This window comes from Corylus avellana, chromosome 6 (assembly GCF_965113065.1).
Source record: "Corylus avellana chromosome 6, dhCorAvel1.hap1.2, whole genome shotgun sequence".
In the NCBI taxonomy this organism is placed as follows: domain Eukaryota; kingdom Viridiplantae; phylum Streptophyta; class Magnoliopsida; order Fagales; family Betulaceae; genus Corylus; species Corylus avellana.
This window is the reverse complement of record NC_142495.1, coordinates 5,390,434-5,531,272: the sequence shown is the minus strand read 5'-3', so window position 1 is coordinate 5,531,272 and position 140,839 is coordinate 5,390,434. Positions and strand designations below refer to the sequence as shown.

The window sequence follows — 140,839 nt, the reverse complement described above, 5'->3', positions numbered from 1 at the left end:
AATTCCTATCTGGATCTTCCTATTTAGATCTGTTGTAGGGGCGGACCAATCTCCAGTTGATGAAGCAATCTCCACAAAAAGAACAATCTAAAGCAGCTAAGGGAGATAAAAAAACCAACAAAACACAACCATAAAAACAAGACACAGAACGGCTTTGTAAAACAAAACACAACATTGCAACTAGACGGGCATCATATCGTATATATACGGTATACCATACTCTTATAGTCTACATTCCCGGTTTACATGAGCATGCTCTGTAAAACAAATGTCAATCAGAAAAAGAAAAGAAAAATCCAATGCAGAGAGACGTATAGACGTGTATTTTTCGAACGTGTTGATTGATTTTCTTGAAATTGCTGTAAAATTGAGAGCCACGTAAATAATAAAGAATTTTGCTTGAAAAAGAAACTGGCAGAGAAGCGTGTCACGCAACAGAAGAATTCATCAAAGGGTCACCAAACTTTGATCAGATAAATTAGCTTACTCAACGTAATTATCAGTGTTCTCTTCTTTTTGTCTCGGAATTTTTGTTTTATTCAATTATTCATTTTAGTGGTATTTTTCGGAGTATTTTTATGAGTCCAGGAAAGAAAAGGCTACCGCTGAAATTATGGATCTGTTTGAGATTGCGATTTCAATAAATGTAATTTTAAAAATAGTGTTTTTGAAATCGCTATAATTTTAAATATTTGTTATGCGAATTAATGATTTTGATTTAAATTTGCACTTTTTTAAATAAGCATCTCTAGCCTGCTTATTGAAATCGCAAATTTTTTTTCTATTTTAAATTAAGTATTTTTTAAATTGCAATGTCAAACGCCTTCCGTTTTATGATATCTTTTAAAAACATAAATTATTCTTGTGAAATCACAGTCCCAAACGCACCCTAAATAGTGCCTTAATAGTTAATACAAGACTGTCAGAAGCAATATTTTTGTGCAGATGACTTAAAGAATCTTATATGTATTATTATTATTATTTATTTTTATATGTATTATTAGTCTCTGTGAAAGAAACAAAAAAAATATTCTATATAGGGAGCCCAAGATTTGAGAGGTCTGTGTCAAGTTATCAACTACACATCATTCTCAGGGAGTGTGGTGGTGGGTTAACCACCCCCATGGTATACGACTAAACGTATAACAGTATAGACTCCTAGATTGTTTTGTTGTGACTATGTAAATTTTGTTTTAATTAAGGTGAGTAATTTTTGACACAATTTATGAATTTAACATTAATTTGATGAGAAATTAAAGTTTTTATAATTGGGTTCGGGTCAAGTTGGATTGGCCTGAATTAATCCGTTTAATAAACAATTAAATCATAGGTTAACTTGTTTAATCCATGAATAACATGAATAATCCGTCTAAATTAAATTAGATTTTTTGTACAATTTAAAAACAAAACCTTAAAAGGCTAAAATTCATAAATTCATATACAAGTTGAAATAGGTCGTGCTTGGGTCAACACAACACCACTTGTATAATATTAAATGGGTTATGCGGGTTAGGTTGGGTTGGATCAACCTAATACGACATTTTTATTAAATGGATTATGGAGGTCTTGTTGTGTTACTTGCTAATTTAAAAGAGTTGTGTCAGGATTAAGAGATTTGAATTGCTTAACTAAATGAGTTGTACTCTAATTGACTAGTAAGTTGATTCGACATGCCATGTGAGCCCTAGTTTACTTATTTGTTTATTTATTTGTTTTAGTCCAAAATTGACTGTATGTACAAGTTTTAGTAAATTATAAGAGCATGACAGTCACTTGGAGGAGTAGACATTCATTTGTTATTTTTAAATATTAAATATATTTAATAAAAACATTATATGAGTAGAAAAATTATGTTAAAATATTAATTAAATAATTAAATCAACAATTTTCAACCAACTTAAAATTTTAAAATAATTAATAACTAAAATAGTATCAAAACAAATATTTAACTGCAAATTTTGTTCGTGTCCGCATATTGGTGATACGCGAGGGGGAGTATTTTACACTTTTAACACTACATAAATTGCCTGTTAAGAATTCTATAAAATCACATAATTATTTTTGTCCAGTTGAATACGATAATACAAATATGTCTTGACTAGCTATACCCTCCTTATACTCGTCCATGCCTACGATTTTATTAGAACTATTTCGGGAAATACTAAGTGTTCTTTTAGTGTTCTCATTATCTTCCTGGTTATAGTTATGTGTATATTATTTTTAAAAAATCAAGTGAGATAAATAAGGGGCCACCTTTTTATTTTTATTTTTAATTTTTATTTTTTTATAAAATGATATCCATATAGGACCAAGAAGACATAAAAAGAACACTAAAAAAGCACCGAGCATTCATCCTTCAAAAATTAGGGTGCAAGATCGAACAACATAGATAGACAAAGATTGGGGAAGAAGATTGTTGCCAGCCACCTCTCATAGATGAAGTCGTTCACACCGAGGAAGTCCCTCAGTGTATTACTGACATTGTAAGCATTTATTTGAATGCGAGAATGATTTCACACTAGTAGGGTCCAAAGACTCCAAACTGATTTCATTTCTCAAGGCCTGTAACATTATTATTAAAAAAAAAAAAAAAATAAAAAATCTAAGCTTGAAAATATAGAAAATTTGATAACGATGATCCCCAAAGATTTCCCTCTTCAATCAGAATTGACAGAACTAAAGTTTTTTAATTTGACCCGCTAACGTAAGTGCTTACTTGGCCTTGGCCTACAATTGGATATGCATGTGTCATCCTGTTCATATTTGCAAGGCGATTGGAGCATTTCTCACAAAGAGTTATCTACTCCCACGAAGCATTATGTATGTTATAGGGTATGTTATAGGGAATCCTGTTACTGCAATTATATTAACCCTAACTCATTTTAAGTCACAGAAACAATGGTTGCGTAATTTGGTATGATATGGGTCAAATTGTGTTTGGCGGCCATTTCGTAAGTCAAACGCAAGTGTTTAAACAAAATTATAAAAATTTTAGTATTTAAAATTGTGTTTGAAAAAAATTTTGTTTTGCAAAAGTGAAAAAACTCACGTTTTCGCACTCTAAACAAGAAAGTGTGATTTTTTAAAATACTTGAAAGGTTGAATAATGCTTTTACTGAATTACTTATAAACTTGAATTCTTCGTATTCCGGATGACTTTCATTTTAAATCACATAAGAATATTTTTTCAAACAAAAAAAATAAAATACAATCTAAAAAGCATTAACAAACAGAGCCTTCAATCAATTTGCCCACCCCTCCCCTCGAAACAGAAAATAATAATATAAACAATTCTCATAATTATAAAATCTGGAAATCAAATATCTGTGGCAATCATGTGCTATGCATCATCACTTAACAACAAAAAATGTAACGTAAGTCAAAAACATTTTTGTATTATATTAATAAAAAAAAAAAGTGAGAAAAAGAATGAACGGCTGTGATTGTACGCTTCATTGCATATTTTTAGGGTGTCCTAGTTTGCATGGACCCCATCAAGGCAGTGGTCCCACACTCTTCCCTTCCTGAAAAACGCCGCAGCCTACTGCCCTCTTCCCTGTCATGTATAGAGTATGTGAAAGTTTTCTTTACTCAAAAATATCAAAATATATGAAATTTAAAATATATTTGTATTTTATTGTGCAATTAACAAAAGAATATATAATATAATTCCATATAATCCAGAAACTGCCATAAAATGCCATATACCCTTCTGACTGTTAAATCTCCACCTTTCCTACCTTATCGTACCCCGTCTCTCTCCCTATATCTCTTTCTCCCCCATTTTCTTTCATGCTTCTTCTGGTGGATTACGCTCTCGTCATTATCCAATCTCTGCTGAAACCCCACCTCTCCAATCGAACACCATCGCTTGCAGCTTTTACATTTTACCTTAATTGCTATTCACATTGTTAATGGTGTGTTAACTCAGTAGCTCCTATTGCTGCTCATTTTCTTCACAACCTTAAAAGTAAATTTACACCCTTTACTCTCTCTTCTTCAGTACGTATAAGTTCTTGAGATTTTCTGTTCTGCTATCTTCTATATATATATGCTATTTTTCTGGCTTTGTTCTTGAAATTCGACTGCTTTCTCGAAGTACTGGAAAAAAAACTTGCTGGGTTGTTCTTTGTTTATGAGATTAAATAACTGTATAATCATCAATCAAGGAATAATACGTACTTGGGTATGATAATGAATTATATATGTTTTCGTTTCAACCTTCAGCTTATTGAATCTGAATCCATCGGAGGTCGAAAATGGCGCCCAGAAACAGTTCTCGTGGAAAGCCGAAAGGAGAGAAGAAGAAGAAAGAAGAGAAGGGTATATGAATCTGCTGCTAATTAAATAAAATTAAATCTTTCAAGTTTGAGCTTGGTTTTCTAATATCTGACTTAACTTGCAGTTCTTCCCGTCGTCATGGATATCACTGTAAACCTTCCCGACGAAACTCGTGTCGTTTTGAGGGTTTGTTACTCTCACAACTTCATCGCTCTTCTCTTTGGATTTTATTAGCAATTAATTATTGCTAATTGAATTATATATATATATATATATATATATATATATATATATATATATATATATATATATATATTTATTATTTATTGAGATTCAGTAACCAGAGTCCCTTGCACTATAATTTTGTGCTGGAATTAAGCATTGCTTTGTGTTATTACTTATTAGCAATAAGAATTAATCCAAATTTTGAGCTCCATAATAGTAGAAGACGAATGAGAGGTGATGAAAGGTTCCGTAATTTGACCAGATACCATAATATTATCCTTCTTTCTTTCTTGGGCCAAACAACCAATTTCGTTAATTTCACGTGGATGGGGGATGGGGGATGCTAACATTGAAATCTTTGACAGGGAATATCAACGGACAGGATTATTGATGTTCGTCGGCTTTTATCCGTGAAGACCGAAACTTGCGGCTTCACGAATTTTTCATTCTCGCATGAGGTAATTAACACTTCATTTTTATTTTTCTTATTAGTTGTATCCAAATTTGTAATTTTCTTCCTTGAGAGGGATTAAGTTATTTGTTAATGTTTGACGGAAAACATTAAACATGGTACACGACATTTTTGCCTTTTTTTTTTTTTTTTGACAATATACGGCAATTTTAGTATAATACCCCACCCGTACGGCTCTCCACGACTCAATGGTCTCGTTTTGGATGTTCCAACCCCTCCCTGTCCACATATATATAAATGTATTTATTTCTCAGAATATATATATATATATATATATATATATATAGCCTTTGTATTTGTTAAAATTTGTAGTTTTTTTTTTTTTTTGTAAGAAAATTTGTAGTTATTCAGTAGTGTAAGGAATAACGGTCACAACAGGGGTAAATTAGGTATTGTGCTCTTGACATTTGACAGGTAAGAGGGCCACGGTTAAAAGACACGGTGGACGTTTCCGCACTGAAGCCGTGCGTCCTGACTTTGGTGGAAGGTAGGCGGCTTTTACTGGCTTACAATCCCAGACGACGTCGTTTACTGAATTTTACTAATTTCTATCCCGAACGATCCTTGTTCGGTCACTGATCTGACACGGTCGATGTTGTTGCAGAGGACTACGATGAAGAGCGCGCAGTGGTGCACGTTAGAAGGCTCCTGGACATCGTCGCCTGCACGACGAGCTTTGGCCCGTCGGCGACGAGCAAGGAAAGTTTGAAGTCCGACGCTGCTAAAAATGCGCCGGGTGCGCAGGATAAGGGCGCCCCGGCGTCCACCAAGAAATCCACCACCACCAACACCAAGGCTCAAGGCACAGCGGCCAAGCAAGAAGCGGCGATGGAGGAAGAGGGAGAGATGAGCCACGCCTTTCCCAAACTCGGAACCTTCTACGAGTTCTTTTCTCTCTCCCACCTCACTCCCCCTCTCCAATGTACTCTTCTCTCTCCTTCTCTCTCTCTCTCTCTCTCTCTCTCTCTCTCTCTGTGTATGTGTGCGTATAGTCTCTTTACCGTTCTTGGAAACTGTTGGGAAGGAAGTGAAAGGAAATGCTTGATTTTTTTTTTTTTTTTTGATTAATATTGTGCCTTACTTTCTTAAACAATTGTTAGGATTTTTTTTTCGTGCCTCCCATTTTCCCCAGAAACAAACGGAGGTTTATGGTTTCGTTTTGTTCTGGAATGGAACCAATGAAGTTGTTCTGAGAAAATGTTGTTTAAGTTTTTAAATGAGATTCTTAACTCGAAACACACATTTCATGGAAACTGAGCAATTTTCCAAATTTTTGTTTTGTTTTGTTTTTTGATGTTGTTAAAAAGAGAAATAGCATTTTCATTGAGCTTTTTCAAGCATTTTCTTCAAGCTAGTAAGTTGTTTTTCCCGTGAATGTTGCAGTTATAAGGAGAGCAATGAAACGACATGTCGATGAGATTTCAGCGGATGATCATCTTTTCTCCCTTGATGTAAGACCTTCTTCCAGGACACACACAACCACGTAACCATCCACACATGTATAAATAAATTCATTTCTTTATATCTGTCTGCATGTATGTACTCCTATGAATCTATGATGTTTTGGTATGGAATGCCATTTTGACAACTTTGAGGAGCTGTTTTGTGATTAATCAGGTGAAGCTTTGCAATGGAAAAGTGGTTCATGTGGAAGCTTGCAGAAATGGATTCTATAGCGTTGGAAAGCAGCGGATCCTTAGCCACAACCTTGTGGATCTGTTACGACAGCTTAGTAGAGCCCTTGATAATGTTAGTTTCTCCAAATTCATTGAATTTGAATCCTTTTTATGATATTTTTGTTGAACTTTTGTTCATTCAGTTTGATGATGTTTAAATGAGTCACTATTTACAAGTTGAAAATGGATCATTCGCTAAAATAAAATTATGCTTTACAACTTGAATGGCTTATTTTGTCCCGAGTCTAACCTTTTGAAACAAAAGTAAAATGCACATGGTGTCGGGTATGACACTCACGTATTCAAAGATGCAGTGATAATGCTTGCAAAGCTTTGTCTTTCTTGCCTTATTCTCAAGAAACTTTTGCTAGAAAATGCCGATTGTTAGTGCCACCCTAGACAAGATAAAATTATATGCATAGGGTGTTTTTATTGTGTCGTGATGATATTGTCATAATATTAATTATAAATTCACCTTTTTCCTATTTTTTAAACTTTTAGAATAAATGACAATTTAATATGGTATTAGAGTTGTAGTGTAATGACTTTTCACTTGGTAAGTAAGCAATGTGAGACTTAGCACCCATGAGTATTTTTATAAATGATTCACTTTATGTGGGCTACTCATTTTTCAATATGGGACTGGGGTGTTACAAGTAGTTATGAGTTTGAATCTTAACTCATAGTTTACTTGCATTTAAATTAAATATTCTACATGTTGAGCCCCACTAGTTGAGGAGAGGTGTAGGCTCACTCATAAGGAAGAATGTTAGGATAGTATTATAAGCGATTAAATTCACAATTTTCTATTAGTTTATATATATATATATATATATATATATATATATATATAAACAATTTCCTATCGGTTTAAGCTTTTGAGGTAAGTGTTAATTTAACAATAGGCTAAATTTTGCAAACTGAAAGTTTAGATGGTGTTCAATTCTCGATCATAGTGTTTGGATTTGTTGGATTTTGATCGTGCATTATTTGACTCTAAAAGAATGTTGATTTCATAATTTGCACTGTACGTCTCTTTTCCATAAGATGGAATTTCTAGCTAATATAATCTCTTCATCAACTTGTGATATATTTTCAATTTATTATTTCTTTACGCTGCATTCTTCCTTTTTGGCTGGTAAAACTTTTGGTTGTTTCTCAAATTACAGGCTTACAATGATCTCATGAAAGCATTTTCAGAACGTAACAAGGTAATAGTTTGAAATTTTCCTGTGTCATACTTCCTTTGACTGATGCCAATGCCAAGTATGATACTTCTCTCAACCATTGTAGTTTCCCATGTTTTATAACCATATTTTTTTCTACCACCTGCAGTTTGGGAATCTTCCTTACGGCTTTAGAGCCAACACATGGCTTGTTCCTCCTGTTGCTGCACAATTACCCTCAGTTTTCCCTCCTCTCCCTGTTGAAGATGAAACTTGGGGAGGTAATGGAGGTGGTCTAGGAGTAGATGGAGAAAGTGATTTGATTCCTTGGGCTAATGAGTTTTTGTTGCTTGCATCTATGCCTTGCAAGACGGCGGAGGAAAGACAGGTTCGAGATAGGAAGGCATTCCTTCTTCACAGCCTATTCGTTGATGTTGCCATTTTCAGAGCCATTAAAGCTGTCCAGCATGTAATGCGACAGCCAAATTTAACTTGTTCAGTTTCAAATGGTGAAATTCTCTATACTGAGGGAGTAGGAGATTTGAACATCATGGTCATGAAAGATGCCTCTAATGCGAGTTGTAAAGTGGATACTAAAATTGATGGAATTCAAGCAACTGGATCAGATCAAAAGAATCTAGTAGAAAGAAACCTACTGAAAGGGATCACTGCTGATGAAAATACTGCTGCTCAAGTAAGATACTTTTTAAAAAATTTCTGTGATTTTTGTAAAATTGGTGCAAGTGGTTTCTGCAAAAATGGTTGAAGAGTGTTGCATTTGAGTGCAGGACATTGCCACTCTAGGTGTTATCAATGTAAGATATTGTGGTTATATCACTATTGTACAAGTTGCACAGAGAGAGAATGACAAGGCCAGTACTACATCTCAGAGCATTGAACTCCTTGATCAACCCGAAGGAGGTGCCAATGCCCTTAATATTAACAGGTACTTGTTTACCCTTAGAATGTGCCAATTTGACCGATGCATAATCAATAACCCTTACATAACTGGTGGAGAGTTTATGATATTTGTTGCGAGCTAGTAGATCTCATGTTAATGGACTCATTCTCTTTTGCATCATGACCATACATGAATTGGGATCTGTGAAGGTTTTGATGTTTTTTATATAAATAACACAGAGCACTTGATCTAAGTGTAATCCTAGTTATCTTATCTACTATGTTTTCTTTTGAGGAAGTATTATTGGAAGATCAAAATCCAGCCTTCAGATTTCCCAAAATGAAAATCATCAAATGGTGGATTGCTTGATGCTGCATGTGTGCGGTCCTTGCTAATAAGCCCCTTGGCTACTTTGTTGCTATTTATTATCAACTCTTAAATTCTTTAAGCACATTTATCTTCTGGTTTATTTTGTTTGTGATGTCTGTTTTAAGTACATATGCATTATCTCTCTCTCTCCCACTGTGTGTGTGTGTGTGTGTGTGTGTGTGTAATAAGTAGGGAATTTACTATAACTCGCAAAAAAGAAACCCCTATCACACATGGGATAAAAATGCATATTTTTTTCATGTTAGAGAGCTATCAATTCCATATATTCCTTCTTAATTTTTTTATTCTGATGGCTTGCTCCTTAGTTTGTAGCTCTCTCCCCTTCAGTCATATGGCTATCTTGTACAGAGTCTTACTATAACTCTGTTCCTTACAGTTTGAGATTACTTCTTCACAAAACAACACCTTCAGAGCACAATAAACCAGTACCACATATGCAAACTTTGGAGCATGAAGAACTCAGTGCTTCCCAAGCTTTTGTGGAGAGACTCTTGGAAGAAAGCGTTGCTAAGCTTGAGGAAGAGGAACTGGGATCTGACGATGTCGTGAGATGGGAACTCGGAGCCTGTTGGATACAACATTTGCGAGACCAAAAAAATACGGAAAAAGATAAGAAGCCATCTGGTGAGAAGGCAAAGAATGAAATGAAGGTCGAGGGGCTTGGAACAAATCTTAGATCCCTTAAGAACAACAAGAAGAAATCAGATGGAAGCAATGTGAAAGTGCAATCTGAAAGCTCAAGATCCCATGCAGAATGTAGTATTGGGGAAGCTAAAACTTCTATATTGTCTTCTGTAGAATCGCAACTTGAAACCAATGCAAAAGAAAATGAGCTTGCAATGAAGAGGATATTGTCTGAAGCAGCCTTTGCTCGACTAAAAGAATCAGAAACTGGTCTTCATTGCAAGGTAAAATCTTTTAGGTGTCATTCAAGGATATATCATATTCATGCTTGTACAGTACAGTTTGAAGTAACCTTCAGTTTGTGATTGACAGTCTTTGCCAGAACTAATTGACCTGTCTCAGAAATATTACACTGAAGTTGCTCTTCCGAAACTGGTAATTACTGAATATTATTTTGTTAATTTTTCTAATGAATCTGCCAATTAATATGGTTATAGTGACTCTGTGTCTAGTATTTGTCATGCAATGCAGGTAGCAGATTTTGGTTCACTGGAACTCTCACCAGTTGATGGCCGGACTCTAACTGATTTCATGCATACTAGAGGTCTTCGAATGCGCTGTTTGGGACAAGTTGTAAGTGCCTCATTCCGACCCGCCAAAGCTTTTCTGTTACATTTATGCCCACCTAAAAGGGGTTAATGCCCTTCACTTCAGTGATATGTTGCGTGCCTGTGACATTTTGACAGTACTTGCTGTATTTACAGTGATATCCACTTCAGTTTTCTGGAATATGTTTTGGAATTAGATAAGTGAAAAAGGAGCAACATAGCTTATCTAGATCTAGACTATGTGTATTGCCATCTTTATTACTGCATTAGTGATGGTAGAAACAATCTTGACTAGGCCTGTCAATCTTTGTAATGCATCAAAATCTAATCTCGTTTCTTGTTTTATTTGCTTCTCTCGTAGCCTTTCTTTCTCTTATTGCCGCATCCAACTTGCACTACCTTCCATCTTTATTTGGGAACTGTCAGAAAGATTTTGAATCCTAGAGAACAAGAAGCTAACTATAATTTATAAGATTGAGGTGCTACTTGTACGTGTTTTTCCTTATTTAAAGATACTTTCCTTTTCTTTTCTCTAGGTCAAGCTTTCAGAAAAGCTACCACATGTACAGTCACTCTGTATTCATGAGATGATAGTGAGAGCATTTAAGCACATTCTTCAGGCAGTAATTGCTGTTGTTGACAACACAGAGAACATGGCAGTATCAATAGCTGCTGCACTGAATATGATGCTTGGGGTTCCTGAAAATGAAGAATTGAATAAATATTGCAATGCCCATTCCCTTGTGTGGAGATGGCTCGAGGTCTTCTTGATGAAGCGATATGAATGGAATCTTAGTAGCTTGAACTACAAAGATGTTAGAAAATTTGCAATTCTTCGTGGATTATGTCATAAGGTATATAGCCGTAAATTGCTGACATTCTATTATATTATGTCTTTGCATTCACATTCTTTATTCCATAAAAGGTTCATGTTGTTGTGAACTTTTGTATTACATTGGATTGAACCGCATAATACATCATTGGCAGTTTGTTCCCCCTACCCCCAAGAATACTTCAGTTCATAACAGGGTGATGGAAAAAGAATTAGAGACGCATATAGGCCTGTTGGATGTGCCATATGATTGGATGACTTTTATGGTCAGCCTAATCTAGTAGCGTTTTATATTATCTATTGTAACATAGAGGTGTGCTGACTTTGATGCCCATGCCCACCTCTTTGGATTATCTTGGGCCTGCTGGAATGGTGCTACCAACTACTGTGATGTGTCCCTTGATTCATAAATTTTGTGGACCCATTTTCCTCCCTGATGCCATTTTCCTCTAGATGCAATGGTTCTCACATGGAATTTTGTGTGTCTTGAGAAGATGATAGATCATAGGTGTTACTGATATGAATGACAGATGAATGCTGCATTACTGACAGTTTGCCCCTCCCCCCTTTTCCCCTTCTCTCTCCCTTTATTAGGTGGGTATTGAGCTGGTTCCAAGGGATTTTGATATGGATTCTCCAAATCCATTCCGGAAATCAGATGTTGTCAGCTTGGTCCCAGTGTATAAGGTGATGAAGTAGACAGAGACTAATGGAAGCATGTTCTTTTCTCTTGCATGTGAGAGTAATTTTATTTTTGAGATTTTATATTCAACTACATTTTCTGCTTCTTTTCAGCAAGCAGCTTGCTCATCAGCTGATGGGAGGCAACTCCTAGAATCGTCAAAAACAGCTTTAGATAAAGGAAAACTTGAAGATGCAGTTGCCTACGGGACTAAGGTATAATAAGGTTTCCAAATCACAACTTGGATATCCTTTATTGTATGATATAGTAATAAGGTGTATCAACAACTATTCCTTGTCCCTTTCATATTGGTATTGTCATATGTTACCTGCTTTACTTTTATGGTATTTGTAGGCTCTTGCAAAGCTTGTAGCAGTTTGTGGTCCCTACCATCGGATGACAGCAGGGGCTTACAGCCTCCTTGCTGTAGTTTTGTATCACACTGGAGATTTCAATCAGGTGTATTTGCAGTCCCTTTTGTTTTGTTATTGCTGGGACGTCCCTGCATTTGTATAACTTTATTCTCACACTTTCACTTATCCAGACTATTATTGAAATATTCGTAGAGCATTCACATAATAAATTTGCATTATAAATACAAAACTGTGTAGTTCATTTCTTTGTAGTAAAGGTTTTCAAGTCAAATTTAATTCAACAATTAGTTCCAATCACAGGCCACAGTTTATCAACAGAAAGCTCTGGATATCAATGAGAGAGAACTAGGTCTTGATCATCCAGATACAATGAAGAGTTATGGGGATCTTGCTGTCTTCTATTACAGACTTCAACACACAGAGCTGGCTCTCAAGTATGCTTTGTTCTTCTCTGTTGTGATATTAATGTCCAGAGCTACGTAAAATTTTCATAAGATTCCATGGTTAATGCCTTTCAGGGTTTGATCTTGTACCTGACTCGATTTTGTTGAGTGGTTACCCTTAATGATCTATATGATGCATGCTCTAGTTTCTTTCTTATGCTAATAATGTATAACATTACTGTAATAATTTTTGGAATATTTATTTCTTTTGTAGTGATTTATGCCATACATTAGATGTTTGGACATAGTATTAGTTGGTCTTTAGCTGTTATAATGGGTTCTGTTAAGATGGTTCACAATTGTTGTTGATCAGGTATGTAAAGCGTGCACTGTATCTTCTTCATCTCACATGTGGCCCATCTCATCCAAACACTGCCGCGACATACATAAATGTGGCTATGATGGAGGAAGGCCTAGGGAATGTGCATGTTGCCCTCAGATATCTCCACAAAGCTCTGAAGTGTAACCAAAGGTTACTTGGCCCAGACCATATTCAGGTTTTGTTTTATTTATTTTCTTTCCATGTCTATGCTAAAGTACGTATAATATAGTTATAAATAAGTAAATTTTTGATCCTGTAATAATTTTATAACAATGGGAAGTAGATTTCCCTCTCCCCAATCCCTCCCCTTCCATAGGTTTAACCCAATACCTTCCTTTATGAAGGGGGAGAGCTATTGGGTTCATTTGATAAAACTTTTTAGTGGTGTTTTTTGCTTTTTGCTTGAAAATGTGACATAAATGTATAAGTAATTTTGAGTGTTTTGTGTTTGAAGTTGTTTGTTAATACTATTGCTTTTTTGCTAAAAAAGCAAAAAACTTCCTTAAAAGGCCATTGTCATTTTCTGTTGATGGCTGGATGAGGCGGTACAATAGGACTATCTGTTGTTACTTGGGTTAGTATATGGTACAGTTATTCTGAAATGTGAAAAATGGGGGGTAGGCTTTCTGATATTCAAACTATCAAACATAAGGACCAGAGCCCTATATTGAAATGAATGAATGGAACCTGTTGTCATTGTTATCTTCAAAACCTAGTATATGCCGAAAGGTTTTCCAGTCCTCCCTCCCCCCTCTAACACAACCCCCCCCCACCCCCCCAAAAAAAAAGCTTGCCCACAAAAGGGGCATTTCAGTCCAATTAGGTACGTTGGGTGCTTTTTTTTGAAAACGGAGAAAACTCATTAGGATGCCTCAATATTTTGAAATGAGAACTATTTCATGTCTCAAATTCCAGATTGCAAATAACAAGTGAACTAGCATTTTATGGTAACACTTTTATTACATTTGATGGTGGTCCCATCCAGATATCTTGTTATTAAAATATTGCAGTGTCATTCATAATTGATAGGGAGATGCTACCTTGTATTTTTTGTTTTTCATTCTTGTCAATGAAGAAGCATCTCTTCTGTGGTCAAAATCATGCCAAACATATTCTCTACTAGGGATTCTATTAATGACTACTTAACTGGATAACAGAAACCGATAGATATGCATTGGGCGCAGCAGAAGTACTATTCTGTGAAGTCGGGTGGTAGCTAGTTGTTAGGGGCTGTTTCTGCTGGAAATGTGGATTCTATTGTGAACTAATGAATGAACACCAAAACTTCATTTGCACTTCATACGTGCTCGCAAATTATTGTTTTACCTCTAGAAATTTCATTCTAAACTCATATTTTACTTGATGTTTCTTTACACCTTTGGATAAGTAATTCCCTTTTTAATTTAAATCCTCCAGACGGCAGCAAGTTACCATGCAATTGCAATTGCCCTTTCATTGATGGAAGCATACCCATTGAGTGTTCAGCATGAGCAAACAACCTTGCAAATTCTGCGAGCAAAGCTGGGCCCAGATGACTTGCGCACGCAGGTATCTTATTAGGTTCAAGAATATGGCCCTTTTTTGGTATGCATTTAGGCATTCGAGGTCCTTTGTAAGTCAGGTGCTCATTAACTTGGAACATACTTTTGGTCACATTTCATAATTACTAAAAGAAACAAGCAACGTTACTAGCACCCTTTGTAGTGATTTCTTTTTTCTTAATTTTATTTAACCCATTTATTCTTTACTATGTCTATTCTTTTCTTTCTGGTAAAGTGTGTTATAATTTGGTTAAAGCTCATTTTTTTTTTTTTTACTTATCAAAAAAAAAAAAATTGGTTAAAGCTCATTTAAAATTTTGCTTTCCAGAATTATTTTAGACATTGTAATCAAATGCTGCAGGACGCTGCTGCTTGGCTTGAGTACTTCGAGTCCAAGGCTCTTGAACAGCAAGAAGCTGCACGAAATGGTACTCGGAAGCCGGATGCATCCATAGCCAGCAAAGGCCACCTAAGGTCCTTGATAATTCAGACCTTCATGCAACTGTTATTGACTTTTCATGCGTGCAGTTTCCTCTGCTACTTTGTTGGCTTATCATACCTGGGATGCACTGCTATTGTCTGGCTGCTTTTTTAATCTGCCAATAGATATTGAAAAATCAAGATTTGTTTCAAAATTGAACTTCAGAAATATCAACATGAAAACCTAGTGGGACCAGGTGCCCACCTTCATGCTTAGATATTGCTTTGCAATGACTGGTCAAACAGTCAATTGCTTCCCCAAGGATGATCCAGTCATAAGTCTTTCATAGTGAATTGATTGTATTTGTCCTCTGTAGGGTCTTTCCAAATTCCACACATGAGAGACTGTTGAGATATGTTTGTGTGTGTGTATACATATATATATTTAAGATAATTTATCTGTTCTGGATGATGCGCTGGAATATTTATCTAAAGAACCCTGTTGAATCATACCCACTATGCATTTGCACTAGACTGCCGTTTGCTAGTGGCAGAGCACATGATCCACTCTCTTTCCTATAAACAGTAACACATATCCTTGCTAGTAACTGAGATGATTTATAAATCTTGCAGTGTCTCAGATTTGCTTGACTACATTAATCCAAACGATGATGTCGAAGGGAGAGATGGAGCAGTAAAGAGGAAAAGCTATATTGCAAAGGTGTGTTAAAGTTTAGATCATGCTTGGTCAAAATAATTTTAACCCATCATTGTGAGCCAATGAGATCTGTAATAAACTTAAATCTGTTTCTTTTTGCACTCTGTATTGGTGTGTAAATAATTGTCCAAGTGTTCATAGACTGGGGCATTTTCGAGGAATTGGTTGGCTTGTCATGCTATAGGCAGCCTTTCATTGAACGGTTAAGACCCATCCAGAGGGAAATGGCAAATGTATCTGGCCCATAAATAAAATCAACCAAAAGTCCATATTGAGGCTGTCTGCAAGTGAGCTTTGGCTGAAGCTTGATCATTTGGCTGACCCATAGCACTTAATTAGTGGTCAGAAGCCCAAAATAAACAGTTCCCTACCATACTGTACTTGCCCATGAACTTATAAAATTTTAAGGGATATATGTTCACCCATTTTGCCGATGGTGAATATTAGGAGAAAACATTCTCTTCGACAAATAGGCACCATCTCTTTTGACTGAAAGGGAAAACTTCTCGGCATTTTAGTTATGAGAGAAGTTATAAGAAACGGCATTTTCCTCCCCAAAGAGACGTTCTTCTCTTTCAAACATATATAAATTCTGTCCCTCATGGAAAAAGATAAGGACGTGAATGTTTCAGTCTAAGATTGGATGAGCTTTGAAATATATAAGCTTCTATTAAGAAAGGGAAGCCATGGTGGCTCATAGATTGAGGGGAAAACTTTCTAGGCAGACTGACTTTCCTGTATTGGAATCCTCCAATTGCATGCAAGAGGTGTTTTCATTCTCAAATTGACTGCCAAGAAGCAATGTCCCTTGCATGGATGCACCTCTGTACTCACGTGTAATGAACATTATCAAATAATTTCCGTTTCTGTTGCAGGTGAAGGGAAAATCCTATCAAAATACAAGCCTAGGAGGTTCTGATGAAGCTCCAAAAGAAATGCCAAAAGTGGCATCAGAAGAAGAGACGCCTTTACCTGAAATGGAAGGTAGTGCAGATGCTAACCAGGTGACTAGATCTGTACCTATCGAGCCCCAAAAGTCTGTTATGCAAAAGACTGTAGAGGAACATCCAAATATTGCCAATGAAATCTTTTCTGAAACACATGCTGAAGGAGAGGATGGATGGCAACCAGTTCAAAGGCCAAGATCAGCGGGCTCATCTGGTCAGCGAGTTAAGCAGCGCCGTGCAACTATTGGCAGGGTCTATGGTTATCAGAAAAAGAATGTAAACACTGAAATGGAGTATCCTCCTGTGAAGAATACTCTGAAGAATACTAAGCATTACCTATTAAAGAAACGAACAATTTCTCATGGGAGTTATACAGATCACCAAACAGTGAACCCTGCCGAAGCAACCAAATTTGGACGGAGAATAGTCAAAGCTGTGACATACCGTGTCAAGTCAATGCCTTCATCTACCAAACCTGCTACAACAGAGACCTCTGGAAATAGTGGCGAGCTTTCCATTGCTCCATTACCTTGTCCAACTTCTTTGCCAAATGATGTTGCTCCACTGAAAACTTCAATTGTCAGTCTTGGAAAATCTCCTTCATACAAGGAAGTAGCATTGGCCCCACCAGGTACCATTGCTAAATTGCAGGTCTGGGTGCCTCAAAGTGATTTTCCGGAAAACAGGGAACTTGGCTTTGGAAAACATGAAGAGGAAATGAATGAAGTAAAAGGAAATGACGAACTAATCAGAACAGGGGTAGAAAATATTTCTGAAGAGAATAAGATTTCTATTCCTAATTCTGCAGAGCATTCAAAGGAGGAAATAGGACTTACTGAGAAGAAAGAAGACACTAAATTAACTGATGCAATAGAAGATAAACCTTCTTTAGTGGCATGTGAGAGTGTGGAAGGACTTGAATCTGGTAGTGTTGAGGTTCAAGAAGTGGTAGAGGCTAGCATATTGGTTGGCGTGGCCAACTCTGTTGATTCTCCAAAAAGTGAAGTGAGTGGGAAGGATTCATCTAGCAGTTCTGAAACCAATCAAAATTTGAAATCGATCTTGCAAGGAGTAGATGATTTGAAGGAGAAATCCTTAATTCTGAACTCAAGTGACCCTCGGGGATTTTCCAATAAGAAGTTGTCTGCATCAGCAGCTCCATTCAACCCATCACCAGTCATTGCACGTTCTGCACCCCTTGCCATGAATATTACTCTTCCTTCTGGTCCTGGGGCTGTTCCAACTATTCCACCTTGGCCAGTAAACATGAATGTGCACCCTCGGCCTGCTACTGTCCTACCCACAGTTAACCCAATCTGCTCCTCTCCTCACCACCCATACCCATCGCCTCCACCAACCCCAAACATGATACATCCACTGCCTTTTATGTACCCTCCTCCTTATCCTCAAAACCAAGCAGTGCCAACCACCACGTTTCCTGTAACGACCAGTGCCTTTCATCCCAGTCATTTCACGTGGCAGTGCAACATGAACCCTACTGTATCAGAGTTTATTCCAGCTCCAGTTTGGCCTGGCTGCCATCCAGTGTTCTCTGTCCCACCACCAGTTGTTGAGCCAATTTCTGGTCCAAAATTGGAGACACAACTGCAGCCTGATGATTCTGGAAGCCCAAGTTCAGCTTCAGTTCTGCTGGTGGATATTGACAACGTGGGGGAAGCTAGGAAAGAAGTGAATCTTCCAGCTTCAGAGGAAATACATAATGCAAATGAAGTAGCTGAAATCAGGTTGGAAAGCATAAAAGAAAATGGTCATCCAAATCTGTCTACGGTTGAAAATGCTGAGAGTGAACAAAGTCAGAAAAATATCTCAAATGAAAATGATGGACGGAATGGTGAATTGAAAATTGATGGTGAGAAAACATTCAGCATTTTGATTAGGGGGAGAAGAAACCGAAAGCAGACTCTCCGAATGCCAATAAGCTTGCTCAGTCGACCATACGGCTCACAGTCTTTTAAGGTTAATTATAACAGAGTACTTAGGGGAAGTGAAATCCCAAAGTCTTCCAGCTTTTCTGTAAGAGATGATTGTACAGCTAGTGCTACGTAACCCTCTCTTTCATTTTTGTACCGATCAAGTGTAGCAGGATTGTTGAGAAAAAAGTAGAAGCTACCACCTTTCATTTTCATGATACACTCAACGGACAAGAGTGCCTCTGATGCTCACAAAATGCCTTGTCTTATCGGTTCCTGATTGAACACAACCTTTCGGAAAAATTCAGGTGAGTTTTCTATGATTCTAATTGACAACTATCTTTTGGAATTGAAATCCTGTGGAAACAATTTGTCTATCATGGCCTACTTTGCCTAGTGGTTTTTTATCCTTCCAAATAAATTTCATCAGGTTTTCTTTTTTCTTTGAGTGTGCACGCATGTTGGATCCTTCAAAGCATAATTAAATGGCTTGAACTTTCTTATGTTTCATGAACTATTGGATTGGTATAAATGAGTGAGATTTGTTTTAGAAATCTACTATATTAACACTTGGAGAAAAATGCAGATGCTTTTATTTGAGTTAGTCCTCAACCTGCAAGAGGACATTGTGATGAAGGAACAAAGGCTATTTTTCTCCTTACATAGGTATGCTCCCACCATTGCAATCTGAATAACTTTTATTGGCTCTCCAGCAAATTACCCATTGGTCTGGTAATGAATGGGCCTCGCTGGAAGAGTGAAAACCATCGTTTTAGGCTTGGTTTTCTTATGTGGTGGAAGTTAATTTTTGTGGACTTAAGGGGAATGTATCACACTTTTATGCATCCAGAATGCAACTTTTTTCAGTGAGTTTTGCTCACTTGTAGTCTGGGAATGTCCCTGACCTCAAACTATAGATTGGGTGCTCACTCATGTGATTTGAGTTAGCCTAGGGTTAAGGTTTGTCAACCTGGCCTTATGCAATAAAACTAGTACAAAAATGGAACCTATTAAGCTTCCACCATGTTATATTGAACTTGAATTTCCAGGGGCTGATCGATTGTTTTACTTGATGTGCAGGTTTACAATAGGATTTTTTTTTTTGGGACTGCAATGGGCATTTTTTGAGGCGACAATTTTGGTTCATATATGGTTAGAAAAGGAACAAATTGGGTTCAGAGCATCTACAGACTGAAAGTACTTTTCTCCCTCGATTCCCAACAGCAATGACTTTGACAATAATTTGGTTTAATCGCATATGACTTCGTTATTTTTTTCACTGGGTAGCACTTTTATCAGCATTTCTTCTTATTAAAGTTGACCACCACCTCCTGTTCCATAGTTGTTTTTACAAAAACAAAATAATGTCTCAGAAAAACCCATTCGTCTCTTTGGAAATCATTTCTTTGACTTGTCAAATGTTATGATCAGTGAAATTTATTTTCTTGGAAGTAGATGGCATCATCTTTTGAAGGCTGCTCTGTCACCAGCCTTAGACTATCCAAGATCATCACCCCTCATCCATTGAAAAAGAAAAAAAAGAAAAAAAAGAAAAAACAGAAGAATCAAACGGCTTGTAAGGAAACAAGCACTCAAAATGGCCTTATAACTCTTCCACAAGCAAACCAGGCTTTATGCTCACTTGCTCAAACAAGGTAAACATATACTCTGTACAGGAAAATACGAAGCTCATCACTCTGTTAGTTTTAGCTTGAGGGGGGAAGCTGGCATGCATTGGTATTCTCCAATCTAGCAAACATTAATCCAGCTCTTCAATTTGACTCTCTAGCTTCTGCACTAGGAAAGCCCACACATGAACTTCTAGGATTGGATCAAAACACAAGTTGGGGCCAGTTGATGTGAAAGTTGAACCAGAAGTAGGTTCAACGAGCTTGCCCCCTTTCACAGATGCAATCTTGTAGCATCAATTGTCAACCTGATTCAGTGGTCTTGAAACTTCAGAATATTTCTTATAAACAAAATAATAAAACGAACATAAAAAGAGAAAAATCAGACCTTTTAGTCAAAGTACTTCGAATGCAACTTATTCATTCAACTTGACCCATTTGGAAGGATGGATCCATGGTTGTAGGCTTCTCTGACCTTCTCATCCATGCTAACACTTCCAGAACAATGACGGCAACAAGAACCACACCGAGAAGAAATCCGTAGCCTATCTTCCAATCATTTCCTGCACCTCCAATTTGGATCCCCAACACTATGTTCAGAGCTCCAAAGAAGAGGGCAATCCTTCCCATCCAATGGTGGTACCAGTTCCAGAACTTGCGAATCTTAGCATCTTTGTTAGGCCGTAGAAAGAATGCCAGAATCTGAAGAATACTGAGTACAAGAACAAAGATTCCGATGCCTCTATGCGTCGGAAAATTGGCGTTTATTATATTATAAAGCTGCCGTCCAAGGATCACGGCACCAAGCCCGATGACAAACCCCACGATTTGAATAACTGAATGGAGATAATACCACAGGGGGTCCTTGTGCTTGAAGTATCTTGGGACAATTGCGCCGATAGGAAGGATCAGACCCCACCCGATTATGCCCAATATCCCATGGTTCTTCTTCATCTTGCCAAAATCGGTGGATTCAACGGACACAGAACCTGTGAAAGTGAAAGACTAATATCAGTCTGCGTTCTGCACTGGAAAAAGAATCCATGGGTGTCATTGGTTGCAGAGGAACTTAAAAGTCACTTGAGGGTGACAATTTGTGTTCGAGTGTCGGGTTCGGGTTGCATCGAGGTATGGATATAAGATTTTATAGGTCAATCCTAACCTGACCCATTTAATTAAACAGGTCAGATCTTTTACTCTATCTTACTAATTTCATGTTGGGTTCATGTGAGTTCACGGGTTATGTCCAAAATTGCTAATCCTAAATATTGTGTGTCGAGTTTGAGTCATGTCGAGATATAAGTATAAGACTATATAGATCAATCATAACTCGAATCATTTAATTAAACGGGTAAGATCTTAACAAAAATGGCCAACCCTACTCGAGATTACAAGAACATTTAAAGAGCATAGGACCTTGCCAAGTGAAAAAGCGAAAGGAAAAATAGTGATATTAATGAAGAAGGACCTGCAGAGAAGTCGAACGTGACAGTTGTCTTGTCCTCATGCTTAGGTAGATGGCCAGTGTGCTTTGGATATGCGTTTCCAAAAGCCAAAATAATCGGCTGGCGAGCCAGGTGAGTTTGAAATTTCAACTGAAATGCCAAGTAAATTGTGGCCCCATGAATCACAACAGAAGCAGGAACACCGGTGAGCGGCAACTCTCCTTTGTCTGGTATCACTTGCCACTCCTTGGAACCTTGCAAAAAGTATTGCTTGACTCTTGCACGACCTTTTCTGTTAAGCCATCCCACCATGGCACTGGAACCAACCATCATTCCATCTTTCGAAAATCCCATTCCCACCCACCCAGTGGTGTATACAGCTGATAATATAATGTTCACAACATGATCTTCACTCTGCGAGTACTGCAACCAAAGGATGTCATTATATTAATAAGGTGTGATTGTTTATGAATGGGACAAGTTTGCTAACAAAAAGGAAGAATTCACGTATTGCTTGCAGCATTTGTTATTAATTTATACAATGAATACAGGATCAGCAACCCATGCAGGAAGAAAAAAGTAAATGAAGGGCTGCATCAAATCTCTAACTATATATGTTGATCATGAACAAACACTAAATAATAAAAGGAGATTCGAAATTAGGGCAAAATGATCAAAGTTAATTACCCTCAAGATAAAAGTATTCCAAACGGGCTTGCAGACGACACCAGAGAGATTGGCATATGGTGGAGGCAGGAAGGTCCTCAAGTCTGTATCACATAGCTCCCATACTTCACTACCAACACCACCCACGTTACCACTATCATCGGCCAGTACTGCAGGAAGCTTGGGTTCCAAGGCAAGAATCAAAACACAGAACCCAATAAAGAATCTAAAATTTGCCATTTCAATTCAGAGAAGTGATATTGTTTGTTGATTTGAGAGCCAAGGTTTGTGAGAATTAGCAGTTAGTAGAACAAGAAGTGGGAATGGTGAATGTGAAGGCATGTTGGGTGGCGGTTGAGAGGTCCAGATCCCTTGGATTTGAAGGTAGGGATGTGGTTGGTGGTGAATGGTGATGGTTGGTATGTACTCCACACTAATCATCATTCCCGCCATTTCTTGCAAAGTCCGCATCCCAACACCATCTCTCTCTCTCTCTCTCTCTCTCTCTCTCTAGATCTCGATCTCGACTGCTTTTAAACTTTCCGTTGCAAACTTTTTTTTTTTACATATCTGAATTGTTTTGAATTGGAAATTCACCCTTTTTGTAATCAAGTGGTGTTTTTGTGCTTTGTAAAGACACTTGGAGATGTGGGTATTTTGCAGTGCTTTTTTTTTTTTTTTGGTTTTTTTCAAAGCAAAAAAGCTGGAGGGGTAATCAGATTAACTATTTTATTTGGGTGTGACCATAATAACACTTATTTTATGAGGGCCAATGACTGAGAGATCTTGACGGTGAGAACTGTATGCACCCCATTAAGCTTAGTTGAGTTATAGCCTAATCTAGCCTGATCAGAATATCAGTGAGATTCAAAATGGTTTGCATTTTATGTTAATTGATTTACTTGTAAGTGTATTTTTACCTAATTGTTTTAAAGACAAATTTGAAGAATGAAGTTTTAATTGCCATCGTAACAGTTGGACCTCAAGTAAAGAAGACAAAGGTAAACCTCCATAACAGTTGCCATTTACAAATTATGTCCTTACACGTACAAATTAAGCGGTCAACACTTTACGATTCCCGAAAGCGTGTGCAAGGACAAAACAACATAATGCTTGTCAATTGCAAAATATGTTTGGCAATTTTTGACAAGATTCGTGAACACGATATAAATTTTATACGAAATTAAATAGTTAGAATTGAAGAGTCTAACCTGTTTAATTAAATATATTGAGTTATGGTTGACCTATATAGTCTTATAATGCTTGTCAATTTCAAAATATGTTTGACAATTTTTGACAAGACTCGTGAATACGATACAAATTTTATACGAAATTAAATGGTTAGAATTGAAGAGTCTAACCTGTTTAATTAAATATATTGAGTTATGGTTGACCTATATAGTCTTATAATGCTTGTCAATTGCAAAATATGTTTGGCAATTTTTGACAAGACTCGTGAACACGATACAAATTTTATACGAAATTAAATGGTTAGAATTGAAGAGTCTAACCTGTTTAATTAAATATATTGAGTTATGGTTAACTTATATAGTCTTATACATATTCCTCGACCTCATCTGAGACACGAAATAATGACTCAATTTTTTACGTGACCTACGAACCACACAAACCCAATACAAATTAGAGGGTTAAAGTTGAGGGGTTTGACTTATTTAGTTAAATGTGTTGGGTTAAGGTTGATATATATAGTCTTATACCTATACCTCAACACGACCTAAACCTAACACGCGAATACGAATTGCCACCTCTAACTCCACGCCGATAATCTATACCTATAAAGCAAGTCCATAACCAACACATTTAAAACACAATATCCATAACCAACACCTACTAACTTAAATGAACATGTCCATTCACTTAACAAAATATGATCAATAATTGCAAACTTTACATCTAATAAAGAGTTGCAAAATGTACACATACATAAAATCCCACCATACACTAAGTTACACAAAATTCCATAGGTGCAACATTACATATACACAAAACCAACACCTGATCAAGAGTTGGAGACTTTAAAACATAACAAAACATCAAAGTTGGTTTAGTCCAAAACCAACACATCAACCACCAAGTTACACAAAATTTCTAGGGTTTATGATAGGCCCTTAAATAGGGGCTCTTTCGCGTGTTTGTACTAAAAAGTTTTAAGTCCAAAAACATGCAGGTTGTCTTCGATCAATCGTTGTATGCCACGTTGCACCGTTCGATTGATCAAAAGCAACAATCGTTCCATGCAATATTGCACCGTTTGATCGTTTTTCAAATTATTCATTTCTTTTAGGTAAACCCTGAAAGGCAATTGTTTATCAAAACTTTATTTTAACATAGTTCAACACGTCCCTCTAAACGCCTCAAAACTAATTAGTTGAGCATTTACAGAAATAAGGTTCAAAATTTGCACATGAAGTAATACACATTTGTATAATTTAGGATAATAATACCAATTTAACAACTCTTTTTTTCAACCATTACTTAGCCCCACGCAATCCACATGTTCTTGACTAGTTTCAAATTAAAATATTAAATTTATTTCGAAAATCACGTGCAATGATATTTGATGTGATACAAGGCTATAACTAATAGTGCATGTTTACTACATGCATATGCATCGTCTCTTTCTCATCCGGTAGAGAAAATACTTGTTCAAATTTGCTTAAGTTTTCTTGTTGCAGTTGTAACGGTTTTCGGGTAATCTTCCACCTTCTCTGTACTCATCAACGTACCTGCCATATTAAAAATGTTGTTAAAAATCTTATAGTAATATCTGAAACAAATATACATTTATAGTCTCAATGCCATCCTTAATTTGTATTTGCTCATGTTGGTTAAGGAGCCCAACATTCTTTGATTATAAGGATTGCTTGTCGTTTCTAATTAATGGGATCAGTAAAATACCGACTACATATATATATTTACCGACATTTGGGAAAAGGTTTAATTAATTTGTAAATGTCAAATGTTCGAACAAACAAATTATTCTTTCATTCCAATTTACATGTCTTGGTAATTTATAAATACTAATATAATTATGAATTAGCTAAAACATTTTAAAAAAATTCACGAACCTCTAAAATACACATATTTAGGGATATTATTAATTACCAGAAAAAGTAGTGGCGACATCTGAGTGAGTTTCCTTGCATCGTTTCCACATCTCTCGAACACAGGGAAGGTAATTACGACCTAAGTAGCACACAAAAAGAGTGCCTGCAAAGCAAGCTCTTCTTAGCACTTTCAAAGTGGGATATTGCGTGGCATCAAGGGGAAGGAGGGAAGGTGGAGGTGATGTGATCGAGGGGTGAGAAAGAGGGAGGAAGAGATTCTTCTTCAGCTTTTGCTAGAGTAACAGCACTTATCATCATCAACATCACCATCATTCCCACAACCCTACTCCTCATCATTTTTCTTTTTTCTTTTTTCTTTTATCAGCTAATTCTACCTTCTTCCTTGAAAATAATTTTTCCTAATTCTATATATAGGACTAGGGCTAGGGCTAGGGAACATATATATATACTGCCTCCTATAAATGCATGAAGGTCATGTGTCATAAGGAGATTTAAACAACAAACCTAACCAATAATATGCAATAAATAAACATGTTAATAATTAAGAGTTTAATTCGATTTTTGTGTGTGTGTGTGTGTGTGTCTTCGTATGCATTAAATGTCACTTCTTAGTTTATATTTTGTAATTGTTTAATCGAGTAATTTTAAAAATTCTTCTTGTGTCACTATAAAAATAAGGTGGTTTTTAAAATTACAATTTGATCAAAATTTAATAGTGATCAATCACAAGTTTAGCCGGGATGGAAGAAGGGGGTCGCCCATATAGGCTATGAGCCTATATGGGCCACCCCCCAACTCATAAGGGAAAAAAAAAAAAAAATTGAAGATAAAAAATAATTTATAACTTAATTTTTTTTTTTTTTTTTTTGGCATATCGGTCCCTAACAACACAATTTATTGGCCCTTGGCCTCTGCCCATACTAAATTCTGCCCCCGTCCATGCTTAGTAATAATTTTAAGAATCACATCATTCTTAAAGGAATACAAGAGAGACTTATAAATTATTACACTACATGCATAGTTGTTTACTCATACGATCATAAAAAAACAGTTGATCATCTACATTTTTCGACCTAATAGATTATTAACTAACAATATTTATGAAACCAAATTTTTACTTCCATTTCACTAAAAGAACCATATATTCTTTTATGTACCCTTTAAACGGGTTCTTCATTATCTAAATGTATCAATTAAATCATTTTTTAGATAACAATATCGCCATTCGGTATTAAATATAAATTACAAACTTACAAGTAAAGTTGGCCTTTGACAAAAGTCACTGATGCTCTTGTGAAATGTCACGACCCTAAATGTTAAGAATAATATTCGATAAATATGTTAAGAGTTTAGATATAAGTTTTTCTTTTTGTCTTCGTGCACATTAAAGGTCACTTCTTAATTTGTTCGTATTTTATAAAGTTAAATTGCAACACCTAGCTAGTGGATTCTTGACATTACCAATCCCCTAATTTAATATTTCTTGACTTTTGGCATAGAGTGCATATAATATATATGACACCGAATGTTTTTCATTTCACTGAAAAACCATATATTCTTTCATGTACTCTTTAAATAGGTTCTTTAGTTATCCAAAAGGAGTCATTTAAATCGTGTTTTAAATAATAATATCATCAATCTATATTAAGAATATATAAATTAACAAAATATATATATATTAAAAAACTTACACGTAAAGTTGGCCTTAGACAAAAGTCACTAAGCAACTATATTACTTATGATTACACAAATTAGGTTACATAATCTTTTATTTTTGACTAATTAGTATTTATGGAAAAACTTTATTTTATAAAATTTGGATAAACAACGATACACACTGATTTACATAATTTTTTGTTGTTGGTGAAAAAATGGAACAATTTTTCAATTGGAACAATGTTCCTCATAAACTACCAAAAAATTGACAATGTCCCTTCCCAATGTCAATAAAAAGACAAAAATGACCATAAATTTTCCAAATAAGGTAAAAAAACACTCTAACAAATTCAAAAAATAAAAAATAAAAATTCACACCCTGGTTTTTATCTTTTTTTTTTTTTAAAGAAAATTAGTTTTTTTAATTAATTCATTTATTTTAGCATGGGTATTTTAGTCATTTGGGGAGAGGGAGCATTGACAATTTTCGGTAGTTTGAGAAGACATTGTCTTAACTGAAAGTTTGAGAGATACACTTTCAATTGGAGTGATAGTAGTACTTTGAGGTGATTATGTGGATTTTTCTATTGGAGTGATAGTACTTTGAGGTACTGATTTTTCTTCTCACACGTTAATTCATATTTAATCTTTCTTTCCTTCAAAAAAAAAATTTAATCTTTCTTGACTTACTGGCGAAGAGTGCGTATATTATGATACCATTTTTTTTTTTTTTTTTTTCATTTTGCTAAAACACCATATATATTCTTTTTTGTACCCTCTAAAACTTTTTTATTTTTTATTTTTTATTTTTGAATTGATCTTCCAATTTTCATTAATAAAAAAACTACCGTAGAGTGCTAACTAACATTTAGTTAGTTGTTGGGAGTTTTCTGTGTCATTAATTTTTTAAACTTTGAAGGTAAAAGCACCAAAGTGGTAATTAATACATAGGGAGATGGGGCGGTGTTAAGGGTTACATCGCATCATGTTATTGGGACTATACAAGTGCAAATGATGATACTTAGGAGTTAGGAGGGATCAAGTATATTTTCTCTTAGTGAAATTTTCTTGGCTATTTCTGATTTGGGTTTGAATAAGGCCCCTGGTCCTGATGGTATGACAGGGTTGTTTTATAAGACTTATTGGCCCATTGTGAAAGTTAGTGTAGTGGATTCAGTTCAATTTTTTTTTAGGGGTGGTTTTTTGCTTAAAGAGTTCAACCATACTAATATAGCTCTCATCCCCAAGATTGATAATCCTTCTTTGGTGCATCATTTTAGGCCTATTAGTCTTACTAATTTCAATTATAAGATTATCTCCAAGATTCTTTCTAATAGGTTTAAACCTATCTTGCACAAGATTATTTCTCCTGTTCAATCAGCTTTCCTTAAAGGTAGGTCTATTAATGATAATACCATTCTAGCTCATGAGTTATTTCATACCATGAAGCAAAAGAAGGGAAATGGTGGTTTAATGGCCTTGAAGCTTGATATGGAGAAAGCCTTTGATTCTATGGAATGGGAGTTTCTGTTAAAAATTCTTAAGCTTTTGGGGTTTCATCCTATTTGGATTCAATGGATTAGGCAATGTATTACTACCTCATCTTTCTCTATTCTTCTTGATGGTGCTCCTTTTGGCAAGTTTTTACCTTCTCGTGGTTTAAGGCAGGAGATCCTCTATCTCCTTTCTTGTTTATTTTGGGTTCTGAAATTTTGTCTAGGCTAATTGTCAGAGAAGAAAACTTGGGGCTTCTTCAGGGTATTAAAATGGCAAGGATGTGCCCTCCTATCACTCACCTTTTGTTTGCTGATGATGTGATTATTTTTTCTAGGGCTAAGGCAAGTGAAGCTGGGGTGATTTTAAAGTGTCTTAACACTTATTCTTCTTGGTCAGGGCAGAATATTAATTTGTCCAAATCTGCCATTTTCTTTAGCAGAAATTGTAGCCCTACCATTAAAGATGCTGTCAATGGGATTCTTCACTTGGCCAGGCTGCCTTCTAGGGCCAAGTATTTAGGCATTCCGCTTTTAATGCATAGGAGGAAGAAGGATTCCTTTATTGAGCTTAAAGATCGTATTCTTGCTAGAATTTCAGGTTGGAAGGCCAAGCTCTTATCTCAGGCTGCAAGAACCACCTTGGTGAAATCTGTGGTAAACGCTATTCCAACCTATCTTATGTCCTTGTTTCTTCTTCTTAAGTCTTTATGTGTTTCTATAAATTCCAATATTAGAAAGTTTTGGTGGGGATATCCACAGGACAAGAAGCATTGCTTATCTCTTCTTTCTTGGGATAATATTTGTAAACCGAAGTCCTTGGGTGGTTTAGGTATTCGGACTATGGAAGTTATTAATACTTCTCTTCTTGCTAGGATTGGTTGGAAGATGGCTTCTAATCAGCCTCTTCTTTGGGTTGATTCTCTCAGAGCCAAGTATTTGAAGCATGGGGTCTCTTTCTTGAATGCTCCTTCTAATGCTCTTTCTTCTTGGCTTTGGAAAGGGTTGTTAAAAAATAGAAAAGTTGTGGAGCAGGGAGCATGTATTTCCATTTCTAGTGGTCTTAATGTTGATATTTGGAATTCTCCTTGGATTCCTCTCATGCCTTTTTTTAAGCCTATTCCGAATGTTAACTTGGTGGGGCTCCCATCTTATGCGGTTGCTGATCTTATTTGCCCTATTAGGAGAATTTGGAATTTGTCCTTGCTGCAGGATCTTTTTGATCCCCTTACGGTGAACATCATTCTTAGCATTCATTTGCCTATTTGTGTTTCTTTTGATAAGTGGGTTTGGGCTCTATCTCCTTCAGGTAATTTCTCGGTGAAGTCAGCTCATGATCTTTCATTGTCTTTTGGGGGCAGGTTTCCTCCTCTTGCTACAGAAGCTTGGGTTTCTCTTTGGGGGTTAAAAATCCAAGCAAGGTTGAAACATTTGCTTTGGAAGGTTGCTTGGGATATTCTTCCTTCAAGGGCTAAGATTGGTAGGTTTGTGGTTAGTGAAGATCCAGATGCTTGGCTTTGCCCTTTCTGTAAAGGACCTTTGGAGACTTTATCTCACATTTTTTTGGAGTGTGATTTGGCTAGAATTTTGTGGAGATCTTCCCCTTGGCCTATCTCTTTTTCGGCTTACTTCTCCTTGCCTATTTCGGATTCGGTTCTTGCTATTTTGTTCCCTGTGGATTCTTTTGGTATTCCTAAATCTGATGTTAGGAAATTTCAATTGTTTGTTGTTCTCATGTTGGATCATATTTGGAGGTGCAGGAACCTCTTAATTCATGAAGGTGTGCAGCCCTCTCCCATTAAAGCTATCCATCAAATTTCTTGCAGCTTTAATTATCATCTTGTGGCTTGGAATGATCTTGCTCTTCCTGCCTTGTGGAAGCCGCCAACTGCTGGTTGGTTGAAAGGAAATTTTGATGTTGCAGTGAAGGGCTCTTTTGCTGTTGCAGCAGCTGTGATTAGTAATGAAAGGGGTGATATTGTTGGTGCAGCTACTCAGAAGCTCCTGTGTACAGATATCCTTCAAGGTGAAGCTTTTGCAGCCTTGCTGGCTTCCCGTTTAGCCTCTTCTCTGGGTTGCAGTTTACTAGCCTTGGAAGGGGATGCTCTTCTAGTGGTTTTAGCTATTAACAATCCTTCCTTATTTTCCTCTTGGAACTTTGCTCATTGTATAGCTGATGTTAGTTTGGTTTTATCTTCCTTTCAAAGTTGGAATATTTTGAAAATGTCTCGTAGTGCCAATTTTCGGGCACATGCTTTAGGTAAATGGGCCGCTTCCCATCTTGTTTTTGGAAGCATTCCCACAGGATCTCCTATTCTCTCTTCCATCCGGATCAGAAGTGGGAAAGATCCTCCTTTGTAGCCCTTTCCTTATTCAATTTAAAAAAAAAAAAAAAAAAAAAAGTATATTTTCTCTCTTTTTTTTTTTTTTTTTTTTTTTTTTTTTTAATTTTTATTTGATGGCAAAACTGTAATTTTCTAAGAGCATTCCTTGTAGCCTCACCAAAACCATTTTTTGGTTATTTTAATTTGGTGAGGTAAATTTCCACTTTTTAGACTCAATACTTAAAAAAAAAAAAAAAAAAAAAAAAAGGTGAAGTAAACAGTACTCACTAAATATAAAAAGTATTATTCACTCACCTATTAATTAAACAATTCATTTCTCTCTCTTCTGTACGTTTTGCTTTTAGTTTCTCTCTATCTATCTCTCTCTCTCTCTCTTTTCTAAGAATAAACAAATCTTTGAAAAATAATATTTAAATAGAATAGAAAAAATGGATTGTTAAAATAGTGAGGCTGTTGTAAGTGTTCTAAGAATGTGAGTTGTTAAAATAACTAAAAATGCACTTTGGTTATTTTGATGAGTAAAATTTAGTGAGGCTGCTATGAATACTCTAAGAGTATTGGAAAAAAAAAATGGCCTAAAGTTTTACAGAGAAATCATAGGCATATTAACAAAAAGATCTACAAGTTCACTTTGAAATCATATCGGTTTATTTATTTATTACATGGACCAATTTAACAATTTTTTGTTTCAACAATTACTAATTTTCCCCATGCAATCCGCATGTTGGTGACTACTTTGAAATCAAAATATTACATTTATTTCGAAAATCATATACGTTCAATAATGTTTGAATATCATTGATGTGATACAAGGCTTTAACTACTAGTGTATATGTTTACTGCATCTGCTCTAGCTTTTTCATCCGACAGTGAAAATACTTGCTGGATCCAATTTGCTAATTTTTATTGTTGCACTTAAAACAGCTTCTCTGGGTAACCTTTCACTTTTTCCGTAGTCAATTATGACTAATTGCCTGCCATATTAAAAATGTTGATAAGAATCTTAATTATAGTAATAGCTAAAACAAATATGCATGTGTATAGCCCCAGTGCCAGCCCTTCGTATTTGCTCATGAATCATGATGAAGTTCTGGTTTGGTTTGGACATATGTTGGTGTATATATATATAGAAAAAACACATACTTAGGGATATATATATATACATACCTGCAGAAAAAGTAATAGCGAAATCTGGGTAATTTTTCTTACAAATTTTCCAACTATCTCGAACACAACGAAAGTAACCGCGCCCTTTATGTAAGTAGCACCAAAAAGGACTGCGTGCATAGCAACTTCTTCTTAGCACGGCCGGAGTGGGACGACGAAAGACTGGACTTGTATTATCAAGGGGCAGGAGAGATTGGAGAGATTGGAGAGATGGGTCTTTGGCTTTCGCTTTAGTTACACCAATTATCATCAACATCATCACCATCACTCCCACGATAGCCCTACTCTTTTTTTTTTTTTTTTTTTTTTTTTTTTTTCAGCTAATTCTACTTTCTTCCTTTAAAATTTTCCTTCAATGGGGATTATAAGTACAAATCCGTAATTTATATGCCTAAGGCTAGGGAACATATACTGCCTCCTACAAATGCAAAAGGCCATGCATCGTAATACATAATTGTTACTTGTACGAATTCGAACATTTAAAAAAAAAAGAAAAAAAAAAAAGAGTCATCTCTCCATCTTCGACCTAATGGACTATTAATTTTTTTTATACATATCTAAACATTATCAGCCATCAATTAATTTCATCTTCCTTGACTTTTTAATTTCACTAAAAATTAACCATATATTCTTAATGTCTTATGTGCCCTTCAAACACGTTCTTTAATTATCTAAAAGCTAGGAGTCAATTTAAATCGTGTTTTAAATAACAATATCACCAATCTATAATATGTATTAATTACTAACTTAAAAGTAAAGATGGATTTTGACAAAGGTCACTGAGCAGCCATATTAATGCTCTTGTGAAAAGTCCCCGCCCTAAATGTCAAGAATAATATATATAGATAAATAAATATGTTAAGAGTATAGATATAAGTTTTAATTTTCTGTCTTAGTACACATTAAATTTTACTTCTTAGTTCATACTTTGTAATAGTTAAATCGCAATACTTAAAGGATTCTTGATTTTTGTTTTATGCATATTTACACGAAATCTTCAAAATAGCAATTTTAGATTTTCGGTCTGTCTTTGGTTTCTCTCTCATTCTTTTATGGGAGCAAATTACTGACTAATAGTGGATGAATTATTAGACATATGGAATAATTGTCACTGATGATAGAAGCAGCAAAGGAGATTGCGTTTGAGAATACACTTGTAGCGGAAATGGAAAAGTAAGGAAATCATTGTCTAGTTGAGAAAGTTGTGACAAACCCCGCAACAGCCATAGACATGATTTACTGAAATACGTTGTAGATCTGAAAACTGATTGAGACGGTGACATTCAAAGATTTAAATAAAACATAACTCAAATTTGGATGGAATAAATTTCTCATTGTATCTATGATATTGTTTTGTTAGAACAACATACTCTATTTTTATGAAATGAATAAGAGAAGAAACATTGTTATCAAAAAAAGAATTAAAACATTTATTCTATGTGATCAAATTAATTTATACATTTATTCAATTGTCTCTTCATATTACAAAAAGCAATTTTTCTATAATTTCTTTTCTAAAAAACACGGACCCCTTATAATAATAACTTTCATATTCTCATTTTATAAATGAATAATAATTATTTTAATATGATGCATTTATTATTATTTTGAATTAAGATTTTTGTTCGAAACCCTTTTAAATGGGTTCATTGATCTAACATATTGTGGTTATTGGATCATCAATTTTTTACTTGTTCATATACTTTTGCTAAATATATATAACACGTTAACATATATAAGAAATTAGTAGGGTTTACTTTACAAAGCTCCTTTGAACTTTCACACGTTTTGAAAAGACCTATCTGAATTTTTAAACTTTGAAGTTTAAAAACTCTCAATGTCACCCATCGAATTTCTAATTTGATGCAATCTACCCATCTCCATTAGGATTTGGCATTAAATCCTAACGAATCTACGAAAAATACCAAAATACGCTCAATTTTTTTTTTTTTTTTTTTAATGTGAAAATTAGGGTAAATTTAGAGAATTGAGATCCCCTCCAATTGAAGAGAACTTGAGGATTTTTCAATTGTTAATCGTGGCCCTTCATTTTAAATCCAATGGTCTATAAAATGCCAATTGTTTTATATAATCGAAGTATTAAATGCTGGCTTTTGTTTTAAACTCCAATTGGAGGGGATCCAGATCCTAATGGAAAGGAACAGGATCCTCTCCAATCCATAATGGACTAGAGAATATTCAGTTCATTGCTAAGATTTTTTCTCAGAAATCCTATGGTTATAAATGGGACACATATCCCACTAATAAAAATAATAATAAAATATTATTTTAATTTTTTTTTTTTTAAAAAAAAATTTTTTAAAAAGAAAAAAAGGCCACCCCCTATGGTGGCCGGCCACCCCCATTTTGGGTAGAGCCACCCCCAATGGCCGGCCAAGGGGTGGCCGAACCATTGCTAAGATTTCCAGTTCATTGCTAAGATTTCTTCTAAAAAATCCTATGGCTATAAATGGGATACATATCCCACTAATAAAAATAATAATAAAATATTATTTTAAATTAAAAATTTTTTTTAAAAAAAATAAGAAAAAAAGAAAGCCACCCCCATTTTGGGTAGGGGGTGGCTCAAGCCACCCCCAATGGCCGGCCAAGGGGTGGCCAAACCACCCCCATGGCCTATGGGGGTGGTTCGGCCACCCCCATCTTGCAAAAGGGGGGTGGTTCGGAGAGCCTTGGGGGTGGCCCGTCTGGGGTGGTTGAAGCTACCCTATGGCCCTTGGGGGTGGTTCGGCCACCCCCACGGGCAAACCTTTTTTTTTCTTTTTTTTTTTTAACTTGGCCCTTGGGGGTGGCTCGGGCCATGGGGTAGCCGAAGGCACCCCTTGGCCCAAAGGGGGTGGCTCAAGGCTCTTGGGGGTGGTTCGGCCACCCCCTGGCCGGCCATTGGGGGTGGCTTGAGCCACCCCCTACCCAAAATGGGGGTGGCCGGCCACCTTCCTTTTTTTCTTATTTTTTTATTAATTTGTTTTTTAATTTAAAATAATATTTTATTATTATTTTTATTAATGAGATATGTATCCCATTTATAGCCATAGGATTTCTTCTTAGAAATCCTAATCATGAACTAGATATTCTCCAGTCCATAATGGACTGGAGAGGATCCTGTTCCTGATGGAAATTGGTAGATTGCATCAAATTAAAAGTTCGAGTAAAATTTAGAGTTTTTGAACTTTGTGAGATTTTCTCAAAACGCGTAAAAGTTCAGAGGGTTTGTGTGAAGTGTCCCCAAATTAATTAGTATGATACATTAATGTGATCCTTGCCAAAAATGTGTACTTGAACTAAAAATCATTCAATTAAAAAAAGATCATACTTCCAAAAGTCCTAACTACTAAACTACTAACCAAAAATTGTTTGAATAAAATTGATGCAAGGACAAATCAATTCTTAGACTAAATTATCTTTATTCCCGGGTCATCTTGTCATTCAATTTCCTATAAAGGGTTAAAGGCTTTTCTTTTTTTTTTTTTTTTTTTTTTTTTTTTTCTTTTTGTAAAAACTACTTCATTCCACATAAACCAAATTACAGAGGAGGAACAACAAAACGAAAAAAAAAAATACAACACAAAAACCCAGCCATGAAAGACATCAGAACCTCAAAGGCCTGGAGGAAATCCAAGAAGGTGACAGTCACGTGGGAATGCAGCTTTTGAAGGCCGTGGCCCAATATGATGAATAAAACTATCTGGAGTACAAGAATCCCTAGAAACTTAGATATCTAATTCGGTAACCAAAGAAACCGAACAGACTAAGAGGTGGCAACTTAGATCTAGCCCGATTTTCATGGAAACCGAACAAACTAAGAAGGAAAAGAATAGCGGAAAGGGGATCTCCTACACAGACAAAGAGTCTGAAGCCCAAAAAGTTCGGGTTGAGTTGTACAAACCACGACACCCTGCAACAAACAGAAAAACACAGAGAAAAAAAAAAAAAAAAAAACCCAGAAGCTAGCAGCTTCATCTTCGAACAAGGCGGTGGAAGGCGGTGAGCGGAACCTGTCTGGCATGTTGGACCCACGCGTGAGCGCGAGGTCCGGTGCGTGGCTGTGTGGAGAAGAGGCGGAAGGAGGTGCCGAGAAGCTGGAATGCCTGTGAGAGGGGTGGTATGGCCCGTTGCAGGATGGGCCAAGCGAAGAAAACAAGATCTAATTTTGAAAAATCCCATCTTGAAAGCTTCACATAAACGGCCAGCAATTCGGTGGAGAACAGAAGACCAAAACTATTGTTTTAAGAGGATCTTGGATAATCAATAAAGACGATGAGTTGATCTATAGAAAACTTTAGAGAGCAAAGACCTAGAGAAAACTCTAGGGAGATAAGTGTTCTCTCAAGAAGAGAGAAACTCAGCAAAAAGAAAAGTACAAAACTGTAGAAGAGGGGAGGAGGAGGAGGGAAACCTTATGGTTTCCCTCCTCCTCTAGCTCCGGCGGCAGGTTTTTTTCTATCAAGGAGAGAGAGCAGAGCTTTTTATGCTAGGGTTTGGTAGAGAATAATGTTTAAATGTTACTTCTTAATTCATACTTCATATTAATGTTTAATCACAATACATATAATTGTTTACTTCTACGGACATAAAAACCAATCATCTCCTCCTTGGGTCATGCAATTGCATGCATGCTCTTAATTTGGCCCTTCTTTTGACCTAACGGTTTTTTTAACTTTTTATACATATCTAAGATTAACAATCCACCGGTTTAAATTAAAGTCATTTTTTTGTACCCTTTAAATGGAATCTTTAGTTATATAAAGAAGTCCATTAATTCGTGCTACGTAGCTCAATTGGCTAAAAACTATGCCTCATAAAGTGAATATCACTAATTTGAATCATCGTGCCCCTTTTCCTTTCCCTTGTTTGAACATTTAATATATATATATTACAAACTTACAAGTAAATTTGGCCAAAATACTCCCCTTCAAATTGAAGTTATTTTTGTAATTTTATAAACATCAAAATTTTAGGGTACTTGTGGAATTTCGCATGTCAACCGTTTAATTTAATGTTGAGTTCTGATGGGATTGTTGACATTATAAATTTATGAAAGATAGTAATTCTAAATTGACATTTTTTTAAGTTTAAGGTTATGATTTCAAAAGTAATTGATTATTAGGGGTGGGAGGTGAAATTTTTTCAAGGGTTAAATACTCCAAACCCCCCTAGGGTTTTTCAACTTTTTTTTTTTTTTTTTTTCCTGGGGTTTCATTTTTATCACAGGAGGTCTTTGTGATTTTGATAAGTGACCAAGTTAATCCATCCGTTAGTTGACCATTAGGGCTGACACATGAACCAATCAGACGTCGACACGTGGCACATATTTAATTTTTTTAAAAAAAAATTTAAAAAAATGTTTTTTTTTTTTTTTTAAAAAAAAAGGAAAAAAAATTGGGGGTGGCTCCTGGGTGGTTGGGGGTGGTTTCGGCCACCCCCAAGGCTCCATGGGGGTGGCCGAGCCACCCCCAGTGGGTACTGGGGGTGGTTTCAGCCACCCTCTGGTGCCCAGAGCCACCCCCATCTGGCTAGATGGGGGTGGCCTGGCCACCCCCATGGCCAAAGGGGGTGGCTCCAAATGGCCAAGGGGGTGGGTCGGCCACCCCCAATTTTTTTCCCTTTTTTTATTTTTATTTTTTAAATACATTTTTTTTAAAATTTTTTTAAAAAAATTAAATATGTGCCACGTGTCGACGTCTGGTTGGTCCACGTTTCAGTCCTAACGATCAACTAACGGATGGATTAACTTGGTCACTTATCAAGGGGGGAAATAAAGTTGGAAAACCTTAGGAGGGTTTAGAGTATTTAACCCTAAAAAAAATAAAAGTAACGGCAAGTGTTGAGATGGGTTGAAAAGGCCCATCTCTTTGAAAATCTTAGACCACTAGCCCAATTTACATCATGACCCAATTTAAGCATCGTTTCTGTGGTTAACATCATCATTACGATTAAAACATCGAGAAATTAATTTAAGACGGGATCGGTTTGATCAATTCCGGAGCTTTTGAGGTCAATACATGACACCCTGTAGCCGGAATTCTCCATGAGGCACCGGATTTTGTACCAGCACCAAGCTCCCCCACTTATACCATGCACCAGCACAAAGTGTGGTACCACCCTCATCTCCCACGGCGTCCTCGATCGATCGCTTCCTATTTCTTTAGGACAGTTACCAGTCAACGGGTAGAGATGAGGGATGATCCAACTTTGACATCTACCACTCATCTCCCGAGATAGGCTCTCTTGGAGTTGGAGTGGCACTCCCATCGATTAATCTCAAGGGGAGAAACTAGAAAGCGTTTGAGTATGGAAGGGAGAATCCCTCTCGTCTTCAAGGCTTCATGCATAAGACCTCCAATCACTGTATAGTCATTAGTGATTAGTCTATGTGCATTGCTGGGAATTTCCAGAGCATCACGTGATTGATTGACTAACAGTAACGGACAAAAATGGGTCCGAAAAGACCGATCCGAAAAGAAAAATGGGTCTTCGTATAAACTAACGGGTCTAGCAAAGACGGTTCCAAAAGAAAAATGGGTCTTCGTATAAACTAACGGGTCTAGCAAAGACGGTTCCAAAAGAAAAATGGGTCTTCGTAATGTTTTGGGCCGCAATAGGTAACGGTTGGGCTTAAAGTGTGACTTGTGTGCGTGTGTGTTTTTTTTTTTCTCTCTCTCAGATTCTCTAATGGGTATGTGATTTTGAGGTGTGTGCTAGAGTTGCATAATGTCGTTTTTTTTTCTTTCAAAAGATACATTTTTCTAAATAATAAATTTTATGGCATAAATTTGGGAAGTGTAGTATTTTCCATGTCGTTTTGATGTAAGTTATTAGATTGGGCAATTTTTTCGGTGGATTATACATCAAAAATCCGATGGAAAATTGGGATGTTGATGCTGGGTTTGGGTCGATCTCTAAATGGGTTTTGGTTCTTGCTGCCTGATTGGAGATTTAGTTAGTTGTGCATATTTGAATTTTTTTATTTTTTATTTTTGTGGAGTTCATTCCTGGGTGTCTGTAGTGGGTTATGGTAGAATTTTGCTTGAAAGACCTTGATAAATTGTTTGAGAATCTAATGGATGGAATAAGGGTGCTGCGATAAGCATTTCCTAATTTGTCCTTTATGTTGAGTTTAATTTTTTGTTTTTTGTTTTTTTTGTTTTGGTTCATCTCTAAGCTATACATGTTAGGTGCTTATTTTAGGTGGAATAGAACTATTTCATTATATGTCCATTGATGATTTGCTATTGTGCTCTCTGGTTTAGGATATACCTTCCATGATTTTGCAATTGTGCTCTTTGGTAGAATTCAGATTTTGTAATGGACAATAATTGGGATACTAAAATTATTAGGAAAAGTACAAAGATATTACCATCAATCATATTGTTGTCCGTGCTTAAACTTTTTAATTATGAGTGCTAAATATCATTCCCTCATCTATTTACTTTTCAAAATTATCATTAGATTTGTGGGATTTATGTATGGGATCCATATAAATCTCATAAAACTAATGGTAATTTTGAAAGTGGAAGGATGGAGGAAGCATTTTCCTTAAATTATTATGATGTTATGTTTTTAGCCTCTTCAAGACGCCAACAAAATTAATATTTATCGGTGCTTGAAACTCCCCCCCACCCACACATTTTTGCTGATAAGTTAATGCTAGCTTTTATACTAGAGAATGCTTGGTGTCAATAATTAGTCCATATTTTTCTCATATTCTATTATAAATTCAATAGATCAACCATTAAATTTATGGAGTCTATCATTAACTTGTATGAGGTCAACAAATTTAATTGTTGATTTGTAGAGTAATACATTTGTGTATAATACAATGCTACAATAGGACAGAGAGGCTCAACCCAATTAATGTTAAGCTGGAAGTGAAATCACTTTGACCAATATAAAATGTGTAGAGCGATTTCTCGAAAATGGCCCGCAAATGAAGTTTTGTTGATCCTAGGAATCAACATCCAAGCAATTTATATACTAGTAATGGTGAACCAATCGAACAGGTGAAGTCATTATCTATCCGAATAAGACACAAATTCCAAAGCCCAAAATACACCAAAATCTCACTCTTACACAAATGAGGATAATAACAAAATGAGAAAAATACACTTTACCCCATAAAGTATCCACCCATTTTTCGTTTTAACGTCCAATGTTTAAAAAGTGACACTTGACCCCCACAAAGTTTCAGACGTTAACAAAAAACCCCATCCGTTTGTTTTGGCCGTCACTTTATACGGAAACCAAGTCACGTGCGTGGCACGTGATACTTTTCAACCAAAAAGTTCGAAAATGCTCTCTTGGGTAAGGTGTAAATATAAATTACTTTGGGAGGTCAAGTGTAAATATAAATTACTTCATGAGGTAAAGTGTAAACATAAAAAAATAATAATAATAGTAATAAAAAAAAAAAAAGAAAAAAAAAAAAGTGAATTGATAAAGTTAAGGGAAAACCTGCTATGCAATCCATCTACAAAAGCTAAGTATTGCAGCAACCAATAGAAGATGTACACTAAAGCTAGATACAATTAATAGAATAGGACCTCCAACACTGGAATAAAAACACTTAGACCCCGTTTGCTCCATTGTTTATCTTATTCATCCCTAACAAACTAAAGACATGCCTTGCCCAAGCCCAACGGACAAGCCTTTGCCGCCCCTGCTCAAAGCCACGCCCAATCACTACCGCCCTTGCCCATCGCTCAATCGTATTTGGCAGCTTTTTTTTGTTGGTTTGTTCCTTCCAGCAAGGTGAGTTTGTTGCAATTTTTTATTTTGTTTTTTTTTTTCAATTTTTTGTTCCACTGTCCAAGCTTTGTTTTTTCAATTTTGTTGAATGATTATTGCTTGGACTTGCCTCTATTTGATACTAAGAGATTAAATTTAGTGGGTCATTTTTTACCTTTGTAGTGATAGTCATTTTTGGATTAAACGAATGGATCTTTGCTCACTTAGTGTTGTTGTTATTCAAAATTTTAAGGAAATTCCTTTGGGTTTGCCGCCTAACCCAGAACGCTGCTGCCACCCAACCCAGAACGCCCAGAACGCTGCCGGCCAGCATCCTGGCGTGGGTCGGGAACACTGCCGCCCAGAACGCCTGCCCAAATTGGCAAGCATCCCGCCCAGAACGCCAACCCAGAACGTTGCTGGGCGTTTGCCAGACCCACGTCGCCGCAACCCATTCTGTACATGAAAAAATCAATGAACATGGAAAAAGAAGAGAAGAAAAGAATGTTTCAGAGAGAAGAAGAATAAAAGAAATCGGAACCCATTTGATTTATTAAAGAGAAGAAGAATATATTAGGTGTTTAGTTTTATTGTGTACTTGTATAATAAGGTGATGTGTCAGTCAACTATCGGATGCTGCAAAAGGCATTGTTTGCAGATGGACCGCATAGTAGGGGCACTATAGAGTTAATGTTCAATTTCAAGACCTTTGGCTCTGATATCATGTTCAGCTACCATTTATTCCAAAAGTTTAAGTTAGAATATATAGAAAATATTATATATTTTTTGTATATTCTATTTATATATATATTTTTAATTTTATTTATTACTAAATTTGGTATTTTTGAAAGGAAAATGCAAAAATGTATAATTTGACATGCAAGGATAGTATACGAGGACTCAATGTCATTTTTTAAAATTTAGAGGTATAATTACAAAATAAATAATAGTTAAGTGGGCTAAAATATATTTTTTCCCTAAACAAGGGGCAAAGAAGGCATTTCATTTGTACTTCTCTTTTTTTTGGTTGGCAAGAAGGAGAAAAAGAACATAAAAGAGGCGCGGGCCGGTGGCATTGTGGCGCGGCTGACAATTCATCATTGCTAGGGTTTCTGTCAAGAGAGAGAGATGGTTAAGGTGGTGGTGAGGAAGAAGAAAGAGAAGAGAGGACACCCGCCTCTTTCTGATTTAGGAGATCCCCCTCTCGAGGAAAAACAACAACGAAAGCGAACGCGCCGTGCCTCGGTTCTTGCTCCTCTTAGGCGATCCAGGCGCCTGAACCCTAATCTCGACGCCGACAAGATCCGCCGCGGCAAGCCCGAGAAGCGAGCGAGAATTCATCCAAAAAAAGAAGAGAAACAAGTGCGCAGCCATGATTTCTATGCTGATATGGGTAATTGGCATGACATAACCGACGAAGAATTAGCCCGCTACCTCGAACTCGTTTCGAAGAATGATGTAAGTAAAATTAATTGGCTTCGTCACTACGTACTCCTATATATATATATATATATACACGCCTTTCACTCGTTCGTTGTTTGTTGTTATAGGGCTTTGATGTTCCCCTCATGCGTGGCGTCATCTGTTTTGGTTTAATTCAACCACGCAATGTCAACACTCTGGTTGAAGCCCGCAAGTTCATACAATATTCGAATTTGGCAATTGAGGAATACAACACCTGGATCCGCACCCACAAGGTTGGTCTTTCTTTTTCTTAAAAAATAAAATAAAATAAACAATTTATGAATATTTGTTAAGAGGGAAGTTTTATATTCCATTAATTCTGTGACTGATATTATTTGTTGCGTAGCCTGAAAGTCCTCAGGTGAAGTTTCGGAAGGTTGTGAAAGCTATGTCTCAGTCTTGCGATGTGGTGAGGTATTATATTACATTTGTGGCCAAGGAGGTTGCTGCTGGAGGCCAGACTAAGACCTATCAAGCTGTGGTGCGTTGCAGGATACCGGTAGATGTTAATATCACCGTGCTGTCTTTCAGGGAGTGTGAGCAAGTGGAAGGTAAATTAAGGAATTACATTTAAAGGAGACTAATTTGTTTAATTCTTCTTCACAAGTGAAGTTTTATTGATTTATGATGTTCAGCTTTCATTTTTTGTTTTAAGTAGGTTCAGGCATCATTCGTGGGAAAGAATGGATTTGGGAAGGTCACACTGGCCTCTGGGAGGGTTAGTATCCTTATATCATGACATGAAAGCTTGGTTTGATTTTTCTGAACTGATGATAATATTTGGTTATTGTGAGGGGAAGTAATTATCATATATTTCTTTGATTATTAATTGCTTGTTATCTTATTGCTGTAATTAATGATGCACGACACTCTAAAGCCATTTTGGGTGCTACATGTTAAAATACCTTTTAAGAATAATACTGGATTGCTATGGTGGACTCATTCTTCGTTGCTCAAACAAGTAATCTCTTCTTCTTTTTGCCTCTCAATGGCTGCATGGATGAGGTACTTGTTGAATAAATCTTAGATTTTTTGTTGAGATTGGAGATGGGGGAAGGATGATGAAAAACATGAGGGATTAGGGAAATATGGGAGGTCAATATAGATTCCAAGCCCTATGCTTGTGACCCCTATGGAATTCTCCCAACTTTGATGGATTGATATAACCAAACAGTTTAAGTGAATATAGAGTGATGCTTATAAATCATTGGTTGGCAAAGCGCACACGAAGCAATAGAGTTCAATTTATTGCAGAAGATGTTGAAAATTTTGAAATTGTAGGGGCAAGATTGTGGATAAGAACTTTGACCATCCATATCAAATTTGTAGGTTCTCTCTGCTCCTTTGGAACCAAACTTATTTTTATTATGAGTGCAAGTGATTGTAGACTGTGCTTTTAAAGAGTAACAATAAGAAAAATAAAATCCTACTCCTTTCGAAGAGCATGCTGATGGGCCTTCTTTTCAATGTTTGTTTGAAATATTGTAAATGTCTATGCATATGAGAACCTGGGCTTCCAATTGGGTTGTTGTGTGTGTAAATATGAAAATTTCCCGCAAAAATACGACACCTAGTAGTAATTTTATTGTGAAAAGTTGTGGTTGGCTAAGGAGTATGAATAATTTGGAGTTCAAACTGGTAGCTTACCTCTTTCTTTGCTCACAACTGCGCACACACACCCACGCGCACAATAGTTTATGCCTTTCTTTGTTTGTTTTTGTGTCTTTGAAACGTAACATTATTCTCCCAAAAATGTATGATGAAACAAGTGAATAGGTTATGAGGCAAAGCATCTGTCGGCATTTTAACATTGATCTATTGGTAGATGGCTGTTTATATGCAGGCGACCGTGAGAGGATTTTTCAGCAGTGACATGCATATGGAGAGTTTAAGGAGATTGTTGGAAATATGTAATACCTAAGCTACTCTCATCAGAAAAGGGGAAATCTGAGCCTAAACAGAAGAAAATTTGTACTAATCTTTACTTTGTCGTTATTGATGCTTATTTTGTGAACTTATTAGTAAGTCCTTTTAAATCAGTTGCTGATCTATATACGGTACCTTTCGCTTATAAAATATGCAATGACTTTTTCCCTGTGTGAAATGTGACTTGTGTGTGTGTGTGTGTGTGTGTTTTTCTCTCTTTTGGGGGACGGGGAACTGATTGAAAAAACTGAATGGTAACACAATGGGATTTTTGTGGCATTTAGTGATTGTAGTTTAGTTCTTTTTGGTTCTTAAAATTTAAAATTGCTTTCAACTTGTTCCTTCTCTCCCGCAGTCTCTTATGCTTGCACACTAGGGTTTAACATATTTGTTTTGTTCTCGATAGAACGAAATGTTGTTGGGTAAATTTCTTAGAATTTATGGTTTGTTATTCTTGATCTCAATGTTTATGTTGGACTATTATGATATTTGAATTTCAATTCTTTTGAATGCGAGAAGCATTTCCTAATTTGTCCTTTATGTTAAGTAGTTTTTGTTTTTGTTATTGTTTTTTTTTTCCCCCTTCTAAGCTATACACGTTATGTGCTTATTTTAGGTGGAATTATAGAACTATTCCATTATCCTTTATTTTGAATCTTACAATTTTTTTTAAGCTTTTGATATTTGATGTGCTTTCTTTTCCCTTCTCTTGGCAAATTTTGCATTCAGGCCTTTCTTTGTTTTGGTTAATTTGCTTGGTCTGATGCATAGGATGCCTTCCATGATTTTTGCAATCGTGGCCTCTGGTTTAGGGCGGTAGTACTAACTTTTTGCCTATTTCATGGCCGAACCGCGTATTCAAATTTGATTTTTGACTTGTATGGTAGAATTCAGATTTTGTAATATAAAATGATTGGGATATTAGAATTTTTAGGAAGAGTTCAAAGATATTACCAGCAATCATAATGTCACAGGCGCTTAAACCTTTTTTTATTTTTCCGATGTTATTTTTTCGGCCTTTTCAAGATGCCAGAAAAATTAATATTTATCGGTTCTTAGAAAACCCCCGCTTATTTGTATTATACACAAATGTATAATGCAAATGCTTCAATAATGCTTGCTGCGATCGACACCAAAAGTTCAGCATTCAATCTGCTGCGCCTTTTAAAAAAGTTTATAAAATTTCGTTGTGTTTGGGAATCAAAATTTCAAGTGAGCAAGGAACTCGTGTTCGCGTGTTAAGTTTGTGTTAAGTTTGGGTTGTGTCAAGACAGGGATATAAGACTAACTCATTTAATTCAATGGTCTTTACACTCTCTGACGTGACAGTGAAAATTGTTATTATATTATGAATGGATCATTATTAATATTAAATTTTGAGTCCAATTGTAATTCTCACTATCAGGTCAGGGTGTGCACACTTAAAAATGTGAGAGCGGAACGTTGTGTAGCATTTCTCAAATATGAAACCTTGGACAGTGATCGTACCATGGGATGTGAGATGGTGGAAGAGCTCTAGCAGCATGGAATGAGTGTCCACATATATGAGGAAAGCGTTTTGGAGAGCTTCCCTAATTTGTCTTAGAGCTTATTTGGGATTTCGTTTGAAAAATATAGCTTTTAACTAACAAAAAAAGAAAGACGTTTTTTTGCAAAAGATTTCTGGTGGGGGTCCTCTACCTCAACTCTCTTTCTGCCCGACCTTTTCGTTTTGAGGAATTTTGGACGAAAGATCCATCATGTGGCAATGTTATTTCAACAACTTGGGATACATTTTGTTGGTGCGTTTTTTGGTCCTAGGATCTGCTATCTCAGTGATATTTCTTCATGGTTGAGCTATAAGAGAATTTCCTGTACAGCAATAGTGTTCCTGCAAAAGAAAGACAAGGTCAGAAGGTTTCCGATTGGGGTTGAAGATTCTCCGATGCTTAAATTAGCATCTTTGCTTATGAAATGAGAAAAACAATAGAAAATTGATTCTAATGATCCAGCGTGTGTGTGTGTGTGAAACATACTGGAAGTATGAGAAACTTTATGTGGGAGTCTCTTGTAGAGAGAGACGTGGGAGAGTGTCCGAGAGAGACATGAGTAGGGCTGTTAAGTGAGCGAAGCGTCTCGCGAGCAAGCTCGGGCTCGGCTCGCATAAGCTCGGCTCGTGCTCGACTCGAATATTAAGTGAAGCACTTCGTGAACACAAATCCTAGCTCGAATATTAAACGAAGCAAGCTCGGCTCGACTCGGCTAACTCGTGAGCAGCTCGTATAAGGCTCGCATCGTTTATTAAGCTCGGCTCGTATATTTTTTATTAAGTAACAAATAACAATATATAATCAATATTACTCATTCACTCAATAATAACAAATATATTATATACCTTTGTTTTTTTTTTAGTTATTTATGTATATGTGTGTATATATATAATATATGTATATATTAATATAAAAACATATATATATATATATATATATATATATATATATATATATATATATATTATCATTAATCATTTTATCATATGATATAATTATATAGTACAAGTGTACAACCGCACAAGTTATTGTGTCATTTAATACAAATATTATAATTAGATAGTTTATACTTTGAAAATTGAAATCGTATATATCACATAATCATTAATCATTATATAATCATATGGTATATCTGCATAAGTTATTGTGTTATTTAATCAATACATTATAATTATATACTTTATTCTTATAAAACATATATGATGTATCACATGATCTTAGATCTAAGATAATATTAATATTAATTGTGAGATAATATGATCATAAAATTTAAGTATGAGTGTACGACAATTAGATCATATGAATTTATTACTTAGAGTTTGAGTATTACTATTAGATTAAATGATTAATAATTAAGTAACTAATGTGTTTCTTATAATTTACACATTATAAATTTATAATCACAATTTATGGTAAATAAAAACTTAACAATTTGAATTTAAATCATATATCATGAATCGTGATAATGAGAACATATAATATAAGTATATAAGTTATAACAATTAACATTGACCCATTACCCATATAAATCAGATAATGATACAATTATATAACCATATAAGTATATAAATGTTTATATATAAGATACAATATATATTAATATTGACATTATATACTTGACCCATATTAAGCATTAACATTTTAACATATTAACTAAATAATACTATATATAATATGATAATAGTGATTAGTGTGTGTGAGTGTGTGACATAAAGCATTTTACGTTGTGATTTAAAAAATACTTAATCTAAAATAAGAAGAAAAAAAAACGAGATTGAAAAAAACACAATTTTTAAAATTGTAATTATTAAAATTAAAATAACAAACTGATCCTAAATAATACTACATAACACAATTTTTATTCATAATTCCTAAATTTTGAATTTTGAATTTTTTATTGAATTTAATAATTGAATTTAAATTTGATCTATGGTATATAAGTGTAATCATAGCCATCCAAAATGTTTTGATGATCTAATAGCCGTTGGATGATATTAATGGATGACAGCTATCAAGCATTTACTAAGAAGAATGTATATGGTGTAACAGAGACACTGTAAGCTTGCCTTGTTTGATCTAATCTGACTAGTAATATTAAATGTTGAAAACGTATATATAATCAATGGATCATATTAAACAAGCACACCAGATCTAAGTAGGGACAGCCACATGGGATAAGCTTTTGGTAAAACGAATCCAACCGTTAATATTTAAAATTTAATTATTTTTCCAAATCCAACGGTTGCAAATTAGAGAACCCAAATTTAACCTAAATCTATCATCTCTGATCTCTATTCTCTCCATTCTCTCGACTCTCCTCTCACTGTCTCCTCGCCTCCTATCTCTGTTGCCGCTCGGCCCGCTCCTACCACTCCCCCAGTGCCCCCAACAGCAACCACCACCACCACCGCAGCAACCACACACCTTGACGCCTGGCTGAAGCTGAACGGCTCGTGCCCGGTTTCCAAGAACTTGCCGCTACCAACCCCGCTGTCCACGCCGCTCTCGGAGGTCGTTTCACTCTCGCAGACTCGCAGTACGCCGCGGATCGAAGGCGGAGGAGGTGATAAGATTTGTGGGTTTTTCTTTTCTTTTTGGGTTATTTTTTCTCCGTTTCTTCTTGGGTGGTGGGTGGTTTGGGGTTTTGCTACACGAGTGGTTTTTTTTAAATAAAAAATAAAAACCACAATGGAAGTTCAGGTTTAATTTTTTATCATTAAAAGGAGCATGATAATGGTATGATTTTAAGAATGTTTTTGATAATCCAAGGAGAATGAAAGTACCTCCCAAAGGAATAATTATTTGTCAAAAATGGACGACATCCTGGGCCCTGGCTAGTTTTAGATGAACACTGATTTTTCTTTTTTGGATGACTAGATGAATGGCTTTTCTGCTTGCCAACTTTCTGGTATTCTTAGTTGTAATCTTGGTAATATCAGCTCTTGTCGTGAAATATGAAGACCTTGTTGTTTACTGATGGTTTAGGTTGTGATTGCTGAACAAAGATAAGGGCTTGGACTTGAACAAAGATGTCCATATTCAAAATTGGCACAGTTCATGAAGTTTTGTTGTATTACAGCTGCAGAAGCTGTGTTAATTCAGCAGTTTTGAGTTGTATTTGCAGTTTCCCTTCTTTATTGTCATCCAATTCTAATAACTATGGTCTTAGTTTCAGATTTGTACCAATTGAAAATGGTTTATTGTGACGTTTCTGCAGTCAATTACTTATCAAAAATCTGCAGTCAATTAGCTTTTTCTTCACATCTGTACCAATTGGATGATTTTTGTAATAATCTAATACACTTAAATTACAAAATCAAAAAAAAAAAAAAAAGTCGAGCTCGAGCTCGAGCCCAGGCTCGAGCCTGAGCAAAATAGACGAGCTCGAGCTCGAGCTCGAACATGGTTCTAATTCTGTCGAGCCGAGCTCGAGCAGCAAAGTCGGGCTCGACTCGAGCTCGAGCTCGAGCCTGGCCCAAAAATAAACGAGCCGAGCATGGACAGCCAAAGCTCGCCCAAGCTCGGCTTGTTTACACCCCTAGACATGAGTCTCTAGAGCCAGTCAGAGAGAGTCGTGAGGGAGAGGTAAGAAGGAAGAAACCCATCCCCCTCCTTCATTCTTTCCCTCATTTATGAGTGTAATAAGTGTGTAAATGTGTCATTAGGTGAGTGGGTGATGTCATATTGTAAATAAGTGTAAAATAGGTAGGGCCCATGGTGATATATTTTCTCCCCAACACATTTCATTCAGGCTTTCCAGCTAATTCACTAACTAGAAAACTGAAATCCACCAAAATTGCCCTCAAGGTCTTAAATACTCTCCATTTTGGTAATATCAACCAAAAAATAGATAATACCATTCGTTTGACTGATACCGTCCAACAATCGAATTTCTCCCCACAGACCTCAGACCAAGAATTCATTCTCAAAAAACAACTTGATGATCTACTTCTTCAGGAAGAAACTCTCTGAAAAAACATGTCCAGAGAAACTTGGCTCACCTGTAAAGATTTGAATACAAAATTCTTTCATACTTCTACGCTAATCAAGAGACGAAGGAATGCCATTGAACAACTCAAATTATCTCCAGGAATATGGATATGTGAAATACATGCAATTGGGAGCTGCTTCATAAACCATTTCCATAATTTATTTACTTCATCTACTCCTATTATCATAGATGATCTTCTGTCTTTATATAATTGCTCTATCTCTCAAGAAGAAGTTATTAATCTTTGCTATATTCCATGAGAACATGAAATTTTCAATGCCTTAACCAGTCTTGGATCAACCAAAGCTCGAGGCCCAGATGGATTTACAGCCTTATTCTATAAAAAAATATTGGAGTATTGTTAAAGATGTCGTTCTCTAGAGTGTTTGGAATTTCTTCAAGAAAAATCATTTATTGAATGAACAAAATCACACTTTTGTTGCTCTGGTTCCAAAACAGTTGGGTCCTTTCTCAGTTAATCGTTTCAAACCTATCAGTCTCTACAATATTATTTATAAGATCATCTCCCAAATTCTGGCAAACAAGTTTAAGCGGCTTCTCCACCACTTTATCTCTCCCAAATGGCCAAGGGAGCCACCCCCAATTTTTTTCCCTTTTTTTTTTATATACATTTTTTTTTTTTAATTTTAAAAAAGAAATACATTTTTTTTTTAATTTAAAAAAAAAATTAAAAAAATTAAATATGTGCCACGTGTCGACGTCTGATTGGTTCACGTGTCAGTCCTAATGTTCATCTAACGAATAGACTAACTTGGTCACTTATCAAAACCACAGGGATCTCCTGTGATAAAAATGAAATCTCAAGGAGGAAAAAATAAAGTTGGGAAACCCTAGGGGGGTTTGGAGTATTTAACCCTTTTTTCAAATAAGTATATTAATATCTGTAAATATTAAAAAACAATTTCTCTCACTTGACCCTCCTCTTGAACAAGATCTTCTCAATTTCAAATGAACTAGTTATAGTGAAAGGGTATTTTTGTCTTTTCACTTTTTGAGGGGACAAAAATACCCCTCCACTATAACTAACTCGATATTATTTAGTTCATTTAAAATTGAAAGGATCCTAATTCCTCTTTCTTATTACACAAAATTTAGTGGAAGTTGTGTAAATTTAATAGGAAATCACTTCACTTAAATATATATAAAAGTAAATAGAAGTACTGGGATTACATAAATCCAATAATATCCAATAAATTCATACGCGCCACCTCTTTGGGGCGAATGAAAATTCTTTTACACGGCCTGCACTGTCACCAAATGCAGTCAGGGCTACAACACAGATTTCACATAAAGCAATCCCCTGCCTTTTCAGTCATATGCATGGCTACAGGGCACTTACACAACTTGGAGCCTAGCTAGCTAGCCAGCGCCACGCATGCATGCATGCATGCTGCATAAGCTTCTCAATGCATGGCTTGATGAGGATGATGATGAGATCAATCGACATACACAAAAAGAAAGATGACATTTAATTCGAAGCCAAACAAAGCCTAGAGTGATTTAGGCACCCTGAAAATATGTTCCTCCCCACTCTCCTCATCAACCTTGACAACCCATTTGCTTTTCATAGAACCGCATCTAATTCCTACACTGCCCCTGTCCCTCTTAGCAATGCCCTCCTTTGAGCCAATCATGGTGACTTCCATGCCTTTCCCTATAGGATTCTTCAGAGACCTCACCACTACCTTCTCCTTCATTCCTGTCAAATGCCCTTCCAATCCCTTTTTCTTGCCAACCAAGTTATTCGCCACCACCACTGATTTTCTAGGGTTAACGTCTAGCAACTTCAGCAAGTGTGTATAGTCGTCGTTCTTGCAATCGACGAGAGAGAAATCGATGTTCTCGTAACTCTGCAAGAGCTGTGAGGGGTCCCCAGTTCTGAATTCCACCAGATCTTTAAGACCCGCGTCTCTTATTATGTTTTTTGAAGCGGCGAGGTCTGGCTCCGGCAGAATACACACCAGCCTTCCGCCAGTTTGTCGGGCGGCGGCTGCTAAGGCTATTGTTGATGGAGAAACGCCAGATGTCACCTCCACGATCAGTTTAGATCTCGTGCCTGCTGCTAGGGCTGACACAAATTCACTGCTTCCTGGTTCTTGTGTCTTCCATGACTCGCATTTTCTCTTCCGATTGTTACACTAGTGATCAATTCAACAAGTAACAACATTATAATTAATGGAAGTTAATAAAAATAATTATATATATTGGTATACATACGTTTCAGAAATTAAGAAGTTCAATTTATTAATCCAACATGAAGTAATGAAGATCAATGTAATTTTTATCCTCAAGAAAAATTCCATGACTCTCTCAATTATGAAGTAGTAGGATTATTAATTATAAACTAAAATGATATAAGATTAATATTAAATAATAGAACATTAATTATAAGATGTGGCGTGGATATAAATCACAACTAGACTCTCTTTCTCTACCCCCGGCCATACAGTTTTTTCAATTTTCAAGAATTATTTACTAATTTAAGTGTCAGAGGCTTCTCTTGAGATAACATTTTGCCTTGTTTTGTAAGAGCCCCTGTCTACCAATCCGGCCGTCCAAAATTCTGCTTCAACATGATGTTCAACTGTATCACCAATTATTAGGGCATTTTTTTAAAAAATAAATAAATAAATAAATCGCATGAACTATTTAAAAGAACCTTGAGTCAATCACAATGATATTTTCTTTCTATTATATGAAAAAAAAAAAAAAAAAAAAAAAACAACAACTACAATAACAACAAATACTGCATTGTGGGTTTTATTCATTATTCAAATATTGATAAAAAAATAAAAAAAATAATAAAGAAAAGAGTAAAAGAACAGGGAAAATGTGAAAAATAATTAAGCACATATACCATTCTGAGAGTATCAAGATAAGCTTTTGTAGCAGATGCTGCTGACCATTCCATCCTTGGATTAATCCTTCACAAATGTTTCCCAGAAACAAAAAAAGATTCCTCCAAATTCCGAATGGTGAACAGCTCCAATGAAGAAGAAGATCGAAGAGCGAGAAGGATTTCGGTGCAGTCCTTTTTTAATTAATCTTTGGTCCTATATAAATTTTATAATTAATTTTCTTCACCTTTTTGGGTTCTTTGCGAGAGCCAAAGAGGACATGATGCACATGTCTCTCTTAATATTGGAAGATAGAAATGACAATTACAGCCTAGTCAAACCGCGGAAGTTAAAAACTGTCGCCAATTATGCCGCCCTAAACTGATCAGACCGCGATTTTCTACGGTAAATATTCAAGCTTTATGAAATTTGTAAAGCTGGCTGCCACCTTTTTATAGAAAATAATAGAGATTTCTAGCTATTTCTTGAATGAAACCGAACAAGACTTATTAATATTTCGTTATGTCCGTTGTACTTCTTTGTCTAAATATATTGAATTTGCTATTTAATAGGTCTCCCTCAGTCATATGTAAAACAATTAAGAATATCTAATGACATTTATGCTATATATAAATATGGTTCAAAATTAATCAGAATATGGTGATTAAAAAAAAAAGGGTTTAGATCAAATATTAGTTTTTCTTTTTTAAAATTAGTATATTGGGTGCAGTGAGAGTAATAATGTTATAAGTAGGATTTTTATCTTTCTTTTATCTCTAAAGGTGATTTGACTTTTAAAATCAGTAATACCATTGGATCAAAATATATATAATTATAGTGATTTACCATATATCTAATGGTGATAGTTATTAAAACTCACCTCACAATATATCATCTAGCTAGGATAATGGTTCAATGGCCCCAAATTTTTTTTCAAAGTGATTAGGTACGCACTAAAGCATAGCTAATATAAACATATATATTACATTCTATGGGGTGGATAAACCATATATCATTCTTTATTAGGTTCATAGCCCACAAGCGTTTAATATCTCTGAGGCGGCCCAAGCCATGCCATGCCATGCCTCCAGCAAAAGAACTACATATATGTGCATAGGTTCATAGACCATATATATATGCCTCCATGCCTCCAACAAAAAATAAAATATATTTCAAGTGTTTACTTTTAAGTATTTACATTTTTACGCGACAATAAAAATTATTTTTAACATATTAAATAATGAACTCGTAAAAAAACAATTGAAAGTGGCAAGAGCTCTTATTAAGAAGTAACACAATACGCTATCATAATCTACAATCATGTTCTAACTTTGACTGCAATTTTCTTTTTTTTTAAAATAAAAAATTCTTCTGAAAGATATCATAGGTCACCACTAACAAATTTTGTAATGAACACAGTACAATATTATTAAAATCCATATATTATTATCAAGTTGGAATTTGAGAAATTAATTCTCAAATGATAGGCCTAATTTCTGTTCTGATCTTCCTGCTTGACGAGCCCTTTTGCTATGACGGCATCCTTGATGAGCTTAAGAGAATCTATTACATCGTCACAAAGTTTGTAAGGATCAGGAATTATGCTTTCATCAACCGATAGAACAATGGTCATCTTGTTGATATAACTTTGGAAGTTGATCATCAATGCCTGCAAGAGCAAATATATATTTAATTATAGTTTTCAGCTTAATAGAAATTATAGATATATATATCAACAATGTTTATCATTCTTTTGATTGATGGAGACAAAGTTACTTACGTGCGGTTGACCATAAGAACTTGGAGCTAGGTAAGTCATTGGATGTCCATAAAAACCAATTTCTTCTAGGGGTCCAACTAGATTGGAGAAGCACATTGTAGTGTGGGAGATGATTCTATGAGATAGACCACTCGCCCGCTGTTAATTAACCACGAGAAAAATGCAAGTTTGTAAGCATTTAGATAATTGATAATATTTAAACATACATGTCAGATTCTTTAACCCTAATCTGCTAAGTTTATGTCGGGTTCAAGTACCTTAATGCCAAACAATTTGAGAACCAACTCGGCAATAGAGAAAGTGTATATAGCTTCGAAGGAGTGCTTCTTTCGATCAATTGTGGCCTTGGCTTCACGAACATAATCTAATGGGTCGTCCCGTAATCCAATGGTGAAGGGGAGGAGGACATAGCCAATCCAGTTTCCCCACTTGACTTCAGTATCTTTCTCCATCATATCAGCTAAAGCCTGCATATTTATTTATTTATTTGACAGTTTTACGCCTATAGAAAATAAAAAAATAAATAAATAAAAAGAGAGAGAAGGAATTTGAATTACCTGAATCCCTACAGAGGTTCTTATGTTTATGAGCAAAGTTGATCTAAGACGAACATTCTTTGGGAGATTGTTTTTGGTCTCAGTTGACTCCTCGGCTTTCTTATCCTCACCTGAGGAAGGACACAGTGAATGAAACATGCATGCAGGGTGATGATCTGTTTTGAGTACATGATATATACATATATATAAAAAAAATTGAAATTTGCAAGCCAACTACTGAAAAAGGATGTCACCATATTTTCTGTTGAGATAGCGAGATAGACCAGCCTGAGTGACTCCTAGAGCGACATCATTGATGGTCTGCAAACCCCCACAAAAGAATGTCAATTTACTCTAAAAACAGTTTTGTTTGCTTTACACCTACGTGTTTCATGCATGAATTCATAGACTCCAATTTTCTTTAAAAAAAAAAAAATAGTATTATATACACCGTTAAATGCACAAATCTTAAATTTTAATTATGAAATAAAGAATATCAATCATCTGAAATGAAGAGAGTCTATAGAGTAGATGGATGAATGAGTTTAATCAATTGTCGGCCAAAATACAAATAAATATGAATAATAAACTACATATTAGGTAATTCTCTCCTTTTCATTTTTTTTTTCTTTCTAATCAAGGTAATTCTATCTTATTTCTTAAATCCTCTATTTTAGATTGGGTCTGACACAGATCAATCTTTATTAACCTCTATGTTTTGGCTCGATTTCAGTTCATTATAATTTAGATTTCACTTTTTCTAATTAACTATATGAGTTTTAACTTGGTTTTAAATTACATATTTTAACATTATTGTATCAGAACTCATGTGAAATTCTCATTATATATATAAAAATAAAAAATTATAAAAAATTACAAAAAAAAATAAAAAAATAAAAAAATTAGGGTTAATGGGTGAAGAGGTGTCCTCAACGAAGCGGTGAATATTGACGCATCATGCTAGTAGTATAGAAGATATGAAATGAGGACTAAAATTAATGTTGTTTTTTTTATAAAAAAAATAAAAAAAAATAAATAAAAAAAAAGAGTGATTTGGAATCGAGCAAAAGAACATGAATTAATTTTGATTTTTTTTTTTTTGTTTTCTGAGGCAGAAATAACTTTTAGTGAGGTATTTGGTGTAAGAAAATGTTTACCAAGTGGTGTGGGGAGCTTCAAGCAAATTAAACCCTCTTTATATTCATCCCATGTGATATGACCAATTTATGACTGACCAAGATACTGACGTTTTATGGACAAGTTATTAACTTCCACTTAATATCGGCAAGTATTAAAGTTATTTGGGTCGGTAACACACAAATATAAAATATTTACATTTTTTTAAATCGTTAGGTGATGTAATGAATAGCTTAAATTTTAAAATTTGAGAATTTTATATTTTAAAAATTTTTATGGGATCTCAATCCATGTGATGTTGTGATTCACTGATTAAGGGAAGAAAAAAAAAAAAAAGGTTTTCATGAAATTAGAATAAAAATTTATTTCAATTCATTTTATTAAATTGATTTATATCCAACTTACATATATTTTAAATTGATTGAACACATTAATTTATAATAATTATACATACTACACTTAAATTCTACATTCATCTCATTGAGATAATGTAGCAATACTCATCAACTTTAGCTAGGCCTTTATTTAAAAAAAAAAAAAAAAAAAAATCCCAAGGGGTGGTAGGTGTTAACAGATGTATAGTATTTATTATTTAGAATTACTCATTAATTTAATAGATTGAATTGATTTTTCCTTTTTCAAAAAGTATTTGCATAATCAATGCCCAAAAACACAGTAAATAATAAGAGGGAAAAATAAACCAAAGAAAAGCAGAATCTATGTATTAGATTGCTCTTATATATAATTGGAAAAATAAAAGTTGAGAATATGGGCTAGATTAAGTCTGCCTAGAACAAATATATTTTATTACTAAAGTTTAGACGAAGTCATAAATAGGATTTGATTGTAAATTTTTTATGTTTGTTTCTATTACGTTGTAATCTCATAGCTTTGATGTAAAAGTTTTATGCTCTTATTATTATTTTTTTTTTTTAATGAATGAATATAAAAGATTTCTTAAAAAAAAATTGGGCTGTACCGTGTTCATGGCTCTCTTGACTAATTTAAAGTCGTCCAAACTGACCGTCCGGTGAATAATTCTTCGAGGATTGGACTCAATCCCTTCCGGGCCCTTCAGAGGCGTCTCGGTATCCTTCAAGAAGGAAGCCGTTATGATAAACATGAAAACATCAACGACAGTGTGCCAGAGGAGCTGCCAAACCCACCACAACCCAATCAAGCACCGCCACAGCAACCAAGAGTTACTCGTCTCTTGCTTCTTCTTCTTCTTCACCGGAACCGTCGGCAAAGCCTCGGGATCGGATATTTTTCGCGTGCATGCGAGTAGAAGAGATATCAAAGAAGTTCCATCGCCTAGAGAGTGGTGGATCCTGAATATACCCACAGCCTCTGAATCTGACGTTTTCACGTTGAGGAGGTGGAGGTCCCACATCGGCTGGGACTTGTCGATCGTCGTTTTGCTGAGATTGAAGACGTAGTCTTCAACAAACTGATCGCCTGACTCCATGTTTGGATTCACTTCAGGAACTCTTATGTGCTTCTCTAAATCCACCTTCGTTCGAACCCATTTCATATCTCCTGATCTGTCATCCACAACCTGTGTTTTTTTGGGTAAGTTTTATGTAAAATATATAATAGATGGATAAATATAGTAAAAAAGACATATATTCTTTTGGTCATATTATTCATAATCAATGATTTGTTAACTGTGTCGGTGACATGCATGTTGTAGAAGAATATGATATTAATTCCATTAAATTGAATATTATTAATTTTTCTTAATTACCTGCAAACTAGAGAAGCGAGGGTGCTTAAGCAAAGTGTGCTCCAAGTTGGCTTTAACGATATCCAGCTGAATTTTGGTCTTGCTACCCATGATGGCGATGATGTAGACATTAAAATTTGGTTCATGGAACAACCGAGCTGATGGACTCAACGGCTCTTCTTCGACCACCTCATCATGATGTTGTTTTTTAAGATGGTCTTGATCACGGCCATCTTCTCCGTTTTCTGTCTTGGTTCTGATAGGTTTCATAGCTACTTGCTTTCTCGACCTCAGAACCTGATCTTCAGACTCCATTAATACAACCTCTATCTACAATAATGATGGTATAAATAAATAAATATAAATATATATCTTCAATTTCTCTTGTTTACTTGGGGTACGGAGGACAACTACTAGTAGCTAGCTATCTAGGAAGAAATGCGAGGCTCAAGAATGAAGAATTCCTTGTTCTGTGTATCAATATATAGGAAGGCCGATCCCTTCAAAAGTGGGAATAGGATTCTCTCCATTTCAAAATTTATCAATTTCCTCTATTTAATGCATTTTGAAGGGTAATCCATTTAATGCACTATCATTATTAAAACTTTTGGACAACATTACTCTTCAAAATACACTAAATTAAAAAAATGAAGGGATTTTAAAATAGAGATGATCATTTTCCTCAAAAGTAGGCCTGAAATTTTCAAATAATTACCAGTACTGTAACATTGAAGGAACCCAAATTGTCTTTTGCTTCTTGAAATCGGGTATCTTCAAGAGCACCATAAGTATCCCGTACCAGCATCGATCACTTCCACAATTGATCAGAAAAACCTTTAGAGATTTGGTGAGGACCATTAAATATTTCCGTCTTCCATAATTGATTAGAAGCAATAAAGTGACGTCACCGCTGCTCCTGCTAACCATTTGATTTGTCTGTTTGAAGGAAGAGAACAAGGTAGCAGTAATTGTCCTAGGTATGCATGATGTTCGGTCGTTGCACTTGCACATGTACACTACTCTTTGGCGGTGGAAGTACCCAGATGCTTCCATCTTTTTACAGATTTTAATGTGCTATAAAGTGTTGAAGTAGCACATTGAAGTGATTTTTACTCTTTTCTTTCTCCCTTCACTCTTCCTTTTTTTTCCCATTCCATCCTTTTTCTCTCTCTTTTCAATAAGACAAATAACTAAATCGGTTGGGACCACGCCTAATGAAGTGAAGGTCACTAGTTTGAATCTCCCTTCTCCCTCTTGTGCGGATATGTTAAAAGAAAAAAAAACAAATAATCTGCTGAAATTTGTATTGAAAAACTAGTAACTAAAATAAAATAAAAACATGTACATTTCAAGTGGTTAAAATAGCCACTACTGCTAAAAATACTCTTAATTTTCTATGTTTATGAGTTCATATTTAGTTTTTTAAATGTCTCGGTTGTGTTATCAAAACCATATCTAATGACTTTATTCTATAAAATTGAATGCATGTTGTAAGTTAAATGTAATTCATTTTGATACGATGAACTTAATGCTGTTTAAAACTAGTTTGGTGAGGCTCTACTAATGGTGAAGTTTATTTTGGTAGGCTCGGCCGGGAGTTAGAGATCCTTATGATTAATTGGATCATTATTCTCTCTATTTCATAGTTTATATTAGATTTTACAAATATAATATTATATATGATCAATATTCATGGTGAATATATTGCCAATTTTTGAGTTATGTACTTGGTAATATTTACACCCATTAGATACGATAAAACAAAATTTGAACCATAAATTTTTTATGGAGATCGAACTTTAATTTGTTGTAATCAGTGACGGAACTACGACATATTAGAGACCAAGGGGAGCTAAGGCGTCCATTGGTTTCCAAATCTTTATCTAAAATTCTTTTATTGAGTTAAATATATATGTATTTTTAGATTTAAAAATTAAATTAATTTGACCCATATTAAGATTAAATACGACCACTCATTCATATTTTGACATCTCTAAATGAGAAATTAATTAATCCCGGTCCCTGGTTGCCAAAAAATACAAGAGGCAGTTGATTGGACAGAAAATGTGGCCGCTTGAGTTGAATGCAATAAATAAAAATTAAAGGAACCCAACGGCAACCGCAACCGCAACGACAACGATTAAAGTCCTCTTCTCACCTGTAAAACTAAATGCACTTTACGTCCTTTCCCTGCTCAGTGTTCAGCATAAAGCATCACGACACCCCCATTGACTCTCTCGCTCTCTCTCTCAACATCCAGCAATCAAAGACCCACACTGAGAGAGACCAAAGAGAGTAACAACTTACAACCACCAGGTTTCCTTTTTTTTTTTTTTTTTTTTTTTTTTTTTTCTTGTTTTTTATTGCTAACCGGATATGCATTCAATGATGCCATGTCATTTAATTTTTAAAATTACATGCTAATATAATTTGGATAAACATCTTATAAATTTTTGAGTTAATGCGTGAAAACAATGGGGTGGCCACAAAGTCACCCCTAACCCCCGGGTAGCTTGTAGCCACCCTATGGTTGGTTTAAGGGTGGCAGCCCCACTGCTGGAAACACTTTCATTTTTTTTTTTTTTTTTTTTAAGATTTAACTTTTAAATTAAATTAATAAAAAATTAATATTTTAAACTGAGGTGAAAAAAAACTGACTTGGCAAAATGGTGCGTTTAGTTGGGACTGACCGATGTTAAACATTTGGAGGAAAATGTAATGGTATTGGTTAATTCGCCTTTTTGATTGACCTAGGGACTAAAAAATCGAGAAAAAAAAAGAAGTTTAGGGAGTTTTTTGTTTTCACATGTTGACTCAGGGATTTATTAGATATTTACCCATATAATTTTTACGTGATTGACATTATTTATACCGTTAAATTATGATTATAAAATAATTAATTTCTATTGAACAAGGATCATCTAGATTTCACTTGAGAAATTATCACTTATCACAAAAGCTTAAGCCAATAAAAATAGATGAATTTAATCATTTAATTATATTCTAAACTCCCTCTCATGCCTAAGCTCAAACTCTCCCTCAATAAGTGAGGCCAAATACATTGAGTATTTAATTGAGATGGGGAGGATAAATTATGGAGTTAGGATTCAAACGAGTAATGCTACAAGTCTCTCTTATATCACTCTTGTGTGATGTGCCCCTCCAAGAATGATGCAACTCTTAAAATTACCATTGGACATGTGATTGATCATTATTAGATTTTGATCAAATGATAATTTTAAAAGTCACCTCATTTTTTAAATGACACAAAAGTGACACAAGAGAGATTTCTAGAATTACTCGGTTTGAACTTGTAATCTCTAGCTCTGATACCATGTTAAATTAGTACTTATCCCAAAAATTAAAGCTCACATATTCCTCATTCTTTAATTAGGCCTTCAAATTTGAACTTAATCGTGTATATTAATTTGTTTTGGCGTACGTAAGTCATTAACTTTGTTATCGTGGAAATGTTTCTTATAATATTTGCTTTTTTGGTAGCATGAATGTACACTGCAAAATAAACATGCATACATAAAAGCTACGCCATGAAAGTAGAGAAGCAGTTGCTTTTGGTATCAACCCTCCATGATGCATTTTACCCTTCACTTCAGTTTATTTGAACCACATAGTATCAAGGAATATTTTTATCTTCTTAAAAATAAAAAAAAATAAAAATACATTTTCAATATAATTAATTAGATATTATCCAATTCAACTAAACTTGAGAGGATCATATTCCATGGCCGTTAATCTAATTCGAAAGGAAAAAAAAAAAATAGGAGAAATAAGGAAATAATAATAGCCTTCATTTTGTAGGTAAGCAATAAATCGGCATCATTAAAGAATGACCACGATGTTTTTTTTTTTTTTTTTTTTAAGTAATTAGGACCACGATGCTAAAACAGTCAATTTTTTTTGAAGATAAGTAGTAAAGTGGTTGCTGACTGCTTATTGATTATGATATTATAATTATAATGAAAAACAATCAATATCATTATAATTAATTCCAACAAACTAGAACAATAAAGGAAATAATGAAGGCACCTTTTCATGTCGCCGGATCCTATCCAAAAAGAAAAAGGCTGAAGGCATGTTGAAAGGTGAGCTATTTATCACTGCTGTTTCTGATAAGTGGAGACCGGTGACCGGAGACTGAAGAGGCACTTTTTTATGGTCAGTCTAATAAATTGATCTCCCGAGTTTTTTTTTAATAACATGTGAGTTTTTTTAATAACATATGCATATCATATGTTAAGTGACACTTGATAATTTATTATACTAATTTGTAGCTAATTTATGTCGTCATTTATAAAGGTACACAGTTTCATTTCGATCTATAAGCATTGATAGGAACATAGTACAAATGTGGCGTTTGAGCATTACACTATTTTAAGAAAATCACGTGTCAGTTGGAAAATTGGCACCTTAAAGTATGCACCGCTATCAACTCAGTCCCTCGGTTAGGGCTTTTAATGATAAGTGGGTGGGAATCCCGATGGTCACGCTCAAGGGAAAAAAATTACACTGGTCACCTTTTCTAGCCCTTTCAAATTAGGGAAAAAAATGGTGAGCAATGACACATAAGTTAATGGTCATGCCATTGCCAATAACATTTGGCAAGTTTGCATGTAGTTTGAGTTAACACTAATTATTTTTGTCACGTCTTTCTTAAAATACCATATAAGAAGAAAAAAAAAATAAAAAAGGAAAAGAAAAGAAAAGAAAAGAAAAATTGTGATTGGGGTGACCGAAACACCCGGCCAAAAACAAAAGGGGTGGCCGAACCACCCCAATGGCCTATAAGGTCATTCGGCCACACCAAAAGCCAAGTTGAGATTGGTTGAATTATCCCCTTTGACCACTATGGGTGGCCTTACCCCCGACCACACTTTTTTTTCATTGCCACTAGTGAGCAGCAGCAATCAATTAACTCTTGGAAGAATAGCTTTTTCAAACTTGAAACTGGACCTTCGCCTCTATATTCCCTGAGTTGATGGAGTATAAATCATGCTGCAAGAGTTTGAGCTGCAATAATTGACCAACAGTAATCTACTAATCTACAACAACAAATATAAACCGGTTTATTGGGGAAAAAGGAGACTGCAAACCGAAGTCTGCAAGCGAGGTAATAAGAAATCAAATTCTTTTATTTTTGTTATTATTTTGGCTTGTCTTTGTTTTTTACTTACTCCATTCCTTCTTTTTCTAGAGGACACAAGCAATATATTATATTTTTTCTTATTATTTAAGAAATTAATTATATTTGTTGTTGCAGCTCCATCCCTTGTAGCATGATATCTAGTCCATCAACTCAAGGAATATAGAGGCGAAAGTTCAGTATATGAATAGAAGGATACTAAATGCAAACTAAATCAATGGTGTTTTGAATTTGGGTCTGCTTGTAAAGCTATATTAGAATTTGGTTTGACATGGCAGCTTAATTATTTTGAAAAAAAAAAAAAAAAAAAAAAAAAAACCCAATTTATTGAGAATTGGCTTTCCAAAAAAAAAAACCGGTGGTGGGGGCCACCCTAATTTTGGTCTTTTTTTTTCTTTTTTTTTTTTAAAAAAAATTAGGTTGTTCGGTGTATGGCCTACATCCACAAATAAAAGCTACATCAAATAGTATGAATGTTACAGCCTTACAGGTCTCTTTCACGTCTACATTAACAACCATAATAGTCCATTGAGATCTCGAAACCATTGTCTCTTGATCTCTTTTAACTTTTGTCTTAATACAGCGCAACAACATAAAATAGATATCACATTACCAATTAGGTACACAATGAAACAAACATGTTTATTATGATTTTTCCTCCTCCTTCAATCTGCTTTGCCGGAATTTTATTCTCTATTGAATTGTAGTTTATGCGGTGCCTCTATTGGTGTCTCTTTATGTATTTATAATCAAGCGTACCAGAGTTAGTTTAATTACAAGGATAACTATAAGCTAAGTGATATACATATATAGGTAGGGATACTATGTATCTACCCATTACCCCTTTACAATTCAAACTATAGTCATCTTCATTCTCCAGATGTAATTACTTTACAATTCAAATTAGAGTCATCTGCAACACTTGCTCATGTGTTCTCTCCCGCAACATGTGAACTCTTGGATAAGATCGAGGTTAGGTGCTTCAACATATCCCACTAAGTTTTTTTCACCCACCCTATGCATCCCAAGCTCGAAAAGAATCCTAAAGTCTCAAACAACAATCATCTAAACTAGACATTTGCTTTAAGCAGCATAAATTATGCTAAATATTATACAGTAGAGTTCATAATGCTAATTTATGTATGCATTCTTCTACATTAAATGTAATAAGAAATTTAAGGGTTTGACTGGCGCAAGATGTTATTCATGACCAATCCGATAGTAAGCGATTTTTAGTTTATTTTTTCATTCAAAATTTGATAAACAATAAGATTTGATATTTTAGTTGTATTATTATTTAAGAAATTAATTATATTTGTTGTAGTAGATTATTGTTGGACAACTGTTATAGCACGCCATAAGTTATGTTGAATGATTGATCAACCTCTCAAGTCCTATCAAGAGCTAATAGATTGTTGCTGCCCCAAGGAAAAGAAAGTTTATCTTGATCACTATCAATATGTTTTTGATTATATCAAGAAAGAAGGAATTCGTGAGATGAGTCAATATGAATTTACAGGTGTATAAAGAAATTGCAAACCGAAGTCTACATTAGAGTTTATTAGAAAGTAGTTTCTTTTATTTTTTATTATTATTATTGTCTTATCTTTGTTTTTTATTTACTTCAATCTTTTCTTTTTCCAGAAACAACAAACAATATATGTAGACAAAGACAAGCTGTTTGAGGTGATTAATTTTACTAACGAATCCCACCTTATCGAATGTATAAGGGATGGTCCAATTTATGCAGCAATGTAAGTTACTCATAAAACTTAGATACCTAACAGGGGTAACTACAAATTGTTTATAACTGTCATTGAAAAAAAGAAAAATTTGTAGGGCTCTATCGCAAACAGCTGTTAGTTTTAGGGGCTTTATTATATTTTTTCCTATTATTTAAGAAAGTAATTATATTTGTTGTTGTAGATTAGTAGATTACTGTTGGTCAATTGTTGTATCTCAAACCCTTGCAGCATGATATCTACTCCATCAACTCAGGGAATATAGAGGCGAAGGTTCAGTTCCAAGTTTGAATGAGCTATTCATCCAAGAGTTAATTGACTAGTGCTGCACTAAGAAAAAAAAGGTTTATAAATATCACTATAACCGTGATTTTTGGCATATTCATAGAGATTATATTCTGGAAATGAAGCGAGGTAATAAGAAATTAAATTCTTTTATTTTTGTTATTATTTTGTGTCGTATTTGTTTTTTACTTACTCCATTCCTTCTTGACAAGCAATATATTTGAACCAAAATTTTCCGATTGTAAAGATGAAGCACCCCTAATTGACTATATAAGGTTGTATAATGAGGGTTACCAATGTCCTTAGAGATCTAAAATGGGTAAGTGTATAATTGTCATTAAAAAAAAAAAAAACAATTTGCTAATTATTTTCTTACATTTTTTATTTTTGTTATCACGAGAAGAAAGACATCTACGAAGTGGCATGCCCATTTTGAGAAAAAGAAAAAAAATTTCGCAACATTGTTGTAGCCGGAGCTGCATGAAATCATGCTAATAAGGTATGGTGACAAGAAAGGAAGAAATTATTCAAAAGTTAGGAATTATTGGGGAGTCCTTGGGAAGAATGGTTGTGGTAGGGTTGTCAGGCCTTTGGGTCTGATTGGGCATGCAGACAGACATTTGATTTTTGTGACTTCAAATCCGATTCCTCGTTCAAAGTCTCCTGAAAGTTACAAAGAAACTCCATAAATAAATAAACAATGTAGAAGTTTCAGTTTTGAGTTAAGCACTTCATATCCGATAAATATGAACCAGGATAGCAAGATACTAAATGCAAACTAAATCAAAGGTGTTCTAAATTTGGGTCTTCATGTCAAAGTTGTATTAGAATTTGGGTTTGCTTGACAGCGTAATTATTTTGAAAAAGAATTTAACCAATTTATTGAGAACCAGTTTTTCAAAATAAACCAGCGGTGGGGCCCCTCTAATTTTGGTTTTTTATTTTTTTTTTATATAAAGAATTAATTTCCACCTAGGACTAGAGGGACGGTTTATGTGGTTCGGTGTATGGCCTACGACCACAAATCAAAGATACATCTTTTTTTTCTTCACTTTATTATTTGATTTATAGAGAAGTAGTATGAATGTTCCATGTTTCTTTTACGTCTACATTAGCAACCATAATAGTTTCTTAAGATCTTGCAACCATTGTCTCTTGAGATCTCAAAACCATTGACTCTTGAACTCTTGTAACTCTAGTCTTAATACAGCGCAACATCATAAAATAAATATCACATTACCTATTACCTATTAAAATAGTTATCCTTGTTTAATTACAAGGATAACTACAAGCTAAGTTATATACATATATAGGTAGGGATACTATATATCTACCCATTACATCTTTACAATTCAAACTATAGTCATCTTCATTCTTCAGATGTAATTACTTTACAATTCAAACTAGAGTCACTTGCAACACATGCTTTTGTGTCATCTCCCGCAACATGCCAACTCTGAGATAAGATCGAGGTTAGGTACTTAAACATAGCCCACTAAGTTTTTTCACCCACCTTGTGCATCCCAAGCTCGGAAAGAATCCAAAAGCTCTCAAAGAACAATCATCTAAACACAACATTTGCTTTAAGTAGCATAAATTATGCTAGTTATTATGCAGTAGAGTTTGTAATGCTAATTTATGTATGCATTCTTATACATTGAATGTAATAAGAAATTTAAGGGTTTGACTGGCGCACAAAACCTATTAAAGTGTTGCAGGATGTTATTCATGACCAATCCAATAGTAAGCAATTTTTAGTTTATTTTTTCAGTCAAAATTTGATAAACAATAAGATTTGATATTTTAGAGGTATTATTATTTAAGAAATTAATTATATTTGTTGTAGTAGATTACTGTTGGACAATTGTTGCAGCACACTATAAGCTATGTAGAATGATTGATCAACCTCTCAAGTCCTATCAAGAGCTAATAGATTGCTGCTGCCCCATGGAAAAGAAAGTTTATCTTTATCACTATCAATATGTTTTTGATTATATCAAGACAGAAGGAATTCGTGAAATAATTCAATATGAATTTAAAGGCGTAAAAGGAAATTGCAAACCGAAGTCTACATTAGAGTTTAATAGAAAGTAGTTTCTTTTATTTTTTATTATTATTATTTTGTATCTTTGTTTTTTTATTTACTTCAATATTTTCTTTTTCCAAAACAACAAGCAATATATGTAGACAAAGACAAGCCGTTCGAGATGATCAATTTTACTGACGAATCCCGCCCTATCGAATGTATAAGGGATGGTCCATTTATGCAGCAATGGAAGTTACTCATAGAACTTAGATACCTAACTGGGGTAACTACAACTCGCTTATAACTGTCATTTAAAAAAAAGAATAATTTGTTGGGCTCTATCGCAAACATCTATTAGTTTTGAGAGCTTTATTAAATTTTGGGGAAACTTCACTAAGGACCCCCAAACTTCCACCTGTTTTGAAATACTCCCCTGAACTTCAAAATCTCTTAATTTAATCTCCTGAACTTTAAATTGCTTTCAATTTGGACCCCTCCATCAGATTTTAAACGTCACATGACGTTTATACCCCTGACTTTTGTAAAAAAATCCAACTTCTAAAACGTTTTTTTATTTAAAACAAAAAAAAACAAAAATCAGGGATATTTTGGTCTTTTTTTGAATTTTGAATTGATAAAATTAACAGAAAAGTCCAAATTGAGAGCAATTGAAAGTTTAGGGGACTAAATTGAGATTTTGAAGTTCAGGGGTATTTCAAAACGGGTGGAAGTTTGGGGGTCCTTAGTGAAGTTTCCCCTTATATTTTTCCCTATTATTTAAGAAATTAATTATATTTGTTGTAGATTAATAGATTACTGTTGCAGCTCAAACCCTTGTAGCATGATATCTACTCCATCAACTTAGGAAATATAGAGGTGAAGGTCCAGTTCCAAGTTTGAATGAGCTATTCATCCAAGAGTTAATTGACTGCTGCTGCCGAGAGAAAAAAGTTGTTTATAAATATCACTATAGCCGTGCTTTTTGGCATATTCATAGAGATTGTATTTTGGAAATGACGCGATATCCATTTACTGGGGAAAAAGGAGACTGCAAACCGAAGTCTGCAAGCAAGGTAATAAGAAATCAAATTCTTTTATTTTTGTTATTATTTTGTGTCGTATTTGTTTTTTACTTACTCCATTCCTTCTTTTTCCAGTGGAGACAAGCAATATATTTGAACCAAAATTTTTCGACTGTAAAGATGATGCACTCCCTATATATTGATTGTATAAGGCTATATAAGGCAGAGACCCATATGCAGCGTAATGAGAGTTACCAATGCCCTTAGAGAGCTAAAATGGGTAAGTATATATTTGTCATTTAAAAAAAACAAAAAACAAATTGTTTATTGTTTTCTAACATTTTTTATTTTTTGTTATCACGAGAAGAAAGACATCTATGAAGTGGCATGCCCATTTCGAGAAAAAGAAAATATTGCAAAACATTGTTGGAGCCGGAGCAGCATGGAATCATGCTAATAAGGTATGGTGACAAAAAATGAAGAAATTATTCAAAAGTTAGAAATTCTTGGGGAGTCCTGTGGAAGAATGGTTGTGGTAGGGCTGCTAGGCCTTCGGGTCTGATTGGACATGCAGACAGACACTTGATTTTTGCGACTTCATATCCGATTCCTCGTTCAAAGTCTCTGAAGGGTGAAAGTTACAAAGAAACACTATAAATAAATAAACAATGTAGAAGTTTCAGTTTTGAGTTAAGCACTTCATATCCGATAGATATGAACCATGATAGCAGGATACTAAATGCAAACTAAATCAAAGGTGTTCTAAATTTGGGTTTGCTTGGCAGCGTAATTATTTTGAAAGAAAATTTAACCAATTTATTGAGAACTGGTTTTCCAAAATAAACCGGTGCTAGGGCCACTCTAATTTTGGTTTTTTTATTATTATTATTTTTTTTATAAAAAAAAATTAATTTCTACCTAGGACTAGAAGGACGGTTTAGGTGGTTTAGCGTATGGCCTACTACGTCCACAAATCAAAGCTACAACTTTTTTTTTTTTTTTCACTTTATTATTTGATTTATAAATAAGTAATATGAATGTTACATGTCTCTTTTACGTCTACATTAGCAACCATAATAATCTCTTAAGATCTTGCAACCATTGTCTCTTGAGATCTCGAAACCGTTGTCTCTTGAACTCATGTAACTCTTGTCTTAATACATCGCAACAACATAAAATAGATATCACATTACCTATTACCTATTAAAATAGTTATCCTTGTTTAATTACAAGGATAACTACAAGCTAAGTGATATACATATATAGGTAGGGATATTATATATCTACCCATTACTCCTTTACAATTCAAACTATAGTCATCTTCATTCTTCAGATGTAATTACTTTACAATTCAAACTTGAGTCATTTGCAATACTTGCTTTTGTGTTATCTCCCGCAACATGTGAACTCTCAGATAAGATCGAGGTTAGGTACTTAAACATAGCCCACTAAGTTTTTTCACCCACCCTGTGCATCCCAAGCTCGGAAAGAATACAAAAGCTCTCAAAGAACAATCATCTAAACACAACATTTGCTTTAAGTAGCATAAATTATGCTAGTTATTATGCAGTAGAGTTTGGAATGCTAATTTATGTATGCATTCGTATACATTGAATGTAATAAGAAATTGAAGGGTTTGACTGGCGCACACAACCTATTAAAGTGCTGCAGGATGTTATTCTTGACCAATCCAATAGTAAGCGATTTTTAGTTTATTTTTTCAATCAAAATTTGATAAACAATAAGATTTGATATTTTAGTTGTATTATTATTTAAGAAATTAATTATATTTGTTGTAGATTAGTAGATTACTGTTGGTCAATTGTTGCAGCTCAAACCCTTGCAGCATGATATCTACTCCATTAACTCAGGGAATATAGAGGTGAAGGTCCAGTTCCAAGTTTGAATGAGCTATTCATCCAAGAGTTAATTGACTGCTGCTGCCGAGAGAAAAAAGTGGTTTATAAATATGACTATAACCGTGTTTTTTGGCATATTCATAGAGATTGTATTTTGGAAATGACGCGATATCCATTTACTGGGGAAAAAGGCGACTGCAAAATGAAGTCTGCAAGCAAGGTAATAAGAAATCAAATTCTTTTTTTTTTATTATTATTTTGTGTCGTATTTGTTTTTTACTTACTCCATTCCTTCTTTTTCTAGAGGAGACAAGCAATATATTTGAACCAAAAATTTTCAATTGTAAAGATGAAGCACCCCTTATATATTGACTGTATAAGGCTATATAAGGCAGGGACCCATATGCGGCTTAATGAGAGTTATCAACGCCCTTAGAGAGCTAAAATGGGTAAGTGTATAATTGTCATTTAAAAAAAAAAACAATTTGTTTATTATTTTCTAACATTTTTTATTTTTTGTTATCACGAGAAGAAAGACATCTATGAAGTGGCATGCCCATTTCGAGAAAAAGAAAATATTGCAAAACATTGTTGGAACCGAAGCTGCATGGAATCATGCTAATAAGGTATAGTGACAAGAAAGGAAGAAATTATTCAAAAGTTAGAAATTATTCAAAAGTTAGAAATTCTTGGGGAGTCATGGAGAAGAATGGTTGTGGTAGGGTTGACAGGCCTTCGGGTCTGATTGGACATGCAAACAGACACTTGATTTTTGCGACTTCAGATCCGATTACTCGTTCAAAGTCTCTGAAGGGTGAAAGTTACAAAGAAACTCCATAAATATATAAAAAATGCAAAAGTTTTAATTTTGAGTTAAGCATTTCATATTCGATAGATATGAACCAAGATAGCATGATACTATATGCAAACTAAATCAAAGGTGTTCTAAATTTGGGTCTTCATGTCAAAGCTGTATTAGAATTTAGGTCTGCATGGCAGCGTAATTATTTTGAAAAAAAAAATTAAACCAATTTATTGAGAACCGGTTTTCCAAAATAAACCGGTGGTGTGGCCACTCTAATTTTGGTTTTTTGGTTTTTTTTTTTTTTTTTAATTAATTTCCACCTAAGACTAGGAGGACAATAGGAGAACGTTAGAAGGAAACACAGATTTTAGGTGGTTCGTCGTATGGCCTACATCCACAAATCAAAGCTATATCTTTTCTTTTCACTTTATTATTTGATTTATAGAGAAATAATATGAATGTTACATATCTCTTTTATGTTTACATTAGCAACCATAATAGTTTCTTAAAATCTTGCAACCATTGTCCCTTGAGATCTCGAAATCATTGTCTCTTGAGCTCTTGTAACTCTTGTCTTAATACAACGCAATAGCATAAAATAAATATCACATTACCTATTAAATACGCAACGAAACAAACAGGTTTATTATGATTTTTCCTCCTCCTTCAATCTGCTTTGCCGAAATTTTATTCTCTGTTAAATTGTAGTTAATGCGGTGCCTCTATTGGTGTCTCTTTATTTATTTATAATCAAAAGTAAAGGAGTTATTTTAATTACAAGGATAACTACAAGCTAAGTGATATAAATATATAGGTAGGGATACTATGTATGTACTCATTACTCCTTTACAATTCAAACTATAGTCATCTTCATTCTTCAGACGTAATTACTTTACAATTCAAACTAGAGTCATCTACAACACTTGCTTGTGTGTTATCTCCCGCAACATGTGAACTCTTGGATAAAATCAAGGTGAGGTGTTTCAACATAGCCCAATAAGTTTTTTTACCCACCCTGTGCATCCCAAGCTCGGAAAGAATCCAAAAGCTCTCAAAGAACAATCATCTAAACACAACATTTGCTTTAAGTAGCATAAATTATGCTAGTTATTATACAATAGAGTTTGTAATGCTAATTTATGTATGCATTCTTATACATTGAATGTAATAAGAAATTGAAGGGTTTGACTGGCGCACACAACCTATTAAGGTGCTGCAAGATGTTATTCATGACCAATCCGATAGTAAGCGATTTTTAGTTTATTTTTTCATTCAAAATTTGATAAACAATAAGATTTGATATTTTAGTTGTATTATTATTTAAGAAATTAATTATATTTGTTGTAGTAGATTACTGTTGGACAATTGTTGCAGCACGCCAAAAGCTATGTAAAATGATTGATCAACCTCTCAAGTCTTATCAAGAGCTAATAGATTGTTGCTGCCCCAAGGAAAAAAAAGTTATTCTTTGTCACTATCAGTATGCTTTTGATTATATCAGGACAGAAGGAATTGGTGAGATGAGTCAATATGAATTTACAGGTGTAAAAGGAAATTGCAAACCGAAGTCTACATTAGAGTTTGTTAGAGAGCAATTTCTTTTATATTTTATTATTATTATTTTGTCTTATCTTTGTTTTTTATTTACTTCAATCTTTTCTTTTTCCAGAAACAACAGACAAAGATAAGCCGTTCGAGGTGATTGATTTTACTGACAAAGCCTGCCTTATCGAATGTATAAGGGAGGGTCCAATTTGTGCAACACTGTAAGTTACTCATAGAACTTAGATACCTAACAGGGGTAACTGCAACTCGCTTATAACTGTCATTTAAAAAAAGAAAAATTTGTAGGGCTCTATCGCAAATAGCTGTTAGTTTTGGGGGCTTTATTATATTTTTTCCTAATATTTAAGAAATTAATTATATTTGTTGTTGTAGATTAGTAGATTACTGTTGGTCAATTGTTGCAGCTCAAACCCTTGCAGCATGATATCTACTCCATCAACTCAGGGAATATAAAGGCGAAGGTACAATTCCAAGTTTGAAAGAGCTATTCTTCCAAGTAGGGCTGAGCAAATTACCGATTAACCGACTTTCGACCGATTTCGACCGACACCGACCGTTACCGACTAAATGGCGGACAATAGGCGGCATGATTTTTTTTATTCCGAATTTTTCGGTTCGGTAGGCGGAAGAGGTTTTTTAACCGAACCGACTTTACCGACAAATTTGCCACTTTTTCACATGCCGACATAACCGACACCGACTTTACCGACTTCTGACCGACACCGACTTTACCGACCACATTTGGTTCGAAATGCGAAATAAAATAAAATTTGACGGAATAAGTCGGTGAAATAACCGACTTTACCGACATTGTCGGTTCGAAAGGCGAAAATAAAAATTTTCTACCGAAACCGACATTACCGACCGACGCTCAGCCCTACTTCCAAGAGTTAATTGACTCTGCTGCCCAGAGAAAAAAGAGGTTTATACATATCACTATAACCGTGCTTTTTGGCATATTCATAGAGATTGTATTCTGAAAATGTCGCGATATCCATTTACTAGGAAAAAAGGCGACAACAAACCGAAGTCTGCAAGCGAGGTAATAAGAAATCAAATTCTTTTATTTTTGTTATTATTTTGTCTTGTCTTTGTTTTTTACTTACTCCATTCCTTCTTTTTCCAGAGGAGACAAGCAATATATTGGAACAAAAATTTTCCAATTGTAAAGATGAAGCACGCCTTATTGACTATACAAGGCATGCACCCATATGCGGCATAATGAGAGTTATCAATGCCTTTAGAGAACAAAAAGGGGTAAGTGTACAATTGTCATTTAAAAAAGAAAAAAAAAATTGTTAATTATTTTCTTACATTTTTTATTTTTTGTCATCACAAGAAGAAAGACATCTACGATGGTGGCATGCCCATTACGAGAAAAAGAAAAAATTGCGAAACATTGTTGGAGCCGGAGCTGCATGGAATCATGCTAATGGAGTATGGTGACAAGAATGAAAGAAATTATTCGAAAGTTAGGAATTTTTGGGGAGTCATTGGGAAGAATGGTTATGGTAGGGTTGCCAGGCTTTCGGGTTTGATTGGACATGCAGAGAGGCACTTGATTTTTGCAACTTCAGATTCGATTCCTCGTTCAAAGTCTCTGAAGGGTGAAACAAAATGAGCATGTTAACTTTTTTACATAACTTTTGTTGTAATAAAATTGTTGAAAACTATCTTTTCTATTTATATTTCGTTGCATAGAGTGCTAGTGATCTATCTTTTCAATTCTAGGTTTAAGGAGAAAATAGGAGATGTGCTAGGGGTCGTGCCTCTTTTCCACAATGTGAGACAGAATTAGATTCCAATTTTGTGGAAAATGCTCAAATGAAAGCGAACATGAAAAAGCGTATGGTGTGTAATCCACTCTTTTTATCATTCAAAAGGAAAATTTGACTCAATATGTTGTTTTGATGTAGACCAATAAATTCTGTGCTTTTGTATTCCAACATTGCCTTAAAAAATCGGTTCATTTTTAAAAAACTGATTCGAAAGTTATGCCATAAAAAACCGGTTTAGCCTTTAAAAAAAAAAAAAAATGGGTTCATGCTACATGTCGCAATTCTAAACTATCTCTAAAGAGTGATTCGGCGCAATTCTAGACTACATCTAAATAGTGATTTGGCTATTATATATATGGGAAATGCTAGGTGCTCTTTTATTGTTCTCTTAGTGTCCTCCTAGTCCTAGGTGGAAATTAATTTTTAAAAAAACTAAAATTAAAGTGGCTCCACCACCGTTTTATTTTGGGAAACTAGTTCTCAATAAACCAGTTTAATTTTTTTACAAAATAATTACGTTGCCTCTTTAATTTTAGGTTTATATATTTTTTTTTCCAACAACATTCAGGTCTCTGGAATTTTCTTTTGTCTCTTAAATTGTCTATTGTCTCATAAATTTGTTTCCATTTTTATTGGTGTGACATTTTTAAAATTATATTGCAAATGTATTTCGTGCCGACTCAATATGCACACATGTCAAAATTAGGGGTGTAAACCCAATTCCAGTTAGCAGTTATTAGCTAAAACCATTAACCGAAACCGGGTTAGCCGATTGATCAATTTTAAAAACCGGTTACCGGTTGGTAGCCAGTTATCCGAACCGGTAACCGGGTCTTTAAAAAATTTGATATTTTGGGCCTATTTTGGGTATTGAATCTACTTTTTGGGCTTAATTTAGCTCTTTTTAAAAAAAATAATTATAACTTTTTAGCCCAATAAGCTAGGCTTTGTTATGGATGTTCCAAAAAAAAAACTAAGTAAACCACGTCGTTTTATATTATAAAAAATAATGGAAAGTGATAGAGAGCCAAACAAATGAACCCCGAAAAATTTTCAAACTAACGTAGCAGACCGTGAGTGGTAGACAAGGGAGAGAGAATTGCATTTTTTTAATTTAAAAATCCTTACCACGTCAATTTAGAAATTTTTCTATGTTCATTTGTTTGGCTCCCTAGCACTTCTCAAATATATATATATATATATATAGCCCTAGTAAAAATTTTCTTGGATAAAATTGTTTAATAACGGTGCATACCTTCTTAGTTGATGCCAGTGTTATTTCTGGACCCAATTAACGAAAAAATGGCCCTCCATTGGTAACAATATGGTAAAACCCCTTTAGAGGATATAAAATTTACTCTGCTAACAATTTTTATTACTACCAGACAGTGGATACAACTAATTGAACCTCGCAATAATAATGTAGAAATTTACCAGCCAAGGAAGCTGTAAGAAAACTTGCTTATTTACTCCTTGCTCACACTAAGGTATAAAGAATTAAGTGAGAGTAATATTATTTAGTAAATTATTATATAATTAAAATAATATAACAGTAAAAATTAATTTTTGATTTTTACTGCCACATTATCCAAGTAAATGTCAATTGGCATAATGGTGAAATTGTGTCCTACCTACAATAGGAAAGGCTAACCACTCATTATTAGGTTCAGGGCCCAGCAGACCTCCACTGGACCAAAATAAATAAATAAATGCTAGAAAAATATGTAATCATAAATGAAAGAATGATCACCACCAACTTCAACGGGAAGACATAAATCTGCTCCCCTCTACTTGGACCAAGCAACTGCATCAATCTCTTGTTGGGCACTTCTGTATAATTCCAGCCTTTTTGCAAGGTTGCCCCGGCGCTGCATGATTGCTGGATCCTCATCCAACAATTTACCCAGCTGTTTTGACTGCAAAAAAAAAAAACAAATGTTGTAGATAGGAAATTAGAACAATGTTTTATCTTTTTTCTCAAGAGGGGTAACGAAATGGAGAAGGGTTTGGGTTAATTAGAATCCTCACCTCCTTTTTACCCAAATCTGTGAAGAAATGATCAAGTAAGCTGCGTTTGGCCTCACGCACTTGACAATAGACAACAGACTTCGGAATAGAGTTCCTCAAACTTCCACAAACCATATTGACATAGGACAGGACATTGGTTCCTGTATGTTTCCAAGATTTTTTTTTGGTTAGATTATATGTCCCACATTGGTTATATATGTATGTTTCTGTATTATTGACATGTATATATAGGCCCCTTCTATACAACATTATTTTCAACATTTAAAAAAAAAACAAATGAATACAAATCTGGGACAAATCCACTTACCAATTCGCCGGAGATATGAATCATTATATCTATCAAAAATTGAGTGCGTTGGATTTCCACCCTTCTCAATATCTTGGGGAAGCTTGCGAAAATATTCAACAGTTAGATAACCACATTCCATGTCAACTAACTGCAAGGTTGCCTTCTTGCTTTCATCCCTCATCCTCTCTAATGACTCAATAGCTGCATTTCCCACTTCCACTCTCAATGTAGGATATTGCTTTAGCTCCTACATGCAACAGAAAATAAACATACACTTAGATGTCCCAGACAAAAGAATCAAGGAATTTGCATTTTCCCCCTAAATTTTTTTGTTATTTTCCAATACCACTGTTTATGAAGTGTTTACATGGTTCATCAAAGGTGAAGCTCACTGGTCATGTTAAACTTATAAGAAACAGCTAACTCTTGAATTCTTCAGCTCTTCTTTGGGGAAAATTAGCAGATGAATATGCATTACCAGCACAAAAGAATTCAAAAATACAACATAATAGAAAAGGTAGCAATGGTGAAGGACTTGCCATAGTTTCACCAATAGCCTTGTGAACCAGATCCTTCAGTAAAGCATGAACCTGAATTCATGAGATTTATGAGTATAGGACATTAATTAGCAATCTTAATATGTAGTAAATCCAGCATAGAACAATCTAGTAGTATCTTAATCCAAGTACTGTGGACAATGAAAATAAACAGAAACCTAATACATTTAAAATAAAATAAAAAGTAACATTATTACAACAAATTTGATAAGCTTTTTTCAATTTTCCTATGGTGGCTTCCTCCCTAATGTTCTAAGGCACCAATAATAACAAAGGGGTTGAAACTCAAAACTTTGCATCTGTTCCAAAGTATGACCAGAGTATCTTGAACTTTAGCAATAGAATGATAGGAAATTTAAATGAAAAAAAGAAAGTAAAGTCCCTAGATTAAAGCAGCAATAATATGATTGCTTCCATGTGAAAAGTTGACAGATCTGCTTAATAACATATTATCAAAATAAAAAAAGGGAAGAACTGCCTTTAGTAGGAATCTCATAACCTCGGGTGACGAAACACAGCTGCTGACTGCAAGTACACACTTGAGCAGACAGCATCACTTTTCACAAGGTTAGAAATTCAATTCACACACATTTATTTAGAAAGATCATAGATTGCATTGAAAAGGTCTAAACTGGGAGAGATGATTTTGCTCGTGGTGCAATAAACACATGAAATAAAATGTTGAACCAAACATTTGTAGTAAATCTGAATGCATACCCCATCTACAGCTGCCTCAGCAGGACCTCTAATAGTTACCAAGGAAGACTCAATAAGACGACGATATCCCTGTTCAGGAGCAATTAGATGAGGTTGATATCCATCCGCTTCAGTGATTAGCTTTCGCACATTGTCCATAGAAAGATGTTTGTCAAATTGTAACCTCTTCAAAGCAGCTGGAAGTTGATTATCAAACACACTATAGATTTTATCACCACCAGGGCGCCTGCATAAATTTGTCATTGTTTGGAAACCGATAGGAAATGAACAAACCACATTCCAATTAACAGGTAAAAGAAAAAATATATTTTAATACTAAAAGACATACACGCCATCAAGATGTTCTTTAAAATTTTGATCAAAAGTACGACAAATTTCCATTATCATGTACAACTTTCCCTGCACTTGGAAAAGAAAAAGAATTAGAATTACCAATGCTTCATGTTACAAGCAAAATCTTAGAGCAAGCATCGTGCATGTATAAACATGGGCACATATACCAAAGCCTGAAAACTGGTAACCCTAACTTCCCCAAAAAATTTTGTTGTTGTATACATTAAAGACAAAAAAAAAATGCTTACTCCAGCATCAGAAGCAATAGGCTTCCCAAGACGACCCAATTCCGCTTCTAGTTCAGCAATAGTTTTGTTGATAAGAGACTGAAGGCCTGGGATTCGAGACTTGATAACAGTTTCCAAGTGCTGTGAAATTAATCATATTTAGTGCCAACTCAACATCGTCACCATATCAAGAATATTAAGTGAAATGTTACCAACAGGATATTTATAAAGACAAAAAAAAAAAAATTGTTAAACATTTCTATAAAAAAAAAATTACACCTCGAAGAATAAAATACACTAGGAAACCATTTAGACATACCTTAGAAAGCATCTTTCCTAAATGTTCAGAACCCATCCTGTTAGTTAGATGCTTATACTCTGGGCTATTAGCAAAGTATTCACGCTCTCTACGCCGAGCCGCAATCATATCAACACTTTTATTGATATCAGCTTGAGAGCGATTAACAACACCGATCCAAGGGAACCGTAGCTTATATGATCTTCCTTCTAGGATCTAAATTAAAAAAATTATTATCACGAATTTGAATACTTCTATGTCAATGAAGATATCCCAAAAAAAAGAAGCATTAAGAACAAGATCCAAGACATGAAAATCAACATTTTTTGAAACCATAAAGCCGTCAAGTTCACTAGTACACATTTCTACCATGTTCCATTAAGCCTGCTTCTCATAAGTCCCTTTGAATTGAAAAGTACCACTCCTAATCCTTAAAAAAGGATTTACCCTCACTTCAAAATGTTCAAAAGTAAAAGAACTCTATCATTAGCATATAACAAATGCCACAAGACATCATTAACTAACCCTGAAAAAGAATTAAGAAAAAATGTATTACTCATTAGCCTCACAATGACAAAACAAGAATAACAGGCTTTGAATTTCTCTGACAAGTTATATACATTAAACCAACAATATTAAACTTCACAACAACAACATATTCATTAGTCTTTTGGATATTAATGCATTTATGAAGAGAAAAACCTGACAGTACTATTTACTAATAAGAGCATTCTTGAATCCAAATCTGATCGGCTTCTTGGTGGGATAATAGAACTTACATCAACTGCATCAGTACCCTTGTCCATAAGATCAATCTTGGTCAAAACTCCAAATGTCCTCTCCCCTGAAAATTTATTAACCAGATAACTAGAATTCAATATGTCATGTCTAAAAGCAAAAACTACTTCAACTACAGTCATCCATCAGTATGTCTAGTTAATCAATCCATCAAGTTCTTTTAGAATGTGCAGGTGAGATATGAAAGAAGGTCCTTGAGAAAGTTGATCAATATCTTACCTTTAGGGTCTACTTCACGAGAGATCTTAATGGCATCAGATGTAGCAAGATCTTGATTGGCTGGAGAAATTGCAAGAATAATACAGTTGGGCTGCAAAAAGATATAGTTATTAGTCACTAACAGTCTCACTATATAATTCCATCAAAGAAACAAAAAAAAAAAAAAAGTGACAAGTAAAAGCATACACTAGCATGTTATAGAACCCGAAAATTGATTACATGATGCCATCGGCATCTAGCATGTGCTAGTTGCCTGAAGTCACTAAAACTACTAGCATTCATATTTCAAATATTTATAAAATTCCAGTGGTACCCACAAAGCCCTGAGAAAGCTCGGCCAACATCTTTCTTCATTAAACTAGATCAAAGTTCCCAACTCAGAAGATCTTCAGAGCTTAGATAACAATTACCTTCTCAATGAAGGACCGAACCATGTTCTCAATGTCTTGCACAGTGCTCTCTGGTTGACCCTCTACAACACCCCAATTAACATAATATTGATGGATTATTCCTGCATTATTTATATGGAGTGGGAACCAACAAGCAAAATATAAGAGAGACATAACTCACCAACAGCTACTTTTGTAAGTCCAGGAAGATCAACCAGCGTCAAGTTCACAACTGCCAAGATCAAAACAGTGAATAAAATAGTTTTTACAAAAAGATTGTGTTCTTATTGATGAGAAGTAATTCCTTATTTGGTTATTGATAAAAAGAAGCAGAGCATAATAAAGTACTATGAACTCAATCGTGGACCCCCCCCCCCCCCCCCCAAAAAAACAAAAAAAAAAAAAAAGAAGAAGAAAAATAGAGGCAAAGACCTAAGACAAAGAAAAACTATGTAAATAATCTTCAATTTGAAGTGTAAATCTCATAAATCTATGGCTAAATTAATGGCAAAAGCACATTACTCAGCACCTTACTTTAATTAATATAACAAGCCATATGTCAAAATAATGTATAATATAGCTCAACCAGCTGAACCTACCAAATGTGCAAATCAAGAAAGGATTTGAACCTACTAACTGAAAAGTTCCCATTAAGAAAATAATGCTAGATTTCTTGCATTGACATCAAATCGACTGACAAAGCATTTAGTTTAAAATCATTCAATAACATTGAATCTTAGCTTACACAACATTTTTGACAATGAACAAAATAATATGACCAACATTTCTGTCTCACCATTGGGGGAATAGATACTAAGATGGATTGGAACACTAGAAATTTGTTTGGTCCGGCCTGTCTCTCTATCAGTCTCATCAGAAATCTCTTTCCTCACGGCAGCTACAAAGAATACGTTTAAGATTAGTACATAAGATGGACTAAGAAATAGGGTTAAATGCATAATTGGTACTTGTGGTTTACCTTTCTAACAAAAAGGTACCTAAGTTTTTAAAAAATGACAAAATTGATACTTGTACTTCACAAATTTATCAATTTGATTTTTTTTTTAATAAGTAATTTCATATCATTAATCAAGCGCAGAAAGACGCAACCCTAGTACACAGAGAGTATACAAGAGAGCCCCTAATAGGAAGAAAATGAATAACATAAATTCAAAAAACCTACTTAAGTAAAAACACGCAAGCTATGCTGAGCCGCTATCCATATATATAATGTGTTAATTAGAAGTTTCTGCAATTCGAAAAATTCGAACATCAAGGTCTCTACATCTTCAAAATGCCGAGCATTACTCTCACACCAAATACATCACATTAGCAATTTGATACTTTTGTCCATATGCTAACTAAAAACCTTACAGAATTTTTGCCACATTTAAAAAAAGCCATATAACACCAATAAAATGTTGTCAAGTGTACAAAATGCCACCTCAACTTGACACATAACAAAACAATTTAAAAAATAATAATAACAAAGGTGGCGAAGGGGGGAGATGTCCCCTCCCTGCCACCTTTGAAGGATGTTTTGAGGGTGGCTAGACCTAACGGGGGGTGGTTCAGCCACCCCTCAACAGGGTTTTCGGGGTGGTCCAGCCACCCTCGAAAGCTCCTTCAGGGGTGGCCAGACCCCCCCACCCCACCACCACCCCCAAGTAAGGGGGCGGTCCAACCACCCCCACCCCCTCCGCCTCCTTTTCTTTTTCTTCTTCTTTTTTTGAGCTTCCTTTTTTCTTTTTGTTTCTTCGTTATTTTTTTAAAAAAATTGTGTTAAATGTAAAGTTGAGGTGCCATTTTGTAGAAGTAACAACATTTTTTTGCCTTACATGGCTTTTAACATACGTGGCAATAATTTCGTTAGACTTTTAGATAGTAGATGAATGAAAGTATCAAATTGATAAAGTTGTACAATATAAGTATCAATTTTGTCATTTTTTTAAAACCTAGGTACCTTTTTGATAAAAGAAGTAAACAACAGATATCAATTATGCATTTAAAGCTAAGAAGTATTAGCTTTGTTACCAAACTAATAGTGGAGAGTTCACAAATGCAATAACTTGTCCACGAAAATAAGTGCCAAAAAAAAAAATACCAAAATCAGTGAACCTCTTTCTAGGGAGGTGCATAAACTCCGCATATTCTCTGCCTTCATCAATCCTATGAAGTTGCAACACAAGAGGACGCCTAGTAACAATTCCTGCATACAATGTACGTATTCATATCATATTGAGGTAGCCAGGAGATAAATATTCAAGAACTTTGTGTATGTCTGTGTTACTATGAGTAGAATTGACAAAATAAATTACCAGATCCACGAGGTAAGAAGTCTTTTCCAACAATACTCTCCAACACAGAGGACTTCCCCGAGCTCTACGAACAATTAAATTATTAAGATGATTAATTAAAATAAAGTTTCATTTCAATATTTTTTTTAGACAAAAAAAGGACAAGAAAGAATGATTGACCGAAAGCTTTCCCTGATAGACCATCACACATATTCATTAGTTTGACTTCCAAACATTATTCTATATATAACAAGTTTTGGCATGAAACTGATATTAAAATATCACTGGTCCAACTACATATTTAGTAAGAGACTTGCTATTCCTTTATCTCTCATCCATCTTCTTTTCAAATTCATCATTTGACAGATCCAATGGATTCAAAATAAACTGAAGGGATTCAATGTTCCATCGAGTCTTGAGTCACCAGATATTTCCTCTTCCTCGTTCAGCCAATAAAAATCGTGTTTGTGAGTCACATCAAACATTTGTTTGAACGTCCCCGGCTCAGCAGTTGCCTTTTTTCAGAGGCCTCTAAGAGTTTAGATTTTTCTTTAGAGCTAGTCCACTCAAATGTTTGAACCTCCCCGGCTCCATCACTGAGTGGCTACAATTTTTATGTAATCTTTGTGGATGATTACAATCGGTTTCCCTGGATGTATCGAATGATTAATAAGAGTGATATTTTCCAATGCTTTGTCAAATTCAAATTATTGGTTGAAAAGCAATTTTCTACTATTGTCAAACAATTCAAAGTAGGGGAGAATACACTTCAAACCATTTTGACAGTCAACATTGGATATTTCATTGGTTAACTTGTCACCATACCTCTTAGCAAAATAGAATTGTTGAAAGGAAGCAGCATAGACATGTAGTAGAACTTGATTTTACTCTTCTAGCACGATCGGGAATGTCTTCCATACATTGGATTGATTCGTTCTTAATAGCAATTTATCAAATCAATCTATTACCTACTCCAGCTTTAAGTAATGAATCTCCTTGCATTTCTGGAACAAAAATGTCAAAGTTTAATGGGGAAGTCCTCACTGATCCCACTAAATTCGGGCATGTGGTTGGCGCCTTGCAGTATGTGACTCTTACTCAGCCTGATAATAATTATTTTGTTAATCAGTTATGCCAGCACATGTACAATCCCATTTCAGTTCACTGGACAGCCGCCAAAAGAGTGCTACGACATCTCAAGGGGTCAGTCGACTGTGGTCTTCTCTACTGCAAGAACTATGTTTCTCTCTATGCATTCTATGATTCGGGTTAGGGCAGTAACCTAGATGACAGGCGCTCTACAACTGGATTTGGAATTTTGCTTGGCTCTAACTGGATCTCATGGTCAACAAAGAAGCAGCATGTGGTTTCTCAATCAATCACAAAGGCCGAATACATTTTCTCTCCACCTTAGACCAGGTTGCATACATTTTCACCAAAGGGCACATTGCCAATCGATTCTGCCTATTACGAGACAAACTAAGGATTTGTGCACCCATCAGTTTGCAAGGGGGTATTAAGGATACTTCAAACAGTGTGCTTGACACCCAATAGCCAAAAGATAATTAGCAACAACTAGCAGAAAGTTAGCACCAATCAGCTACTGCAGATAAGGGATAACTCGTGTGTAACAGTCAATTCAATTCTTTTAAGTTTTTTATTTTTTTTATTTTTTTTCAAATTTTGTTGTTTTTTTAGGACAAATGAGGTATTGTAATTAGAAGTATTTTAGGTATTTTAAATAATAAAAAAATTGAATGCGAAAATTCATGTACGACCTTATTCATCTATTTTAATGGCATTTTTCATCGATTTTAATGCTAAACGCTAAAAGGACGATGTTAACGGAAAAAAATTGCATTTGGAAATTGTCATTGTGGTAGTTTGGGATAAGTGCAACGAACTATAAGTATATTTTTCCATTAAATTTCTTAGTAAATTCAAATATCAAACGCGTAATTGAAAATTTAAAAAGAAAAAAAGCGACGGAGATTTAACCTGGCCTCCAACGACGGCAATGGCAGGCAATGCGTCCCAGAGAGTGGGCAAGGCGCTTTCTTCGCCGTGATCGCCAAGGGCAGTACAGGCCCTCTGTAGCTTGTTGACCAATGTGATCAGGTTCTCCATGGGCAGCGAGAAACGAGTCGGGCAGGTGTGTTAGCTCGGCGAGTCGGTATGGGGAGAGAGAGTTTGTGGGTGCAGGAGACGTTTGAATGCGTAAGGAGAAGAGGGTTGGCGAAAAAGCCGGGAAACGGAATGGGTCGGTTGGAAACTTTCCAAATGTTAGTTTGAACTTTGAATCTTCGTTTTCTAGTTGGTTTGGAAACCTTGGTACTTGGCCACGTCACCCCTTCATGAAATCTGTAAAAAGTAAAAAAAAAAAATGGAAAATAAAAACAAGTATATAAAAATTTTCTGATTTTGAATCTTTGTTTTTCTGAATTCAGGTTTTTGTTAAGTAATTAATTACTTGTTAAGATTATTTTCTCTTAATTACACGATTCTCAATTCACACTTGTATGTTCCTGACTTCCTTCCATGATCATATGAGACACGGATTTAATTTTTTCTAATTTAAGTTTTCTATAAAAGAAAAAGAGAAAGTGAAATTAAATATAAACGTAAAATCCATTGGGACATTTAATTTGTTCTAACAATGCTTTTATGTTATACACAACAATCCAAACCAAAGATTATTGTTTGGAATGAAGTTATAATCCAATATCAACGAGTTTTTAGTGAAATATTACATTCATATCTACCTTAGTAAGTTAGGACAAAATTTCTTCAACCATACTTTAAAAAAATAATAATAATAAAAAATAAAAAATAACTAAATTTTTGTGAAGCTCTTTTTTCCCTCGTCAATAAATTTTCATTCTTGATTAATATCACTTAGGAGCTCGGGTTATTATGAATTTTTGCAAAATAAGAAAAAACATTCATAAGAGTTTTCTCTATCTATATATGCTATTTAGGAAGGAGATTTGCTAATTAATTACTTGGCGTCATATTTTTAAATGCCTAAAATAACTTTATTAAAAATTTAAAAATAACACTATGAATAATAATAGCAAAAAAGGTCAAATATATAAAATAAAAAAAAAATAAAAAAAAAAAACCAAACTCTCTATTTTGACGGAATTTGATAATAGGGATTAATTTGTTATTTTTGCACACCATAGAAAGCTCTTATCATATTTTCAAATCACATAAAACTTATTGCAAATCAGTGAAATTACATGGACTTATTTTAGTTCAGGGTATTTCAATCCTTTAACATCTACAAATGCATGTTCCGTTTTGATTTAACTAGATTTCTTAACAATTGGATTTTTTTTTTTGGGAATAAAATTGTAGTTCGATGCAGCTCAATTAATGGAGGTAATTTTTTTCACAAAAACAGGGAGAGAGATTCAAACTAGTGACCTCCACTTCATTAAGTGTGATCCCAACCAATTGATCTACCTCTTGAGGACATTAATGGAGGTAATTTGTACATAAGTAATAGTTCATTCCGAGAAAAGAGAATTAACCCAAAAAAACTCAAAATCCCTTTGCCCAACTTACCCCCCTCCATCTTATGTTGTTTAATTTTTTTGGTTTGTATACCACGAACAATATACTTATAAGTAATGCTATAGATTACACCAGTATTTCATCAGTATCTCACTATATATACTGATGTTATATTGTCGATTCACACTTAATTTGTTTTTTCTTTTCTTTTAACAATGGTTGGTTTAAAGATATATCGACAATATCATGTAATTATAGTGGGATAGTTGTATAGTATGTAGTATTGCTATATACTTATATACTACATATTAAAAATGTCTCTTGACCGATAGTCAATTTACACCAGTGTTATGCACTTTGCATCTCCGAATAGGATCCTTTTCGGTCTCCATTTCAAATAAAACTAATATATTCATTTTATGATCATAATTTAAAGTTGGTATATCTAACGTTGTATATAAAATTAATATTAAAAAGTATTTTAAAAATTTTTAATAATGTAAATAATGCACACCATAAATAGATAATAATATTTAAATTCAGAATATAAAAGAAATAATATTTATTTTATTTGAAATGGACACAATCCTTGTCCTTAGAGCACGGTCCCGTGACTCCCGTCCCTTTAGATCCCGACCCAGATCACCAAACGATTCAAAGAATCGAAATGCATGAAAATAGTAAGAAAGAGTGCCGTGGGATATTCCCTGCCGAAATGGTGCCCAAATGGCACCGTGGTTGAAACGAAATGAACCAAGGGCTATTCTCCACCACATTCTTATCCTATATAAAAAGCTAGTCCATCTCCGACTCAAAGAATTTCTCAACAGTTGATTGGCTCTAAAGCGCACGCAGCATCTGATGCTTTCTGCTCTGCTATCTCTCTCAAATGCAGACTGAATTCATGCACGGAAGCTCTTGTCATGGACTCCGTGACAATAACACCCATGCTCTGTTCTTTCAACTTCAGCTTCTCAAACCCCCAAATCAAGCCTATCTACTCCACGAGCTTCTCGTTCTTTAGGTTCACCCACTTCAGAAAATTGAGGACCTCTTCGATCACTTTCTGTTATAGAAGTGATTCAAATCCTAAAAAACAGAATTCCAAGTTCAGTAATCGAGTTTTTCCCCCAAACCCTATCTGGGTTTTGTTTCCAATCTTGCAAAGCATCAAAAGCTTTGCCGCTTCACAAACCCAGAAATGGGTTTCATGTGTTCAAGCTTGTAATGATTCAGAGAAGATTATGGATGAAATTAGCGGTAGATATTTGCAAAATGGAGGGATTGGAGTTGCTTTATTGAGTGTTACTTCGAATGCGAAGGTTCGGATTAGTCCTTTCGTGGCGACATTATCCGCGAACCCGACGTTTGTCTCGGGTTTGTTCGCGTGGTTCATAGCGCAGTCAATAAAGATGGTCTTGAATTTCTTTGTAGAGAGGAAATGGGATTTGAGAATACTGTTTGCTTCTGGAGGAATGCCCTCGTCGCACTCAGCTTTGTGCACGGCTTTGACGACCTCGGTGGCGCTTTGTCATGGCGTGGCGGATTCGCTGTTTCCGGTTTGTTTGGGGTTCAGTCTGATTGTTATGTATGACGCAATCGGTGTGAGGCGGCATGCTGGGATGCAAGCTGAGGTAAGACGTGAGTTTTTGTCTGTTTTGCTGAGAAATTTGAAATTTTTTTTATTCATAATTTTCTGTGTTTTGAATTTTTGCATGGACGTTTTTAATTTATCCTCGGTACGTCTGAAAAGAATTATAGATACAAGTGTGGAGTAGTGCTGTATGAAATGTTGTACAAGTTCTTCTAATCTTGCATTATTTGAATAATATTGTATTGAAGTTTATAGACTGATTGGAGCTTCTTAGAGGACTATTTTGTGGCAAATTCACGCGTTTATGTATTGGTTAAGCCTACGGTTGGGGATTTGTGTTGGATGGCTTTCATTTCCTGAGCAATCAGTTGCTAGTCCCTGGTAAAATTTAGCTAAATGATCACTTTTTTCTATTTTATCTACCAACTTTTCCAAAACACCTAGCGGCTTAGTATTTTAACTATTTACTTTCACTATTCCATTTAAATATTTGTTCTTTATTCTTCCTGTGAGCTCAAATTGTTGAGAACTTCCCAAGCTGTGATGAAGAATATAGCTGTAGTGAAGAACCTCTAAGCATACCAGAAACAAAGAGGTTATGAGCCTCCATATTAAATTGTCTATTGAGATCAGTGCATAAGTTTAGTCGGCCGGGATCAAAGCGTGCGGACAAATTGTATTTGATTTAATAATTTTACTCCTAAATAAAACATAACTTTAGTTGGAAAAGTTGAAAATAAACATACAGGAAAGTCCACAATTTGAAACAGACCATCGAACATGCTATAAACATGAGGCAAAAACTTATCAAGCAAGCCATTCAGATCTCTGGGCAGCATGCACCTTCAGTTGTGCACCATGATCAGAATAAGGGCGACAGAGAGTCAATGGGTAACTTCCAGATGCCAAAAACTGACAAAAGAGTTTAGTGCAGAATGATAGTGCGGCATGCACCCTCTTCTCTCTCTTTCTCTCTCCATCTTCTTCTATTTTCTCTCTCTTTCCCTGCTTCTTTCTTTCTAGCTTCTTCTTTCTCTTCTCTCTCGCATCTATAGCTTCTTTCTCCTCTCTTTACCCTAATTTCTCTGTGTATTTTCGTGACTGTTGTTTGTCCCACATCAGACATGATTGAGAACTTCGTATTTCATTAAAACTAATGCAAGGGTTTATATTTTAATCAATCAAATGGAAGTTAGACAAATGGAGTACACCAAATTGAGGTCTCAGATGGTTGTTGGTTGGGTAGAGAAAAGAATTAATTATATCTTCACAAGCCTAGGATCCAGGAGGGTTACCTGTCTCTAGTACAATTCTTTGAGTCTAGGCTTTCTAGATGCGCAGTTGGCTTTTAGTATGCTGTATAAAAGATAAAGAAATGTTCTCCCTCAAACTGAGACATAACTAAAAACTGCAGCAGGAGATGTTATCTTTAGTCAATTTTCTTGATAAATTACCCAAAATTAAAAAAAAAAAAAAAAAAAAAAAAAAAAAAACTGGCTTATTCTATCAGGTCAAATGTTTATGAGGCAAAATTCTTTTAATGAAAGAGATTTTGAGCTAGCCCAGCAAAAGGCTAGAATTTTTTAAATGGAAAATGAGTGGAGTTTAGGATGCTCTCTCCCCTAGCTGCAAAGGCTAGAAACTTTTGAGCTAGCCCAGCAAAAAATGGATGCAAGTTTTGTAGACCACTTTCCTTTAGACCTTCCTTTATCTTGGAAGCTATCCTGCTGTAGTTGGCTTGACGATGAGAACCTTTAACTTAATTTTGTATGAATTAGATAACAATCTAATTGATAGACATTTTTATGAAATCCCTCTTCCCCTAACCATAATGTGATTTTGTCAATGTGTGCACTAATGTTTCATTGATTTTGTGGATCTTTCTACTTTTGTTCTACCATAGAAAATAGGGTTCTTTGGGCTAAGCCTTTTTTCTTGAGGCTTAGGCTGATGGATTTTGTTTTGTTACTGTGACTTATAGTGACATGCCTGTATAATGATAATTTCCTTTGTGGTAACTTTCCTGGATAATGATCTCTCTCTCTCTCTCTCTCTCTAGTGAACTATTTTGTGACTGGTGCAATGCAGGTTCTCAATATGATCGTTGAGGACTTGTTTCAAGGGCATCCTATCAGCCAAAGAAAGCTCAAGGAACTTCTTGGCCACACTCCATCACAGGTCCTTGCAGGAGCTGTGCTTGGCATTGTGGTAGCTTGTATCTGTTGTCAGGCTTCCTTGGTTCCAACGTAACCTGCTCCTGCACTCTGCAAGCAATTTTTGTCAGATTGTGTCGTTGGCATTGTACCATGCTTGGAACCGCGGTGGCTAATTATTTGTGGCCTGCTGAGTTACTTGTGTTTAATTATCCTATTGTAACTGCAGGACATTGGAATTCCAAAACTCAAATGAGAAGAAAGAAGTTTTTTTTTTTTTTTTGCTTTTAGGAAAATGATTTCATAAGATTTCCTGGTTCTTAACCCAAATTTCTGACTCTTGCTAAGTCCGGGCACTTCATAAGTATAGGTTAGGTTTAAAGAATGCAGACTTGGAAGTGTTTCTTTCATGACCATCCAAAGTTGGTAGATCATATTTATTGCCTAAAATAATTGTTTTGTGCTCCAATCTATCTAATATAGTGGTTTGGTGCTCTGTTCTATCAAACTCCTTTTCTGTAGAATATGTTCTTACATACAGTTTGCCATATGAAGTGACGAAATTTGTCTATTACTTTTAAACCACATATATGAAAAAGAAAAAGAAAGAAACAGAGAAAGAAAGAGAGGATCGAGACCAAAGAGGAATTACTATAAAAAAATAAAAGGAGAAAAAAAAAATACACATATCTCCTTCAAACTATTATTTCATTGTCAATGTCTGCATCTCTCATGATGCAAACCAACAAGTAACTATCAAATTCTTGAAGGAAATTGGGCAAGAGGTTCAATCAACTGAGAATGTAGAGCGGCTTCTAATACTAGTTCTTGAATCTTAAGAGCCTCAGTCAATCTCTCAGTCTTCCCTCGATTGATTAAGATAATGCCTCAGGTCTTGGTAGATGCTCAATTGGATGAGCATGGTTCATTAAGGTTTTTTGTATTAAAATGAGGGGTTTTGTTGTATTAACCCATGGCTCGATTGACCGAATTGAGAGGTGTCATTTCAATCTTTTATTTTCATATGGGCTACATCTCTACAATCCTCTTTCTATTTAAGCTTAATAAGGATAGTGTAACCCCCGGTTTATGTTGTATATATATTCTCAGTTTTTAATAAGAAACTAACCAATGTGAATTTTCTTCTATTTTTCATCAAAACCTTAAATTTTCTGAACCCCTTCACCATACTGCATTACAAAATAAGAATACGATGTACAAGATAAAACCGACTAAGAAAAGCATATAGCCAAGAAATGAACATAATGAACCTTCATATTTTTTAGAAAAAAAAAAAAAAAAAAAAAAAAAAAAAGAAAAAAGACAGGATTGAGGTAACAATACACAAAAGAGACTAATTGCAGACAACTATGGAGAATGGAGTCATGAAAAAGAATGCAAGTAGAAAAACCACGAAAACAAACAAGAATCGAATTAAAATAACGAAAAAAAAAAAGGTACAAGAGAGTAAATACAACATCAAATTAACACAAGATTGTGATTATAGTCATCAAATCCAATATAGTCCAAACAGATCCTGGAACTGGAATGTTGACATGCATTGAGCTTTTCGTATTATTCCTTGGATTTTATCTCTTTCATTTAGACGTGGTCTTCAATTGGCATCCATACCGTCCCTATTACATAAACGTTGACTTTAGAATTGTTTAGTGATATTTTATATATATACAAGTAATATATGCCAGCCACGCCAATTGCCAATATTGCCAACCCCTGAGTTCTGTTCTTTGAAAATCATGAGCATCTTAAAAGTTGTCCTTCTCCTCCTCTTCCTTCCATCCATCATACGAGTTACAGAGCCATGCCAAATCTCCATGTGCAGCCGCAAAAGCATCCCTATTCGTTTTCCCTTCCGACAAGAAGGCGAAAACTGTGGTTATCCTGGTTTCAACCTGAGCTGCAACGGTAACGGTCAGAGTATAACGGTTCTAAAACTTCCTTCCTCTGGAGAATTCTTTGTCCGCAGCATCGACTATATGATGCAACAGATACAGCTGTACGACCCCGACAACTGCCTTCCACGACGCCTTCTGCGCTTCAATCTTTCTGGGTCCCCCTTTTTTGCTGCATATTCTCAGATATACACGTTTCTCAGCTGCCCTTCTCAGTTCCCAAAGCCTGCAGGGTTCACAGCCGTCGATTGCCTTGCCAGCCCCACAAATTCTGTTCTGGCTACTTCATCCACGGGCCTTGCGAATTCGATGCCTCCTTCGTGCAAGATCATTGCCACTCTGGCAGTTCCGGCTGCATGGCCGGATCATTTTGGTGAAGGATTCTCAGGTGGCCTTAATGGAGATCTTCGTTTAAGATGGAATGTGCCTGACTGTGGAGCTTGTGAAGCGCAAGGCAGTTTGTGTGGCTTCAAGACCAATTCTAGTCAAGAAATTGCTTGCTTCGATTTTCCTAAAGCACCAGGTAATTAATTAAAAATCTATCATTATTTCTCTTCATATTTTTGCATCTTTTTTGGTTCATTAAACTTAATCATAATTAACAATCAAACCGTACGCATTTTGAGAATCAAAGGACTTTGTCAATATATAATTCTTGATAGCTAGGGACCAAAGCATAGTCAAAAGAACTAGAAAAATAACAAATGGGTGGTTTTTAATGCATAGGCGCCCTGCATCACATATATATATACTAATCTAGCTTGTATAATTGTATATATATTAATGTGATTGACTTGGAAAAAGATAATGCTTTTATATATATATATATATATATATATATATATATACACGTTATATATTTGTGTTTTATTAACTATAGTGGTAAAATAAACAAAAGAATGTCAACAGATTGTAATGTAATTGTGCTTCACGCTTTGTGAAATCTCGAAGTCGAAAAAAAAAAAATTAGTGAGATTAAGAAAGGAGGAAGTCAAATTTTGAACAATCTACTTCAGTTGTTGTATCCCAACAACCTCGATTGGCAAGCCAACCTATTTCTATTCTGCCAAGCTACAATGACGTCTGATCATTTAGACACCCCTAGGCAATTATTTTTTTCCGATGTGGTTCATTTTAAGGTAATGTTAGAGGTGTTAGGTTTCTAGGTTATTCCGTTAGCTTTGAAAGGAAGAGCACGTCAATGGTGGTTACCCCATTGTTTCAATTCCTCTGGTGGAAGATGCGGCAACTGATTACCTGCCACTTGCCCAACGGTCATTCTCCTTCAGTGATTTTTAAGCAAGCAATTGGGAGATATGATATGAATTTTTTTTTTTTAACTAATTTGGATATAAATAACTGTTTTTAAATTCATACCATTTTAATTTTTAGCTAAATTATAAATAATAAGAAAAATAAAAGAGTGGGAGTGAACTAATAATAATAATAATAATAATAATTTATACGTTCTTTGATTTATCAATTTATCCTCTTTTGTTCTGAAGCCATTTTCCAACCAAAGACGCAAGGAATCCTAGTACGTGGTAATAGGAGAAATTAAAAAGGTTGTTGCCACATTTGACCAAATTCTTCGATTTGGATTTAATTGATCTACAATTGGTGTAGAGGTCGTGGATAACAGTAAAACTGTTAATTTCGTTTTTAGATCAGATCTTTGGAAGGCGGACAATTCCAAGATTACTATTTAAATTCATCTTTCCCACAGTTCTAAGTTAGAAAAAGAAAACTTCTTTTCATTTACTTTTAATCTCTTTGCATCTCTTCGCTCTAAGCTAATCATTAATCAGATATCTTCTCTTTGAAGCTCCCTAGCTCCAGCGTCCTTCCTCTTGCTTCTTATTCTTTGTGTTTTCTTTGGTCTCTCTTTTTTCTTTCTCTTACTGCTCAAAAGCGAAAGTACAACATCTGGCGGGCAATATTCTCATGAAGAAACATGCTATAATAAAGGCAAATTATATATTCTTTTCTTTCCCATTAGTTATCATCTGTGCAACTCTTATAAATTTATCATTGAATTTATGTGATCCCATAAATCCATTGATAAATTTAGAAGAGTTGGACGAGGGGACTAATGAAAATGACTAATAGCATGTCTTTATAGTAAAAAAGAGAAATGCTATTTAGTATTCTCTTATCTTTTTTTTTATCATTCTTAGTTGATGTGACATTGTCAATTTATCATTGAATTATTATTTTTTTTTTATTAAAATTAATTTAAAGATAAATTGAAAATACCACCTCAAAGAAGAATGAGAGAAAGATAAGGGAATACAGTATAACATATGTCAATAAAAAGGCTTGCTTTACTTGAGATTAGCAGGACACGATGAAGACAACTAGTGTAACAATTAGAAGCAACCCAACGGCAGTTAGATAAATGAGAGAGTAGAGAGGCAAAGTGAAATAAAAAGAAGAGAATGTACGAGAATTTGGTTCTATTTTGAGTGGGTATTCATGAGATTTTCGTTATTTAATTGATAACTTAACGCGGTAGCTCGAAAATGCTGTTTTACTTTAAAATTGTGTGTTTTCAAGTACGCATCTTATAATGTAGTTTTTCACGTTTTTAAATCACTCAATTTTTTCAATCACGGTTCCAATTGAAATCATTTTTGCAATTTTAACTAAAATCCAAATAGATCCTTAAATCTTTATTATCAACTGCTCAATATGAGAATAACATTTTAGGTGTCACTCCACAATCATCGGTACGGTACTGACAACATATTAATTACCTATAGGCTAGAACCTTAATGCATGGTTTCAAATTTCAGGCGAAAATGGTCTCCGAGTTTTCAGGATCATGTGCTTCTCCATTGCCTTACCAGCTATCACATTTGTTGTTGGGTTTGCATGTTTCGCATGTTTCATGGACAAAGCCAGAGGAAATAGGGCCAACATTACTGCACGGCACACACCAACTATAGTGTCACCACAACCCACCATTGTCATGACGGGTCTGGATGAGTCCACCATTCAATCCTATGAAAAGCTAGTCCTTGGGGAGAGCCGACAGCTACCGGGACCCAATGACAGCACTTGTCCGATATGCTTGGCAGAGTATTGCACCGAAGAGACACTTAGATGTATACCAGAATGCCAGCACTGCTTCCATGCCGATTGCATTGATGAGTGGCTACGAAGGAATAATAGCTGCCCAGTCTGCCGAAACTCTCCATCACCTACTCAGCATGCTACCTCAAATAATGATTGATAAATTGTAAACTAGCATTCTTCAGTGTAGTGTTCTTCTTCCATTTTATTCTACATTGAGTCTGTAACTTCTTGTATATTTTAACATGTCTTTACTCTTTGTATCCTTTGTTTGTTGCAACACATGTCATGCTTATTCAAAAGAGAGAAAAAGCAAGTCATGGATTTTGTTACTTTACATGTCTTTAGACTTTACTCTTTTAAGCATTTTGTCAAACATGTTCCGCGATAGAGGAAAGAAAAAGAAGGGTAGAAAAACAGTTTATGTCCTTCACCTTTAGTGATAAGGTATCCAAAGGCTATATAAAAATTATGGAGATGCGGGGTATCGATCCCCGTACCTCTCGCATGCTAAGCGAGCGCTCTACCATCTGAGCTACATCCCCACTTTGACTTTGGCATTCAGTGTTAAATAGAAGAAAGACATTATGCAATTTAATAAAATTGGTAGTTGAAGAGACAGTTGCAGTTGTTGAGCCAACATGTGTCGTCCATTCATATTGTTTTGGTTTGTTGAGGTTGAGGTTGAGGTTTGAGCTAAAAAGGAAATAGTTGTCGCTTATTATCATTATCATAAGCTAAGCTCCGTCACGAATGCACATGGTCGAGTTGTTGAGTCCGTTACTTGTCGCCATAATAAATATTACAGGCCTTAAAATTTGAAGTTCTAACTATCTTTTCCTTAAATAAATAACAAAAATAATATAAAAAGACAAATACCATTTTCATTTAAAAAAAATGAGTCCGAAGAGACAGCAAGCTACCTTCCGTTCGTTGGAGAAGCCACAAGCACTTTCTTCTAATTTTTTAATTTCTAAATTTATAATAAGAAAGGTATAAGAGATTTTGTTATTTTTATTATTTATTTTAAAAAATAACTATATATGTTAAATTTAAAATCTATGTGAAATGAGATGTTGAATTAACCAAATTAATAACTTAAATCTAAAACAGAAAACTTGTATCTCCTCAACCCGACTCTATTTATCTCTTAAGGTCTTAGGCCGTACAATTACTCTTTTCTTTTTTTTTTTACATGTCCTCACCCAAAAAAGAAAATGGAAAGAAAGGAGATTCGAATGGTCCTAGCCAATTTAGCTATCCCTTGGGAACCACACTATTACTCAAGCACAAGCAGTATAATCTACAAAGATTAACTATGTTGTAACAGAATCAAGTTGAACCAAGGATTATAGATCCGCAAATGGAGTAAATATTACAAGATATTCTCTATGGCATTCTGAACGATCTCTTGATTACCATGCTTAATGGAAAAGGAAGGGACCAGATCCAGATGTCATAATATATTTTACATTCCATACACAACACTATTGCTAAACAGAGTTCAACAAATTTACACGATTCGTCTTTGTTCTTATTCCCCTACAACAATTCCGAGTGAGCTGATCGAACACATCACATACTCATTTTTTTGCCAGCAACTTCTTAGGAAGCTTCTCCAACGGCGTAGTTTTTAGCAGGAAAAGCCTTGCAGCCCGCTCTTGCAAAGTGCCCCCACATTTTAACCCGCGTGCTTGCAATTCAGACTTTAACCTTTCCAGCCCAAGAACCTATCAGTATAGCAGCGGAGACAGAAAAGATTAGCTCGGAAAATAACATTAAAAATAAAAGATTAGATTGGTGCTGGACAATCAGAACCTCATAAACTAAAAACTGGGACTAGGATAAGATATTATAAAGACAATAACGGTAACCAAAAAAATTAATTAATAGAATGAGAAATATTTGCTTGCACATAATGACCTCCAACATTCACATTCATAAGGTGTGGTACAAAAAGATCAGATATTCAACAAAGACAACAATGCATAAATGTCAGCTTCAAAATCTGTAAAACAGCCGATAAGGAAAGAACCTTTCTTTTTTTGATAAGTAATGATTCATTAAAGAGCGCAGAGAGGCGCAACCCAAGTACACAGGAAGTATACAAGAGAGCGACTAAGAAAACACCGAGAGAGACACTACAAAATGCCAGTCCGATGAAAACATCTCCAATAAGATAGAACAAAATGTAATGGGAGCATGTAAACAGGCTGAATCACCAACACAATGATAGCATTAGAGTTTAATGAAAAACAAATGTAAACAGGCTGAATCACCTAAACAATGATAGCATTAGAGTTTAATGAAAAACAAAGATGGTAAAGAAAGATAAATGGCTTTATTGGCCAAGATTCTACTCCTTCAACCTCTGAAACCTCCTCAATCTAATATCACTAGATTCACTACCAACAGGTGCAAAGACCAGTTACCTCTCGTGTAAGGCAAAGGTAGGGCGGAAATCATAAACAGAATATAAGCTTATGCTAACCCTAAGCTCTGAAATGGATACAAAAATATCCAAATGTAGCACTGCTTTCACTTGAGTCCTCTTTTAAAAACCTCCAATGTGAAATGGAACAAATTTTCACAAATTGGTAAAATCCCAAATTGAGCTTAGTGCATGCCTTAAAGCCCAAAGCACAAACTAGATCTCATCCAAAAGGTTTCAACGTACTCATCTTTTATTTGCTCAATAAATAGTGCAGATTGAGCGTGGTCCTAACTATAATAGACAACCTAAAACCAGCTTTCTGATTTTGAACTCAAACGTTTAAAGCCTGATTTCAGACAGACAGCTAGATTCTAATCATGTTTATTTTACTGCTAGTTGATCAAGTATGTAAAAATTCTATGTGACAAATGATAAATAAATCAAGCTTATCATTATCATTTAAAAAAAAAATCATATTTGAGACGATACAAACAAGAATCAGAAGTAAAGCAACAGCAAGTGCTATAGAAAAGAAAAATGATACAAGTGAGAGATTGGTTTTCATAGCATACCTCCATTTCTGCCACTGAATTGAATCCATCAAAATTGAGGGGCGTTTCCATATCTGCAGTGTCTGTACTGGCAAGTGCTTCCTCGCAAACTCTTGATTTAGAATCTAAAGTATTGGCTTCACAATCAACTGATGCACTTTCAAGACCTTCCCCATTTCCCACACTCGAGACATTTGGAGGTTGACCAGTAGCTTCTTCCAGATTTACAATTTCCAGTCCATTACAATCCTGATTTTCAGCTAGCAATGCTTCAGTTTCAGACACCAATGGTACAGATGTACTCTCAGCCATCTTCTTCTCATGAATTACTGGTTCGACCAAGTCAGCATGAAGAGATTCTCTACATTCACATCCATCAGATTCCACTATTCCCTGCAAAACAATTTCTTTCTCTTCCTCAGAGACTCTCTCAGAGGATGCTCCACCAGAAAATTCATCATCTTGTTTACCACCAGTGACTGAACCAGAACTCCCATCAGCTTCCTTACTTGAATCAGAATGATTCCCATTATTCAATACAACAGATTTCTCTCTTTCCTCCTCACCATCACCGCCCTCCTCATCTGTATCATCACTATCACTTCCACCAAATTTCCTCTTCCCCATCCTGACAATTCAACCATTGCAAACATCAAAACCCACACAATAAAATTTAACTGAAACCCAAGACAGTTTCGAGAGAAGAAGGAAAGAGTGCAGAAAGAAATTAAAACGCTGAAACCTGCATATTTCACTGTTCACAACTTTATAAAGCAAATTGCTGTATTCATCTAACTCAATTACCAGTATCTAGCATAGTCAAGCTGAATTTGAATATAATGCTCAATACTCATAATCTTTATATCCTATTATTTTTCGAGTCTCTTATCAACTAAATGAACCATAAGAAAATTAAAATTAAAGCATGAAAACATAGAACTCAACTTTATTCAGTCACATAATTTTACAAGCCATAACCAAGTAAACCTATAACATTCTACACCCATACACGCGCGCGCACACAAACTATCAAATTTCATTCCCATTCCTATCTCTATATTTCTAAGTAACTAAACAGTGTATAACACAGCTTAATCAATATAAATTGAAAACAGCTTGATGACCAACAAGTATATACTATTTCATGAACTCACATCAAGTAACAAATTATCAAACATAATAGCATAAAATGAAACCAATTAAAGCTAATGCCAAAAGAAACAGAATCGAAACCCTAACTTACCAAATCTTCAACCGCTTCGCCTCCGCTCCCCCGACCGGCCCGCCCTTCCGCTTCACCGCCTCGTTCACCGACTCAAGGACATCCGCAACGCACCGTTCCGACTCCTCTCGGTACTTTGCCACGTACTTCTCGGCCTCTCCATCCCCGACCCCCTTCTTCCCCTTCTTAGCCTTCTTCTTGATGAACTCCTCCGCCATCCTCTCGAGCTTCCTCTGCTCCTCCTCGGCCTTCCACTCCTCCAGCTTCTTCTCCGCGTTCACGTGCCGTAGCCTCCGCCCGCTCATATCGCGGCACGCATCGAAGTTGTTCGTCTTCTTCTGCCCAGCCTTGGTCGCCGCACCACGAAGAAGCGATCCGAACCCTCCCTTCCCGCCGACGAGACGAAGCAGGAGATGAACGGTGGGGAACATAGCCGACCCGTCGTCGGTGCACGAGAACACGGAGTCGTCGGAGATGTGGCGGAGGCCGCCAGTGACGAGGCGCTGATGGCGGGAGGGTATTCTGGTTGTTTCATGGAGACGCTGCTTGACGGCAAGGGCGGAGACGGTTGGTGATGTGAATCTCAGGGTTAGGGTTTTACCGTCCAAGAGCTTCACGAAGAGATTGTAGATACTGTTGTTGTCCTCCATTGGTGTAATTTCTCTCGCGAAGGGATTGAATTCTCTGGGTGCGATCAAAGAGGAAGAAAAAGAAAAAGACGATGAGGAATTCGATTTGGGGGCTTATTATCATATAAGCAAGCCCTAGCCCATGGGTCTCTACAGGTGGTAACGGATTTTAAAGCCCATAATAGTCACTCGGCCTTTTTGTTTTTTTGTTTTTTTGTTTTCATTTTTATATATAAGTATATGTACGAATACGGTTTCAAGTTTCAACAATATGAGCTCTTGTGCCAGCCCATCAAGATGCTGAGAGGCCCCTTAATAAAATGCTAGCCCAACAGATATGTAAGAGAAATTTTTGTTGGGCTTCATGCTATCCCACTAAAATATGCATAAGATAAAGTAATTTTCGAAAATAATTATAAAAGCTACTCTTATGTCATTTTTGTATCCCTCTAAAAGTGAGGTGGCTCTTAAAATCAGTATTTGATCAAAATTCAATAATGATCAATCACAAGTTCAATTGTGATTTTAAGAGCTACATCATCATTGGATGAACACTAGAGAGACTTGTAGGATTACTCAACTTCCGAGGTGTTCTACCAGTAATACTCAAAGTCACTTTTATGTCGCTCAAAAAATTATGTAGCTTCTAACATCATCCTTAGCCTTGTGATTGATTATTATTGAATTTTGATCAAATGATGATTTTTAAAAGTCACATCATTTTTATAGTGATACAAAAGGGACACAAGAGTAATTTATAGAATTACTCGTATTCTATAAGATTGCACTTGGAGTAATTTTATAAATCATTCTTGTGTTTCTCTTGTGTCACTCCAATAATGAGGTGGTTTTTAAAATCACCACTTGATCAAAATTCAATAATGATTAATCATAAGCTCAATAGTAATTTTAGAAGCTACATCATTTTTAGAGTGACACAAGAATGACATAAGAGTGACTTTTAATATTACTCATGCGGGAAAGTTAGTAAAATTTACTAACCACCTCCACTAACTCTCTTATACGGTTATAGGCAGTTAGTTGTTATTTAATTAGTTAGCGGTTAACCATTTTTTAAAGGGGAAAAAAAAAAAAAAAATTGTTCTTGGCTCTTGGCTCACCCATCTTAAGTGCTTGACTAAGGCAATATTATCAAATGAGTGAAGGTAGAAGTTGTTGGTTTTTTTTCAATGTGGGACAAACAAGAGGTAATTGAAAACACTTGCAGTTTGCCGTGTGGGAGTCTGGGACAAGGCCAAAAGGCAAATTGAAAACCTCACTCCCCATGTGTTAGTGTTCTTGGCATTTTTTAAAAAACTTAATATTACATTATATAACATACAAACAATATATTTTTACTGTATATTAAATAGATTATATACAATTAATATATATTCACTAATGTTACTTAACAAGTAATATATATATATAGCGGTTATTGGTTAGTGGGCGGTTACTACTTCACCCCTAAGATACATTACAATTTTTTGATAATTTGAAAAAACATTAAATCAATTGAAAGTTTAGAAGACATTGAAAATTGCATGATATATCATCTAAATTATAATTTTTTACATTTCATATTTTTTAGGGGAAAATTCATATACCCTTCTCAAACTACTACCCAATTGACAAATGACAATATTCTTCCAAAACTTTCAATTGTGACAATGTCCCCCAAACTACCAAAAATTGTCAATACTCCTCCCAATGACGAAACTACCCTTAGTAAAATAAAAACAAAAAAATAGTAAAACTTCTAGAAAAAAGCTAAAAAAAAAAAAAAAAACTAAAGTGTGGCAAATTTAAAATAAAAAAAAAAAATCCGTTGTATAAGAAAAAAATTGAAAAAAAAAACTGTTTTATAACTTTTTAAAATAAAAATTTCTGTTTTTAAAATATTAACAATTTTTGTTTAAGAAAATAAAAATTTTCGTTTTCTAAAACAAAATTTTTAAAAAATGTTTCTTTAAAATAAAAATTTATGTTTTTTAAAAAAATTCGTTTAAAAAAAAATTAAAAAATTTTGTTTAAAAACTAAATTTTTAAAAAGAAAATCGTTATTTTTAAATTAAAATTTTAATTTTTTTTTTAAAAAAAATTAATTTTATTATTATTATTTTTTTAATTTATAAAAGTATTTTGTTTTTTGACATGTCCGCACAAGAGGAGGGAGAGAGAGTATTTTTGTCTTATTGAGAAATACATATGGACATTTTTATCATTTTGCTAGCCTTAGAGGGGAATAGGGATATTGACAATATTTTGATTAGTTTGAAGGGACATTGTCAAAATTGAAAATTTAGGAGAATATTGTTAATTGGATGGTAGTTTGAGGAGTATGTAAACTTTACCCTTAATTTTATTTTATACTTATTTTTTTTATAAAAATATTTAAAATTAAACCTTGATCATTGAAAAATTATTATATTTTTAATAGCACATAAACCAAATCCTCATCGAAAAATCATTCAAATATACCTTTCACTCCATGAAAACAAGGTTAGATTGTAAAAACATCTCCCTTTGAGAAATAATTTCCACACGTCTTTAAAGAAATCAATTTAAAAATAAAAGGAAAAAGAAAGAAAAGAAAACCTCTAATTTTTTTTTTTTTTTGCAGATAAAAGAAAACCTCTAATTACGGAAACATACAAATTCCAAGCCCCCCAAACTGTTTTGATCGATTGATTGGGTAGCTGAGCAGAATAATACGAGTAAAGAAAGGAGAGCATGGGGGATAAGAGTCGGACCCTCCCGGTCGATCCAAATTTGCCCCGATGGGTCTGCCAGAATTGCCGCCAATCCCTCTGCGTTGTCGGCGTCGATTCTTACGCCGACAAGTTCTCGAACGACTACTCGTCTCGCTCCGGTTAGGCTCTTTGAATTCATTTCGCTTTTGCGAGCTCGTCTTTCATCTATTTAGCTAATTGTATTTTTTCTTTCTTAATGTGTATGTGCAATTGTTAAAGTTTATGCATAAATTTAATTATTTGGGCGAATTGCTTTGATAGTTTGAATTTATTTTAATACCCTATGTCTTTGTTTTTACTTGCTTAACTTGTCGTCTTGAGTAATTGTAGTGTTAGGGTTTGGAAGATAATCAGTAACAATGTAACGTTTTATGTGTCGTGTATTCGTATAAACAGTTCTCATGAAATATCGAATTTCACTGCAAGGTTTGAGCCTGCATTGATTCTTATTTCTGAGCTTATTTTAGAATGTAGACTTTGGTTATGGAGTGGCACTTAATTTTTCTTTTCCTATTTTTTAAGTTGATTGATTATACGATAAATTTAACCTTAATTGTGTGAGCATCATTAGAACTGGTTATAGGAGTAACTATAACCAAGTTAACAATACCATGGTGGATAAGTGAAATTAGTAACTTCGTAATTTTTGTCTATTAAGGGAATGGTATCATTGTTCTTGATCAGTCTGCTTTGTCAATGAGCATGTGCAGGAATGCAGGGGTCTTCAATTCACGGGGCCAGCAGTGTTTTAGGTTCGACACGTATGGACAACTCTTTTGTTGTGCTACCAAAACAAAAACCCCAGCCACAAGGCATGCCTCCTCGTCCTCGTGGTGGAGCTGGCCAGCTGGATATGAGCCAGCCTGGGAAGACAATGGAAGAGTCCTTTGTGGTTGTGTACAAGTCTGAGTCTGCATCTGATGGAGGTGGGACCCATTTACCATCAGCTGAAGGAGGATCCAATGGTCATTTGCAGCCTCACAACTCTGGGTTCCACTCAACTACAACTGTGCTGAAACGTGCATTTGAGATTGCCTCAACCCAGAGTCAGGTATACTTGATGCAAAGGAACTCGGATGAATCAACAGTTTGTTTGAAAATCTGACTATAATTTTATGTTTGATGCTGTTTTCTGATTGCTGTTAACATTCACAGGTTGAGCAACCTTTATGCCTTGAATGCATGAGACTGTTGTCTGATAAACTTGATAAGGAGGTTGAAGATGCGAGCAGAGACATTGAAGCATATGAAGCCTGTCTTAAGCGCTTGGAGGGAGAGGCACGTTATGTTCTTAGTGAAGCTGATTTTCTTAAGGAGAAATTGAAGGTGCTTAACTGTCTTTAATCCACTAATCACTTTGAGGTCCTGCTTTTATTTTTGATTTGCAGGAAGGTTGTGAGCATATATTTTTAAAAATTTACTCATCATTGGGTGGTATTGGTTAGCCAATTCGCAATATTGAATTTAGTGATGCAATTTATTTATCCACACTTGTATCTATGACCTTTGACCGCACATTCTATTATAAGCCCTAGAAGAATGCTTATTCCTTTGGGTGGGTGGGGGAAGGGTATTATTACTCGTGTATGGGAAAGCTAGTTTAATTTTAAAAGCAATAATATGGAGATGATGCAGAGGCAGGAAACATTTACCACCAAATAAGGAAACCAGTGGTTGGTAAGTTATTAGTGCCTTAAAAACTTTCCATATTTGTTACTTTTAGGCCTGCTTCATACTATAAAAGTTATTTTACATTAACAAGGCCTTAATAATAGTATGCCTGCAATTTAACTGGATAAAATGATAACAAAGTGGATCTTTTATTAATATAAATGTGCTTAAATCGTTGACAACTTTTATAGAATATTGCAAATTTGCAATCTAAGCTAAAAATGGTCATTCAGTAGTTTTTGGTTGGTGTTTAAGGTTGAGGAAGAAGAGAGAAAACTTGAAGCAGCAATTGAAGAATCAGAGAAACAGAAGGCTGAAGTAAATGCTGAACTGAAGGAGCTCGAGTTAAAATCTAGCCGCTTTAAGGAATTGGAGGAGCGGTATCTTTTCTCCTCATACTGTTTCGTGAAATCATTTTTTTTTTCTTTAATTTTTCCTGATAAAATAAAAATCTACATCATATTTCTCTCTCTCTCTCTCTCTCTCTCTCTCTCTTACTTATTGCTTTCGCTTATTAGTATTGCTGTTATATGTGTTTCTGTGTCTTAGCAGACACTTGAAATCCTAAACTCTTCTTTTTGTTTAACTCAATGTGTATCAGGTATTGGCATGAGTACAATAATTTTCAGTTTCAGTTAATTTCACATCAGGTGTGTCTCTGATCCTATTCTTCTGCTAATTTTTATTCCTCCAGCCTCCACCAGATCCTTGCCAGTTGGAATCCATTCTCTTGGAATATGATTGTCCTAAACCTTCCAAATTTTGCAATAGAAATTGTATTATTATGTTACTAATCCTTTATTAATTGATTCATTAATAATTAAAATGGTAATTGTTGTTTATACCACTATTGCTGCTAGTGCTCTCTTTGGTTGGTGGTATTGATATTGATGGCCCTGGATTCTTTGTATTTAGATACAGACATGTTGCCAATGGTCCTTGGATCAAATAACATCTTCTCCTTATAAGTAAAAGGTGGAGGGTGAGGTCATGGATTCAATCTTATAGAAAGTGGATACGTTCATAGTACTGAATCAAATGTTTAATTTGACCTTTTTAAGACCATTGTGGTTTAATGTGATAACTCAACTTGGCTTTTTCTGATGTAACTCATTTCTTGTCCTATTCTCCTTGAAATAGACAGTATCTTTTTGCTATCTACTTTCTAACAAAGTTTGAGCTTCAGCTGCCTTTTAGTATGCTATGTTCTGTGAATGAAAATGTTTCTGGTCGGCAGGAAGAGAGAGATGCAATTCTGGCAAAAATTGAAGTTTCCCAAGCACATTTGGAGTTGTTGAAGCGAACTAATGTGCTCAATGATGCTTTCCCCATCTGCCAGGAAGGAGAATTTGGTACAATTAACAATTTTCGACTTGGACGACTTCCTAAAGTTCCGGTAAGGAAACTAAGCATGCCTGCTTTTCACCACTGGCCTTTTCCGTTTAAGAACTTTTTTGTTCCAATTCGAAAGTTTGTTCATCTACCTTCTTTATACGTGTATCATAATTGAAACAAATTCTTGTGTTTCTTTTGTTCCACTTACTTCTTTATATGTTTCTTAACCATCCACTCAACAAAATCTTGTTTAATGAGATGAAAATATGGCAAGTGGCCTGAAGACAAGATTGTAGCTTCGTATTTGACCCCAAGGACTTCCGCCCGACCAATCTAGTGGGTGGCGTATTCAAAATTATTGCTAAGATTCTAGCAAATATGCTTAAGATAGTGTTGTAGAAGATTATTATTAAGTCACAGAATGTGTTCATCTGAGTTGGGCAGATCCTAGATCTTGTTCTTATTGCCAATGAATACCTTGATAGTAAAATAAGATCTGGTGTTATCTGCAAAATGGACCTAGAACAAGCTTATGATCATGTTAAGTGGGATTTTCAATTGTACATGCCGAGGAGGTGCCGTTTCGGGGAGAAATGATGCTCTTGGATAACTCATTGTATTTTCTTGGTTTTGGTGAATGACATGCCCCACAGGTTTTTTTAATAGCTCTCGTGGCTTGAGACAAGAGAACCCTCTGTCTCCTTTGTTGTTTGTCATTGTGATGGGGGTAAGATAAATTCTGCTGCAGTGAGTGGGGGTTTATTGTCTGGCTTCTTTGTAGGGACAAGGAATGTTGGTGGGATTGATATCTCTCATCTTATGTTTGCTGATGATACTTTGATTTTCTGTGGGGTTGACTTAGATCATCTACATCATATGCGATGCTTATTTTTATGTTTTGAAGCTATTTCAGGCTTGAAGATAAGCTTGGAAAAGTTGTAATTGGTTCATGTAGGAAATGTTGATAATGTGGATGGGTTAACTGGTATTTTGAGTTGTGGGGTTTCTTCTTTGCCTTTGAAGTATCTTGGTCTGCCGTTGGGGGCCCTCCTATAAGGGCCAGTATATTTGGAACGGTGTTATTAAGAAGATAAAGTGTCATTTGGCTAGTTAGAAAAGGATATATTTGTATAACCCTCATCAAGGGCACACTTTTCAATTTACCTACGTACTTCATGTCCCTCTTTCCTCTCCCTGCAGGTGTTGCAAATTGTATTGAGAAGCTTCGACATGATTTCCTCTACAACCAAATCTTTTTTCCTTTGTATACTCCCTGTGTACTAGGGTTGCGCCCCTCTGGGCTTTGTTTAATACATCTTTATTACTTATCAAAAAAATGATTTCTTATGGGGTGGGCTAGGCGAAGAGTTCAAATATCACTTGGTAAGCAGGCTAAGCTTTGTTCGCTAATCTCTGAAGGAGGGTTAGGGGTTCGGAAGTTGTTGATGTTCAATCGTGCTATTTTAGGAAAATGGCTTTGGCGCTATGAGCTTGAGAGAGAGGCTTGGTGGAGAGTGGTGGTTGACTCTAAATTTGGAAGTTCATGAGGTGGGTAGTGTTCGAATGAACTTATGGAAGAATATTTGGAGGGGTTAGGGGATGTTTTCAAGTCATACCATATTTGAGGTGGGCTCCAAGGTTAGATTTTGGCATGATTTATGATGTGGGGATATGGCCATTAAGAAAGCCTTTCTAGATTTATATGGTATTGCTTGCGCAAAGGATGTTTCTGTTGTGGCTCTCTTGAAGCATTATGGTGGTTCCATTCAAAGGAACGTTAGCTATTTTAGGGCGGCTCTCTTGCCCAAAGAGGGTTGTTTGCTGTTGAGGCTTTCTTGTTCTTTTTGCTCATAGCTAAGTGTTTTTTTCTCTTGTATACTACTTATCGAAAAAATATTAGGATACCTGATGTGGTCATAATTTATAAAGGCATAATGGATAACATCTGATTTGTTTCTGTATCATTGCTTGCCTATTTTGTACTACACTTTTCCCTTTATCTTTATTGGCACGCCTTAGTTGAAATTCTTTTTCGCACTTCTTTCCTATAATTTGATAATTAGGTTTTGGTTCTGATTTTTGCCATGTGCCGGAAAATCATATAGGTCGAGTGGGATGAGATAAATGCCGCTTGGGGCCAAGCTTGCCTTCTCCTCCATACAATGTGTCAATATTTCCGGCCAAAGTTTCAGTATCCTTTATCAAAGGCATCTATGAATTTATGTATTTATTAAGTTGTTAGAAAATAATGTTTCAGTTCATAATTGTATATTTCCTTAATTGATGATATTGTTCGAAAGAAAAAATAGGCTGACACCAGTGTGCCCTCAATTTTCAATTTCTTTTAGTAAGCTCTCATTTAAGTTGGTGATTGGACCTTACAAAAGTAGAGTCAAAAGGCTAACACCATTCTTTTGACTTTGTTGTGCATTCTCTTGTATACTTCCCCCCTTGTTTTCTTTTAATGAACTACTTTGCTTATCAAAAAAAAAAAAGTTTAGTCAAAATCTGTTTCTGTGCCATACCGGTTGCTTGAAATATCTGAAGTCATGGGATGGAAATTTCAATTAACCTGCTTCTGATGTTGAACAAGCGTGGGCTTTACAACTTGGTGGTTTTAAAGGTCAAGTCCCGTATGATTTATCAAAAAAAAAAAAGGTTAATTGAAATTACTGGAGTTAACGCTTCAGTGCTAGAGTGTGCCTTGTCCAGGAGAACCTATCCTTGAATTGGATTCAATGCAGGACATGGTTGTTGATAATCTCATTAGGAAATGCCTTGTTCCTACCAATGGAAAGCACTTCAATTTTGAAGTTCTTGTTCATGCTTCCATGAGCTTTAGTACACTGAAGGAATCTATTCTTTGAGTTTCTGAAGAAAAAAAGATTCTGCAAACCCTAATAAATTCATGCATTCTATATGGTCATATATTTCTAGTAGTATTGTCTCTGAAATGATTAAGTGACATATCCTTAATTCTTCTATTTTTAGATATCGAATTAAAATTATTCCTATGGGGAGCTATCCTCGAATTATGGACAGCAGCAACACTACTTACGAGCTGTAAGTGTAACTACTCCCTTGATGTTGATTGGAGTTTACTGCTCTCTTTAACATGTTGCAATAAGTGCAATTCAATACTAAAAGAGCACCAGATCGCTAAACTGCAGTACATTGTTCAAGAAGTGGGGATTTGATCTACCATTTTATCTGTTCCTACAAATTTTGACTGGCCTGGTTAAATGATTATAAACAATGTCTCCATTTGATTTTTTTTTTTTTATTACAAAAAGCTGAAATATGGGAGAAATCCTGTGTGGCTGTAAGACAATATATTTGATGCTTAGAGCATGTATGTGGTTCACTTATCAGATTCACACGGTGTCTCCTCTTATCTATTCATTGTCTTAACTGATATGAGTATCTCTTAGGTTTGGTCCTGTGAACTTGTTTTGGAGCACTCGCTATGACAAAGCAATGACATTGTTTGCGACATGTCTCAAGGACTTTGCTGAGTTTGCACATTCTAAGGATATAGAAAACAATATACCTCCTGACAAACAATTCAAGTTGCCCTATAAGTGAGTCTTCTTGTCTTAATCTATGTTATTCCATTTGTTCATTGGGCTATATATAATTGTGAAGATATCTTCACAAATGCAACTAAAAGAGGAGTGGCTTTCATATTTAATATTCTTATTTGCTGTGTTGCTTTTATATCATCAAATCTTGAGCTTTCTGGAGGTTAGCAGGTGGGAGAGTTTGGCATGTGTATGAGACTTGGGATAGTCTCAACCTTGGTGTTTCTTGACAAAACTGTTTGTATCTTGCATTTATTAGCATGTGATTCCTCTCTAAACCAAATAGAGCTAAGGGGGGTTTTTCCCACAATCTAACAAGATGGAAAGCCAAGGTTGAGGGGAGATGAGAATGCATCCAGAGAAGCGTTTGGAAGCAGCCCATTTTGCCATATAATGGGCACAGAAGTTGGCACTTCTATGAACTTTCTTGCCCTCAGGGGAGGGGAGGGGGGAGGAAGGATGGAGAGTGTGTCTGAAATGATTGGAGAGATAGTCCAATCCGAAGTGGAGTTAGGATTATTGAGAGCTTCAATTATAATGGTCGAGTCTCCTTCAAGGGTGAACTTGGTGAGGTGGAGGGAAATGTCCAAATGGCAGCAAGGAGGGCTGCCAAGGCCTCTCCTGTATCAAGGGAACATGAGCCTAGAGCCTTGACAAACTGTTTTCAACAGGGGCTTGAGTAGCTTTGAGTTCCCAAGCTGAGTATTTTAATGCCACTTTTTTTTTTTTTTATCGGCTTGGCTAGGGAGGGAGCATCTGGAGAGACCTTGGTGACTAACTTTATTTCTAGCAAACCATATCAAATCACAGGCAATAGAGGCAAAAATCTGGAAAAGATGAACCTCCTTCCTGGGAAGATTGAGGTGGTTACCAGGATCTAAAATAATTGGTGGGGAAGGGGGGAATTAGGTTAAGGGGGGCAAGGCAGACAAGACACAGGGTCTGGGGGGAAGACGAGGAGTCTGGGAGGAGCGAGTCTTGGCTTGCTAAGTGTTTTTGCTTATAGAGAAATAAGTGTGGAAAGGACAGTATGTCAAAATATAAATTAGCTGGGTGTGCAAATACTGTAGTGCACCGACTAATTTGAGGAGCTCCTCTCTTGTTATTGTAATATTGCTTTTGAATAAATAATGCATGGTGGCATAAGAATCCAGATTGATATAGAAATTTGTGATATAGTTGGGAAACAATGAGTGAGAAAACTAACAAGAAGTGTGAAGTTAGCTTGAGAAAAGTCAAGAATAAGTTCTTGGGGATATATAGCTAGCTAATGTGTTAAATAACTTGAAAATTTGCAGATAGGCAATATTTCTCAACAAATGCAAAATCAATTCTGTTATTCATGGTGATATGCACACTTCATACATATTATTGATTGAAATTTTTTGTCTCTGTTGCACTCGGCATGCCTCTATTTATGGGCTAATCAGGATTGAGAACGACAAAGTGGGAAGCTATTCCATCACGCAAAGCTTCAACAAGCAAGAAAACTGGACCAAAGCTCTCAAGTACACCCTCTGTGATTTGAAATGGGCTCTCTTCTGGTTTATAGGGAATACAAACTTCCAGCCTCTTTCCTCAGCGCCTTCGCATGCTGAAGTTCCAGATGTAGGTTCTTTGTACATAAAGCGTGGTACAGATACCCAAGCCTGAATACAAAAGAAATTCAAATTGTGCAGTTTAAATCATTAGTTTTTGTTTTATTATTTACTCGCATGGAATATACAAGCAAGGGAAAGCAGAGGTTTCTATTTTATTTTGTAAATATTTTAGGGTACAATCGATTGAAAGATAATAGACCTGATGCTCCATCTTTAACCTATGAGTATTTGTTTTTTGAGCATTAAAATTATGAGGTTGATATTGCATTTGTTTTCCGATCATGGATTTTTATCCTGCCTCCTGTGACTGCATTGAATAGTCTGGTGCTAGATATTTAGATGGGTTCATCCGTTCATGGGCTTTTTATCCTGGGAGCGGTATGCAACATCTAAATGCAACCTCCAAATAGGAGGCGCATATGAGATGCGTTATGGCGTATTCTTTTCCTGCACGAAAGGTACCCTTTCTATACAAATCTAAACAGTTCCTGAGATGGCAATCAAGCAGAACACACGTTTTTAAGGTGATCAATTTCTTTAAGAAATCATGCATTGTGGTGGTACAAACATTAACTCAACCTACGTACTAAAAAAACCTTGGTGCAAGAGGTATATATTAGCGTATTAAGCCCCAGTAAAATATATTTTAGAAATAAGTTTTCTATTTTTGAGTGTTTGGCGTAGCATAAAATATTGGTTAATGTGAAAATGCTTTTAGTTGGCCTTGGAAGATAACATTTGCAATTATGAGAGGGCTCTATTGTAAAATAACCGTATGGGGCCTACATGTCGGAGCAAATTTTGGGTTACTCGAAAGACCTACCCGAGTAAGTGGGCCCCATTAGGTCCCTCTCCCGATTTCTTGCCTAAATTGCAAGCAATATGAGTAAGCAATTACAGTACTAGATTTTAATTCTATTACCGAAAGCCTTCTATTCTAACACATGGATACACTCTCTTTTACCGTAGTCGCTTCTTAAATTATATAAAAATATAAGAAATATTTGATAATTTTCCATTAAACGTAAAAATTGCAAACAAACAGCGAAAAGTAACCATTTACCCTACTGCAAAGGAGTATAACATAATTGGAACATTGAAGTTCCTTATTTTAGTCATGTACGAAAGCAGGATCTAATTATATGAAACAGAAAGTCACGACACTTGCATGACTATAAGGAGAGAGACGGAGCAAGAAAACCCATCCCAACAGCAGCTATAAATTCTTTCATCAATCACAACGAATTGTATATCATTCACAAGAAGTAGTACTAGTTTCTCTCAATTAATTGCAGCCATGACTCGCGTAGGTGTCTTGGCCATTGTCTTACTATTTTCAGGGTTAGCAGCCGTGAATGCATGGGATAATAATAATAATGCAGCCGAGAGTACTAGTAATGCAACTTCGTGCGCCGAAGTTACCAATGACCTTGGCCCCTGTCTGGGTTTCATAAAAGGCAAAGTGAACAAGCCGCCCGCGGCTTGCTGTGACGGCGCTAGGCAGTTGAAGAAAGCCGCAAAAACCAAAGCAGATCGACAAGCAATATGCGAGTGCATTAAGAAAGCTGTGTCGGGTATCGGAAAATTTGATAGTAATCGCATACCTCAACTCGTCAAGGATTGTAACATCGACATCAAACTCCCTCCTATTAGCCGCAATACCGACTGCTCAAAGTAATTCTCACCACTGTTTCTTTGTTTTTGTTTTTCTGATGATCCGACGGGAAGGAACTAATATTTTTTTATTTATTTTTATGCAGGGTAAGTTGGTGAGCTGATGATCAGCATATGATGCAGGGTGATCTTGTTTGATTATGCAGGGCGCCATGATATATAGGAGATATAGAACGTGTTAATTCCCATCATGAGTTAAATTGCTTAATTAAGTTCATAAATCCCTGTGATATATTAAGTCATAATGAAAAATAATACATACCATCAGGTATTTAATTATCAGATGTAATTTTCTTCTCTTTTTTATTGAAAAAATAAATCTCTCAATATTGTTTATTGTTATGCTAATAGACATATCAAAATTATTAATAATAAAAAAAGGCTTCAAAGTTCTAATTTGTTGAATTTAGAATTGTTTAGGAAATGGGGTTTGAGATCTTTTTATTTTTTTTTATAAAGCTTGGAGTTTCTTTTTATTTATTTGTATAGAGTTTGGAGACTTTTAGGATTTTTATTTTATTTTAGATGAAAAAATTCATTAAGATAAAATTTTCAATCATAGGCATATGTTATATATAAATGTACACTTGTACGTCTTTGCTTTTTCCTTTTTACATATCTTTTCGATGATATAGAAGCAAAATCAAAACAATTATTTCATCACGCACAAATAGACTATAGTATAAATGTCTCAATTCTTTTTTTCTTTTTTTTTTTTGGTTGTACAAACTCTCAAATTTCTCAAGTGTTACTTTGAACAAAAGATAATATATAACAAATAAATGAACCGTCAAAAGTCCCAATCACATGACTATATATATATATCCTTCATATATACTATATAGTATATATATCACACACATAAAAGGTTGTAAAATTAACCTTAATTGCATAACATTAGGTTTTATGCATGAAAAACAACCAATTGCATGCATGCAATTAAGCAACCCAATCCCTAAAATTTGACCTGAATTCTCAAGAAGCTAAATGCGTAAGCCGTACGTAAATCTGTATAATGGAAAGGAAAGACGAGAGATTATTACCACACGACGATTGGAAAGAAAAGTTGTATTATGGAAGCCAATGAATGAAGCAAGGGCAGCTGCATGCGTGAAGGGAATTGATTGTTTTTTTTCAATCGCAAGGTAGGGGTATTTACACGTGTTTCAATGATATAAAAAGAAAGATCAAAATGATTCTTTCATCAAATTATTTCATCATGAATTGGTTATATATACTGTTTTCTTGGGTTGGATAACACTCAAATTTCTCAAGTGCAACCATAAAAGAAAAAAACTTTTTTTTTTGAGTGTGTGCTTGAAGCTTCTTATTGATTTGGGCTTATAACCGTCTCATCTAAAAATTAATTGGTGTCCAATGATGAAAGTTAAAGTCTTTTATGACATTCAAAATCCCACCCTATAAGGCATATTCTAAAAGTCGTCCATGAGAGCAGAACCGTACTATTGTACCTTAACAATCCCTCCCACAACATGATGCTCCTGTGACTCAACTCATAACCCTGACTTTGATATAATTTGTTGGATTGAGCTTTTAATCATCTCATTTGAAAACCAATTGGTATCCAGTGAGAAAAGCTAAAGCCTTTTATAGCCTTCAAAATCACATCCCGCAAAACATGTTCTAAGAGCTATCAAAGTTAGTAAAACAACATAGGCACAAAGATGTAATTATCAAGTAAGAAATTTGCTTAGTACATATTACACATTCTACAAATATACAAAAACCTGTTGCATATGAGCCTTGAATGCAAAAACAAAAACTCCCTTGATAATCAAATGAAAAAAAACATTATATTCTTAATGATCTTCAGCAGTGAAATTGGGCTCAGCAGGCTTCTGTGGCAGTAGAGGTAGCAATCTTTGTGGCACTCTTGGGCTCGGTGCACCATTTTGCCGCAAGGCTCGAAGTGCATTGGCAGCAAACCTTGAAGCATAAATAGTTGCACCAATACTAGGTGCCGTTTGCAAGGTTCCACCTTCATTTGCCAGAGCATCTTGCAGTCTGTCTTCTGCTTCACGAAGAGACTTATCAAGCTTTCTCCTACAGTATCGGCGCCAAGCTGCTTGGATAAAACAAGCTGCCCACGTCTTCCATTGTTGAGAGTAGAACCTGAAAGTCATCATTGCATGATTAAATTATGAAAGATCATTCACTCAAAGAGAAAAGTCATCCTTAAACTGCACGGTACGAAGCATTTTGAGATTTTTAAAAATACGTCCATACAATTAAGGTTTTTTTTTTTTTTTTTTGTATAAGTATGTTATGTTTTTATAAGTATGTTATGTTATAATCCTAAATCATTAATAGTAAAATATAGCCACACTCTTCTATAGACATAGGCACATTGTCGAACCACGTAAATCTGTGTCTCGATTTCTTTTCTTACAAAGCATGGAACATGTTTGCTTTAGAAAAATAAAAAACGTTGTGAGCATCATATAAAAAGCCTTGCCTGAAAGTGTGTTGGACCTGCTTGCTACTAAGGCGCCGAAACTGAGAGGCCACAAGCTTCAAGTCCTCAGCCATTAAAGCGAAGGCTTCAACCTCTACAAGAGCATTAACTGTTCGAGTTGAGATGGGAAGATTGGTAGAGGAGCGGGGATCCAAAGCCCAAGTAAGAAGCTCTTCTCCACAGAAGTCACCAGCCTTCAAATCAGCAGTGTTTAAGAAACCAGTTCGTCCACCATTGGTAGTCATAGTGGCTAGGTTTCCTCGCATGATAAAGAGCATTTCTTCCACTGGGTCCCCCTCACGAACAATGAAGCTCTTCTCTGTGTAAAGTACTGGCTTGAGACGATCACATAGTGCATCCAGTAGTTGTCCATCCATTTTGTCAAACAGAGGCACCTAAAAGATAAAACTGACTTGAGGAATACCATCGCTAAAAGTTTGAAAAAAAAGTGAAAAAAATAGAGGAAAAGTAATATATGTAGATTGTGTTAAAGTAATGATTAAGTGATTAAATTTATTTCTTCCTATCAGCTTAAGCTTTTGGGACAATGGGTAATTTAACATAGTATTCACTCTCATTTAAATTAAATATTTTACGTGTTGGGCCTCGCCTATTAAAAGGGAATTTGAGCCCACACGTAATCAGGACGAGTGTTAGCTTAAACTTTTAAGATAATGGTAGTTTAATATAGTATCAAAGCTTTGTACAACAGTCTATAGTGCGTGGAAAAATCCAAATGAGTTGAAGTATAGGCTTCATCTGAAAACAGAGGAGCAGATATTTCAGAATATTTTGTGGGAAGTTCCTACCAGAGTGTTGGGAAGAGGTAGATTCAAGAGAAGCCAAGATCTTGGTCGGAATTGGAGTATTAATTAAGGAAGAAAGTGTTTTTTTTTTTTTCTTCTGATATTGTTTCTGCAAAAGTTTTAAGTTTTTGTGTAGGGTGTATTCTTTGAGATTCTTTTTGTGTTTGTAAGTTGGCTGGGTTTTTTTTATTGATTTTGTTGACAATATCATCGTGTTTCAGCCTTTTTGCTCAAGTGTTTGTATTGTGTTTGGGTGTCTATAAAAATAGTATTTATCAAAAAAAAAAAAAAACGTAGAGGCAAAAACGCTGACCCTCTTAAGAAGACCCAAGCAGAGATGGCGCTTTATGTCCCTCCTGAGATCCTTAGGAAGGTTACGAAGAAGATTCTCTTCCACAACACCTCTGGTTTCTTGCCATTTGTACTGTTCATATCGTCTAATCCGATCCCTTAAGTTCTTAGGGAGCATACGGTGGGACATCCACTGTTCTGCATCAGTCCTTTGCACTCTCATTTCTTCTTCTCTCACTGTTGTGGATTGCAGATATTTCTGTTGCAGCACAAAAACAAAAAAACATAATTTAGCACCTTAATTAGTTCGTGAAATTCAGGAGTATGAGGACCCTGCAAAAAGGTCTCTGGAGTTGAGAGTAGATAGAATTGGCAAGAAAAAAGAAACATCATATTAATTGAAGTTGGCAGAAGCATGTGTTACTTCTGTGAGACCCTTAACTGAAAATATGAATAAATTCCAAATTCAGTCGAGGTTTGAATTTAATCATTTAATTAATTATACATGTTTATTAAGCTGGAAAGATAATTGAAGAGAATCGTATTATTACCTGCATATTGCCGATAAGAAATGCAAATAAAACCAATCCAGCAATGGATATGATAATAGCAAAGACTATCTCCCCAACAAAAGTGCTTGTTTTCAGGTTTTGGCCTAGAGAACTGAGATAAAAAAAAGGAAACGTACGAGTTAAAAATGCCTTAGCTCCAAAGTATAACTCACAATGTGATCAATATTGCTATAAGTTGAAAAGCTTAGCTTGGAAGTTAGATAAAATGATTTGAATGGGAATGTTTACTCTTAAATATTTTTAATTGTGCAAATGCCAATTCAAAATGGTTTGACAGCAGGCAACCGAGTAAGAATGTAGCTTATATATTTGCTAACCTAAGATTACGCAGACCCCACCAAAAGCAGTAGAAGAATTTCTCAGAAAAATTTATTGTCTCCGCCATTCTAGAGCTCAGAAGATCAGTAAATATTCCAAAATTGAAGTCAGTTGGATCTGTAATATTATCAGGATCTATAAAAGGGCATGCATCATAAAGATCTTTATCCAAGGTCGGGTCACGGCCTTTTCTGCAGTAGAAATTCCAAGACTGACAACCTTTTGTTTTCTTACACATTTTGTGCCAGCAATTCTCCTCTCTTTCTATTGCAAACAAGTACCAAAATGCTCCAACAACCTGGTATTTCACATTTATTTAGTGATGGAAAAATGTTGGAATATGGTAAGAAATTAGAAAAGAATCAACTTACATGACTGGCTAGCATGTAGAGAATAAGATTATAAGCAGCTCCAACCCATGCTATCTCTGTCAGTATGCCAGAGGTCCTTGTTACTTCTACATATAGTGGATAGATCCTCAGAAGCCTTGGCACATACTGGGAAAAGACTATGCCCTTCAGCATTTCCTTCACGTCTGATGGAAGTTTGTCTTTCAATGAGGGAATCATAACTACAAGCACCTGAACAAAGTAAGCAGAAGACATCAAAATTTGTTAGCACAAGTTTCTCCGTTTCAATAAATTGATATATGTGTTGGAACAAGTGGCTCATATTCTCTTAAACATAGAAAATACTACTAAAATACTAGTATGGATGGCCGAGTAGTTGCGGTACGGTATGGGGTATTTTGGAGTTTTCCAAAATACGTCCGTACAATTAAGATTTTCTTATAAATATGTTATGTTATAACCCTAAATCATTAATAGTGAAAAATAGTCGCACTCTCCTATGGACATAGGTACATTGCCGAACCACGTAAATCTGTGTCTCGATTTTCTCTTACTTTCTCTTTTTTTCGTTTCCATATTATTCATCATTGTTGTTAGCAAAAGTTTCTCCATTTCAATTATTTGATATATGCTCTCATAAAGTACACTAATACATCAGTTCTGGGATTTGATAATAACCAAAGAGTTTGTCAGGGCATGTAAAATCTAAGCAGAAAAATGATACTTTGAATGTGAGATGCATGCATACCTGTGGCAGTGGAAGAATTGATAGGATGTCAATGATGAAGTAGGAGAACAAGTATCTTTTAGCTATAGCCTTAGGATCATCATTCAACTCACCCCTTCCAAACACTCGAGAAGAAGGGGCAATAAACCCAGTTCGGAATTGAAAGATTATATGAATTGCATAAAAGGCATCTATGAATGAACGAAAAACACAAGCATAGATTGCCAATGTCTGGTCCCAATCCAAGCACCTGCCCTCTTCATGCACCCTCATCCTTGGAATGTAAAAGAAAAAGGGGTCTAGGGCCACTGATGCCACACAAGAGAGCACAAAAAGTTTGTTCCACGTTTGAAGAAACTGACCCTGTGGATCCAAGATTGTCTTCCTAGGACCTGACTCTTTTCTTGGCCGTTCACCTACAGAATGGGTGGTTGATGATTTTTGTTTCGAACTCTTAATTCTCTCGAAAGACCTCTCAAACCATCTACAAAAACTCTCCAAAATTCTTCCAATTGTTAAACTTGTGTTTCTTGGATATCGTCCATCAATGGAATATTGCTGCTTGGAACTCGTAGAGCTCTCTGGACTCCTCCACTCTTCAAACCTGGATGTAAGTATAAATATGGTAAGCTTATAAATTGACAAACATATCTTTCAAACTAAGCTTAAAAAATTGCCTTTTTTTTTTTTTTTTCTTTTAAATAAAACTATTAAGGGACACATGGCAAAATTATAGGTTGGATTGTAGGAAATTTCTGTTCTCGGCAAATTCAATGTCAAAACTGGTTTAGTTGTAAGTCTAGGTTTAGTGGTTAAGTTGGCTCTTAGATTGAAGCTCAAATTGACGATCAAAAGCTGTTGTTTGCAATCTGATTAAAAGTTGGTCGAACGAGCTAGATCTTAATACACTTCAAGAATCAAGTTCTAGAATGCCCCAATCACAAGCATTGAACGGAGGGCTTCGAGGCATAAAATTTCAAGCTCCCATGAGCCTCGATCGTAAGGGCGATCGCATCCAGTTCGAACAAGACTAAATTAGAAGACTCACAGAATGCCATGATTACCATTGTGATCATAATCATCGCACAACGTTCGATCGAGATGGTCATCAAGTTAAATTTGAGACACTCGATCGCACACCGTTTGAACATTGCATGCGAAAAGCTGTGAACCCTATCTGCCTTTCGAACGCGGTAGCGCCAAAACGTATTTATTTCAAAAGAGATGGGAAACATAAGTCAAGACTAGAATCATGCACTTAATTATAATGAATATAGGAAGAAGTGACAATCACCCAATTCGATCAGCTTGGTTAAATGTACATTCACTACCAAAACTGGATGCATTACAGAGAGATCCTATCCAAAATGGTCATTTCAGATACCTTCACTTAGAACCATCCAGGATAGTTTCAGTCTTTGTCATCCTCTTTATATATTCATTGTGTTACATATCATTTGACTAAATTTAGATGCAAATGATGGTGTTCATAAATCATAACACACATGCATAGACATGTAAAGAGGTAACAGAGAGATGCTGTTAAAGTTAGAATCAAAGCAGAGGAAATCATAGCAACAAATGGAGAATGTTGAACAAACTAACCTTACAAACTTGGGTCTTTTGGTGTCCATAACTTCAGCCAATTAGATGCCCACTATATGAAAAGCCAAACTTGGGATGATTGTTATGAAGTGCTAAAATGCAGGCCTGCAGAAGTACAAGTTAAAATTCAAAATTCTCTACATTGAAAACACAAAAAAAAAAAAAAAAGTTTGGCTCATGCTGGTATAATATAAATTAAATAATTAATTAATTTTTTTTTTTTTTTATCGACTTAAACTTTTAAAACAAGCGATGGTTTAAAATATATATATATATATATATATATATATATAAAAAGGCAAAAAAAAAAAAAAAAAAAAAAAAAAAAAACAAACAAACAGAAAGAAGAAGAAGAAGGTGTAAGAAGCATGATATTACTAACGATTTTGTGACTAAAAAATCAACATGTATAATTTATGGAGCAGGAACGAATCTATCTACGTAATCTAAGAGTCGAAGCTTAAAAACATGTAACATGACGTGATCACTTTCTACTGTACCTAATCCTATTTAATTATACGTACAGTTAGCTGCAGAAATTAATTAGAAATTACGCCATCGGTACTTTAGAGAGACAGAGAGAGGGAGAGAATTATAAAATATCTAAGGCAGAGCAAGTTTATTAATTGGACCATTAATCTTTTATTTATTGCTATAAAATATATGCACGAAGTATAACGGTGATAATCCACAACGAGAATCAACAACAATTTTTTTTTTTTTATTAATTATAATCATCATTAAGTCAAGGAATGAGAAGAAAAAAAAAATTAAATAAACAAAAACGGATTAAACTTCTGTTTGGTTGCACAGAAAAAGAGGCGAAAGTTTCATCAATTTTTAAAGTCAGAAAATGGAAAAATTAACAAGCAAATACCAACTTTCTGCTTGTTTGCTGAGAAACGTGAAAGAAAAGAAAATTAAAAAGCCATACTTTTATCTACTTATGTTGCCCTGCTATCCACAAAAATATTAGAAAGGAAAACCCACCTCTAGGAAGGCCAAATTGTGGAACCAAGCTCAACCGAAGAAAAGGGTCTTACTCTCTGGGATTAGTTTTCTTTCCTTTTCCCAGCGTTTCCCATCAACCAAACAGACTGAGAACGAAAGAGACTATATATATTGCATGAGATTGTACAGTAAATATCTGGCGGCCTTCCTTACAGGCGAGTTTGGTTTCATGGACGATCAGAAAAGACTAATTAAGGAATCTTTGAAGGAGAAGTTTGGTAAAGACAAAAGGCAGAGCCCTGGGGGCTGGGAAGAAAGTTCGCGGAGAGAGTCTCCAATGGCAATGGCAGTAACTTTCTGAGTCTGTGGTCTGAAAGAGAAAATGAGAGGGAATTATAAAACAAGACGGAGTCCTCGGGAGAGAAGGGTCAAGTCAACCCAAGCGAGCCTCCAGGAAATAACATTATATGACCCCACAAATTTTATCGTACCGTAATACTTTTAATTTAATTTAACCTACGTGAATCATTTTTGGTCATGTCAGAACTATATCATATCATGCATACGTTAATATGACGGCTTCGTACAGATACGTTTGAGATTGTGATTTTTTTTTTATTATTCTTTTGTAATTTTTTTATTTTTTTAAATTATGAATACCGAATAAAAAAAAGGTTTTGAAATTATATTTAGATGGTTTAGAAAATAGAAAACAAAATTGTGAGAAACATGTTTGGGAAGATGAATTAAATTGAATATAATTCAGAATTTATGTTTGGAAGAGAATGCTGATAGTAATCAAATATTAGGATTGTAATTAAATATTGAGATTGTAATCAAATCAAGGAGATTTAATTACTATACTTGTATTTAGACACTACCCTATAAATAAGGATTTCTGTATTGTAGACAAATCAAATTAATGAGCATAATGTAGTCCTTAGGGCTATTCCGAGTGATGGACGTAGGCATCTAACACCAAACTACCCGTAAAGTTCTTTGTGTTATTTTCTATACTGCTTCCGCTATAATTTACACATCATCATTATTTCAACGATGCTAAATGTAGAATTGTCAAGCCCCATTTGCCTCCGATGCACATAACAGCTTATCCATTAGAGGTTGTCGTTTTACGCCTTCTATCACAGTCTTGGAACGCGCAAAATCACAGCATGACGCACAACAATAATGGCAAGCTCAGAAATGCGATGATGGCAACCACCGCCCTCAAGGGCCTCATCGCAGACCTCTCCATTGCCGCAAAAAGCGGCGTCGCTCTACGCAAAGTGCAACAAGATCTTCGTACTCGTCCATTGCCCATCCCTCCGCAAATTCAAAAAAATATGAATTCAAAGAAGAAAAAAAATTGATTTGAGTTGAAGAAAATTGAGTTAAGGTAATGCAATCAAGTTGGATAAGGTTGAAAACAAAAATTGAGTTAGCCCATTGCATTGCAAGCCAAACACGAATTAAAAAAAAAAAAAAAAATTATTGAATAATTCCAGCATCCAAACAACAGGGGTTGTTTGGGTGTGTGATTTTTTTATATTATAGTCTAAAGTTTTTATATTCTAAACCAACCATAAAAATAGAATGGTCAATTCCAATTGGTGAGGGATTCGTAAAATAAGAAGTTTTATCTTGGACTCTTGTCAAAGTCAGTCGTAAGATGGAAGAAACCGCGTATGATTGGATCAATCCGATGGGCAAAATTCAAAACAATAATATTATTTAATAGATTATTATATTATTGTTATACAATAATTGAGATAAATGATTATGGAAACCAGTATTTTGTTTTACAAGTATTGATTTAATAGATATTTTTACTGTTACATTATCAAGTTGTATATCAATAATATAATAGTAAGTATAATCAGATTATTAAATAGCCTGAATATATGTAAATTTGATTATATGTAATTATAAATACTCATCCTTCATTTTACTCTTATACTACTAGCTAGATATAACTATAGAGATTAACTTAAAGGCTGATAGACACTATCACATCAATCCAATAAGCAGCGGATAACCAAATACAAAAGCATATATCATTTTAACTACATTTTCCTTTTTTAATGAGTACTTAATTTTAATTACTTAAAATAGAGATGAAAGGGCACTTCGCAACAACAGATGATTCTCCAAACTTTAAGCTTGAAGATGTGATGGAGATGAGTTTGTTGTCGTGTCTCAATCTCGTATTATAAACTGTACAAAAATGAGAAGAGTGATTGAATAGACTTTAATTCATTTGCTGTTCATTGAAATAACTGCATCGAGAAGGTGGGCCTGGTGTATTAATAAATAATATTATGTCTATCTACTCAGTTGTTTCCCCAAAAAAAAAAGAAAAAAAAAAGAAAAGAAAAAAGCAACAAGAATATTATTAAATTTTCAAAAAGTCATTTACAAATGATTATGGCAATCTATAAAATAATTAACCAGTCAAATTCTCTTTAACTATTTTACAAGTATAAATTGTCACATTACTATATCGATTCGTAAATAATTAAATAATAAAAATTATAGTATTCTAGACATTTTTTTCTCCATAAAATAAAATAGACTAATTGTTAAAATATTTTTTATTCCTATTGGGCCATTTTCAATGATGGACGTAAGTCTTATTTTATTATTTTAGAATTTAGTGATTGGTTACTTATGCCACTTGAAGAAAGATTATAAAATCTACTAACCCCAAAAATTAAAAAAGAGTAACGGATGATGATAGGAATATAGGATTATCCGCAATCGTCTTCCTTTCGACTGCCGTTTGTGATTCTCCGGTTTTTTTTTTTTTTCCTATTATGTTAGTTTTCATTAGTTGTTTGTCCGATTTTTTCTATTCTGTTTGTATTTCTGTTTTAGTCCCTTTATTTTCCTTTACACTTTTATTTCTTATTTTTTTGCTTGTAATAAGGCGTTTTCCCCTCTCAATTTACATGCGTGATGTCCTCTGAATTATTTGCTATGGTCTAGACTTTTGGGTTATAAATGTGAACATTATCCTGACTTTTGGATTGAAGAGAAAGAGTTTTGGTTGGGGGTTTGTCTACCCTCAGTTCCGAGGAATAAACACTACATATGCATTAGTTTGAGTTTGTTTGGCACATATCTGTTTTTTAATATGTAGATTAGTCATGAGTTAGAGGATTGATCTTGAGTCTAGAATGTAATACGTCATATGTGACGCTTGTAACCTCGTAGCTTTGGCTATGGTTGCTTGTAAGAGCTTTATGCTCATGATGATTTCTATGAATGAGACTGATATGAATTCATTTAAAATATATATATATATATATATATATAGGATTATCTATTTTTTTAATACGACATAATTGGAGGGCAAGATCTTAATTATAGTAAGTCTTTATATCCATAATTACAAATTCCGAGAAAATATGCTGTTGGTTTCTTCTGATGGCTGTTGGCATAAATTGTAAGGTGGAAATGTATCATCCATATCAAAAGTCATTTAAAAAACCAAAGTCAGTCAACTGTTCAGAAAACAATATACGTTGCTATTGTTTGAAGTCAAATTTTAATCATATATATATATAAAAAATATATATTATTTTGACTAGTGGGTCTGATATTTAGAGATTAAATTAATGAAGAAAATCGGGTGGTGTACCAGAGCGTTTACCGGAAGAAAACTCTGTATTGCACCACCATAAATTAGTACATCAAGCTACGTATACTGATTTTGGAATGGTGAAAGAGATTTCAATGGGTGAAAATTTGAAGTGTTATGTTGCATTTACCCAATGACCGGAAGCCATATTCATGTTTTAGGACTAGGGTTTGTATTTTCATGTGGATTTACCAATTATATATATATATATATATATATATATATATATATATATATATACTAATGCATAACATGATATCAGTTTTTAGAGAGAAGGGCTTTTCCTTCAAATGACATCATATCATGTATGCATAATACTTTACTGAAAAGTTTCTACAAACTTACTTCATGTTATGCATTGTTAGAAAATGATTCTAGTTAGAAGATGGAAAAATGGCTTGTTTGTTTTTGTTAATGTTTTTTTTTTTTTTTTTTTTTTTTTTTTTATGGACATAAAAATGAAAGTGATATTTAGTGTTTTGAGTTTTTTTGGTTATTTGGTAATGTTTTTATTAAGAAATAAAAGTTGGAGAAATATATATATTTTTTTTAAAAAAAGTAGTGGTTAGCCGAGTAATGCTACAAGTTCATCTTGTGTCACTCTAAGAATGATGTGGCTCTTAAAATTACCATTGAACTTGTGATCAATCACTATTAAATTTTGATCAAATAGTTATTTTAAGAGCCACATCATTTTTAAAGGAACACAAGAAGGATTTTTAGAATTACTTGTGGTTAGCCACCCCCATGGGTGATTTGGAGTGCCCAAACTACTTGGATGGTTGGCCAAGCAACCCCTAAAACACATAAGGTCGATCGGCCACCTCAATGATTAAATAAATAGTAAAAATTGCAAGATTATGAGAGAACTCGCATACAATGGTAGAGGCTAAGATTCTTCTGGCAATCTTTTCCATTTATTTAAATTACAAGAAATCTCCAATTATTTAATCACCGGATGCAAGCCAAATCCGTAGTACTGGATACCAGTTGTGAGGGAAAATAATGAAGAAACCAAACATAGTAGCAGACTGAAATATGTTAAATGGCAAACATGGTACCGGCCCATTCCACGGATGATAAACAAATTGAGTAAGTAAATGTAAGTTATTATCTGTTGTTAGTATAAGAATTCAATCCAACTAACCTGGTTGGTATATCAGGTAGAACATGGGAAATGGTAGCACAACTGTGGCTTAAAATAGAAATATCCCAACAATGTAGCCAAATACAAGATTACAGATAAATATGGTTTTCAACTTTCTAGATGATGATAAAAGTTTTCTGAAAAGGTTGTTACAAGAAAATCATAACTTGGATTGGCATGACTACTTTCCCACTTGCACGCTAATGTTCAAATTACATGATAATCACATGAAACACCATACCCTTAATGATCTTCAGCAGCAGCAGGCATTTGTAGCAGCGGCGGTTGCAATCTTTGTAGTACGTACTCTGGTGTTAGGTGCACCATTTTGTGGAGAGGCTCAAAGTGCATTGGCAGCAAACCTTGATGCATAAATAGTTGCACCGAGCTTTTTCTTCCTGTACCGGCGCCAAGCTGTTTGGATAAAACAAGCTGCCCACGTCCTCCATTGTTGAGAGTAGAACCTGAAACTCATCATTGCACGATTAGATTACGAAGGATCATTCACTGAAAAAGAGAAGGGTAATCAGAATTCTAATAGTCATCACTATTGCTTTCTTTTTCATATAGCTGAATCCCTCTTTAAAGGTGTCTTAGAATTGTCTTAAACCATAATTTTTAAACCGAAAGTGTTAACCATGCATTTTGAGTCCTGAATGTGAGTTTAAATGAGAGAATTAAAACCTAGGTTTTGTAATCTCTTTTTCCCAACCGCCTCTTTCTCTCTCTCTCTCTCGTTCATTTTTTTTATCTTCTGTCACATTGAGTTAACTCTCCCTCAAATCAAAAGCTCCGATACTCATTGTTAGATTATTGTGAATGTATTTATGAGTATTGAGTTTTACATTGATAAAATATAAAGAAAATAATAGTTAATGTTGTATCTAAGCAACCCAAGCCCATTAACTTAGGCTTTTGGCTATAGTAAATGTACTCTTACTAAAAATTCCATTACAACTTACCTCCCCAACACTTCAACATCTGCAACTCTACAACCCCAATCTGCAACTCAAGTAGCGTTATTTTCTTTTGTTCCCTTGGGAAAAAAAAAATAGAAACCCCAATTTCCTGGGAAACAAATTCTGATCAGGTGTGCGTTTGTTGGGAAACTTTTTCACTTTGGATTCAGTTTCACTCTCTCTTTCTGGGATTTTGGGTTGCACATTCTCTCTGTGTTTTTCATTTTTTGTATTTCTCTGTTTTTTCCTTTTGGCTTTGCTGCACAATTGAAAGGGGGTAAGCAAACATCAATGGACTCAATGAGGGGTGGGGCAGTTTGAACGCAAAGAGGTCTGATTTCAATGGCACCAGTGATGGGTGGGGCAGTTTGAAGCCAAAAGGCCTTGATTTTAATGGAATCAATGATGAATGAAACAGTTTCAGTTTCAAGGGAGAGATCTACGATTTCATGCCCTTTTCTCAAATCTCTCTTTGTTAATTGAATGCGTAACAAATTTATAACACGTTCTAAAATTGGAAAAGAAGCAGGATGTTACCCATGTTTGTTAATTAAAATAATTAGCAGTAAGAAATTATAGATCAGACACCAACAAGTCCATAACTACCGAGATCACCGCCACAGGACTCTACACAAGCCTCAACGCGCCTTCCAAAGATTCTGCCTGTTCAGCTACGCACCTCCACAAACCTCCAATCACATCAATACTCATGTCATTGGACAGATCTTGCGCCGATCATCGCATATCCACCTAGAACAACCCCCTCCGAGGTTGCACGCGCCCCCATGTGTTCGTCAAAGCTTTTGGGATGCGCCTTCATGTGCTTCCACCCATGTGCCTAGGGAGGGTTTTATTATGTGCTTCTTATCTACGCGCTCACACATTGTACGCATCGCCATAGGTGGTTGTTCCAGCGCCTCAAATTCACGCGCCAACGTGCTCACACGTGCCTACCAGGAATCCGATCCACCCGCTTCCTCAACCTGGTCCAAATCCAATTCGGGTTATACCAACCGATTTTAACTTTTAAGTCCATCCACCGGTTTCATCCGAGTCCAATTCGTTTCCAACCCGGGTCAACTAGGTTTCAAAGTTTTCAAGGCTGATTCTCACCAGTTTCAGATATTTTTAACTGGTTTAGATCATCTTTCAAGATGGTTCACCAGGTACAACCCATCCTCAATCCGGTTTTGGTAGATTTCAGTCCAGTTCAGGACATTGTCAGATCGGTTCACTATGTTTCAAAGCAATTTCTATCTGGTTCACTCAGTTCCAATGCATTTTCAACCCGGTTGGAACAGGTTCAGTATCATTGTTGACCTGATTCAATAGGTTTGGACCGGTTCGACCTGGTTTTAGTCTCTCTTAGCCCGTCTAGTGGGCTTCAGACCAGATCTAAGCTAGTAAAGATTTAAAAAACCAGAAGAAAGAAGACACACCTCACGCACGAGTCAGTTTCGGTGTGCCGACACGATAACTGCCCAAGAGCGTTCATTACTTTTGGTTGATTGGCCCAAGTCAGTCCTTTTGGTGTTTGGCCTAAGCCAGCCCCTTTTGGTTTTTGGCCCATTATTGACCCTTTTGGACTTTGACCTGAGTCAGCCCTTTTGGATTTTGGCCCAAGGCGGCTCAGTTGTGTTTGGCCGAAGTTAGCCCTGCATTCTGAAGCAACCAATGCCGCCACCTGCAGCCGTCACTAGCTGCCTGCCACTGCCTCTATCTCCTCCAACAATGTCCGCCTTCAATGTTCACCGTCGGCCTTCATTTATCAGCCACCGTCTACGGCCTATTCTAGGCCTCCTCCTCCGCCACCACAAAAAAAAAAAAAAAAATCTTATTTCTTTTTCCAAACGCAAGCTCCGAAATCTTCTATTTTGAGTTTGATGAGGGATATTAAAATATATTCTGATATTTATATGATTAATTTATATTTTCTAGTATAGGTCGATTTATGTTTCCTTATATAAGTCGATTTATGTTTACTTGTATAGGCCGACTTATTTAACTATAAATAGGGATCTATGTACCGTAAACAATCAAGTTAATAAGAATTAATGTAGCCCTAGGGGCCCATTCAAAGTGGTGAACGCAAGTGTCTAACACCGAACCACCCATAAATTTTTTATGTTCTTCTCTCTCGTTTGCTTCCGCTATTCTTTCCATATTTTAGTTTTCCCACAAATTTTCAACATAGTATCAAAGCTTCATTACATTTCAAGTTTTCAACAATAACGTTCTAAAAATCAGAGTTCAAGATGTGACAAATAGGTAGACTTCTATTGAGGGCGTGACAAAATGAGCTACACTAAATTTGAATGATAAAAATAAGGATATATAAGTTGTTCCGACAGACACCAAGTTGAATATATTTATAAACAAATAATCACATCTAAGAAAGCATATGAACAACCATTTGGGTGATGATAAGACTCAACCAACAACATTCATATTACTACAATGAGAAATCATTTGAAAATTCAGAGAGTAATAATAGATTAAACTTTTTCCTACAATTAAGAGATGGAATTTAAATTGTTTGGTGGATCCAAAACAACTCTAATAAACCATAGTCAAAAGCCTATCCCAACTAAAATTGACTATCTAAGCCACTCCAAAATCATGTACAGTAACATTTTTTATTAAATTGTTAGGAGATCATTTATTTTGTTTTATATGTAATATATCTTATCATTTTCTTAATATTTTGACAGGGTGGAAAATAGTCTTACGTACAAGGGATATGGCAATTCCAAGATACAAAGAGTTTGGAATTCCAGTTGATTGGTTATTAATAGATTTAGAAGCCGTTGGTAAGGTATGGTTTAAGTGGAAGGAAAATTCTCCTTCTTGGTTGATTAATTATGAGATTGGCTTTAAAATGTTATAGTTAAAAGGAAATAGTTTTTGAATGTGCACCTGTAGTGGCAATATATTGCCGGTTGATAAACTTTATTGTGTTGTGACAAACTACATAAAAAAGCTGATGGCCATGTAATATGACATCATTAACTTATTGATTTTGGTATTATGATTTAGCGTAGATAATATGTATTTTATGGAAAAACAAAAGTGTTTGTGTGTATTTGAATGCGTGTCAAATGCTTGCATTTGTTATGCAACAGTAAGTGATAGAACATTGTCCCCATTTCAGATGAGGCTCTCATCTGTACAATTAGCAACGAAGCACAACGTGTAACATCAAAACATGATGCATTGAGTGTACCTAAAATGGAACCAAACAGAGAGTTTTGGGTTTGCAAGGCATGTGGTTTTGTTTTCTGTTTTCATCAGGTATCTTAAATTCCGTACTTAATTATTCTGATTATTATAAATTTCACTGTTAATGTATATATAGAAAAGAGGATTATCTAATAAATTAGATGATTTACATTAATTTAAGTTAGGGGTAACTTCACTTTAGACCCCTGAATTACCACACGATTTGAAAAACTAACAAACTATAAAACCTCTAAATTTGGACCTCTGAACTTTCAATTACAATCAATTTGAACCTCTCCGTTAGATTTTAAACGATAAAAGTGAGACAATGACGTTTATACCCCTAACTTTTTTATAAAATTTTAAATTTACCCTTAATTCCAAATTAAAAAATAAATAAATAAATAATTTTTTTTAAAAAAAATCAGGGACATTTTTGTCATTTTAGGGGTAAATCAGGAAAGTTAATGGTTAAATCTGACAAAGGGGTTTAAATTGACTGTAATTGAAAGTTCAGAGGTCTAAATTGAGAGATTTTGAAGTTTGCAGGAGCTTTCTCAAATCACGCGGTAATTCAGGAGTTTGTAATGAAGTTATCCCTCTAAAGTATAATCACGTAGCCAAATTCATTTTAAGAGTGGGGTTGAAACTCTATGATTTTCATTGATTGATAGATACTGATTGTACATGGTATAGATTGTGAAAAATGGTAGGGATGGTGGTTGATAAATGAGTGAGGAAGAAGCTGCGGGAAGAAAAGATTTTCATGGGATGAATGCAGTATTTTTTCCGAAAATTTAAGGAAGAACTATGGCAACGCCCTTTAGGAAAATTTCAGTTAAAAGTTTTTTGTTTGTGCCGCTTCGCTTAGACAGACATGACAAGAAAGATCCAAAAATTTGATAAGCATGGGGTTTAAAAGCCTTGCCTGAAAGTGTGCCGGACCTTCGGGCCTTGAAGACCCTGAAATTGAGTGGCCACAAACTTCAAGTCTTCAGCCATTAAAGCGAAGGCTTCAACCTCTATAAGAGCATTAACTGTTCGAGTTGAGATGGGATGATTAATGGTAGAGGAGTGGGGATCCAAAGCCCAAGTAAGAAGCTCTTCTCCACAGAAGTCACCAGCCTTCAAGTAAACAGTGTTAAAGAAACCAGCTTGTCCACCATAGGTAGTCATACTGGCTAGCTTTCCTCGCATGACAAAGAGCATTTCGTCCACTGGGTCCCCCTGACGAACAATTAAGCTCTTCTCTGTGTAAAGTACTGGCTTGAGACGATCACATAGTGCATCCAGTAGTTGTTCATCCATGTTGTGAAATAGGGGCACCTAAAAGATAAAACCATCGCTAAAAGTTTGAAAAAAAAAAAGAAAAAAAAAAAAGAAAAAGGAAAAAAATAGAGGAAAAACACTTACTCTCATAACCAGAGCCAAGCAGAGATGGCGCTTTATATCCATCTTGAGATCCCTAGGAAGGTTACGAATAAGATTCTCTTCCACGACACCTCTGGTTGCTTTCCATGTGAACTCTTCACATCGTCTAATCCGATCCCTTAATTTCCTAGGGAGCGAACGGCGGGACATCCACTGTTCTAATTGTCTAATCCGATCCCTTTTCACCAACATTTCTTCTACTCTACCTGTTGTTGATTGCAGATATTTCTGTAACAGCACAAAAAACATAATATACCACCTTAATTAGTTCGTCAAATCTATGAGTATGAGGATTTTCCAACAAGGTTGCCGGTTAGAGTTACACGTGGATTGAATTGGTAAGAATAGAGAAACATCATGTGGCAGTTGGCAAGTTAAAATAAATACACGAATGTTATATTGATTGAAGTTGGCAAAAGTAGGTGTTAATTCATCGGTTGTTCCAAAAGCTCAACAAGTGAGACTAACATATTACATATGAAATATTAAATTGAAAATAGAAAATAAATTGTTGAGTCAAATTTCAAATATCATTACCACTCCAAATACGTGTTTATCACAATTAATGCCGAATTAATAATATAAAGCAATAAACAATTCAAGCACCAAAATATGTAAAGCGATAAAGAGGTAGACACAGATATTTTAGTCACGAAGAGTAAACCTTTTAAAACCCGATCTACAAGTAAAACCCAGGAAATCACTATAAAAAGATTATCCAGAGATTATAGACACTAGGAACACTTGCAAACCGATGCAAGACCTTGGCTCTGTAAGGTCGACAAGCCTACAACTCGTCTCCTTGCTCACAATCTTCTTCAATGTGATTCTCCTTTACCGGACCCTTCTCATAGACTTCTCAACTGTAAATTTATCAAAGGAATAACTCAAACTCTAAGAGATTCAATTTCAACGCTCACTACATAAGATCTATCTTAGCACAGCCTCAGACGAACTCTCTGGGGTGAAAATCCGTACCTCTCTTTCTATAGAGGTGTATTTATTATAGCTCCATCATCCCTAGACCTAGGAAACAGTTTAAATTCATTTAAAGCTGTTACAGGTACGTGGCGTCCGGACGGGAACATGTGCCGTCCAAACAGGGCAACAAAACACGGCTAGAACGTGTTTTTAACACATGGTCGTCTGCAATCTCGTCCGAACGAGATTGCACACGAGCCATTCTGCCCAGCTTTGTAGTCTTCTCTTTATGGCCCGTTTTGACCTAGTAAACATTGGAATTAGCTGAAACTCGTGAAACCTAGCTTTGTAGATCTTTGAGTTAACTTTCCAACGCCACAAAGCTTGCTCCAATCAGAAGCTTGAAACTCTAGATATGATCTTTTTAGTAAAAGTCGTCAGACGAAAATAACATAAGCGTTCGGACAGGATTCAGACGAGACTCTCAGGAATTCTTGTTTATCAAGCTCATCTGGACGGACTTGCAAACGAGATTGCAGACGAGGCTCTCGGGAAAAATAGAATTCTTTGAGCATAATGGCACTTCTTCCCGTCCGAACGGTACTTGCATGGATGATGAATCTTGGCACTTTTGGTCACCATTTTGCCTACCGAATTACGCTAACAAGAACTTACAATTATGATATTATGTTAATTAATCAATTGTCTTCAAAGTTTAAACTAATAGAAATTAGTCATGAATTTAATCATTTAATTAATTCTAAAATTTTATTACGTAAGAGTTAGAAGATAGTTTGATTTTATATTAAAGGAGACAGCAATACATGCTTAATTCATGAGGTGCATATGCACAAAATCCAACATGTATAAACCTAAACATCTCATAACGCTACAACATACAGTTGGAAAGATAATTGATGAGGATATATATCGTATTATTACCTGAAAATTGCCGATAAGCAATGCAAATAAAACCAACCCAAAGATGGATATGGAAACCGCAAATAATATCTCCCAAACAAAAGTGCTTGTATTGAGGTTTTGGCCAAGAGAACTGAGAAAAAAGGAAACGTAAGAGTTAAAAATGTCTAAGCTCCAAAGTTTAAGTCACAATGCGGTCAATATTGGTATAAGTTGAAAAGCTTTTAGCTTGGAAGTTAGATAATATAAAATTTTTAATTAGTCAGATGCCAATTAATTCGAAATAGTTTGACAGCAGGCAACTGAGTAAGAATCTAGTTTGAGGATTATATATATTGCTAACCCAAGATTACGTAGACCCCACCAAAAGCAGTAAAAGAATTTCGCCCAAAAATATCTTGACTCAACCACTCCAGAGCTCAGAACATCAGTAAATATTCCAAAGTTGAAGACAGTTGAATTTGTAATTTCATCAGGATCGATAAAAGGGCAAGCATCATAAAGATATTGATCCAAGGCCTTGTTACGGTTATTATGTCCACAATAGTAATTCTGAGGCAGACAATCCTTCTGTTCCCTACACTTTTTGTGCCAGCAATTCTGCTCTCGTTCTATCGCAAACAAGTACCAAAATGCTCCAATCACCTGGTATGCATGTCACATTTATCAGTGATCTAAAAATCTTGGAATAGGTTAAGAAATAATAATAATAATCAACTTACGTGACTAGCTAGCATGTACAGAAAAAGATTATACGCAGCTCGAAACCATACTATCTCAAGTATGCCAGAGGCCCTTGTTACTTCTATATATAGTGGATAGATCCGCAAAAGTCTTGGCACAGACTGGGAGAAGATTATGGACATCAACATTATTTCCTTCTGTGCTTGGGTTTTCATTGAGGGCATGATAAATACTAGCACCTGAACAAAGAGACATCAAAATAGTAAAGCTAACATTATATGCATAGTTTTCATTCTTCTACATCAAGCAATTAATACAAAGAGACATCAATACCAGAAGTTTTGTCATTTCAATAATTTGATATATGCATTACATAGAGCTCTCAGAAAGTAAACTAATACATCACAATCAGTACTTCTGGGATTGATAATAACCAGAGAGTTTGTCAGGGCATGTAAAATCTAAGCATACCTGTGGCAGTGGAAGAATTGATAGGATGTCAATGATGAAGTAGGAGAGCAAGTATCTTTTAGCAATAGCCTTAGGATCATTATTCAACTCACCCCTTCCAAACACTCGAGAAGAAGGGGCAATAATCCCAGTTCGGAATTGAAAGATTATATGAATTGCATAAAATGCATCTATGAATGAACGAAAAACACAAGCATAGATCGCCACTTTCTTGTCCAAATCCAAGCACTTGTCCACGTCATTCATCCTTGGAATGTAAAAGAAAAGGGGGTCTATGGCCACGGACGCCACACAAGAGAGCATAAAAAAATTGTTCCACGTTTGAAGAAATTGACCCTGTGGATCCAAAATTTTCCTCCTACGTAGTTCATGAACTGAATATTGCTGCTCTAAATCTTCAAACCTGGATAAAATGGGTTTTTTTCTGTTCCTGCGCGGAAGTATATATAAATACGGTAAGTAGCATAAAGAAAAGTAGAAAGTGTCAGAAGCTATGTGAGTACCTAATTGGACGTTACCAAAATCAAATAACTAATTGGAATGGTCAATGACAAGGCAACAAAAAAGATGTTAATGGACAGAAATTTCTATCAAACTCGGTTAGAATGATTTTTTCCTACTCAATCTATAAAATAACCATGTTTCCATTGAAAATGTGAGAAACACATGTTCTGAAAAATAGCTATTTGATGCTTATTTATATGTGATCCTGAGCATAAATATTTATTAAAGTATTATGCTATGGGATAGTTTGTGATCAACATAAAGATTGAAGTTTTATGGTGCCACTATAAAGTAGTGAAAATCAAAGTGACAAGGGAATAGCCACAGCATCCCAAGTCATGATGATAATCAAGTAAAGACAATTTTGTAAAACTTCATAAATAAACTTTTGGCATCTATTTGAGAATTAGATGTTAATGAAGTTGTGATTATTATAATATTTTTTAGAAATAGCCACATCATTTTAATTTTATAATGATAATCACATTAAGATTATTTACAAAACTTCATAAAGAAAATTAAACATCTATGTTGTGATTAACTCATAAATTTAATGACTTTGCCCCACATGAAGGTTATGATTTTTATGATTTAATTAAAATAAGATGGTAAATTTGGCATTAAAAGTAAAATTTTCTTATGCCCAAAGGTACAAAAAATATATATATTATTATTTGTTAATGTTTAAATTTACTAGTCTTATTGTTAAATTTTAAAGTGTATTTTCTAGAATCCACAGTTATTAATTTTCTTCTTTTTGTTTTAAGTGATGTTGTGAAGAATTTATGTAAGTTTAATTGTGGGGGGACTCATTTGCACATGATGGATGACACATGTCATTCTCTCTTTGTTTAGCCTTTTCCACCTTACCACCTTCTATCTTGGTCATCTAACCATCACTATCATCATTCAACCCACTTCATTCTTCAATGCAACCTTACACCTTCCCACGAGACATTATTATCATTTCTAATCCAAATTTGTTGCTCTTCCTTGGTCTCATGAAAAGTCACACCTATCTTGTTTAGAACTCTTCCCTAACCCTTATATATACCCTAGGCATGTTTCCTAGCTTTTTATTCCATCATATCTCAACAAAACCTTCTCCCATCTTGTGCAAGAGTAGTCTAACCCAAGTTTTTCTATTGTTGTAATATTTCATAAATAAGAAGTATATTTTTTCCATATACTTTTGATCTTTCTTCTACTTTTGGTTGTGAGTCCTTGGGCTAGTATAATTTTGTTGAACTACTTGAAAATCGGTTGTTCCTAATTTTTGGACACCGTATTTTTTTCACACTTATTAATAAAGTTATTTAGTAAATTCATGTGTGATGTAGCCTTGACCCACAAGTAGGTTGAAATTTACTATTAAATTAACATTGGCTAATTAAATAAAGTTAATTCATATCATTAAAGTATCTTATTTGTCTTGGTCATTGCATGCATTCATGTTGCTTCAATTAATGATATTTTATGTTTCAATACTTTATAGTGATAATTTGGCAAAGGTGTTAGCAAACAGATTGAAGATAGTGTCGGATAAAATTATCTCCAAGTCGCAAAGTGCCTTCATTAACAGTATGCAAATTTTAGATTCTATTTTGATTTCTAATGAATGCCTTGATAGTAGGTTGAGGTTGAGGGAGCCAGGGGTGATCTGTAAGATGGATCTAGAAAAAGTTTATGATCATGTGAATTGGGATTTTCTGTTATACGTGCTTAGGAGGTGTGGTTTTAGGGGGAAATGGTGCTCTTGGATAGAACATTGCATTTCTTCGACACGTTTTTCGATTCTGGTTAATGGTTTTCCTAATTTTTTGTAGTAGCTCCAGGGGATTGAGACAAGGGGACCTCCTTTCTCCGTTATTGTTTGTCTTTGTGATTGAGGCTCTGAGCAAGATGATCTTAGTGGTGGTGCATGGGGGACTGCTAGAAGGATTCAAAGTCGATAATGCTTCTTTCTCACATCTTCTATTTGCCGATGACACTTTGATCTTTTGCAATGCTATGCCCAGCCAGCTGCGTTATTTGCGGAGCATGTTTTTATTGTTCGAAGCTACTTCCAGGCTGAAGGTAAACCTAGCTAAGTCGGTTTTAATTCCAATGGGAAATGTGGAGCAAGTGGGTACGTTAGCCAGCATTTTAGGATGCGGGGTTGCTTCTTTGCTAGTGAAGTATCTTGGTCTTCCGTTGGGAGCCTCTTTTAAGGCCAAGCATGTTTGGGATGGTGTTATTGAGAAGCTAGAATACAGGTTGGCTAGTGGGAAAATGATGTATTTATCGAAGGGTGGTACGGTTACACTTATCAAGAGCACCAAAGCTAATTTGTCTCTCTTTCCTATCCAGGTGAGTGTTACTAAGCACATCAAGAAGCTACAACGCCAATTTCTATGGGTGGTATAGGCGAAGAGTTCAAGTTTCACTTGGTAAATTGGGCAAAGGTTTGCACTCCAAATAAGGAGGGAGGATTGGGTATCAGAAATTTAATGATGTTCAACCGTGCACTTTTAGGGAAATAGTTGTGGCGCTATGGGGTTTGAGAGAGATGCTTGGTGGAGAGTGGCGGTAGATTCGAAGTATGGGAGCTTATGGGGTAGGTGGTGCTCTCTTGAGCCTGGAGGAGCTTATGGGGTGGGGTTATGGAAGAATATCAGAAAAGGGTGGGAGACTCTCAAAGGCTTTACTAGACATGCGGTGGGGGATGGAATGAGGATTAGCTTTTGGCATGACTTGTGGTGTGGAGATTTGGTTCTCAAGGTAGCCTTTCCAGTTTTATATGGAATAGCTTGTGAGAAGAATGCTTCAGTTGCGGCTAATATGAAGATGTTGGGAAGTTCAAATCAGTGGAATGTGAGTTTCACTAGAGAGGCAAATGATTGGGAGTTGGAAGTCTTTGCGTCCTTTCTTCAGGTATTGCATTCAGTCAGAGTGAGACAATGGTGTGAAGATAGATTATGGTGGATTTCTTTCAAAAGAGGTCTTTTAAAGGTTAAGGCCCTCTTTTTTCTTTGGCTTGCAATGAGGGTAGGAGATTCCCTTGGAAAAGTGTGTGGCAGACACAGGCTCCTCCGAGAGCAACTTTTTTTGTTTGGTCGGCGACTCTAGACAAAATTCTGACCTTAGATAATCTCAAGAAGCATCACGTCATTGTGATAAACAAGTTTTGTATGTGCAAGAAGAGTGAGGAGACGGTGGATCATCTCCTTCTTCATTGTGAGGTTGCTTCTGCTCTGTGGTATGTCATCTTTATTCGCTTTGGGATGGCCTGGGTGATGCCTAGACTAGTAGCTGATCTGCTAGCCTATTGGTGGTCTTCGAGGAGGACGAGGAGTGCGGTGGTATGGAAGATGGTGCCTACTTGTCTTTTTTGGTGTTTATGGCAGGAAAGGAACAATAGGTGCTTTGAGGACTTGGAGAGGTCTTTAGAGGACATTTTATCCTCTTGTTTTCACACTTTGTATTTTTGGACCATGGCACATATGTCCTCGTTGTCGATTAGTTATGATGATTTCCTTCCTCACTTTTATTTTTCTAGTTAGATGATCATTTTGTATACTCTTTGTGTATCTTGGGGCACCTTACGCTTTTAATAAGACGGGTTATTACTTACAAAAAAAAAAAATGATAATTTTTCTGACTGAAAAGAAAAAAGTGTTTTTTTTACTTTGGGGTGTTTGGAACTTAATTTGGTGTTCTGTGTAGACGAATCACCCACTCTTACAAAATAAAGTACATCACATGAGATTATTAGTCATGAACAGTGGGAGCAATATAATTGTCTAAGTTTGGGTAATTAAATATACAGATAACCACTTAAGATGAACGGTTATTTTATTTCACCAAATATTGTATCCCTTGATGGAAGGAAGCAATGTTAAATAAATTGGGTAAGGGTCTTGGTCTATCTATATAAATAAGTCTGTGATATCCATCATTCACAAGATGAATGTGAGAAACAAATAGGCCAAAAACTTTTATCTAGCACTCTCCAAAATATTTTGTGAGGGTTTTAGAATTGCAAATTTATGGTTCTAAGATTGCAAATGCAACAAAGTCTGTGTAAAGAGGTAACAGAGAGATGCTGTTAAAATTGTGTGAGAGAAAGATACAATCAAAGCAGATGAAATCATAGCAACAAATGGGGACTGTTGAACAAACTAACCTTACAAACTTAAGTCGCTTGGAGTTCATAACTTCAGCCAATTAGATGTCTACTATGAAAAGCCCTGCAGAAGTACAAGTTAAAATTTGGAATTATGTACGCTGAAAACTATTAGGGAGATTGATACCAAAAGCTTAAGTCTATGGGTTTGAGCCCAATAATACTATATTAATCACTCACAATTCTTGTAAATTTTCAATATGGGACTCTAATCTTTTAAACTCACACATATACTCAACAAAAACATAAAAAAATATATATATATACAAAATGGTTCATAACTTCATGCTAGGTAATGTAAAGGCCGAAAGGAAAGTGTAAGACTTACGATTTTGTGACTAACATCAACAATCAACATGTATGACTTATTGTGCCCTCTTTGAAAAAAAAAAAAAAAAACATGTATGACTTATTGAGAGCATGAACTAATATATCTATCTACGCGTAGTTTAAGGGCATATTTGAGATTGCGTTTGACTGGCCTAAAAGTACATTTAACACTTAAACAGTCCGTTTGAAGAAAAAAAAATACTCATTTAGTAAAAAAATTAAAAGCATTTTTAACGGTCCAAAAAGCCTAAAAATGGTCAAAACGTACTTTTAACAAAAGCTAAAAAATGAAGCTTTTGCCAAAAAAAAAAACTTTTTTTGACTTAAAAGCTCGATTTCTCTAACGCAATCCCAAACAAATTCTAAGAATCGAGCCTTCAAAACGGGTAATTAACATGACTTCATCACTTTCTACTACACCTAATTAACCCTATTTATATGTACAGTCAGCGGTAGAAATTAATTAGAAAATAAGTCATTGTTACCTTTTTTTTCTTTTTCTAAAAGTCATTGTTACTTAATAGTCCTACCAGTGTGTTATTCTGTTAATACTCAATACTCCTAAATGTGACAGATAATTTAATCGTTGGAATTATATAAGTCAAACAGTACTGAAACACGATATCTGTACTAAATAAACAAAAAAATATTCAACTTCTGTTTGGTTGCAGAAAAAAAGAGGAAGAAAAAAAAATTACTTTCATCCATATTTCAAGTGAGAAAATGGAAAACAAAAAATCCAAAGAACCAAACAGAAAAACAAGCAAATTCCAACTTTCTGTTTGTTTGTTTGCTGAGAAAGGTGAAAGAAAATAAAAATTAAAAAGTCATACTATTTATCTACTTATGTTGCATGCTATCCAGAAAAATAATAAAATTTATATTAAAAATGAAAAATGAAAAACCCACCTCTACTAAGGCCAAATTTTTGAACCAAACTCAACGGTCTTGCTCTAGGGGCGGAACCAGGATTTTGAGTGAGGGGGGACGATTTTTTTTTTTTTTTCTAATTAAATGGGTAGACCGGAGAAATTAATTGTGGCTATCTTACCAAGGTGTGACCATAGTAACACCTACCAAACTTATATAATACATAGACACATATGATGAGATATAATTTCATAGTAAATCACAAGTCATTTTGTTGGATTGTATTATAATTCTTATTACCACTAACAAGTGAAAGAATGCCAAATAAATTAATGAATTAAAACTCATCAAATTAACCAACAATGAAAGCTAAAAATAAAACTTGTATAATTTTTCTACATCAAAATACAATAAATACTTATTCAAAATCTTAATCTCATGGCATTACAAACACACATTAACATACATTATTAGCAATATAAACTAAGCACAATCTATATGGTTCAAGAAAAATTGTACATTTGAGCGTGAATTGTTTCTCCTAACAAATTGCCCTAACCCCTAAAGCTCCCAACAATAATGCTAGTCTGAGACAAGCCAAAACAATGCTGCAACCAACAATAATAAAGATAACCCAAATTTTAATATTATGAAATCTCAAATTAGATAAGTCAAAATGTTAGTTTTAATCTTTAACAACTAAGCCATACAGCCCACAGCTACTAGTAACTATTAACTAAAATATCTAGAAGTATAAGATTTTTATTAGAATTTTATTATAATTCTTAATACCACTAACAAGTGAAAGAATGCTAAATAAATTAATTAATTAAAACCCATCAAATTAACCAACAAAACAAAATTAACCAACAAAGTAACAAATTAACAATGCATTTAAGCCACAAAGCCACAAAGACAAAGGATTTAAAGGAACCTTCAAGAGATGAGATGAGACAAACAGCCTGAACAATTATTTGTTGAGAATGAGGTGAACGCTGAATAGCAAGACTTCGTTCATATGAATTTGGGGGGGGAGTAACAAATTAACAGCAACTCAGCAAGACTTCATGCAGCAGCGGTGCAGCCTGAGAGAGATAAGAGACTGGTCCGAGAGAGAGAGAGAGAGAATTTGAGAAAAAAAAAACTCTTCCGAGAGAGATAGTCTGGTGAGAGAGAGATCTTTTTTTTTTTTAATGGAGAAAGAGAGTTTGAGAGAAGAGAAAGTCTGGTGAGACAGAGAGAAAGATTGTTTGAGAGAAGTTCTGGTGAGCGAGTCTTTTTTTTATTTAATCGAGAAAGCCTTTGTTGAAGTCTAGAAGATGGGACATTCGCCCCTAATCGAGAAAGTCTGGGGAGTAAAAAATTATTTTGGGGGGACATCTTTTTTAATTTGGGAGTAGAAATTTGTAAATTTTGGGATAAATATATAAAATAAGCCTACTTCAGAAAATATTTCAAAAACCTGTGATACTAGTAGGAACGCCCCTGTCTTGCTCTCTGGGATTAGTTTTCTTTCCTTTTCCCACGGTCCCACCGTTTCTCATCAACCAAACAGACAGAGAACAAAAGAGCTTATCTGGCCTTGCTTGCAGAGTTGCTTTCATGGACGATCAGAAACAAGAAGAATAGACTAATTAATGACTTGA

The 140,839-nt window shown here is 35.1% G+C and overlaps 12 protein-coding genes, 1 non-coding gene and 1 pseudogene across 19 annotated transcripts; 6 read left to right on the top strand and 8 right to left on the bottom strand.

Moving 5' to 3' along the window:
• The first annotated feature begins 3,753 nt into the window (after positions 1–3,753).
• On the top strand, positions 3,754–19,832 carry LOC132188606 (Tetratricopeptide repeat (TPR)-like superfamily protein). 3 transcript variants are annotated; one of them, XM_059603117.2, is made up of 26 exons: positions 3,754–3,917; positions 4,228–4,323; positions 4,406–4,467; positions 4,872–4,964; positions 5,393–5,465; positions 5,583–5,900; positions 6,362–6,429; positions 6,596–6,727; positions 7,824–7,865; positions 7,990–8,514; positions 8,609–8,766; positions 9,488–10,019; positions 10,108–10,170; positions 10,267–10,368; positions 10,880–11,197; positions 11,770–11,862; positions 11,971–12,072; positions 12,212–12,316; positions 12,532–12,665; positions 12,988–13,171; positions 14,413–14,544; positions 14,899–15,011; positions 15,591–15,678; positions 16,551–18,861; positions 19,140–19,219; positions 19,634–19,832. In XM_059603117.2, the coding sequence occupies exons 2-24, from the start codon at positions 4,260–4,262 to the stop codon at positions 18,687–18,689; spliced, it is 5,640 nt and encodes a 1,879-aa protein (XP_059459100.2). In that variant the 5' UTR covers positions 3,754–3,917; positions 4,228–4,259; the 3' UTR covers positions 18,690–18,861; positions 19,140–19,219; positions 19,634–19,832. The 3 variants fall into 3 exon arrangements, with proteins under 3 accessions (XP_059459100.2, XP_059459096.2, XP_059459099.2); XM_059603113.2 differs by having other exon boundaries at positions 3,754–3,970; XM_059603116.2 differs by having other exon boundaries at positions 3,754–4,002.
• Positions 19,833–19,972: 140 nt separating this feature from the next.
• Positions 19,973–22,618, bottom strand: LOC132188607 (Cytochrome b561/ferric reductase transmembrane with DOMON related domain-containing protein). Its single transcript, XM_059603118.2, has 4 exons — positions 22,314–22,618; positions 21,650–22,049; positions 20,570–21,170; positions 19,973–20,489 (listed from the first exon to the last, which is right to left on the bottom strand). Exons 1-3 carry the CDS (start codon positions 22,530–22,532, stop codon positions 20,602–20,604), a joined length of 1,188 nt encoding a protein of 395 aa, XP_059459101.1. The 5' UTR covers positions 22,533–22,618; the 3' UTR covers positions 19,973–20,489; positions 20,570–20,601.
• A 19,210-nt stretch (positions 22,619–41,828) lies between these two features.
• Positions 41,829–44,381, top strand: LOC132186885 (uncharacterized). 3 transcript variants are annotated; one of them, XM_059600995.2, is made up of 5 exons: positions 41,830–42,245; positions 42,338–42,484; positions 42,598–42,802; positions 42,910–42,969; positions 44,077–44,381. In XM_059600995.2, the coding sequence occupies exons 1-5, from the start codon at positions 41,916–41,918 to the stop codon at positions 44,121–44,123; spliced, it is 789 nt and encodes a 262-aa protein (XP_059456978.2). In that variant the 5' UTR covers positions 41,830–41,915; the 3' UTR covers positions 44,124–44,381. The 3 variants fall into 3 exon arrangements, with proteins under 3 accessions (XP_059456980.2, XP_059456978.2, XP_059456979.2); XM_059600996.2 differs by having other exon boundaries at positions 41,831–42,245; positions 44,095–44,381; XM_059600997.2 differs by lacking the exon at positions 44,077–44,381 and having other exon boundaries at positions 41,829–42,245; positions 42,887–42,970.
• A 6,672-nt stretch (positions 44,382–51,053) lies between these two features.
• On the bottom strand, positions 51,054–52,774 carry LOC132188711 (uncharacterized). Its single transcript, XM_059603240.2, has 2 exons — positions 52,576–52,774; positions 51,054–51,856 (listed from the first exon to the last, which is right to left on the bottom strand). Exons 1-2 carry the CDS (start codon positions 52,627–52,629, stop codon positions 51,209–51,211), a joined length of 702 nt encoding a protein of 233 aa, XP_059459223.1. The 5' UTR covers positions 52,630–52,774; the 3' UTR covers positions 51,054–51,208.
• A 1,034-nt stretch (positions 52,775–53,808) lies between these two features.
• Positions 53,809–58,266, bottom strand: LOC132188410 (medium-chain-alcohol O-fatty-acyltransferase). The gene is made up of 7 exons (XM_059602852.2): positions 57,756–58,266; positions 56,988–57,566; positions 55,126–55,192; positions 54,893–55,002; positions 54,593–54,802; positions 54,336–54,473; positions 53,809–54,224 (listed from the first exon to the last, which is right to left on the bottom strand). Exons 1-7 carry the CDS (start codon positions 58,047–58,049, stop codon positions 54,045–54,047), a joined length of 1,578 nt encoding a protein of 525 aa, XP_059458835.2. The 5' UTR covers positions 58,050–58,266; the 3' UTR covers positions 53,809–54,044.
• A 17,499-nt stretch (positions 58,267–75,765) lies between these two features.
• On the bottom strand, positions 75,766–84,257 carry DL1B (DYNAMIN-like 1B). Of its 3 annotated transcripts, none has more exons than XM_059601391.2 (16): positions 84,129–84,257; positions 82,152–82,215; positions 81,938–82,042; positions 80,630–80,731; positions 80,015–80,065; positions 79,855–79,916; positions 79,445–79,535; positions 79,207–79,271; positions 78,449–78,643; positions 78,151–78,270; positions 77,898–77,968; positions 77,570–77,795; positions 76,835–76,885; positions 76,314–76,542; positions 76,007–76,146; positions 75,766–75,894 (listed from the first exon to the last, which is right to left on the bottom strand). In XM_059601391.2, the coding sequence occupies exons 1-16, from the start codon at positions 84,255–84,257 to the stop codon at positions 75,766–75,768; spliced, it is 1,830 nt and encodes a 609-aa protein (XP_059457374.1). The 3 variants fall into 3 exon arrangements, with proteins under 3 accessions (XP_059457374.1, XP_088373321.1, XP_088373320.1); XM_088517195.1 differs by having other exon boundaries at positions 76,835–76,867; XM_088517194.1 differs by lacking the exon at positions 80,015–80,065.
• Positions 84,258–86,279: 2,022 nt separating this feature from the next.
• Positions 86,280–89,891, top strand: LOC132187206 (Acid phosphatase/vanadium-dependent haloperoxidase-related protein). The gene is made up of 2 exons (XM_059601436.2): positions 86,280–87,283; positions 89,332–89,891. The coding sequence occupies exons 1-2, from the start codon at positions 86,573–86,575 to the stop codon at positions 89,491–89,493; spliced, it is 873 nt and encodes a 290-aa protein (XP_059457419.2). The 5' UTR covers positions 86,280–86,572; the 3' UTR covers positions 89,494–89,891.
• A 1,262-nt stretch (positions 89,892–91,153) lies between these two features.
• LOC132186610 (putative RING-H2 finger protein ATL21A) lies at positions 91,154–94,544 on the top strand. Its single transcript, XM_059600592.2, has 2 exons — positions 91,154–91,832; positions 94,105–94,544. The coding sequence occupies exons 1-2, from the start codon at positions 91,154–91,156 to the stop codon at positions 94,542–94,544; spliced, it is 1,119 nt and encodes a 372-aa protein (XP_059456575.1).
• A 312-nt stretch (positions 94,545–94,856) lies between these two features.
• TRNAA-AGC (transfer RNA alanine (anticodon AGC)) lies at positions 94,857–94,929 on the bottom strand. Its single transcript has one exon. It is a non-coding gene; the product is annotated as a tRNA-Ala (tRNA).
• Positions 94,930–95,701: 772 nt separating this feature from the next.
• Positions 95,702–99,315, bottom strand: LOC132187769 (Ubiquitin-like superfamily protein). The gene is made up of 3 exons (XM_059602190.2): positions 98,613–99,315; positions 97,391–97,997; positions 95,702–96,114 (listed from the first exon to the last, which is right to left on the bottom strand). Exons 1-3 carry the CDS (start codon positions 99,239–99,241, stop codon positions 95,968–95,970), a joined length of 1,383 nt encoding a protein of 460 aa, XP_059458173.2. The 5' UTR covers positions 99,242–99,315; the 3' UTR covers positions 95,702–95,967.
• A 2,570-nt stretch (positions 99,316–101,885) lies between these two features.
• On the top strand, positions 101,886–110,382 carry ATG6 (AUTOPHAGY 6). The gene is made up of 10 exons (XM_059603301.2): positions 101,886–102,092; positions 102,684–103,024; positions 103,129–103,299; positions 103,900–104,024; positions 104,246–104,294; positions 104,882–105,040; positions 107,085–107,170; positions 107,971–108,042; positions 108,411–108,560; positions 109,991–110,382. Exons 1-10 carry the CDS (start codon positions 101,954–101,956, stop codon positions 110,211–110,213), a joined length of 1,515 nt encoding a protein of 504 aa, XP_059459284.1. The 5' UTR covers positions 101,886–101,953; the 3' UTR covers positions 110,214–110,382.
• A 1,076-nt stretch (positions 110,383–111,458) lies between these two features.
• Positions 111,459–111,839, top strand: LOC132188772 (non-specific lipid-transfer protein A pseudogene; annotated as a pseudogene).
• Positions 111,840–113,513: 1,674 nt separating this feature from the next.
• On the bottom strand, positions 113,514–120,331 carry LOC132188763 (cyclic nucleotide-gated ion channel 1). The gene is made up of 9 exons (XM_088517192.1): positions 119,971–120,331; positions 118,981–119,085; positions 117,397–117,979; positions 116,670–116,879; positions 116,298–116,596; positions 115,960–116,071; positions 115,431–115,667; positions 114,312–114,706; positions 113,514–113,968 (listed from the first exon to the last, which is right to left on the bottom strand). Exons 2-9 carry the CDS (start codon positions 119,007–119,009, stop codon positions 113,656–113,658), a joined length of 2,178 nt encoding a protein of 725 aa, XP_088373318.1. The 5' UTR covers positions 119,010–119,085; positions 119,971–120,331; the 3' UTR covers positions 113,514–113,655.
• Positions 120,332–124,664: 4,333 nt separating this feature from the next.
• On the bottom strand, positions 124,665–140,465 carry LOC132188762 (cyclic nucleotide-gated ion channel 1). Its single transcript, XM_059603296.2, has 9 exons — positions 140,128–140,465; positions 137,994–138,057; positions 133,325–133,754; positions 132,892–133,092; positions 132,513–132,814; positions 132,191–132,302; positions 130,310–130,555; positions 129,825–130,222; positions 124,665–125,182 (listed from the first exon to the last, which is right to left on the bottom strand). Exons 2-9 carry the CDS (start codon positions 138,020–138,022, stop codon positions 125,059–125,061), a joined length of 1,842 nt encoding a protein of 613 aa, XP_059459279.2. The 5' UTR covers positions 138,023–138,057; positions 140,128–140,465; the 3' UTR covers positions 124,665–125,058.
• Between the last annotated feature and the right edge of the window lie 374 nt (positions 140,466–140,839).

What these genes read in the sequence shown, in the direction of transcription:
- DL1B (XM_059601391.2), bottom strand. Translation starts at nt 84,257, where the DNA reads ATGGAGAACCTGATCACATTGGTCAACAAGCTACAGAGGGCCTGTACT. An exon ending in TTGCCGTCGTTGGAGGCCAG is followed by an intron (nt 82,216 to 84,128) that starts GTTAAATCTCCG and finishes AATTGTTCGTAG; the next exon opens with AGCTCGGGGAAGTCCTCTGT. An exon ending in CTTCTTACCTCGTGGATCTG is followed by an intron (nt 82,043 to 82,151) that starts GTAATTTATTTT and finishes CATTGTATGCAG; the next exon opens with GAATTGTTACTAGGCGTCCT.
- LOC132188410 (XM_059602852.2), bottom strand. Translation starts at nt 58,049, where the DNA reads ATGGAGTCTGAAGATCAGGTTCTGAGGTCGAGAAAGCAAGTAGCTATG. An exon ending in CTATCTCAACAGAAAATATG is followed by an intron (nt 55,003 to 55,125) that starts GTGACATCCTTT and finishes GTCCTTCCTCAG; the next exon opens with GTGAGGATAAGAAAGCCGAG. An exon ending in GAACCTCTGTAGGGATTCAG is followed by an intron (nt 54,803 to 54,892) that starts GTAATTCAAATT and finishes ATAAATATGCAG; the next exon opens with GCTTTAGCTGATATGATGGA.
- LOC132187769 (XM_059602190.2), bottom strand. Translation starts at nt 99,241, where the DNA reads ATGGAGGACAACAACAGTATCTACAATCTCTTCGTGAAGCTCTTGGAC. An exon ending in GCGAAGCGGTTGAAGATTTG is followed by an intron (nt 97,998 to 98,612) that starts GTAAGTTAGGGT and finishes TTGAATTGTCAG; the next exon opens with GATGGGGAAGAGGAAATTTG. An exon ending in ATTCAGTGGCAGAAATGGAG is followed by an intron (nt 96,115 to 97,390) that starts GTATGCTATGAA and finishes CTATACTGATAG; the next exon opens with GTTCTTGGGCTGGAAAGGTT.
- LOC132188607 (XM_059603118.2), bottom strand. Translation starts at nt 22,532, where the DNA reads ATGGCAAATTTTAGATTCTTTATTGGGTTCTGTGTTTTGATTCTTGCC. An exon ending in GGAATACTTTTATCTTGAGG is followed by an intron (nt 22,050 to 22,313) that starts GTAATTAACTTT and finishes CTTTGGTTGCAG; the next exon opens with TACTCGCAGAGTGAAGATCA. An exon ending in CACGTTCGACTTCTCTGCAG is followed by an intron (nt 21,171 to 21,649) that starts GTCCTTCTTCAT and finishes TCACTTTCACAG; the next exon opens with GTTCTGTGTCCGTTGAATCC.
- LOC132186610 (XM_059600592.2), top strand. Translation starts at nt 91,154, where the DNA reads ATGAGCATCTTAAAAGTTGTCCTTCTCCTCCTCTTCCTTCCATCCATC. An exon ending in CGATTTTCCTAAAGCACCAG is followed by an intron (nt 91,833 to 94,104) that starts GTAATTAATTAA and finishes TTCAAATTTCAG; the next exon opens with GCGAAAATGGTCTCCGAGTT.
- LOC132187206 (XM_059601436.2), top strand. Translation starts at nt 86,573, where the DNA reads ATGGACTCCGTGACAATAACACCCATGCTCTGTTCTTTCAACTTCAGC. An exon ending in ATGCTGGGATGCAAGCTGAG is followed by an intron (nt 87,284 to 89,331) that starts GTAAGACGTGAG and finishes GGTGCAATGCAG; the next exon opens with GTTCTCAATATGATCGTTGA.
- LOC132188762 (XM_059603296.2), bottom strand. Translation starts at nt 138,022, where the DNA reads ATGAACTCCAAGCGACTTAAGTTTGTAAG. An exon ending in CAATTCTTCCACTGCCACAG is followed by an intron (nt 133,093 to 133,324) that starts GTATGCTTAGAT and finishes CTCTTTGTTCAG; the next exon opens with GTGCTAGTATTTATCATGCC. An exon ending in TGCTTATCGGCAATTTTCAG is followed by an intron (nt 130,556 to 132,190) that starts GTAATAATACGA and finishes GTGCTGTTACAG; the next exon opens with AAATATCTGCAATCAACAAC.
- ATG6 (XM_059603301.2), top strand. Translation starts at nt 101,954, where the DNA reads ATGGGGGATAAGAGTCGGACCCTCCCGGTCGATCCAAATTTGCCCCGA. An exon ending in TTGCCTCAACCCAGAGTCAG is followed by an intron (nt 103,025 to 103,128) that starts GTATACTTGATG and finishes TAACATTCACAG; the next exon opens with GTTGAGCAACCTTTATGCCT. An exon ending in GACGACTTCCTAAAGTTCCG is followed by an intron (nt 105,041 to 107,084) that starts GTAAGGAAACTA and finishes AAAATCATATAG; the next exon opens with GTCGAGTGGGATGAGATAAA.
- LOC132188763 (XM_088517192.1), bottom strand. Translation starts at nt 119,009, where the DNA reads ATGGACACCAAAAGACCCAAGTTTGTAAG. An exon ending in AAAAGACCCAAGTTTGTAAG is followed by an intron (nt 117,980 to 118,980) that starts GTTAGTTTGTTC and finishes ACTTACATCCAG; the next exon opens with GTTTGAAGAGTGGAGGAGTC. An exon ending in CAATTCTTCCACTGCCACAG is followed by an intron (nt 116,880 to 117,396) that starts GTATGCATGCAT and finishes TACTTTGTTCAG; the next exon opens with GTGCTTGTAGTTATGATTCC.
- LOC132188606 (XM_059603117.2), top strand. Translation starts at nt 4,260, where the DNA reads ATGGCGCCCAGAAACAGTTCTCGTGGAAAGCCGAAAGGAGAGAAGAAG. An exon ending in GAAGAAGAAAGAAGAGAAGG is followed by an intron (nt 4,324 to 4,405) that starts GTATATGAATCT and finishes CTTAACTTGCAG; the next exon opens with TTCTTCCCGTCGTCATGGAT. An exon ending in TGCGCTGTTTGGGACAAGTT is followed by an intron (nt 10,369 to 10,879) that starts GTAAGTGCCTCA and finishes TCTTTTCTCTAG; the next exon opens with GTCAAGCTTTCAGAAAAGCT.
- LOC132186885 (XM_059600995.2), top strand. Translation starts at nt 41,916, where the DNA reads ATGGTTAAGGTGGTGGTGAGGAAGAAGAAAGAGAAGAGAGGACACCCG. An exon ending in GGAGTGTGAGCAAGTGGAAG is followed by an intron (nt 42,803 to 42,909) that starts GTAAATTAAGGA and finishes TGTTTTAAGTAG; the next exon opens with GTTCAGGCATCATTCGTGGG. An exon ending in TCACACTGGCCTCTGGGAGG is followed by an intron (nt 42,970 to 44,076) that starts GTTAGTATCCTT and finishes ATCTATTGGTAG; the next exon opens with ATGGCTGTTTATATGCAGGC.
- LOC132188711 (XM_059603240.2), bottom strand. Translation starts at nt 52,629, where the DNA reads ATGGAATGGTCAGCAGCATCTGCTACAAAAGCTTATCTTGATACTCTC. An exon ending in ATCTTGATACTCTCAGAATG is followed by an intron (nt 51,857 to 52,575) that starts GTATATGTGCTT and finishes ATTGATCACTAG; the next exon opens with TGTAACAATCGGAAGAGAAA.